The sequence below is a fragment of the Ochotona princeps genome, chromosome 15 (assembly GCF_030435755.1).
Source record: "Ochotona princeps isolate mOchPri1 chromosome 15, mOchPri1.hap1, whole genome shotgun sequence".
Taxonomy (NCBI): Eukaryota; Metazoa; Chordata; class Mammalia; order Lagomorpha; family Ochotonidae; genus Ochotona; species Ochotona princeps.
Genome location: NC_080846.1, coordinates 53,587,292 through 53,727,080, shown reverse-complemented (window position 1 = coordinate 53,727,080; position 139,789 = coordinate 53,587,292). Strand labels below are relative to the sequence as shown.

General features: G+C 52.4%; 5 protein-coding genes across 13 annotated transcripts in view; 4 read left to right on the top strand and 1 right to left on the bottom strand.

The window, feature by feature from the left end:
• Nucleotides 1-32,789, bottom strand: part of RACGAP1 (Rac GTPase activating protein 1) — a 34,785-nt gene extending 1,996 nt beyond the window's left edge. Inside the window, exons 1-15 of one of the 4 annotated variants that reach the window (XM_004598977.4) lie at nt 32,645-32,789; nt 24,622-24,710; nt 17,675-17,877; nt 15,614-15,750; nt 14,598-14,667; nt 12,967-13,020; nt 12,259-12,336; nt 10,643-10,760; nt 9,158-9,288; nt 8,417-8,581; nt 4,777-4,872; nt 4,490-4,688; nt 1,941-2,046; nt 1,683-1,815; nt 1,457-1,592 (exon numbers count right to left, since the gene is read on the bottom strand). In XM_004598977.4, coding sequence (XP_004599034.2) covers nt 1,457-1,592; nt 1,683-1,815; nt 1,941-2,046; nt 4,490-4,688; nt 4,777-4,872; nt 8,417-8,581; nt 9,158-9,288; nt 10,643-10,760; nt 12,259-12,336; nt 12,967-13,020; nt 14,598-14,667; nt 15,614-15,750; nt 17,675-17,877; nt 24,622-24,706 — 1,711 coding nt within the window. In that variant the 5' untranslated portion in view covers nt 24,707-24,710; nt 32,645-32,789. The other 3 variants (XM_058673541.1, XM_058673539.1, XM_058673540.1) reach the window with 3 other exon arrangements.
• Nucleotides 32,790-68,885: 36,096 nt separating this feature from the next.
• ASIC1 (acid sensing ion channel subunit 1) lies at nt 68,886-95,053 on the top strand. 3 transcript variants are annotated; one of them, XM_004598976.2, is made up of 11 exons: nt 68,886-69,260; nt 69,816-70,011; nt 90,636-90,786; nt 91,357-91,484; nt 91,716-91,866; nt 92,132-92,188; nt 92,601-92,754; nt 93,110-93,201; nt 93,334-93,413; nt 93,515-93,619; nt 93,740-95,053. In XM_004598976.2, the coding sequence occupies exons 1-11, from the start codon at nt 68,899-68,901 to the stop codon at nt 93,842-93,844; spliced, it is 1,581 nt and encodes a 526-aa protein (XP_004599033.1). In that variant the 5' UTR covers nt 68,886-68,898; the 3' UTR covers nt 93,845-95,053. The 3 variants fall into 3 exon arrangements, with proteins under 3 accessions (XP_004599033.1, XP_058529196.1, XP_004599031.1); XM_058673213.1 differs by having other exon boundaries at nt 68,894-69,260; nt 93,110-93,413; XM_004598974.3 differs by lacking the exons at nt 68,886-69,260; nt 69,816-70,011 and adding an exon at nt 88,135-88,796.
• A 1,292-nt stretch (nt 95,054-96,345) lies between these two features.
• Nucleotides 96,346-110,926, top strand: SMARCD1 (SWI/SNF related, matrix associated, actin dependent regulator of chromatin, subfamily d, member 1). Of its 3 annotated transcripts, none has more exons than XM_058673214.1 (13): nt 96,348-96,738; nt 99,315-99,502; nt 99,675-99,720; nt 99,817-99,939; nt 100,385-100,507; nt 101,424-101,540; nt 103,139-103,240; nt 103,823-103,984; nt 104,296-104,393; nt 106,378-106,513; nt 107,854-107,976; nt 109,056-109,157; nt 109,267-110,926. In XM_058673214.1, the coding sequence occupies exons 1-13, from the start codon at nt 96,562-96,564 to the stop codon at nt 109,318-109,320; spliced, it is 1,551 nt and encodes a 516-aa protein (XP_058529197.1). In that variant the 5' UTR covers nt 96,348-96,561; the 3' UTR covers nt 109,321-110,926. The 3 variants fall into 3 exon arrangements, with proteins under 3 accessions (XP_058529199.1, XP_058529197.1, XP_058529198.1); XM_058673215.1 differs by having other exon boundaries at nt 96,350-96,738; nt 99,678-99,720; XM_058673216.1 differs by lacking the exon at nt 100,385-100,507 and having other exon boundaries at nt 96,346-96,738.
• A 1,630-nt stretch (nt 110,927-112,556) lies between these two features.
• Nucleotides 112,557-117,992, top strand: GPD1 (glycerol-3-phosphate dehydrogenase 1). Of its 2 annotated transcripts, XM_004598972.4 has the most exons (9): nt 112,558-112,697; nt 113,153-113,316; nt 113,815-113,992; nt 114,727-114,867; nt 115,270-115,408; nt 115,619-115,731; nt 116,200-116,433; nt 116,609-116,715; nt 117,429-117,992. In XM_004598972.4, the coding sequence occupies exons 2-9, from the start codon at nt 113,231-113,233 to the stop codon at nt 117,523-117,525; spliced, it is 1,095 nt and encodes a 364-aa protein (XP_004599029.2). In that variant the 5' UTR covers nt 112,558-112,697; nt 113,153-113,230; the 3' UTR covers nt 117,526-117,992. The 2 variants fall into 2 exon arrangements, with proteins under 2 accessions (XP_058529200.1, XP_004599029.2); XM_058673217.1 differs by lacking the exon at nt 114,727-114,867 and having other exon boundaries at nt 112,557-112,697.
• A 1,534-nt stretch (nt 117,993-119,526) lies between these two features.
• LOC101517618 (cytochrome c oxidase assembly protein COX14) lies at nt 119,527-124,505 on the top strand. Its single transcript, XM_058673098.1, has 2 exons — nt 119,527-119,681; nt 124,141-124,505. The coding sequence occupies exon 2, from the start codon at nt 124,149-124,151 to the stop codon at nt 124,320-124,322; it is 174 nt and encodes a 57-aa protein (XP_058529081.1). The 5' UTR covers nt 119,527-119,681; nt 124,141-124,148; the 3' UTR covers nt 124,323-124,505.
• Nucleotides 124,506-139,789: the final 15,284 nt, after the last annotated feature.

The following is a 139,789-nucleotide window of genomic DNA, read 5'->3' as shown; positions in this document are numbered from 1 at the left end:
AAACTTCATAAACCTACCCATCTGAACATTCAATTACCTATAACAGAAGAAACAAAATGCTCACTTAAAAAAGAAATTTCAATGATGAAAGAACAGGTATCCAATGTCAGCAAGGTCAGAATAAAACCACCCTATTCATACAAGATTATTGGTGGCGATATAAATTAACAGAAGCCTTTAAGAAATCAAACTGGCAAAAGATTCAGAAACAATAAAATATTTAGGTCCTTTAGGTTAGTGATTTGTGCTTTTGAGAATTTATTATTAGGGCACCTCAAAAATCTCATGAAAAGTGGAACTGCAAGTTGATCTTGTTGCAGAAAAAAAACTGAACTCTATGCATATGTGGAATCTTCAGAAAGTTCATCTATATTATAAAATAACTACTCAGGGGTGCCAGGACCGTGACGCAGTGAGTTGAGCCACTGCCTGCAATGCCAGTCCAAGTTCTGGCAGCTCCATGCTGACGCACCTGCAAGCCAGCAGAGGATGGCCCGTGTGCTGGGACACCTGCCACTCCACTGTGGGGCTCGCGGGCTCCTGGCTGTGGCATGGCCCAGCCCTGGCTGTTGCAGCCACTGGGGAGTGAACCAGTAGATGGAAGATCTGTCTCTCTCTGTCATGCTGGCATTCAAATAAAGAAATCATTTATTTTTATTTATTTTTATTGGAAAGGCAGATTTACGGAGAGACAAAGATCTTCCATCTGCTGGTTTCACACCCCATCTTGCTGCAATGGCTAGAGCTGAACTGATCCAAAGCCAGAAACCAGGAGCCAGGAGCTTCTTTTGGGTCCTAACACGTGTACTATTTTTCCTAGATAATATAGTGTAGCAAATACTTACATAGCATTTACATTGCACTAAGCATCATAAGCAATGGATAACTTAAAGTACATGCGAGGATACGGGCAGGTTATATGCAAAGGCCATGCCATTTTACACTTTCACAGGGGATATGAGCACCCACGGAGCTTGGTGTCTGCTGTGGCAGCAGCGGGGGCTGAGAACAAACCCCCAGTAGATCCCGAAGGACAACTATTTACATACTCTCATGTACACACAATATCATACAGGACTCTTCATAAAAAATGTTAATACCTAACTGAATACCTAAGCAAATTAAAGGTGACAACCATAAAGGTAAGATTACAGAGAAAACAAAAATTCTCAATATATTAAGAACAAATTACCTATAAACTAGTATGTCCATGAGTACAGACATACATACCTTCATACATAGAAGAGTACATGGAAAAGTGAAAAGATATATATGTATATATACATACGTTAGGATGGCAAAACTACAGATTTTACCTTTAATGCTAAAATTTTCAAAGTAAATCTAATTCTTGTTGAAGACTATAAATTTCAGACATCTCTGGCAGTGGCAGGAAAGAGGCACATGACCACTCAGAGGGAGTTAGGTGTTCGGAGCAGCACAGCTTGGGCCTCACCTTTCACATCCGGCGTCTGTGGTGTTGAAAAGGCATTGGAGTTTTCGATGACGTGTAGGGGGTCAATGTTCTCCTGTTCCACCATCATGAACTGACTCCAATACTCCACGGGCAGTGAAAGCAGGCGCTCTACTACCTAGAAGCCACCACACAGATCAGCCAACTTCCAAGGTTCAGAGCTTACTTCTCATCATTTTCTCATGCATGGGCATATAGGAACTCTTACCTTGGGCTGCCGCTTGATGTCTTGTAACATTGTTACTGGGTCTGGATTGGGCACAGCATGGGCAACAATTGTAGGACCAAAGACTTTAGCCAGATTGGCAACATCCATTTTAGTGTTTGGACTCTGAGCCACTCTAAGCAAAAGAGTTTAAATTAGAAGACTTTCTCTTATACTTAAATGCAGACCAAAGACCCAACTCACACTATGTTCCCCTTGGGAAACTCCCTGCCTCCTGGAACAAGTTTCTGCTGTGCTCACCTCTGCAAGTGGATCATGAGGAAAGCTAGTGTGTCCCTGTTGGCCTGGGGCAGCTCACCGACAGCTTGGTACATAGCAGCTATGCTGTTGTCCTCGTCCGTGATTTCTGTAAATGAACAGAAAGCACTAAGAGGCCTAGACCTCTTTCCTTTGACAGCAGGCTTCCAAGGTATTGACCACAAACTCCCCTTGATACACTATGCCTCTGAAACTTCTGATGAGGTTCATGACTGCATCACACTCGACTTTCATTAACAAGCAGGATACTGACCAACAGCTCAATAGTAGGAGTCAGAACTTTTTAAAAAATAGGCCCTTGCTGTTAGGGAAAGCAGCTGGCAACCCATGTGCTTGGGAGACAGACACCAGAGCTACAATTATCAAGAAGTGTTCCTTCATGAAACATGTAAGGGTCTACTGTGGGCCAGGCACTGTTCAAGGGGTTCATAATAAAGTAGATGAAGGCCTTGCCTCAAAGAATGTTCATCCTATTAAAGGACTTGGTGGAAAGCGGAACATAGGTTACATAGGTTAAGATGCCACTTGGAATGCCTGAATTTCCTCTCGAAGTGCCTAGGCTTGAGTCCCAGTTCTGCTCAGATTTCAACTTGCTGATAGTGAACTCCCTGGAGTTCTGTGTCCTGGACATCCACTTGTGAGAACTGGATTGTGTTCCCAGCTTCCAGGCTCCACTCCTGGCTTTCAGTGAGCCTGGCCCACTGTGACACACTGTAGGCATTTCGGTGCTTGCTCTCTCTCTCTCTGCCTTTCAAATAAAATAAATATTCAAAAAGCAAATATATATCAAGTGGTGATGCATATCATCAAAGAAAATGGAGCAGGCAAAAGCTAAAAAGTAACAGCTCAGTTAGGATGTTCCTGAGGTCAGGATATCTTAAGAGAAACCTGAAATAAATGAAGGGATTTTCATGCAGACATCCAGGCTGGGAAACAACAAATGTGAAGGTCTCCAGGTGGAAAGGAGGATTATGTTCTCAGAAATGCAAGACTCCCACCACAGAAGAAGGAAAGAAGCAAAGGTTATGGGGAACAAAATGATGCCTGAAGACAGAACCAGAAGCCAAATCATATATGGTCTTTAAAAAAAAATACTTGGATCCTGCATGTACCAGAATCCCGTACGGGTGCTCATTCTTGTCCCGGCAGCTCCACTTCCCATCCAGCTCCCTGCTTGTGGCCTGGGAAAGCAGTCAAGGACAGCCCAAGGCCTTGGGACCCTGTACCCATGTGGGAGACCTGGAAGAAGCTCTTGGCTCCTGCCGTTGAGGCCACTTGGGAAGGGAACCAGCAGTCGCAAGATCTTTATCTCTCCTACTCTTTGTATAATTGCCTTTCCAACAAAAATAGATAAAATCTTTAATATATATTGATTTGAAAGACAGATAAATATACAAGTATATGCATATTTGAGAGAGAGAGACACACACACATACACAGAGATCTTTCACCCCCCCACCCCCGGTTTAGCCCCAAAATGGCCATAAACGGCTGGTCCAGGCCAAAGCCAGGAATCCAGGGTTCCATTAATGTCTCTCACATGGATGGCAGAGACCCGAGACCCAAATTCTTGGGCCGTGCTCCACTGCCCTCCCAGGTGCACCAGCAGGGAGCCACACTGGAAACAGGGCTCTAACACGGCTGCTGTGCCGCACGCCAGCCCTCCACATCAGTCCCTGACACGGCTGCTGTGCCACACGCCAGGCCTCCACGTCAGTCCCTGACACGCCTGCTGTGCCACACAACAGCCCTCCACGTTAGTCCTTGAGTGAAACATGCACAGAGTATCTTCATCTGTGTCTCTCCCTCTCGTCATTCTACCTTTCAAATAAATAAATAAACCCTGAAATAAAGATCTGGGAAGTTTCCAACACTATGGGACAAAAAAAAAAAAAAAAAGACTGAACTTTATTCTTAGAGTGAAGGACCTTCCTGCCTCCGGATGACGACCATACTGTCTAGGGAGCCGCTCTTACAGCGCTGCAGGGAGAGAGCATGGCAGGAGCGTGAGCAGTGCTGCTACACCACTCCGGACAAATGTCAAATTTCACGCGGATTTTTATGAAGACTGTTGACAATTTTTTAAAAACTATTTAAGACAGAGACAAAACAACAGAGAAATTAAAAAAAAAAAAAAAGAGAGAGAGAGAGAGTGAGCGAGAGCCTTCACCTGCTGGATTACTCCGCAAATGCCCACAAAGTCTGGGGACAAATCAGAGACAGCTGAAAACCTGGGATGCAAATCCAGTCTCCCCTGAAGCTAGCAGGAACCCAAACACTTGAGCCTCCCAAGCAGACAAGACGTGACAACGGATTACATGTGGAATATGCAGAAAAGGAACGAAGGGACAGAGTCAACGTCAAGAGGACGAACCTGAACCTTGACCAAAACACACGCTGTTATCCTACACAGTGTAAAGGAAGTGGACAGGCATGGGGGCACACCTGTGCAGCCATACACCTATCACACTTGGGAGCGCCCTTTTAAGAGCGGAAATGTCAGTCTGCCGGAATACGAGGAGCTGTGCTACCTGCGGCCTCCATGAAGGCTCTGTTCAGCCGGAAGGTGAGAAGGGGCTCCTTGAGGTTTCGGAGGAAGTCTTTCAACAGGCTGCAGATGGCATGGATGTCGTCCACTTTGCTGAGGAGGGGCACCGTCTTCACCCTGAGGAACTTCTCCTTCAGCTCTTTGACTGTGCGGTCACAGCCTGAGACCCGGTACAGGCCTGTCTGGGGTCAAGAAGACACTTTCACTCAAGAACTGACTGATGACTTGACACAAATAGCACACCCATTTTCTGCCTGGGATGACTCTTACCTCAGTCAGCCCTCTCTGCTCAATCTCATTTACGCAGTGGACAATGATGGAGGGGATCATTGGAGACGTCTGCGACACAAAATCAGCCAGCATACCCTGCAAAAGGAGCATCCAGTTACCACAGAAAAAGACCCATGTGAACAACTCCCCCAGACTCAGGAGTTGAGGCAAATGCCCACTCTTAAATCCCTATTGCCAAAGCACATATCAAACGGAGATCCTCAATTATGCTTCCTATCTCCAAACCAAGAATGACTCATGATCAGAAAACCACACTCTTGCAAACAGGACCATCAGCCGCAACTATTACCTCCTTCTTTTCTACTCAGAGGTACAACAATAGAATCAAAGATATGGTTTTAACATAAACCAAACTGCTAAAAAGAAAACCCATGGGTTTCGCCACATGATACAGTATGTTAAGCCATCACGTGCAGAGTCAGCAGCCACATCAGTGCTGGTTTCAGTCTCGGTTGCTCTACTTCTAATCCAGTTCTGTGTGCTTGGGAAAGAAAACAGCCTACTCTGGGATCCTGCCACCCATGGAAGAAACCCAGATGGAGTGCCAGGTTCCTGGCTTTGGCCTGGCTTAGCCCCCAAGGATACAGCCATCTGGGGAGTGAACCAGCAGATGGAAAATGTCCTGCTCTCTCTTCCTCTCTCTTCCTCTCTGTGCCTTTCAAATAAAGAAACCAGAAAGAAAGAAAGAAATCAAGAAGAAAGAAAATAGAAAGAGAGGAGAGAGAAACAGAGAAAGGAAGGAAACCCATTCTTGTACTTTAGCATACCTAACAGTTGATCAAGTTGCGACCTGCCTGCAGGGGAAAGCTTCATGGTCCTCTATCAGAGTTTCATATCACAGAAAATGTATAAAAGTGTAACATTTGACTTGTGAGGGGGTGGTAGCAGCACGGTCATTTTGCTTTGATCCTTGCTAATCCTGCTTATATAATAAGTTTCTTAGACATCTGTTGTAAATAACTAAATTTTTAGAAGTGAGTAACCTAGTCTTTATAGCCTACTATGTAATCTCTCTAACATAAGAGAAAGACACTCCCAGAAGAACTTACACAATGGTCCCCAGCTGTAGGACTGCCTAGGCTACCTTGTACCTAGGCAATTGTTACACTGCTGGCAGAAAAGCAGCCAGTAGCTGCCTGACATTCTCAGCCTGGTTAATGCCAATTCTGTGTTTACTATACCAGGGTGCCAGCATAGCTGCCTATTTTTTTCTTTTTTCTGAAGATCTGAGGGGATAAGGAATGAAGTGCCCACCACACCACCACAGGTGCACACCAGCTAGAGCCACCCCACCATCGTCACTGCCACCGTGAGTGAGTGCATGGCGGGACCATGCATTGTAAAGGGCTAGAGTACTGGAAATGGATTGAAATGAGGGCCATTGAGAGCTTGTTTGACACACAGAAAATTATTTCTGAGGGTTTCCATAGATTGGGGCCACTCGGCCCTCAGGTAACTGATAAGGGGAACGGTAAAGAAGGGGGGATTGGGAGTGCCTCCCTGGGTCAGGCCAAAGCACAAGAGGGAGAGCTGGGGATGGAGCAGATTAAGGCTGGGTTACAGCAATAGCTGGTGCTTGCTAGAGCTGTGTTTGCGGGTGGGGACAACCCAACTAGGCTGCGGCCAGAGCACACAAGACCAAGGGCTTGGGGCAGGTTGGGCTGGGTTAGGCCATAGCATCTGCCAGCAGGAACTGGGCTAGGCTGCAGCATTGGCCAACACATGTAAGAACCAGAGCCTGGAGCACACATAGTAGGGGGTTCGTAGCGGTTGTTCTGACTAGCCTGCAGTATCTGCCAGCAGGCACAAAAACATAGGTTGGGGGTAGGCCAAACAGGGGTTCTTGAGGGTCGCCCTTCTCTGCGTTACAGCACTGGCCAGTGCATGCGAGAGCTGTGCCAAGGGGCAGGCTGGGCACCCAGGCTGTAGCACCCACCAGTTCACATGAGAACCAGCGCTGGGGCAGGAATGACCAGGCCACTGCACCCACTGCTACATGCACTGGCTGCTGCAGGGAGCTGGGCTGAGTCTGGCTCTGGCACCAGCTGGTACACACAAGAGTGAAGCCTGAGGAACCCCCAGGTCAGATTTTTTTTTTTTAAGATTTATTTATTTTTAGTGCAAAGTCAGATTTACAGAGAGGAGGAGAGACAGAGAGGAAGATCTTGCATCCAATGATTCACTCCCCAAGTGGTAGCAATAGCCGGAGCTGAACCGATCTGAAACCAGGAACCTGGAGCTTCTTCCGTGTCTCCCAAGAGGGTTTAGAACCTCAAGGCATTGGGCTGTCCTCGAGTGCTTTACCAGCCCACAAGCAGGGAGCTGGATGGGAAGCAGGCCGCTGGGATTAGAACCTGTACCAATATGGGATCCCAGCCCGTTCAAAGCGAGGACTTAAGGCACTAGGCCACGGCACCAGGCCCCCCCCAGGACAGATATATTAAGGGGATCCCTAAATAGATCACTGTGTTGGATCCGTGACCTCAGGGAAAATCATACATACATGTGATCTGATCCTGGAGCATATGCTGCAGGACTGAGCCACCTCAGTTGCTAATTCTTGTATAAAAATGGAGAGCATACTCAGATGATCATGAAAGACAAGACAGCCAGCTCATCTAAGCCAACAGAAGACTTTGAAGCACCTCATTAAAAGACAGGAAGCAAGACAGGCTGAACTCCACTCCAGGCCAGAATGTACAAGTACCTAGGTCTACAGGCACACTGAGGTACACAAGGACAGTCAAAAAGGTCTTAGACAGAGTATCTCAACTCGAGTGTAACAAGGCTGACAACTTCTCAGAACAATCAAGACCACTCAGATTACACCCTCCATCGGGGCTGCAAAGGTGACCAAATGACCATCTCCATTCCCAGGCAGTGCTGTAGCAGGAGAGCAAGGAGCAGCGCACGCTCTCTCTCTCCCCTTCCCACACTGAAACACCTCACGCACCTTCTCTCCCCACCCGACCCTCTCCATCCTAATCAGAGGCCCACATAAGCCTTCAACCAATCTCACCGAAGAAATGTTAAAATAAAATTAAAAATTAATTAAAAAAATGGAAAAACAAAGAAATTAAATGACTGTAGCCAGCCACAAAATAACTCATTGTGAGGCAGGGCAGTGGCACTGTAGATAAAGCCGCTACCCAGGGTGCTTGCATCCCATATAGGCACCATTTAGAGTCCTGGTGGCTCCACTTCCAAGCCAGCTCCCTAATAGTGTGCCTGGAAAAGCACTGGAGGATGGCCCAAGTGGCTGCTATCCTATACCCACACAGGAGATCTCACAGAAACTCCTGATTCATGGCTTTAGATCAGCCCAGCTCTGGCCACTGCAACCATTGAGGGAGTTAAAGTAACAAAAGATTCATCTCTTTGTAACTGCCTTCCAAATGAGACAAACAGTCAGCAGCCAAGAAATACCTCACCGAGCTGGGTCAGCAACCGAGAGATGAGGGTTCTGGTCAATCAAGAAGTGACATGAGCAGTAACTACAGAAGTTTTAAAGTCAGAAAGTAGTTACACTAGCCTCTCCACACACGTAAATGTTTCTACACACAGGATGAGGAGGGAAATTGGAAAGATCTAAGTTAGCGGACAAACCCATCAGTTGTACCTCTCCTATCTTGACAGGTGTGCCCGTGAGGGTAGGGATGCAAGGCAGAGGACAACGTTCCCGGCATTCTGGGTGAGAAACCACGCGGCAGTCGCGACACTTCAGAGACAGTTTGCCGAATTTTATCCGCTTCCCACATGGAACGCAGGATTCAGGCTTAATGACCTAGGGATAAAACATGGGAGCAGGAGGCAGAGTGGCACAATTTAGAAATAATGATCAACCAACATTTACTGAGCATTTGATACGCTCCAAACAACTTCCCCAGACTATCCATATTGTGCGACTCTCACACTAATCCTGTAATGTTTTAATTTCTCATTTCATTCAAAAAGAGCCTGAGTAACTTGAGTAAGGTCATTCAGCTACAAGTCAACAGTGGAAAGAATATGGTTGAGGAAAGGTCAGAAGGTCCAGATGCTACACCTGCCTCCTACTATCACCCAGCACAAATAAGCCAATTACTCCCTGAGACCCAGTGAGTGAGATCACATGGTATGCTGTTACAATGTGTTGACATTCTGAGGCACTATATTCAGGCACAACATTTATAAACACGTACCGCTAAATGGTACAAACAACTGCTTCTGAACAGCTGCTTCAATTTCTTATTATTCACAGAATATCCACCCTATAACTGGTAGGTAGGCCTTGAGAGTCATACTGGACAGAGAAGTTTTATTGCAACTTCTTCCCAGCATATGTTAGCTTCACAGTTAAAAGGTGCAAGCACAGATTTACCGTCTTAGAGACAAAGTCGTGCAGGCGCATCCCTCCATTATTCTGTGGTGTGCCTGAATTGTCTGTCTCAGTTCTTGCTTCCAGTTGTCTGCTGTTCAGGGTAGAGTCACTGTTCCAAGGTTGTAAAGTACCTAGAAAGCAAGCAAATCTAAGCTGTGTGTCTTTCTGAAAATTATGTTAAAGATTTGTTTATCTGAATGGCAGAGTTTCAGGGGTGAGCATGTGGTGTTAACAGGCTAAGAAGCTTTCTGTGATGCCAGTAACCCACATGGGAGATCCAGATGAAGCTCCCGATTTCAGCCTAGCCCAACGTGGCTGGTGCAGTTATTATCTAAGCATTTGGAAGGCCTTTGTCTCTAAAACTCTGAATTTCAAAAATAAATTAACTAATGGGCCCGGCGGCGTGGCCTAGCGGCTGAAGTCCTCACCTTGAACGTGCCGGGATCCCATATGGGCACTGGTTCTGATCCCGGCAGCTCCACTTCCCATCCAGCTCCCTGCTTGTGGCCTGGGAAAGCAGTCGAGGACGGCCCAGAGCAGTGGGACCCTGCACCCGCGTGGGAGACCCGGAAAAGGTTCCTGCTTCAGATCAGCACAGCAATGGCCGTTGCAGTCACTTGGGGAGTGAATCATTGGATGGAAGATCTTCCTTTCTGTCTCTCCTCCTCTCTGTATATCTGACTTTGTAATAAAAGTAAATAAATCTTTAAAAATAAATAAATTAATTAACTAACTAAAAAAAAAAAAAAAAAAACAAGGAAGAAAGAAAGAAAGGCAGACAGCCAGAGAGAGAGAGAGTGGGAGAAACAAATTTCCATCAGCTGGTTCACTCTCCAGAAGGTTACAATGGCTAGGACAAGCTAAAGCCAGGAGCCAGGAGCTCTATCCAGGTCTCCTACATGGGTGGTAGGGGCCCACATACTTGGGTCATCTTTCACTGCCTTCCCAGGTACATCAGCAGGGAGACTGAAAGCAGAGCTGTGGGACTCAAAGTGGCGCCCATACGGGGTCACAGGAAGAGGCTTAACTTACTCCACCACAATGATGAACCCAAACTTGATGGCTTAAAAATTTGATCATTCTGAATTTCCCGTAATTTTAATATAACTGGTGGATAAATAGCAAGCTGTAGTCATAAGCAGAAGCAAACACCGGGGTTGGTATTGTGGCATGACAGGCAAGCCTACCACTTGCAAGGCTCACATACCATATGGGCACCAATTCCAGTAGTTCTACTTCTGATCCAGCCCCATGCTAATGTGCTTAGCAAAGTGGCAAGGGATGGCCTAAGTGTTTGGGCCTCTGCATCCTTGTGGGAGACCTGGACAGAAGAAGCTGCTGGCTTCGGCCTGACCCAGCTCTGACTGTTGTGGTCAATTGGGAAGAAAACCAGCAGATGAAAAATTTCTGATTATTCTACCATTCAAATAAAGTAAACTGTTCCTCTTGTTTTATACAGACAATTTAATGACAGAATTCACAGACCTATTTTCCTTCGGCTCCTTGTCCAATAAGGCACAGTTTCAATAGTGGACACAGCTTCGATGGGCCCACCATCATTAGGAACAGTCACTGTGGTCTTTGCAACAAGGGATTCATTTCCCTGCAACAACAGTAGAAGTAAAGGATGAACATAAACAATCTAACATTCCTTTCACTACAGGATAGTTTGGAATAGCTCTTGGGAAAGATCTGATTCCCAGCTGTAGGTAACTGCCTAGACTGGCTGGCATTCTGGAACGGTTCATGTCAACTCTGTGTTAATTGTAACAGTGTGCCAACACAACTGCCTATTCTTCCATGTAAAAACTTCAAGAAGAAGGGCAAGGGCCAATGTCCTTGCACCAGGGTAGAGGCTATTGAGGGTTTTTGATATGCGCAGAGCTGCTGCCACAGCTTCCCTGAGCCAGGCCACTGCATCCACTGATGGATGGGCCAGCAAGGGGCTAGGTCAGTGGTAGGACAGGCAGAGGAATGTACAAATCCAGTGCCTGGGGCCTCCCCAGGCAAGGCTGCTGTCCACTGGCACATATGAGCCAGGGCTGGAGGTAGGCCGCACAAGGGCCTAGAGAGCCTCACCTGCCAGCTCAGGAAAGAACCAGGGCTGGGAATGGGCCAGGCCATGGATCGACAGCCGGCACGGCGGGGTTCACTGGACCAGGCTGTATGGCTTTTGGCTTTGGCAAGCAGCCTGTCGTTTCATCTTATGCTGGCCTCAGACACATTAGGAGGTCTGATCTCAGGAATCAGAATCCATGCATGTGTGGAGTGACCTTGAACACATGGACACAGGCCTGATGAGACTACCTACACTGTTGATTCCTGTGCAAGGAAGCCCACAGCATCTCAGAGTGATGATGAGGACTTGGGGGACACAGCCATTGGCACTGAATGGGAGTTCTCTGGGACAGACAAGCTCTAAGCTCCTAATCAGCAGCACACATTAACTACAGAAAATATGCTGAATCTGCACTCTTCAGCAACCCTTGGACTGAGTTGGAAATTTCTGAGGAGGGAATGAAATGGGACAGGTAGGTAGCTAGCTTAGGGTCATGAGCTGGAAGCCACACTCCTCCTGGTTTTTGTAAATCCCTCACACCTTTTTATCAATCAATAATCCCCTCCTCCAGGATGTACTTGTCACCAGTGAACTGGGGTGGTGTCATCAAACCACTCCCCTTTCCCAGATGATATGAAGCTTGGCAATGAGAAAGGGCGATCTTTTCCCACAGACACAGGTCCCTCTCTCCCAACTCACTCTACCCCCAAACACGGTCCAAGAGTACTTGTCATCTCATCTTTTAAATAAACTTAAAATGTTTAAAAAGGCTTGAGGCTACAGCCCAAAACGTGCTTAAGTTGAAATGTTATACTTCATAATGTAACTATAGGTCACAGAAGTATATAAACAAGCAGCTAAGAATCAGAGCTGAGAGAGTTGGTTACTTAGTAAGACTATCTCCATTTATATGAATGCTAAAGATTACCAGTAAGCATCTTAAGATAATGCTATCACGTTGACTTCAAGGAATTCTTAATGCTTAGGACCACTAAATGCCAATGTATTCAAGACTATAGGTCTCTGGCCTTAAAATCCTTACCTGGTCTACTGTGGACCCAATGGAACGAGTTTTCTTTACAGGTCCAGGGGGACCATCAACGAACTGTCGACTAGAGCGCTGGAGAGAGAACAAAGACCAGTAACTCTAGAGCCAAGAAGATATCCAAAGTACGTAAGATAAAATCATTCTATCAGACAACATGCCAGCAAGTCCTGAGGACCAGGAATATAGCAGATGAACAATATGATCTCTCTCACACCCATTTCCACATACAGAATAAGTTGCACCAAACAGTACCCTCAATGCCCTAGGAAAAAATTAGCAAGCTTTTGGAGAAATTCAAATGACAGTACCAGAAAAGGAGAGCTGTAATCCCATCTAAGGATATCAAGTCTTTGGAAACACACTGCATGCCCTAAACAAGCACACACAGATAGGCCTTGGTATCCCATTATGCATACATCTCCTCTCAAGTTTACATTAGAGCACAAAAGTACTGCATAAAAATTCACACGACAACTTCAAACAACTTGAGCATATATTGCTCCTCTCTGACTGCAGTGAGGCACAGCCCAGACCAGTCAAGTAGCATCCTACCCTAACTGCCTCAAACACTATCAATTCCACCCCCACCACAGAAGGAATTCACACCTACAATACATGTCATAATGAAATTTCATGGCAAAATTGTCAAAGAAAATCCTTTTATTATTACTTTAGGGAAAAAATTAAACAAACCATATATACCCTCTTTTCTCTTTTTTTCAGTTTGAAAGTCTTCACCATAGAAGAGTCCCAATCCTGTTGACAAAACACACTGCATTAATTTCTTCCTTTGGTTGGGCCTCACCTATACCCAGTACAAATACATTTACAATGAACTTTAAAGACTTCAAGTCACACCACCTAACTTATGATCTGGGGAGAGCAGGCACAGGTCTCAGTACTGTAGCTGTAGAGTTATAGGAAGTTAATATACTTACTTTCTTTTAAAAATTGAAGCTATTATAGAAGAATCAGGAATCAATACCAAAGAGGCAAGAAAAGGTTAAAGAATCAGCTTCTGCCTGATTACCTCCCGTCTTTCCCTTTATTTCTGATTATTTTTTAATTTGTTCTAGAACTTACAGAATGTTGGGCACTATTCTGATCATGTTAGATGTGATTCTTGCCCTCAAGGGATTGTTATTGTCTAATCAGATGTTTGGTAGAACACCGCCAACTTGAAATGTTCTAGTTCAAGTTTTATACCTCAGTCATCTCTCTTCCTTGGATCTTAAAGAGATTGTCATCACTAAAGAATTGTCTTTTGCAATGGTCTAGTTTGAATTAATTTATTTACATTCATTTTGAATAGCTATCTGGCTTTCATTTCCTTATTCCTGGTGTGCTCTGAAAACAAGTATTTAGACACAGTTGCACTGAGCAAATGGCACTACAGCTAAGTAAATTTAACCTTCCTAATTCATGGTCAAGTAATTTAACTACGGGGTTGTATGATTCAGCTTTGGTTACAACACTTATCTACCAAAATCAACTGCTAATGTGCTCTGGCTCTATTATACATCCCATTCCTATTCTTATTACCCTTTTTTTCCAGCAGGTGATACCTAATACTTCCACCTGCAAAATACCATTCCCTCCCTGTCAAACACTACATTTGGGTGGAAATCTCCTAGTCATGCAGAAACAGCTCACTTGTTTTGCTGTAATGAAAAAACCACCAATAATTTCTTGTGTTTCATTATGTTGCTTGCCTGCTTTCAGTGAGCAACAGGAAAGATACACAAACCAATGAATTATCAGTCTCCTGAACAAGTATCTCAAGACAAAGCCAGAAGACGACCTTTCATGCAGAAATGCTCCCATCCATTAACAGAAGGCTGCTGCCGCGTGACAGAGCAGACAAGCGCCCGCTCCTGAACAGCGCTCAGCTCAGCCCTCAGGCTAAAGGGCCACAGCACTGGCTAAACTGTCCTCCAAAACCAGACTAATTCAGAAATAAGTCACAGATCCATTTACCCTAGGAGCAAAAAATAAACCCTACCCAGAAACAATTGTGCTAAAATTTTTATTGCCAGCTACAGCTTAAATAAGTCAAGATACAATCAATTAGGACATGCTGCTCACAGAGATCCACTAAATAAACTCAACTTTGCAGCAAATCCTTTTATATTCTCACTTATAGAAACTAAACAAATACACAAGCCAGTCTCTTAGAGCCTGTGTTGATTTATACTTTAAATTGCTAGCTCAGAATCTATAACACGTCAACTAATAAAAGGGTAATCAAGGCTTTGCAGAAGAGAAGACAGGAAAAACGCTTGAGGGAATAGGGATAAGAAAGGTAGATAAGCTCAGAGATCAAATGTTATTACCAGCGATTCATCAGTCTTGTCAAAGCTGATATCTGACAAAATGGAACCAGATTCATCAATGGTTGACAGCCTGGATAAGTGAAACAATACAGTTAGACACACAAGAGTGTAGGAAGTAAAACCCATCAACACTCTGGAAACGCACCCTGGCCGGTCACATCAGCCAGTTCAGTGCAATATCGTCTCTAATGGAGACAACTACAAGCCCGCACCCTCAGAGGACGGCTGCTTCTCACGGTGGTCATAGGAGAAGGCGTGCACCGTCAGCACAGGCAAACCCCAGGTGCTGTTTCAGCAGAAGTCTCACAACAAAAAGTCTTTTAACAGCTGTTTAAGGTGATGTCAAGGCTACGGGTGGTATTCCCGGCCGAGCTCGTATATACAGGCTGCTAAAAACTGACAAGGAAGTCTAATGGTTGAAGTGTAATTTGATCCCAATTGTGGCTGCTTTCTATAGTAGAATATTATCTTGCAATAGCTTTTTTTTTTTTTTTTTAAGAAATTAAGTCTATACATCTTCTTCATTATAAAGATTCTCCATAAAACAACCAAGCAACAATATTAAATGGCTCTAAGAATGTCGACCTTTCCCTACTTATTGCACAGGGGGTGTTAAATTCAAAGCTTGATTGAGAATATTTTAAATGGTGATGTAATGGAACTAAGATTATTCTCTGGTCTTGGCTCGCAGAAACCTTTCCAAGCCTGAAGAGCTACAAGAGCTCTCTGGAGATGAGTGAACACGGACAGCACTGCTGAGCCGCCACTCTCACCCTTAGGTTTCTTAGCAGTGTGCAGGATTAGCTATTGATGTGCAATTTAGCACCAACATCAAGTTTTTATCCCTGGTGAAACAATATCCTAAGGAACGATAAGGAATCTGTGCCTTTATGCCCCACTAGTCTGCTTTCTTCCGCACACACTGCAGTCTACTTGGAGAGTTCGGATAACAGGAACTTCTGACAGCTGTGCTGCCCGTGACGGGCTAAGAGCAGATGCAGTCCCCAGTCCCCCACCTTTTGTTCCCAGCATTGCCACTGGACGGCTGGCCTCTGTTGAGGAAAGCCAGAGCGGATTTTTGCTCCTCGCTTAGTTGAATGCTGCCAGACGTGTCACACATGAGCATCTCACGAATCAGCTGGATCTGTCGTTCCTACAAGCCAAGCAAAGTGAAACACCGTTCCCGGCAGGGGAGAAAATCCACCTGAGATTGATGGGACAGGCAGACCACAAGACACTAAAATATGGCATTATGCAAATAGGTCCTCAGGAAGGCTGCTACACCAGCAGCATATTAATTCATATCAAGCCCAGATGGAGTCTCTGATTTCTGTCCAGTGAAAAAACTCCACCTAGAATAGTGTGGTTTCTGTTCTAATACTTTTGGATCAAACAGCTAATCTAAGAGGAGAGCAATGCAAAATCAGAGTCCCAAAATAGATCTCACATTGCAAAAAACACTCCTGTGTCATTCTGTCAGGGCAATTGTTGGCTTCTACACATCAGAGCAGCCACCCACCTTTCTAACTGGTGGAGCAAATGCATTAAAATGGCTACAAAGCCATAACACACTGGAACCAGATAATTTGAGCTTACTGAGGCATCGAACTCTGTACCCAGGTGGATTAGTCTCTCATCATAAAGGCTTTCCTCTCCACCATGACCCACCCTGGCACATGGAAATGACAGTAGTTCATGTCAGCCACATCGCTCAACTGGCTGAATACATCTAGCTCTTTACCTGAAGGAAAGTAGTGATGAAGAGTTATAGCTGCTTTGCCTGTCTCAATGACAAAGCACCAGCAATTTGTATAAGGATGAAGATATCCTCCGTAGTGCTATAATGAACAGTGAGGGGTGATCAATAACTTGTGACACATCAAGTATACTGGGACTTCCCTGCCTTTAACCCTAATTCTAATCTCTGTTTTGTAAATGTTTATTGATTTTCATTTTATTTGAAAGGGAGAAACACAGACATTCTTCATCTGCTGGTTCATTTCCCAAATGGCAACAACAGAGAGAGACAGCAGGTCAAAGCCAGGACTCCATCCTAATTTCTCACATGGGTGTCACACCCAAGCACTACAGCCACCATCTGCTGGATGGAAGCTGGATTGGAAGCAAACGAGCCAGGGCTCAAACCAGGCACTCCAACATGGGAGTGGCTTTTGCAAGCAGAAACCTAAGCCACTGCACCAAGCACTCAATCCCCAATTTAAATGTCTTAAATTCTCATTAAATCTGTCCAATAAAGTAATTATTTGGGGCTGGTGCAATGGCTCAACTGGCTGATCCTCTGTATGCAAATGCTAGCATCCCATATGGGCACCGGTTCCTATCCGGACTGCAACACTTCCCATCCAGCTCCCTGCTTGTGGCATGGGAAAGCAGTCGAGGACGGCCCAAAGCCTTGGGACCTGGCACTCATGTGGGAGATTCTGAGGGAGCTCCTGGCTCCTGGCTTCAGATCACCTCAGCTCCAGCTGGGAGTGAACCAGTGAATGGTCTTTCTCTCTCGCCTTCTCTCTGTATACCTGTCTTTGCAGTAAAACTAAATTACTATTTAAATAAATAAATAAATAAAATGGACCTGGTAGAATGGCCCAGTGGCTAAATCCTTGCCTTGCATGCACTAGGATCCTGTATGGGTGCCATTTCACGTCTCGGTTGTTCCGCTTTCCATCCACCTCCCTGTTTGTGGCCTGGGAAAGCAAGAGAAGACAGCCCAAACCCTCAGAGAAGCTCCTGGCTCCTGGCTTTGGATCGGCTCAGCTCCAGCCATTGTGGTCACTTGGGGAATAAACCAGCAGATGGAGGATCTTTCTGTCTCTTCTCTCTGTAAATCTACCTTTCCAATAAAAATTCATCAATCTTTAAAACAAACAAACAAACAAAAAGCAGGATTTCTAGGCTGCAATTTCAGCTACAACCCATAGGGGCAAGATGTCAAACACTAGGTCACTTCTAGTTCTCCATGCCGAAGAAACTGGGGACACGTAACAAGTGGAAACATGGTCAGACCATGCTCCCTGCTCTGGTCCCTCTTGTTCTAGCACAGAGCATGGTGCACACACCAGCTTTTCGCAGTCAGCCTCGGCTCGCTGTCTCCGTCGGATCTCCACATCCACCTGATTGCGCGCATGTTTCAGCTTAACATCCAGGGCGCTTCGTTCAGTCTCCGCTTTCATCAAAAGGTCCTTGTATTTGCCCAGCTCATGGTCTGTTCTCTGCCACTTTTTACGAAAATCCTCAAAGTCCTTTGCCAGCTGAATGAATTCTGAAAAAAGGAAGAAATATTAATAATTCAAGCACCCAACAGGGTATAATTGCTCTAATAAGTCCTACCATTAGCTTTGCTCAAAATACATTACTAAGGCACCAACTGAACTATGGGCAAATCTAGCTGAACTCCAGAAGCCAGCAGCTCCTGGGTAAGTTCACATTCGAGACAAGAGCTTTCCTATTTCAACAGTCTACTCATTCTTTGACTTAGCCTGTGGCATCTGCCATGGAACATGTGACTCATCAGTCACCTGGCTCCAGATGAAACACCAACACTGAAAACTTCTGAACAGAAGGCAATCAAAGGGGGCACCTCTGGGGCAGCTGTCACACATTAGGACATGTACAGCTACAAAGCAAAAACAGCCTCCTTTACAATTACACATTGCTGTGCCTGAGAGATAGCAAACAGCCAACTCGAATGTAACTGCTACAGTACGCTTTAGGAGACATAGATTAATCTTTTGCATGCCTAGGCATGCATTTCCATTCAACAATATAATTTTTTGAATACTGATTTAAAAGTAAAGAGCTGGGCCCGGCACAGCGGCCTAGTGGTTAAAGTCCTCATTTTGCAAGCGGTGGCATCCCATATGGGCACCGGTTCTAATCCCCGCAGCCCCGCTTCCCATCCAGCTCCCTGTTGTGGCCTGGGAAAGCAGTCGAGGACGGCCCAAGGCCTTGGGATCCTGCACCTGTGTAGGAGACCTGGAAGAGGATCTGGGCTGCAGGCTTCGGGTTGGCACAGCACCGGCTGCTGCGGTCACCTGCCGACAAAAGATATTTCTCTCTGTCTCTCCTCCTCTCTGTATATATATGACTTTGCAATAAAAATAAATAAATCTTATATATAAAAAAAAGAAAAGTAAAGAGCCAATTTGCTTTTGCTGTTAAAATTGCCCTGAAGGGTATGTAAACATCCCACTTCAAAAAGCTCAAGAAGAGGACTTGGTGTGATGGTTCAATGGCTAAATCCTTGCCTTGCAAGCACTGGGATCCCATATGGGTACTGGTTCATAACCTAGCTGCCCCACTTCCACCCAGCTCCCTGCTTGTGGTCTGGGATAGCAGTGGAGAACGTCCCAAAGCCCTTGGATGCTGCACCGACACAGGAGACTCGGGAAAAATCTCCTGGTTTCTGGCTTCAGATTAGCTCAACTCTGGCCATTCCAGACACTTGGGGAGTGAACCAACAGATGCAAGATCTTTCTCTCTGTATCTCCTTCTCTCTGTATATCTGCCTTTCCAATAAAAATAAATAGATAAGTCTCCTAAAGAAAAATAAAAAGCACAAGAAGAGAAGACCAAACTAGCTTTTGGAAAGTCAGAATGTGGACTCTCTCCAGAGGTCTGCAAAGAGCATCAACCGACCCAAGGCAGCACCTCAGAGCAAGATAACCCTGGTGGCATCCATTCTTATCACTTGCTATTGGCAAAGACTATTCTTCTACAGTGCATTTGCAAAAAGTATCTCACCATTTTCTAGTTAACCTCAATCTATCTGAGCATCATTCCCTATCAGCATCAGGAAAGAAAAGTTCCAAGCTGTGCATCTGCTGCTGGTCAAACCGACCCAGTTTATAAATGAAACTAGGCCAAGCCCATACAAGGCTAGCAGATTCTTAAGTACGAAGGGCACCTTTTCTATCTGATTTTAACCTAGCAGTATAGAATAATGCAGTACCCTTTTCAGCAACTTTCATAATTTGACTAAGTTTCAAACTTATAAATTAGGATAGCTAACTCATTCTAAAGAAACCAAGTTAAAAAAAAATCAGTTCTAAGTAGACAACAAATTTTAGTAAAACAAGATAGAGGCAATGCAAATACGAAGAATCAAAAAAAATCATTGAGGTTAGCCCACCACCTGTAATGCAGGCATGCCCTTCGGGTGCAGGTTCTAATCCTGACAGCTCCACTTCCAATGCAGCCCCTGCTGCTAATGTACCTAGAAAGGTGGTGGAACATGGCTTGGCTTCTGCACCCACAAGAGCCAAGGCTAGGGATAGGTCACGCTGGACAACACAGCAGTACCCGTCAGCACATCGGTATGCACAAGAGCCAGATGGGATGTGGGCAGGGCCAGGCTAGGCTACAACACATGTCAGAATGTGTAAAAGCCAGGGCTGGGGGTGGGCCTGGTGGAGGTTACTGGATGGTTCCCTTCACTAAAACACATCACCTACTAGAGTGTGTCAGGGCTGGGCTTGTGACAGACTAGGCTAGGCCACAGCATCCATCAGTTTACATGACAGATGGGGCTGGGATTAGAACTGACCAGGCAGCCGTATCCACAGGTATGTGCATTGGCTACAGCAGGTGACAAACTGAATCTGAACCTGCATCAGCTGCGCATACAGAGTCAAATCTGAGGTCACCACAGGCAAGGTCTTGGGGACCTCCCCGATTGCACCACTGGATTTAGGCCCGAGCCACAGAAAGAAGCACAGGACGTGCTGTTCAACCTTGGTGTGCTCGTATCAGGACTGGCAGGGAAGCCTCCTATGTTGCTGATGCCTGTGCAGTGGACGGCATGCCCAGATGCACACAGGGGACATGACAGCCAGCTCATCTGGACCAACAGAAGATACCTACTGCCTCCTTAGAGGACGAAAAGCAGAACACACTGAACAACTCTCCTGGCCAAGCTTTGCAGTAAGTGTCTGGGTCTGTGGATGCACTAAGGTGGACCTGGTCAGCCAACAGACCTTGGAAAGATTTTGTCACCTTGGTACAACAAAGCCAACAATGTCTCAGAACTATCAAGATCACGCAAGTGACACCCTTCTTTCCCACATCGGGCTCTCTGTCCTTCATCCCCAGGTGTTGACAACAAAGAGCGGGTTTGACAACAAGGAACGGTCCTCTCCCCTTCCCCTGCTGCAGACACAGAATAAAGAACTGAAATATTTATCCACCCATCTCTCTCCCTACCTTGACCCTCCCCACCCTAAAGAGCTCCACACAGATACACAACCTTCTCAATTAGTGCACAGGTTAAAAATCTAAATTTTTTTAAATTAAAAAACTTGACACACACAAGAAAAGAGCTCTTATTTCATAGTAGTCCCCCTGTCCCCAACTCATGACTCCAAAGCAATCCATCTTCTGAGATGAAGTGACCTCAAGAGAAGCCTAATTAGTATGCCATTGTGGTCACTGAGCTGGTACCACAAGACAGGGTCATGTAGCAGCTCTTAGAGACAGAAAATAGAATATTGTTTCGAAAGGCTTGTAAGTGGATAAGAGCTATTAAAAACATCAATCAATTTAAAGAAAATATTGAATGGCATAAGCAAGATGCTATACTCCGTTCTGGGGGGATTTAAGCAAAGTTCAAGATACAGCTCTCGCCTTACTTTTACAGCAGTGAGCCTAAGCTTGACAGCAACACCTACTAAATTAGGGTATTAGTGAAAATCTGAAACACAAGAACTAGTTATACAAAGAGAAGCTGGTACAGAACAATTCCCTTAGAACACCCGTGTCAGTGCTATCAACTCTACTTCCTTTTTGCTCACTTTCCAGATTGTTCCATCAGCATCTTCTTCTCCCCAGCTCACTCCCCAATCATTTATTATTAAGCAGCAAATAATGAAAAAGGTGAAAGCAGATGCCTAGTCCCTCCTTCAAAAAGAAATTACTGTTTTCCCTCCTTTAACCAAAAACACTTTATAGAACACAAAGAAAGTCACCACTTGCAATGCCATCATCTCATAAAGGCAATGGGTTCCATTCCTGACTGTTCCACATCTGACCCAGCTCCTCCCCAGCACCCATTTGGAAGACCTAGATGGAGTTGAAGACTCCTAGCTTCAGACTGGTCCAATCCTGGCTACTTTGAGAACCAGCAGATAGAAGCACACACCCCTTCACTCTGGCTCTGTCTGTATTTGCCTAGTAAATACAAGATTAAAAAATACAAACTGGGGTGGAGTCCAGGTAACTCTGAGCAGCAGTACGGGTGTCTGGATCCCTCAGCCACATAGCTGTGTCTTGGGGAACAAGGCCAGGCTTCCCAAGGGGGATCCTGGCTACCCATCCACTGCTGCTGAGCGAGGGGAAAGTCCTGGACTTACCCAAGCCTGAGGTCCGAGAATTTTCTCCGTCCACAGCGACCACACTGTGGATGGATCTAGGAGGGCTCTGGCCATGCACAGGACCATGGCCCCGCCAACCACCACCATGTTGGTGGGAGGAGTCCAGGTAAGTCTGGATCTCCCAGCTGTGTAGCTGTGGAATGGGGGAACCCATGCTGGGCCAGGCTTCCTGCTGAGGATCGTAGCTCCCCATCCACCACTGCTAGGCTGGTGGGGGAAGGGGGGAGAGAGGGAGGGTCCTGGGCTTGTGAGCGGCCAGAACGCCAACTGGCACTGGGCTATGCCCGCTGGCCACCTAGCAGTGAACTCTGGGGTCTTGGGGTATCAATTACTGTCTAGAGACATTCATAGATAAGGCCACTGTACATCTAGGTGAGGAATGAAACCTTAGGGACACCCACCGACAAGGCCACTGTACTTGTAATTAAGCGAGGGAACTGAGACCTGGTGGTTTGGAGGGAGAGACCTGAAGATCTTTATGGGTCAGACTGATGCACCAAACAACATGGGAGTCCTGGACTGAGCTTGTTAGCACGGAACATGGCTGACCACCACACGCCAGCCCACATGCAAGCTATGGTGAGGGGCCTGTCTGGCAGGGCTAGATCCCAGTACCTAACAGTGAGTGTCGCATCGGGGATGGGTCACATTAGGCAGGACCATGACACCACCAGCACACAAGAGAACCAGGTCTGGTGGTGGATTCTCTGGGGTATATGTGAGCCCAACCCTATGGAACTACAAGTCCCACTGGTTAGCCTGAGAGTTGGGATGGTGATGGGCTGAGCTAGGTGTGATCATGGAACTCACCAATGCTCACCAGTACTGGGGCTGGGAGCAAGTAGGGCAGGTCCAGACAGCAGCACCTGCATAAGCACCCTGAAACAGGGTGTGGGGCAGGTCAGGCCGCACCAGCTCATGCAAAGGTCAGGACGGAGGGGGCAAGCCATGGTGGGTAAGGGTCAAGCACCTGCTGGCATGTATGAGATCTGGGTCTGGAAGTGGCCCAAGTGGGGGAACCTGGGAAACTCCCCTAGTGGATCATAGCTCCCACTGGTGAACACATGGTCCAGGCCTGGGTGTTGGACAGGCTGGGCAGAGTAATTCCAACTGTCAGCAGGTGTGTGAGTTGGTTTTGGAAGGGGGCGGACCAGGCGGGGCAGAACAAACTATAGCCCACTGGCAAGTACAGAAACCAGGATGGAGTGCCGGTCATGCCAGGTTAGGCTGCCAAATCCACTGGTTTGCATGATTCAGGGATGAGAGCAGACTGAGCAGGGCCAGGTTGCAGCACCCGCCAGCAAGAGTTAGGACTAGGGACCGGCTGAGGAAGGCCAGGCTACAGCATTTAAAGGCAAAAGCCAAGACAGGGGAAGGAAAAGAGAACCTTGAGGAGAAAATCTAGGTAAAAAGACCAACTACAAGGGCCTGGTACAGTAGCTCAGTGGCTGAAGTTCTCGCCTTGCATGTGCTTAGATCTCAAAAGGACACGGATTCGTGTCCTGGGCGCCATGCTTCCCATCCAGCTCCCTGCTTGTGGCCTGGGAAAGCAGTCGAAGATGGCCCAAAGCCTTGGGACCCTGCATCCACATGGGAGACCCAGAGGAAGCTCCTGGCTCCTGGCTTCGGATCAGCTCAGCTCTAGCCATTGCAGCCACTTCGGGAGTGAATCAGCAGATGGAAGATCTTCTTCTCTATCTCTCCTCCTCTCTGTATATCTGATTTTCCAATAAAAATAAGTACATCTTAAGAAAAAAATAAACTACAGGGCCCGGCGGCGTGGTCTAGCGGCTAAAGTCCTCGCCTTGAAAGCCCCGGGATCCCATATGGGCGCCGGTTCTAATCCCGGCAGCGCCACTTCCCATCCAGCTCCCTGCTTGTGGCCTGGGAAAGCAGTTGAGGACGGCCCAATGCTTTGGGACACTGCACCCGCGTGGGAGACCCGGAAGAGGTTCCAGGTTCCCGGCATCGGATCGGCGCGCATCGGCCCGTTGCGGCTCACTTGGGGAGTGAATCATCGGACGGAAGATCTTCCTCTCTGTCTCTCCTCCTCTGTGTATATCTGGCTGTAATAAAATGAATAAATCTTTAAAAAAAAAAAAATAAATAAACTACAGAAAAGAATTTTTTTTAAGCACTTATTTATTTACCTGGAAGGCAAAATTAGAGCAAGGAGGAGGAAAAGGACAAAATGAGATCTTCTTCCAACAGCTGATTTATTCCCCAAATGGCCACAATGGCCGGAGCTGGGCCAGCATGAAGTCAGGGGCTTTATCTGGGTCTCCCTTGTGGTTACTGGGACTCAAGCACTTGGCCCATCTTTTGCTGCTTTCCCAGGTACATTAGTAGGAAGTCGGTCTGGAAGTGGAACAGCTGAGACTTGAACTGGGGCCCATAAAAGATGCCAGCACTGCAGGATACAGCGTAACTCATTATGCCACAGCACCAATCACTGTAGAAGAAATTGTAATGACTACTTAGACTATCTACTCAGCTTTGACCACAGTAAGGGGTCATACTTCATATAACTCGACTGAAAACCAACTCTAAGACAGTACCCTTCAGCTGTTCGGGGAATGCAACTCTGAAACCTGTTTTGTTTTGTTTCTTTTTGCTCAGGCCAACTGAGAATGACTTACGGAGTTCATTTCCTTCGCTGAGAATCTCCACCCGGCGCACAAGCTGCTCAAAGAGATTCCGCAAATTCAGCATCATAGTATCCATGTTCCTGCCAAGAAATCAAATATACATTAGGGGGTCCTGCTCTCTCCCCCCTTCTCACCAACAATCCAGGACAGCCATCAGTGACAAACATCTGCACTGTGGTTTGTCGTTGCCATTACAAGATCTGAAACCAGTAACTGATGCCGCACGTCAAAAACGAAGACTCCTTTAAAAATTAGTAAATCAAAAACTAAAATAATAATAATAATAATAATCAGTCAGCCGCTTCAGCTCTCTGCCTGCTGTGCAGTCCTTCCCGGACTGGGAAAGAAACAAGAAGGGATAAGCAGGTCTGTTGATTACTCTGTGACCAGCTACAAACTGCGGTTCTTTCAGCCAAGCCCATTGACTAACGGAACACTTCTGCCATTTTAATCTGGACTTTGAAGACCTAACAATGTAAATGAAAAGATTTTTTTTTTTAAATTTCATTTTGTGCTAATGCCCCGTCACAATGCCTTGAAAGGCAGGACGTGGTCAGCACATTTCCTACCAACAGCACTGATGACGTCACGGGAGTGATTAAGTAGGGAACTGCCAGCTCAGCAGCACCAGCATTATTTCTGTAACGCAGGCTTCTCTGCGGGACGGCACGAGGGACCACATCTAATAAATCTGTACTAAGTAGAAGCAAAGGATTATGTTGTTCCACATTGTGCCATCATAGACAATACAGCACCTTCACAGCAAGGGCAAAGGAAAACCACTGAGTTCTACAGCAATCCCAGGCTTCCCGCACCCCTCTGCCGGGAGCCTACGGAGCTCTGTTAAAAACAGCATGCTTCTAGCCAGTTCTGCCGCGAATGCACCTTCCCAAGCAACACCAGGAAAAAGCACTTCATTTATTTGTCAAGAAAGACATTACCTGAACAGTCTCAAAATTATCAAGAACAAGAAATAGTCAGATTTCACTTGAAAACTCAATGTCCTCAGAAATGCTATGAAAGGATTCGTTTTACGTCTTCCTACTAACCGCTCTTCCAACATAATGCAGACCCTTATTCATGCATCTAAATAGAATTTGAAGAATTCTTTTGTGAAGGCTTTGTGATTTTGGAATGTTTAGAAGGTTGTACCATGAGCTATGAGAGAAAGGGAAAATGGAAAACCACAGAAGACACCAGCGTATTTTAATAAAATACTACTTTTTACTAAATACCACAGAGTAATTCATTTGTACACATATGATGATTATTTTAATACCCCAAAAAAGCTTTTAATTCCAGATTTGGATGTAATATATACCTGAATCAGGGCTGGAAACCAAGATTTTTCTCTGCCGAGCTACATAATCACAGCAAGCTGCTAAGCAACCAGACCAACAAATTTATTACAAAGATCATCGTATAAACTAAGAACAAAGCTAAAAGAATAGCATTAAAACTGGCAGAAAGATCTGGAAGTCATGGAGATGCCCTGGGTCTAACAAAACAGGTCAGCACCCCCAAGTGCTGCAGGACAAGCAAAGGCAGGACACTCTGTAGGCGAGCCAAAGGACCATTTCCTTTGGCTCCCAGTAAAACCAAAGACACTAATGAGTAGTTCCAGTAAGTGGTACTGATTCTACCACTTCTACAATTCATTTGCAGATTCTGAGACCGTGAGCTTGGAACCATAAGAAAACTATTAGTTGGGCCCGGTACAGTAGCCTAGCAGCTCAAGTCCTTGCCTTGCATGTGTAGGGATCCCATATGGGTGCCTGTTCTAATCCTGGGAGCCCCGCTTCCCATCCAGCTTCCTGCTTGTGGCCTGGGAAAGCAGTCGAGGACGGCCCAAAGCCTTGGGACCCTGCACCAGTGTGGGAGACCTGGAGGGGACTCTGGGCTCCTAGCTTCAGAACAGCTTAGCTCTGGCCGTTGTGGCCGCTTGGGTAGTGAACCATCAGACGAAAGATCTTCCTCTCTGTCTTTACTCCTCTCTGTATATCTGACTTTCCAATAAAAATAAAAAATGAATCTTTTTAAAAATAATAAATATGTATATTTTTAAACTGGGGACCATGTGGAGATAGCCTAGACTTGGGCCATGCTCTACCGCTTTCCCAGGCCACAAGCAGGGAACTGGACGGGAAGTGGGGCCACCGCGGCAAGAACCGGCACCCAAATGGGATCCTGGCACATGCGAAGCAAGAACTTTAGCTACTAGACTACCATGCCAGGCCCTTCCCCTTGGTTCTTTATCCACAACTCCCTTCAGTGAAGGTTGGAGCCACTCTACTGAAATCACAACTTCAGTACTGGAGCAACAAAAGAACTGTTGGCCCAGGGTAGAGCGGGGGACCTCCTCACCACAATCACCGGTATAGTGCAACTTGCGCAATCCACGTCGTACTCCTTCAATGATGCCCAATACCTAAGGAGACAGCTGTCCAACTACACCCAATGCTATTACACAGCAACGAGGAGCTGACCCTCACAGCCTCCACAGTCAGAGTTTATATACAGTCTGATTACTGATTTTCTTTTCTCTTTCCTCTCAACAAACATTCCCTCAAGTTCAAACTTCTGACCTCAAAGCACTTACCACTGTCCTCAAAGCACTTACCACTGTCCTTTCAGACCGAGCTTCTCTCCTAACTTCAGTCCAACAGCTTTCAATCTGCTTCCAATACCCTACATTTTGAACTGGATTTTAAGATGCTGTTCTCCCTTTCTCCTTCCTAAACATCTACCCTACCCAGTGACCTACTGTGGCCCCTGTTCCCCAGTCACTCACTTACCCATAATAGCCAAAGCGTGGACATGTCTTTCGTGCCTATAGGATAGCCACCTCCCTGTCGCCTACAGGCTGTCACCGCTCATGTCAGGCGACTCTGCCTCCAGTCTTTCCTCTCAGGCACACTCTTTAACTTTGCCCTATTTGTATGCCCTGTGGCCGAGTAGACTGCACATTTATGGAGAGAAACTTTACATCTGGGACTGCTGTGTTACACACACACGCAGCATTTAATATGATACTTACACATAAAATAAAAAAAATTTAATATACAGAAATCAGAAAACATGAACATGCAGGTATGCATACACACACATACCTATGATGCTGTCAAAATAAATGTTCATTCTCCCTCTTCATGGATGCATAAAAGACTCAAACAGAAGGAACCACTAGGGGACTAGCGGCACAAGTCCTACAGCAGGTTTCTGCTCCTGACTGCAAGTAATACAACACTTCCATAATTTCCTTCAACCCTGAGACCCTCCTACACAACAGGAACAACCTCTGCCCTATTTACCTCAAGAAATTTTACAAATTAACATAGGATGGGTCCGGTGCGGTAGTCTAGTGGCTAAAGTCCTTGCTTTGCATGTGTTCATATAGCAAATGCTCCGCTTCCCATCCAGCTCCCTGCTTGTGGCCTGGGAAGGCAGTCAAGCACGGCCCAAAGCCTTGGGACTTTGCACCTGCGTGGGAGACCCAGAAGAGGCTCCTGGCTCCTGGCTCCTGGCTAGGGAGCAGCTCAGCTCTGGCTGTTGCGGCCACTTGGGGAGTGAACCAGTGGATGGAAGATCTTTCTGTCTGTCTCAGTTTCTCTCTGTAAATCTGACTTTAAAATAAAAATAAATAAATCTTTAAAAAAATTAACATAGGTAAAAACTTAATAATAAAGAAATGGAACCTATCAAAATATAAGGTATTTTTGTTCTGATAGCTGTTATTTGCATCCTAGCACAGTGATTCCCAAATCCAGTGTTTTTCCATAAATTGTCTAAGCTATCTCCACATATGGTTATCACTAAATTCAGAACATGAGACCATTTTAAAAATAGTATCAAATAGTTAAAAGAAAGGAATCTGGGGCCCGGCCGCGTGGCCTAGCGGCTAAAGTCCTCGCCTTGAAAGCCCCGGGATCCCATATGGGCGCCGGTTCTAATCCCGGCAGCTCCACTTCCCATCCAGCTCCCTGCTTGTGGCCTGGGAAAGCAGTCGAGGACGGCCCAATGCATTGGGACCCTGCACCTGCGTGGGAGACCTGGAAGAGGTTCCAGGTTCCCGGCATCGGATCGGCGCGCACCGGCCCGTTGCGGCTCACTTGGGGAGTGAATCATCGGACGGAAGATCTTCCTCTCTGTCTCTCCTCCTCTGTGTATATCTGGCTGTAATAAAATGAATAAATCTTTAAAAAAAAAAAAAAAAAAGAAAGGAATCTGGTATTCACTGGGCACCTCTAAAGTGATTCAGGTACTATATTAAACATCAGACATAATCTATCTTTAAATGAATTTGACTAACATAATTATCTCTGTGTTCCAGAAAATGGACAATTAAGACTCAGAGACCTTAAATGACTAATAAATGTAGAGCTCATATTAAAACCCAGATCTGAATCCAAAATCCACATCTTTTCCATAACACAATGAGAATATATTCTAAAAACGTCAGTTAGACAGTGCCTGCTGCAGACACTCGCACGCACCCCTATAGAAGCTTGGTGTGCTAGACAAAGAGCACCATACAGTAAAACACAGTTCCCAGCCAGCACCCAGGCCAGGAGGGACCCAGGAGAGACCCAGGAGGGATCCAGGAGGGACCCAGGAGGGATCCAGGAGGGACCCAGGAGGGACCCAGGAGGGACCCAGGAGGGACCCAGGAGGGACCCAGGAGGGATCCAGGAGGGACCCAGGAGGGATCCAGGAGGGACCCAGGAGGGACCCAGGAGGGACCTAGGAGGGACCTAGGAGGCAGTTCGGCAAGCTGTTCTAGTGAGACTTGTTGCTTCTCAGTTTTATTCTTCTCACATAGGTTTACTCAAGGTAATCCGCAAACAGTGTTAGCAAATACATGCTGGAGGACCTTGCATTTTTTATTATCATGCTGCAGAAACGACTCGGGAACTATTTACAGACAACAAAAATACCAGTCTGCAGCAATACTAACTCCTCTCTGCCAAACTTTAACTCAAAAAGCTGAAACTTGCTCAGCCCATTCGCTCTCCCTGGGTCACATTCTCCCCTCGTGGATACTTGCTCACTTCTCCCCCTGTATTATTTAGTCCACAGCTAGCAGATAACGCTAATGAGAAAGGCAACAAAAACAGTGGTATTGCAGCAGCTGTAAAACAGCTGTCATTTTTCCACAACGGAGGTTACTGCCTTTTGGGAAATCTGAAATGATCCCTGTGTGGAGCAAGGAAATCACTGTGCAGAGCACTCGAAGCGGAAAGGTGCTGGAGCAGCTCAGCTGTTACTGATGGAGCCCCCGAGTGGGGAAGTCACCACGTTCTGAAGCCCCGGTCTGCCGGCATCCCTGAGGGAGCAATTTGGCAACGCCATGAAAGAGTCTCAGCTGGATGTGATTGCTCTGAGTCCCCAATTTAATTTCAATCACCCAGCCAAGAGACAGACACCATCCTTCAGAATAACAGACTACCACAGACTTGACTGCAGGGCATCCTGGGAAGTTTATCCTCGTCTCTTCCTCACCACCTTCCCCTCCCAAAAAAACCAACATGATCTACACAATTATCAAACATCAGGGTTTATAGCTGCATCAAGGGTGTTAAATATTATAAAACAGAGCAATGGAGGTTGCTTTGTTTTACGAGAAACGTGTTTTAATGAAAAACATTCTCACAAACATTGCTAACTATGGAGATTTCCAAGAAATCAACACTACAGGTTCGCTGCTGCCACAGAAAGCCATTCCCAAAGACGACCTGGACTCTTCCCCATGACAGCACTTCACAGTGTCTGGCTTCTGCGTCAGCACCTCCAGGCCCCACAACACCGACAGCCAGAGGAGTACTACACTGAAACCAAATGTGCTTACGAGCAATCAACTGCAGGAAGCGGGAGAAGAGGTGAATTATGATTTTTTTCCCCAGAAAATTATCACCAAGCTCTTCTCTCCACCTTCCCCCACGCCCACACTCTCCCACTCCTGGGGAGAGAGACGTCTTCCTTTTCTAAATCTGCCATTCTTTAAGGTGTAGCACAAATGATACACCAATCCACTGAAGCTTTTCCTAACCCTAAAGTACAAAATGGTTTCTTTATCTGCGAAATGAATTCGGCAGACAGAAGCGCAGTCCCTTAAACAGAGCCGGAACTCTCCTGGTCTACCAAGAGATCTGGGAAAGATTTTTCTCTCAACCCTGGTGCAACAATGTCTCAGAACTATCAAAACCACTCAAGACACACCCTTGGAACACTCTTCCCCACATCCGGGTCTGTAAGTCATCCAATGTCCTCCATTCCTGGGTGAAGATGTAGTTTGACAAGAGCAATTCCCTCCCTCCTGCTGCACAAAAAGAGGAAAAAAAAAGAAAAAAGAATGGAAATTTTTAGCTCATCTACCTTCCTCCACGCCTCTGCACCCTAACCATAGGGTATGCATCCCTCTCAACTACGAACTCAATATTAAAATTTAAAACAATAAACACGGGCCCGACACAATAGCCTAGCAGCTCAAGTCCTTGCCTGCTACAAGCCGAGATCCCATATGGGTGCCAGTTCTAATCCTGGCAGCCCCGCTTCCCATCCAGCTTCCTGCTTGTGGCCTGGGAAAGCAGTTGAGGCCAGCCCAAAGCCTTGGAACCCTGCACCTGCGTGCGAGACCCGGAACAGGCTCCTGACTTTGGCTTTGGGTCAGCTCAGCTCTGGCCGTTGCAGCCACTTGGGGAGTGACTCATCCAACTGAAGATCTTCCTCTCTGTCTCTCCTCCTCTCTGTATATATGACTTTCCAATAAAAATACATAAATGTTAAAAAAAATAGATTGCAAGCACCCTAAAAAAAATCTCATACTGATTTTCTATGACAAAACAATATATATATATATATATATATATTTTTTTTTTTTTTTCTCTAAATAGTGAAACAAAAATCTCACTGCCCTCAGGATCCCCCCTCTCCGATCCTCGCCCACTACACCTTCACGTTTCAGAGCTGCAGTCATAGGTTACAAACAACTTTGCACTGTACATCACGGCCCAAAGAACAGCTCCAGACGTTTAGGTAATTCCCACATGGCTCAGCCCTGAATCTCGCATGAGGTCACTCCCTGTCCTCCCAGCGTTTCCTCAAAGTCACACAGAGGTGCCTTGTCCCAGCACCCTCTTAGGCGGCAGCATCCGCCGCAGTACCTCCGGCTTTCTGTTGCTCTAGCGCACTAACACATACCTCATTAACTTACTGTCTCCACAGTTTAAGTTCTGCCCGGCTCCCTGCGGAGCCCCTGGCACCCCACACCAAGGCCTGACGCTTGGCAAAATGACTGACCTTTGGAAGGAACGTCCCTTTGGGCCGTATTTTTTTTTTTTTTCAAGGGCCTGTGTGCATTAGAATAGATTTCCACGCTGGGATTACTGCATCGGCGTGTAAAATCGCGGACGGGTCTTGACAATTACCAGGACATTTTCCAAAAGGGGTGTGCTACCGTGTGGTACTCCCAACAGGTGCACAGGCCCACCAGCCTCACCACCTATCCATCACCCCCAAATAAACTGCAGGCTCCTTAAAGGCCAAAGTAAGGTCGTCTTCTACTTGATTTCGTGCATTTAGGAAACACACCTGTTGGATTACAACAAAGGTGTGTTGTCTGACACCTTCACTAACTTAAACTTGATTTTCAAGCTCGAGAGAAAGATTTAAAAAAAAAAAAAAAAAAAACTTGTCTCCCCTTGCCCAAGGGTCTCCTGCCGCGGAGAGAAACGTCCTACGAACGCGCCTCGTCCGTTACCGGTAGAGACTGAGGGCGAGGCGGGGGAGCCGGGGCCGGGAAGGCGAGGCCGGGGAGCCGGGGCCGGAACGCCGGGGCCGGGAAGGCGAGGCCGGGGATCCGGGGCTGGGAAGCCGGGCCCACGACGCCCCCACAGCCACCGACCGCTCTCCCCTCCCACAGACGGCCCCCCGTACGGCCCGCCCCCCGCCTCGACGCCGGGCCGCCCCTGCTCTCCCGCCCACCACACCCCACACACCGCAAGCCCCCGGGGCTCACCTGGCCGCGCTCTCCCGGCCTCGGGGACGCCTCGCTCCGGCCCCCGCGCCTCACCCAACGGCGCCGCGCCGCCAGCTCCAGTTTGAAATCCAGCATCAGCCAATCACAGAGACATTTATTCCTCCCAAACCGCCCCTCGGCGTTCCGTCGCACGCGTAGGGGCTACGCGGAGAGGGCGGGAACGGGAATGCGCAAGCGCCTTCTATACAGAAGCGCAAGGTCGCCATCTTTAGTAAGGTCAACGGGTTTTTTTTCCTCCCGGCGCCCTTTCCTGAAGTCATTCAGGTTGCCATGTTGACTAAGGGCAAGTGTATCTTTTGAATGTATATTAACCTTGGCCTTCATGTCTTTCACCAGGCAGGGAAATAGGGCCCCTGGATACTATTAACTGAACAATGCCGGGCCTACAATAGGAACAATTCCAGAAGCTGGTACAACAGTCATTTTCAACTATTAGTGGGTGAGGAAGGGTGGCAGAAGATGTTTGACAAACAGTACCAAAACACAGATGGCATAGAGCAATCGTATCCTTTATACTAAGAAATAGAAAAGGCAGGAGTTTCTAAACACAGGATGGGGAAGTGGAAAGACTGACAGCCTGACTGTATGCATGTGTTGAAATACTGCGAGGCGTTCCCACTGGTTTATGTGAAGGCTGAGTATGTGCTGGGCAGAACCAGGCTGGACTGCAACACCCATTGGTTCCAGTGGAAGACGGGGCTGAAAACAGAAACAACCCAGCAATTGCAACCACCAGCTGATTGGGGCAATGGACTGTGCCGGGCCCTGTGCTTGCTAATACATACAAGAATCTGGTCTGGGAACACCTCAGACAAAGTTTCTTTGGAGATCTCCCCAATTGAACTGCCAGACTCAGAACCCTAACCAAGAAAAGACAGAAGACAAAACAAGTCAATCAACCACCTCAGCCATATGTTGGCAGCGAAATACTGGGCAAACGGAGACTCTATGATGGACTATGTCAATCAGTGGATTTTTCAATGACCTCATCGTGCTTGGAGTGATGAGATTGGCAGGGATTCATCACTGGTGAACTATCAAAACCACTTGAGCAAGACCCTCGGAGCATGCCCCACATCGGGGACCTGGGGTGGGTGGGAAACTGGGTGGGGCTTCTCCCTCAATATCCCCCTTTACCTCAGATACAAGAAGGAAACAATATGGTAATAATAGTCTTACCCACTTTCCTATAGTCCTGGAACCTTTTTACCTTAATTAACTATGTAAATATTGTCAAAAATATAATTTAAAAAAATGGGAAAAAAAGAAATATTGTGAAGCACCCCGTCCAGGCATACATGCATTGATAAAACAAATAATATTCACTGTCTCATTCCTTCACTCAGTGATGTGTTCATTAAGGCTTCCATCTGACACACATTAAGTGCACCAACATCATATAACAATCGTCTGCTAAGGATCAGAAAAATTAAGGTGATCAATGGCCTCTACTTTTCAAAAAATGTATATTTATTTATTTTTATTGGAAAGTCAGATATACAAAGAGGAGAAGAGACAGAGAAGATCTTCCTTCCGCTGGTTTATTCCCCAAGTGGCTACAACAGCCAGAGCTGAGCCAATCTGAAGCCAGGAGCCAGGAACTCTTCTGGGTCTCCCACATGGGAGCAGGGTCCCAAGGCTTTGGGCCGTCCTCAACTGCTTTCCCAGGCCACAAGCAGGGAGCTGGATGGGAAGCGGGGCTGCCAGGATTAGAACCGGCGCCCATATGGGATCCCAGCATGCAAGGCAAGGACTTTAACCACTACGCCATCACAGCAGGCCCCAAAGACCTCTACTTTGCCATAGTCATAAATGGAGGAGAAACTTAAGGAAACAAAAATAGATACAAAATAAAGTGCTGTAATTCAATGTAAACATTTATTTTATTTTTATTAGAAAGTCAGACATTGGGCATCTATCTTAATCAGAAAAAAAAAAAAAAAAAAGAAAGTCAGACATTGGGCCCGGCACAGTGGCCTAGCAGCTAAAGTCCTCTCCTTGAACGTGCTGGGATCCCATATGGACGCCGGTTCTAATCCCAGCAGCTCCACTTCCCATCCAGCTCCCTGCTTGTGGCCTGGGAAAGCAGTTGAGGATGGCCCAATGCTTTGGGATCCCACAGCCGTGTGGGAGACCTGGAGGAGGTTCCTGGCTCCTGGCTATGGATCGGCACAGCACCGGCTGGATGGGAAGTGGAGCTGCTGGGATTAGAACCGGTGCCCATTTGGGATCCCAGTGTATTCAAGGCGAGGATTCAACCCCTAGGCTACTGTACTGAACCCTGTAATTTCATTTAATAAGCACATTTTAGAACTCAGCCTGTGATACCTGCATCCCATATGGATGCTGATTTGTGTCCTGGCTAATCCACTTCTGATCCAGCTCCTTGCTAGTGGCCTAGGGAAAGCAGTGGAAGATAGCCCACGTTTTTGGGTCTCTGCACCGCTACAGAAGACCCGAATCAAACACTTGACTACTAGCTTTGACCCAGCCCAGCCCTGGTCATTGCAGAGGGAATAGAGAGATAGCCGATCGCTCTCTGTCCCTCCTTTCTCTGTAGCTCTAAATCAAATAATCAATCTTTCAAAAGTAGCAGTCAATCAGCCAGACTTTATAGATGGAAAACTGGATGGACCCCACTGAAACAGCCAGCAGTGCAGCACGTCCCAGCGGCAGATAATGCATGCCCTGCAACATTACCACTCTGCACCTCTCCTACCTCCCCCCGCTGTGAGACAAAAATACTACCATCTCAATCTCTTCTGCTTATTCTTAAATCTGAGATGGTATGTGGTACATTGTTAAAGTTTGTACTTGTAGCAGTTGTATAGGATGCTACCAATATTATTAGGAAAGGGATAAAAAATATTAAGTGTACATGTAGTATCACATTTAATGCCCCAACAGCCTTGCACAGTCAGGAGCACTCACTGACTGCATTAGTTCAAGCTTCTTAGACACGGAAAGACCACAGACGAGCATGCAATTAATCCAGTCTAGTGAGTGGGAGTGTGGGAAAGGCTTAAGAAATTTGATATCTGAAATGTGGATAGGAATTTACCAGAAAGGGAAGGTGGCGGATCTACCGCATGGGATGGAAGAAGCCCAAATCCTGCCTTGCAGGATCCAAGGTCATCAGAACAACAACCAGGATCCCTGAGCGGTCTGCAGAAACAGAAGAACAGTAAACTTCCTTCAGGACTAGGGAGAGGAGCTTTCTCTGGTCCTTGCCTGCTTCCAATTTTGGGTCCCCACCCCGTCTTGTAATAACCATCAGGAGCGCTCCAGAAACCCCTCAAAACAAACAAACAAACAAAACTAGAATAGATAGACAGAGAACAACAAGGAAAGCTTAGAAACAGACAGGAAACGGTCAGCGGGGATGCGCTTATAACTCGGTGGGACACAAAGATTAGTTACTCCTCACTGGGGTATGGAAGATTTCTCTGCACACCCCTCCTCAACATGCTCACCTAAACAGTTGACATATATCCTGTTAGAATTATAGAGTTAGACCACCTGAAAAACAGCCAGGTTCAGCGAAAACGTGCTTCAATGCTATAAACTGCTAAATACTGAAATTAAAATAGGCATGAGACAGCTGAATAGCAATCTAAGCCATTTTAAGGTGTATAGAACAAGGTTGAATATAAACCAAAATTGAAATGGCCATGAAGAAGTCACAGGTTGTGGTTGAGAACCTGCATTTTCCTATTAACATATTGGTTAATCAATACCATGTCAATTAATGCCACAATGTTGTAAATGGTTGGAAATATTATGTTGGGGCTTTTAATTGATTGGGATGATACTCTGCCGGCTCTACCTTCAGACCAGAGATGGTCTCACCAAGAAACCATTGAACTTACCAGGACAATAAGATGCTGGACTTTATGCTTGGTAAATACCTCCAATGAAAGAATGTCAACTGAATTTGAACTATGGAAATGCAACAAGGTGGAGCAATCCATCGTGGGGGGAGGGTGTGGGGAGGGGCGGGGGGAATCCCAGTGCATAAAAATGTATCACATAATGCAATGTAATTAATTAAAAAAATGAAATGCAATAAAAAAAATAATAAAAGAAAGGGAAGGTGGCAGATTCCCGGCCAGGGGAAGATCATGAAGGGTTATGGTTGTGGGGGAACACTACCCTCGATTTCCAAGAGGTGTTTCAACGGGTTGAGGCACCTTGCGCAGCTTCAGGAAGGAAAAAGAGAAACAGACAAAGTAAGTTGGGATTGGACCTTGCCCAGACATGACAAGGCTTGCGCCTGATTTCACTAACTTGTGTTTTTTTTTTTTGGTTAGAATATATGTTAAGGGCCCGGCCGCGTGGCCTAGCGGCTGAAGTCCTCGCCTTGAATGCGCCGGGATCCCATTTGGATGCCAGTTCTAATCCCGGCAGCTCCACTTCCCATCCAGCTCCCTGCTTGTGGCCTGGGAAAGCAGTTGAGGATGGCCCAATGCATTGGGACCCTCCACCCGCGTGGGAGACCTGGAGGAGGTTCCTGGCTCCTGGCATAGGATCGGCGCGCACCAGCCCGTTGCGGCTCACTTGGGGAGTGAATCATCGGACGGAAGATCTTCCTCTCTGTCTCTCCTCCTCCTCTCTGTATATCTGACTTTGTAATAAACATAAATCTTAAAAAAAAAAAAAAAAAGAATATATGTTAAGATGGCCTGAGGGTGCACTGATGAGGGGAAAGCCTGAAGCAGGGAGACTCTTGATTGATAGCAGGAATGACGCAGACAGGACAAGTGGGGAAGATCTACATTGAGCGGAACAGTTAGTGTTCAATGAGTGAAATAGATGTGTGACATGATTGGACCGCCAGGATGAGGGAGAAAAGAGAGCACACAGCCACAGCTTTCTCCTTCCACTCCCAGAGTGCAATTCCCAAGAATGTGGCTTTTTTTCTCCCTGCCTTCTCCATCCTAGTCCATATTCAGTAATCTGGTAACTGGAGATACTGTTTACTCTTTCAGGGGACTCTTAAAACCCAATTGGCTCAATTGGCTCAATACTCATCTTGAATGCACCAGCATCCCACACGGGCGCCAGTTCGTGTCCTGGCTATTCTACTTTCCATTCAGCTCTCTGCTTATGGTCCGAGGAAGCAGTAGAGGATGGCCCAAGTTCTTGGGTCGCTGAACCTACCTGGGAGACCTGAAAGAAGTTCCTGGCTCATAGCTTTGGACAGACACAGCTCTGGCCATTGCAACCATTTGGAAAGTGAACCATCAGATGGAAAATCTGTCTTTCTGAGTAACTCTTTCTCTCTATAAATTTGTCTTTCAAATAAAAATAAAATATTTAAAAAGAAAATCCAATTCTAGATCCTGGGAGTGGGCATTTGACCCACCAGTTAGACACCTGCATTTGGGGTGTCTGGGTTTCATTCCCAGCTCAGTTTCGTGGTTTCAGCCTCCTGCCAGCGGTCACCCCAGCCTGAGGGGCAGCAGTGATGGCTCAAGCACTTGGGTTCTTGCCAGCCATGTGAGAGACCATTGAAGGCATTTGGATACTGAACCAGTAAGTGGGAATTCTCTTTCTTCTCGCTCTTATCTCTTTCTCTAGCTTTCTCCTCTCCAATAAATAGTCTTTACTAAAGAAAAGTGTTAAATGTGGGGTTGGTGGGCCCGGGGCTGTAGCCCGTGGCTAAAGTTCTCACTTTGCATGGCCCAAAATTCCATATGGGTGCCATTTCTAATCCTGGCAGCGCTGCTTCCCATCTAGCTCCCTGCCTGTGGCCAGGGAAAGCAGTCAAAGATGGCCTAACCAGAAGAGAATGGAGCAACATATTCCAGATTCTAAAAGCAAGAAATTGTCAGCCCAGGATAACATACCCAGCAAAACTTTTCTTGTCTTTGACAATGAAATAAAATTCTTCCACAATAAAGATGAGATCGGTCGCGTTCAGGGTGGTATGGCCTTAGACTTTCCACAGTAAAGAAAACTTAAAAGAATATGCCTCTTCCATACCTGCCCTACAAAGGATTCTTAAACAAGTTCTCTTGACAGAGAAAAGAAATAGCGTCCACCAAAACCAAAGGCAAATGCAAAGAACGTCCCAGTAAAATGACAACAGAAGATTAAATCAATGAATAACACATTGCTAAAATGACAGGACCAAATTACCACCCATTCATATTAACCTTGAATGTACATGGCTTAAACTCATCAATCAAACATCATAGATTAGTAGACTGAGTTAAAAAAACAAAACCCATCTATTTGTTGCCTACAGGAGACATGTTTCACCAACAAAGATCAGTGGAAACTGTATCGCATGGATTCTGATTTGTTGTTGTTTTTGTTATTCTTCTCTTCAAAACACTTTCTTCTGATTAAATTCCTCAATGACTCATAGATCATACAGCAGCATCACTTTCTTCAAGAAGGTTCTTGATTTTCTTTTTCATTTCCTCAGCGACACAGTCATTTCAGTAGCATGCTATTTAACTTCATGGTGTTGTTAATTTCTTTTTTTCTTCTTGTTGTTGATTTTGTTTTGTGGCTTTTCGTTTAAGGGGATGCATAGTAACTGTGAAATGGAGACTGCCATATCCAGATGTGAGGACACAATGCAGTATGCATCTCTACTTCCAAAGAAGGACTTCCAATGAAACTGTTTACCATATCTTGACAATAGGATGCTGGACTCTGCCATTGCCCATGCCTGCAATGATGGACATATGATTGTGTATGAAGAACTATACTATAGTAATGATATAGAGGAACTCAGTGATGGGTTAGGGAATTGGGGAAGGGATAAGGGAAATCCCAGGATCTATGGAACTGTATCATAAATAAATAAATTTTTTTTAAATGTGGTGCTGCATTGACATGTATGAGAGCTGAATGGGATGTGGGACAGACGGGACCAGTCTGCTGTACTTACTGTTAAGCACAGGAACCAGGGCACGGGTCAGGACTCATGGGGGTGATTCCAGGTTGCTCCGACTAGGCTGCAGCTCTCGCTGGTTTGTGTGAGCGCCGACTGTGTGCTGGGCTTGATCGGGTTGGATTCCAACACCCATTGGTTTCTGTAGAAGTCGAACTGGAGGCAATTGCAACCACCAGCATATGCATAGACTGGGGCGACGGTCTGTGCAGGATCCTATACTAGCAAGCACACACAGGAATCAGATCTGGGATCACTTCAGATGAGGTTTCTTTGGAGATCCCCAAATCAAACTGTTGGACTCATAAGCCCAACCATGAAGAGAATTGCAGGTTCCAAGATCTGACCATGGAGTGCATGTGTCAAAGCCGAGCCTCCTCAGTGGCTCAGACAGAGCCGTGGACAGCATATCCAGATGCATGTGGAGGATATGGCAGTACATTGGAGCCTGCAGAAGACATCTGGTACCATAGCAGAGGATGGAGGACAGAACAAGTTGATCAACTAGCCCTGCCAGTGAAAATCTGGGCAAGTGGAGACCCTAAGGTAAACTATGTCAGCCAGTGGATTCTGAAGAGATTTCATGGTTCCTGGAATGACAAAATTGGCAGCAATACAGAACTGTTGAACTATTGAAACCACTTGAGCAGTGCCTTCAGGGCATGCCCCACATAGGGGACCCTGAGATGTGTGGGAAAGTGGGTGTGACTTCTCCCTTTGTATCTCCCTTTCCCCTAGATACAGGAAGGACAAAAAGAGAATGTGAAAAAAAATATGGGGCTGGTACAGAATAATCCTTCACCTGCTATTGCTGGCATCTCATACAGGCACTGGATGGAGTCCTCACTGTTCCACTTTGTGATCCAGCTCCCTGCTGAATGCAGCAGATGACAGCCCAGAGCCTTGGCACCCTGCACCCACATCGCAGACCTGCAAGAAACTCAGCTGCTAGCTTTGGATTGGCTCAGCTCTGATAATTGCAGACATTTAGGGAGTGAACCAGCAAATGGAAGACTCTCTCTCTTTCTCCCTTGCTGCCTTTCAAATAAAAAATAAACAAATGTTGAAAGAAAATTTTAAACATCACTCTTAACATGTCTCTTCCTTGCTTAAAACCATGAATGACTTCAACTTGCCTCCGTAGTAAGAGCAGGGTCCTCAGCAGGCTCTCCTCAGCATCCCCCTTCCTTGCTCCTGCAGCTGCACTGCCTGCCCCTTGGGTGCCTGCTGAGCCCCAGGTGTGCCAGGAGCTGCACCTGCCCAAACACCCTTCCTCACCCCTGCCGCCTCCTCACCTGCCAAATCCTAGTCACCTTATTGGGCGGGCGACCTCCACTGCCATCCTCTGGGCCTCTCTGAGTCTGAACTCCTTCTCCCCAGAAGCTCTTCTAGTTTGCTGTTCACCCCCGTCCCACCAGTCACCTCGCTTGCCTTGTCTTCTCAGTCTTTCCTGATACTATTGTGTGCCTTCCAAAGGTCAGTGTGACTGGGTTGGCTTGTTGTAAAGGGCAATAATCATACTAACAACACCTATTTAGTGGGACGTGTGTTTGTGTGTATATTAAAGATTTATTTATTTCTATTGGAAAGACAGATTTACAGAGTGAAGGAGAGACAGAAAGAAAGATCTTCCATCCACTGGTTCACTCCCCAAGTACTGCTATGACCAGAGCTAAGCTGATCCGAAGCCAGGAGGCTGTTCTGTGTTTCCCATTCAAGTGCAGGATCCCAAGACTTTGGGTCATCCTCTACTGCTTTCCCAGGCTACAAGTCTGTATAGTATAATGGGGGAAATCTGTCATGGGGTGGGAGTATGGGGGTGGGATCCCAGCCTATACGAAACCGTACCACATAATTCAAAACTCAAAATAAAATATGTTTTAAAAATGTATAAAAATACAAAAATAATGTGTGTGGTGTGTTGGCTGGTATGGTACGTATGAAATGTATTGTCTAGTGTGTGTGCTTTGATAGGATGTAATGTGTTATGTTGTAAGTGTGATATGCTATAGTGTATGTGTACGGAGTGGCAGATATTGTGGTGTGGTGTGTCCTGTGTGTTGTCTGTATGTGTGTGTTTAAGGAAACTGTCAACTTCTTTCCTGTAGGAGGACTATTGATTGGATATCATTTGAATGAGGACACTTGGTTAGATATACAAAACAAAAAGAGATAATTTCATACAAGGGTGTGGAAACAATTGATAGATTCCATAGACAGCCTTATGGGAACTATGCAAGCTCCTCAATACCTCCTCCCTTATCTTATGTGACCCTCAGTCTGGAAAAGCCTGATGCCACTAATAAATTTCAGCTATTGACCATCACTTGGTAGTCCACACGTGTTATTATCGGCTCCATGGACCAACTCCATCGCTGAGGACAGCAAACACCTTCCCCCCAGATCTGACTCTGCGTGGAGCAGTATTTGAGCCTCCAAAGCATGAGATCTGGTGCCAGTGAGCCTGAATTCACCACTCCGGCTGTCACGTGCCAAGAGGGACGCTGGGGCTGGGTGTTCAGTCTAATGGGAGTGCCAGGAAGGTCGGGATGCTGACTTCCAGGAATGCTGACTTCCTTGCGTACGCCCCCCTCTGGTGGCTCCCCGCACCTGTGCTGCATGGGAACCGCTAACAATCACCTTGGAACCAGAACTCTGTCCTGGCGCCCTGGCCGCCACCCTGCACCTGCCTTTCTCCTGTGCCCTGCGGAATTTCTGCCTCCAGTTTCTTCCCCGTTGCCGCCCTGTCTATGGGGGGAGACCAGACTTGAACAACCCAGAGTGCAGAGACCACACTGCAAGCAGAGATATTTGAGCAAACTTGGAAAATGGGTGGGACACCCCCCCACCCCAGGAGAGGAAAAGGAGACCAGCTTGGGAACTGAAAGATGCAATAAGTGCCAAGAAATGGGGGTGTTGATCTGACGTGTCAAGAAATGGGGGTGTCAACCTGTTGTGACTAGAGTCAAGGATCTTGGCTGAGGCCTGGGGGGTGTGGGATAGCTTGAAAGGAAAGAAAAATTATTTTAAATCTTTATTTAAGAGAGAGAGCTTGTTTGCATCTGCTGGTCACACCTCAATGGAGCCAGGAACTCAATGCAAGTCTCTCCTGTGGGTGGCAGGGTCCCAGACACTTAAACATTAGCAGGAGGCTGGAGTCGGAAGCAGGAATCCAACCCAGACATAACGGATACCCATTATGGAACAGGGGTACCCACAGCCATGTCTTTAAACCACTAGGCTGCACGCCCACTCAAACTGAAAGGAATGCTGGGAGCACAGTATGAGGGACTACGTATACCAGGCCAAATAACTTGAACATAATTCCTGGGATGCTAGTGAGTGGTGGAAGACCTTTTTCTTTGAACAGGGTGGGCAGGCGCAGTGGTTAGAACCATTGGGCTCTGAAGTGCCCTGGTCCTGGTGCAGGGTGGCTTCCACCACTACAGCCTGCTTGAGGAAACGTTGACTTTCTGCAGCCCTCTCGCGTCCATCTCCAACGCTTGTGACTGCAGTGGGGGAGGACGAGGCCGAGCAAGAGCCCCGACGGTAGGGGGCTCAGACTTGCTGTCCCTACCTGTGGCCTCACTAACGTCATCTTTCTGTCCTTACACGAGGAGGCCCCAAAGGGAAGGAAAGGATCTGGCAAGGCTGGGGTGGCTGTCTCCAGAGTGGAGTCAGGGGAGCTTATCTGAAGCCAGAGTGGTGGGCAGGCGGTGTTGAGGGGTGGTGGGAGGGCTGTCTCAAGACCTTATCTAACTCCTGTGTGACCACCACCGACTCCCTGCGGGTAAGAAGAGGCAATTGTTGATAGCCAGGAGGTGAAGGACAGGAAATACCAGCGTGCCCCCTGTGATACCTCCCCTCCCCCCACAGAACCCTGGGCAGAGCTCCGAGCTGTGACCCAGCTTGGGCCACTGCAGACAGGGGCTTCTCCCTGGGGGAAGGCCAGAACCCCCAAAAGAGAAGTCCACCTCCCACCTACCCACCCCTCACACACACACACATTACACACTCACACAGCCCAAGGCCCTCCCCTGCCCAGAGACTCGGGATCCAGAAAACTCTCCAGGCAAGTCTGTGCTCACCACGATGGGACACAGGGACTTCATCTTACCATGGGATGGACAGACAGATGGAATAAGAGAAGGGGCCAACGGCTTCCAATCCCCCTGGTTATCAGGCCAGAGCTCCGACGCAGCTGGCCTCACCCTGCTCCTGCCGCTCCAATGCCCCTCCCCTCCCTGGCAGCACCTGCTCTGTGCTCCCCTCCAAGCTCTGAGCTGTGACTTTCTGCCCACAATTGCTCTGCTGCACGTGCCCCTCCCAAGGCCGTTCCTCCCACCACACCTTCGCCACATCCAGAGCCTGTCTGGAGTCAGCCAAGGCAGTGACCCTAAGCGGAAGGGCCCAGAAAGTGAGAAGCACTTGAGTCAGCAAGGCTTCCTCACGCAACAGAGGATGGCAGAACACGAGGGCAGGTCAGCTGTTATGAGGAGGTTGGAGCCACAGGGCCAGGCTCCAGAGATGGTCCTTGTTGACTGGCAACAGCTACATCATCGCACTGTCGCCCAAGCTTGGAATTTCAGCCGTGCACGCGCATGGCCTGTGTGCCTTAGGGCTTGCTTCCTCCCTCTCCGGGGACCTCCCAATCCTGAGCACCTTCCAGCCTCTGAGGATGAGGCCATACCAGCCATGTCCCATTTACAGCCCTGCACCTCCCTCCCACCTTGATCCTCCTGTTCCGGCTCCTTCCTCCACCTTGGTCGCTCCTGCCTCCAGGCTGGGAGGAGGGAGGTCACCACGGAGCCCATCCCTGCAGAGTGAGAAAAGATTTGAGCAATACATCTGCTGTCAATGGCAATAAGGCTGCCTGAGCAGGGGAGGAGGGAGGTTTGATTTCCAGCTCTCCAGGGGTCTTGATGGAGGAGCACTGGCAGCCTACAGCCCCAGGCTTAATAGAGCCAGTCGTCAGCCAGGGACCCTGGTGTCCCAGCCCTCCTGCCTCCTTATCGACCCTCCCCTGTCCTGCGCACTCACCCACGCAGCCTCAGCTCCCGTGGTCCCCTCTCACCGCCAGCCTGGTTTCCACAAGCAGTTTTTCTACCTGGTGCAGGGTGATGGAGCAGAAAGAACACTACTCCAGAGGCTGCAAAGGAGGCCTACGCTCTGACCCCAAACTAGTCACATGGAGCCTCCCTGAGGCACGGGTGGGGTAGAAGGAAGGGCACGCAACGTGTGGATGCTTACCGCCTCGGTGGCTGCGGGCAACACTGCTCACCCTTTTGGAGCTCTGTAAAATGGGATGGAACAGATCACAAGAGCTGTGTGCCAGGGTGGTGGTGCGTGCCAGCAGAGCGGAGGAGGATCAAGTTGCCAACAAGGATGAGGGCAGTGCCTCCAAGACCTGGGAGTTCTCTGTCTGCCCCCTGCTGACCGCCGGGCCTGGGCTTCAGAGGGCCTGAGGGTTGACCGGGCAGGTTCGTGATCAAACACACTGTAGTCAGAGGAGTAACCATGACATCTCTGAACCAATCTTGAAGGACATTCTGGAAGGGCAGGACTTGCTTCTGTATTTGTTTTTATGGTTTTTGTTTTTCTTTAAAAACTGTATTGGCATGATTTTAAAACATTTTTATTTCTTCATTTTCATTTCATCAGCCAGGGAGATCTCCCATGCCCTGGTTCACTTCCTTCACATGCCCTTCACACCTGGGGCTGGACCAGGCCAAAGCTGGGAGCCCACAACTCCACCCAGGTCTCCCCTGTGGATAGCAAAGGAGCCAGGTCCTTGAACTGCTGCTTGCTGCCTCCCAGGCTGCATGTTAGCAGGAAGCGAGAATCAGGGCGTGAACCCTGTGCCAAATGCCTGTCCTGGAATAGTGTCTCCTTCCTATCTCTTCCTAACCCCGAGTCCACCTGGGGAGGGTGTTCCCTGTAGCTGTGTGTGGAGGGGTGGGCCTGCCTGGATACAGGATGAGAGGCATCTGACCAGATGTTGGAAAGAGGCCAAAGGACAGAATTCACACGTGCCTGCAGGCTGCCATGGGCCAAGCCCCCTGTCAGGTTTTGCTTTGTTTCTTTATTATTATTATTTTAAAGATTTTATTATTATTGGAAAGCCGGATATACAGAGAGGAGGAGAGACAGAGAGGAAGATCTTCCGTCCGATGTTTCACTCCCCAAGTGAGCCGCAACAGCCGGTGAGCGCCGATCTGATGCCGGGACCAGGAACCTCTTCCGGGTCTCCCACGCAGGTGGAGGGTCCCAAAGCTTTGGGCCGTCCTGTCCTGCTTTCCCAGGCCACAAGCAGGGAGCTGGATGGGAAGTGGAGCTGCCGGGATTAGAACCGGCGCCCATATGGGATCCTGGGGCTTTCAAGGCGAGGACTTTAGCTGCTAGGCCATGCCGCCGGGCCCTCTTTATTATTATTATTATTTTTTAATTTTTATTGAAAAGGCAGATACACGGAGAGGAGGAGAGACAGAGTGGAAGATCCTCGGTTCGATGGTTCACTCCCCAAGCGGCCGGAGTGGCCAAAGCTGAGCTGATCCAAAGCCAGGAGCCAGGAGCTTCCTCTAGGTCTCCCACATGAGTACAGGGTCCCAAAGCTTTGGGCCGTCCTCGACTGCTTTCCCAGGCCACAGACAGGGAGCTGGATGGGAAGTAGGGTCGCCGAGATTAGAACTGGCACCCGTATGGGATCCCGGCATGTACAAGATGAGGACCTTAAATGCTATGCTATCACGCCGGGTCCCTTGTTTTGTTTCTAATAGACTCTCTACTATATGCACAAAGGTGGGAGGTGGGAACTGGCCTGGGGTTGACTCTCTCCCATTGAGGCAGTAGTTTCCCCCACATTCCCATCCCTATCCCTATCCCAACCAGCATCCATGGCCTGTCTCTCTGCAGCCAGTGGCTGAGCTAGAAAACGCAATGTTTCCCTGCTTTGGGAAGTCGAGAGCTGTGCACAAATGTGTGATGTGTTACAGCTCCATGGACCCCTTTTCTGGCCCCCTCTTCATGTCCCACGGCTCCCCTGCCTGGCTTTGCTTTACTCTCTCCCCCTGAAGTGCCAAGCCAATTGGAGGCTTGCCCTCCCCCGTTGCCTCTACAGGTCTCTGGATCCTTCAAGGCCAAATTAGGGCCCCTCATCCATGAAGCCTCCCCTATCACCTGGATCTCTGAGCAGAATCATCCTTGAATGGTCACCTTTTGCTTATAAATCAACAGGTCCTGATTCAGGGGGAGATTCCAGTGGCAGCATACCCTCTGCATAATCCTAGGGCTGGCATAGGATCTGTCTCACATTGGGTGCTGGGAAGACCTTTGCAATGGGCAAGGATGACTGGTGAGCGCTTGTGACGGACTGCATATTTGGGGTGTGGGTGTTTGGCGCAGCGGTTAAGGCACTGCTCAGGACAACTGCACCCCACATTGGAGTGGCTGAGTTTGAGTTCCAACTCCACTCTTCATTCCAGATTTCTGTTAGTGCATACCCTATGAGAGGACAGGTAATAAATGGTCCACACCTTTGGGTTCTTGCCACCCATGTGAGAGACTCGGATTGAATCGCCTCTTCTGGTTTCAACCTGGTGCAGATGTACTCCAGCTGTTGGAGACATCTGCAGAGTGAAACAGGGGATGAACAATGTTTTTCTCTGTTTTTCTGCTTTTCAAATAATGAAAATAAACAATAACATTCAAGGAGCTGGCATGATGACATAGACCCTTTAAGAGGCAACATGCCATCTAGGCTGCTCCACCTGTTTTTTGAAAGATTTATTTATATTGGAAGGTCAGATAAACAGAGAGGAAGAGAGAGGAAGATCTTCCATCCGATGGTTCATTCCCCAAGTGACCGCAATGGCCAAAGCTGAACTGATCAGAAGCCAGGAACCCGGAGCATCTTACTGGTCTCCCACACAGGTGCAAAGTCCCAAGGCTTTGGGCCCTCCTCGACTGCTTTCCCAGGCCCCAAGCAGCTGGATGGGAAGCAGGGCCTCCAGGACATGAACTGGTGCCAATATGGGATCCTGGTGTATTCAAGGAGAGGACTTTAGCCGCTGGGCCAGCACACTTGGTCCAGGCTGCTCCACTTCTGATCCAACTCTCTACTTATATCCTGAGAAAGCAGCAGAGGATGGCCTAAGGCCTTGGGCCCGTGCACCACATGGGAAGCCAGGAAGAAGCTCCTGGCTCCCAGTTTTGGATTAGCTTAGCTGTGGCCATTTGGGGAGTGAGCCAGCAGATGGAAGACCTCTCTCTCTTTGTCTCTTCTCTCTCTGTAAATTCTGCCTTTCAAATGAAAATAAATGATTCTTTAAAAAAAGAAAGATGGAAAGAGTGTGTGTGAGTTTGCAAATGGTAGTGGTAACAGTCACTATATGAATATTTTAACACTGTGTACCAAATTGCCACCCTCCAGACTGAGTGGCTCACAGCTCACAGCAACATGCCTTCAGTACCCCTAGTTTTGGTGGTTCAGGACCCTGCGTATGGCTAGCGAGGCCCCTCTGGCTCATCAGGCTGCTCGCACAGTGTCAGCAGGAGTTTCATTTTCATCTGTCATCTCAATGAGGGATGATGTTTCCTGCTCACTCACAGGATGGTTGGCGGGATTCGATTCATTTCATATTCTTGGACCTTGCTTGGTTGTTGGCCCGAGGCCCTCTAAATCGCTTGCTATGTGGGCTTCTGCAGGGGACAGCTGACAGCATGTCCACTGGCTTTACCCACTCCAGCGGGAGAGGACCCAAGAAGGAAGACACGGTCTTTCTGTAGCCCGTTCTCAAAGTGACATCACCTCACCTCTGCCAAATCCTCCTCATTAGAAAAACAAGTCGGGCCCGGCGGCATGGCCTAGCGGCTAAAGTCCTCGCCTTGAAAGCCCCGGGATCCCATATGGGTGCCGGTTCTAATCCCGGCAGCTCCACTTCCCATCCAGCTCCCTGCTTGTGGACTGGAAAAGCAGTCGAGGACGGCCCAAAGCATTGGGACACTGCACCCGCGTGGGAGACCCAGAAGAGGTTCCAGGTTCCCGGCATGGATCGGTGCGCACCGGCCCGTTGCGGCTCACTTGGGGAGTGAAACATCGGATGGAAGATCTTCCTCTCTGTCTCTCCTCCTCTGTGTATATCTGGCTGTAATAAAATGAATAAATCTTTAAAAAAAAAAAAAAGAAAAGAAAAACAAGTCATTGGGGGAGAATCAAGATGGCGGAATACTATAGGGACACATTTAAACACAGAGAGAAATATTAGCCAGTGTGAAGCAAAGAGGGCACACTCCAGGGTACAGGAGTGGACAGAACAACAGCAGAGGGGTACCTGGAGACTGACAGACACAGGAAAGCAGTGGACATAACAGTGCAGCATTGCAGTAACAGATACTCCAGCAGCATTCAGTTGAAGAACTTAGATGTTTTTTGCCTTTTGTAATTCCTACCTTAATGGCTTGGCTGGGGGCTGTGTGAACTCCAGGCCTGATAATCTACATGACACCCGGCAGGACACCTGGCAGGTCACGTAGGCAGACCACTCCTCAGGAAGGAGGTCCCTGGTGTTTGATAAGATTCACCGCCCTATAGCTCATCGATTTGTACTTTTTGAAAGTTGCTTGCTTCAAATCCACCAATAGAAGCCTGTTAAATCATCACTGTATAATTAATAGCCTAAAATGTATAAGAACGCTGGGCTGTTCAGCCGGGGGGGAGTCTCTTGCTCTCACTTGCTCGCTCTCCTTCTCTTTTGCCTCTGCTACGGCTGCCCCTCCCCCGCCCAGCCATGCTGGGCTGGGGGAGGTGGCTGGGAGACCTAGGCTAACCTGAATAAACCACCTTTATGCCTTAGCACCGACTTCAGACTTGATGATTTTCTGGGGATTTCAAAATCTGGCACAACACAGTGAGTGGCGATCTGAATTGCACCGGCAGGCAGAACTCCACCAGCAACAAGGTGGGAAGGGACTTTCACTGCGGGAGCACAGGAGGTGAACCCAGATGAAGAACTGCTCGTCCTATGATCTATTTGATTTGACCAGGAGCAGAGACTCAGTGGCAGATCCCAGATGGGCAGTGTGGGAACAGGGTGGATTCCACAACCCAGTCCGCCTCATAGAGCCGTATCAGGCACCGTTTCACCATTTTGTTTAAGGAGACAAGGGCTATGGATAGTACTGTGCATGCACTGAGCTGGGAGTGAACTCATTTCTGGCTCAGTGAAATGCAACAGCATGGCATCCTATAGGTTCCACCCAAGACAGGCTGGGGTAGCCCTCAGACCTGACGGCCAGCAGATCAAGAACTTTAGTAGTGGCACATCAGGTGCCATTTTGTACAGTGTGGCACAGAATTTAAGACTGCAGAGACAACAGTGAGCTGTGCATGTGCTAGGCTCGGTGAGAACTCATGGAGCTCAGTGCATTGCACTGGTCCCACAGGGAAAATAATAATGACTATGGCATCATAAGGGTCAAAATAGGTCCATGTGGCACCCAGACCTAATGGCCAACAGGTTCCAGCAAGATCAGCACCACCAACAATCTAACTATACAGGATACTTGATGTCTCCCTAACCCTGGGACCTGCCCCAATCGGAGGTGGGAGCAAGGTTGTACAGACAACAGTGAAGCCTTAGCACAATATCACAGGAGGTAGAGACTAGTGAGCCAGGAGCTGGGGCCATGGAGAACATGGTGGAAATCTAACATAAGAACCCAGACCTGGAACTTGTTGGAGGGAGTGGCACAAGTGACTGCAAGCAAAGAACCGTGTGCCAACTACAATAAGTAAAATTGAACTGTTGACCTATGGATGACACAGCTAAGAAACCTGCCAAGGGGCCCAGCACAGTGGTGGCCTAGCGGCTAAAGTTCTCTCCTTGAACGCGCTGGGATCCCATGTGGGTGCCAGTTCTAATCTCGGCAGCTCCACTTCCTATCCAGCTCACTGCTTGAGGCCTGGGAAAGCAATTGAGGATGGCCCAAAGCCTTGGGACTCTGCACCTGTGTGGGAGACCTGGAAGAAGTTCCTGGCTCCTGGCTTCAGATCGGCATAGCATCGGCCATTGCGGTCACTAGGGGAGTGGATCATCGGATGGAGGATCTTTCTCACTGTCTCTCCTCCTCTCTGTATATCTGACTTTCCAATAAAAATAAATAAGTCTTAAAAAAAAGTATAATGGAGCGTCTCCAAGATAGAATGAAGGAGGTAGAAGAAAAAAATCTCAGAATTTAAACATATTTCCTGTCACCAGGGGGGAAACAAACAAAAAACTGGAAGCAGAGCTGGATCTGGCTGAAAGGAGTATTCAAGAATTGAAAGACACTATGAAAAGGCCAAATATAAGAGTTATGGGAGTCCCAGAAAGTGCAGAAAGAGAAGCGTGGATTAAATGTGTATTTAACGAAAAAATAAGGAAAATTTCCCTAATCTAGAGAAAGAATTGGGAAACAACATCCAGGAGGGGCACAGAACTCCCAACAAGGTTGATCAAGAGTGATCTTCACCACAACACATGGTAATCAAGCTATCTTCAATCAAACATAAAGAAAAAGTCTTTAAGTGTGCACGTGAAAAAAAATCAACTGACATATAAAGGAATGCCAATTAAACTCACAGGAGATCTCTCACAGGAAACTCTACAGGCCAGAAGAGAATGGAGCAACATATTCCAGATTCTAAAAGCAAGAAATTGTCAGCCCAGGATAACATACCCAGCAAAACTTTCCTTGTCTTTGACAATGAAATAAAATTCTTCCACAATAAAGATGAGATCGGTCGCGTTCAGGGTGGTATGGCCTTAGACTTTCCACAGTAAAGAAAACTTAAAGGAATATGCCTCTTCCATACCTGCCCTACAAAGGATTCTTAAACAAGTTCTCTTGACAGAGAAAAGAAATAGCGTCCACCCAAACCAAAGGCAAATGCAAAGAATGTCCCAGTAAAATAACAACAGAAGACTAAATCAATGAACAACACATTGCTAAAATGACAGGACCAAATTACCACCCATTCATATTAACCTTGAATGTACATGGCTTAAACTCATCAATCAAACATCATAGATTAGTAGACTGAGTTAAAAAAACAAAACCCATCTATTTGTTGCCTACAGGAGACATGTTTCACCAACAAAGATCAGTGGAAACTGTATCCCATGGATTCTGATTTGTTGTTGTTTTTGTTATTCTTCTCTTCAAAACACTTTCTTCTGATTAAATTCCTCAATGACTCATAGATCATACAGCAGCATCACTTTCTTCAAGAAGGTTCTTGATTTTCTTTTTCATTTCCTCAGCGACACAGTCATTTCAGTAGCATGTTATTTAACTTCATGGTGTTGTTAATTTCTTTTTTCTTCTTGTTGTTGATTTTGTTTTGTGGCTTTTCGTTTAAGGGGATGCATAGTAACTGTGAAATGAAGACTGCCATATCCAGATGTGAGGATACAATGCAGTATGCATCTCTACTTCCAAAGAAGGATGCTGGACTCTGCCATTGCCCATGCCTGCAATGATGGACATATGATTGTGTATGAAGAACTATACTATAGTAATGATATAGAGGAACTCAGTGATGGGTTAGGGAAATGGGGAGGGGATAAGGGAAATCCCAGGATCTATGGAACTGTATCATAAAATAATAATAATAATAAATAATTCTATTTAAAAAAAGAAAGAAAGAAAAGGAAGTCATTGAGCATGACCCCTATGCAAAGGGATAGGATTACACATGACATCAGTGCAAGGCATGCCACTGTGGCTGGGATGCCAACTTAGTGCCTGCCTAATGGAGAAGGAACACTGCAGTGGCACCATGGTCACAACCAGAAAAAGGTTGTGAGGGCATGTGAAGGTGAAAGACTGGGGTGAACGCAACATCGAAAAAACAATTCCCCCAAATCAGATCTGAGTCAAAGTATCTGGTTGGCTCGGGCCAGAAATATAGGACCCATCTCCTTCCTGTGCCACACTGCAGTCCCTGATGTGGCCAAGTCCTCATCCACTTCCCTGAAGACTTGCCTACCCCTCACTCCCTCTGCCCTTCATTCCACCCTTGGCTACTGCTGCCTGTTAGGCAAGTCATGGCCAAATAGTCACCAACTGGAGAGTAATGAGGGCAGTAGGCAGATGTTGGTCAGGGCATGGGAGAAACCCAGGCTCCCTCCTTCATTTTCTGGTCTGCTCAGTCTCCCACTTCCGCCCCCATGCGTGATCTTGGAACCCCCAGGCTGCCTGGCCCCTCATCAGTACATCTGGTTGCTCATCATCTACCAGTTCTCACTAAAATCTTACTCATTCCTCTTGTTTCTGTCTCTTGACGCATGGTGGTGTCCCCCCAGCTCAGACCTTCTATATTCTTCTCTGCAGTGTTCACCCAGTGTTCTGTGGTCTCCCAGCTCCTTGCTCTCTCTGTTCCTCTACCTGCCCTGTACTCCAACCCCTCACCTAAATTTAGGTGAGCCCTGGAGGTCTTGTCCTTAGTCAACTCTTGATTGAAACCTAACAACAAAAGCCAAAACAACTGAGATTGAATGGTGTTATCAGACAGAAAGGTCTTCATTTGATTCCAGGAGGTAACTATTATTATTCACCATTTAAGAGAAGTCAGTTTTGATCCATGGAGTTTCTGAAAACTGGCTTTCTGTTTCTCTTCCTTCCTTCCTTTCTATTTTTTTTTTCAATGCCACTGCCTTAATTTAAGCCCTTAATACCTTGTCTCAGAAGCTTGCCCCAGAGCCCTGGCTGACAATAGTGTGGGTTTTAGCAGATGATGGGTGGGAGAGGATGTAGTTCCAGTTAACCAATAACCAAGCACTTGCCACTGGCCCACTCCAGGCCCTGCTCAAAACAGTGGTTGAAAGGTGGGCTGTCCTGGAAAGATAAGGCACTCAGCCCTAGAATCATACAAGGAGGAGATTAGGTCACACACACAAAAGCAGAACCAAGATTGGTCAGAGTGAGGAAAGGGCCATTCCGTACGGAGCAGGCGGAGCAGGCGAAGCGCTGCGGGACAAGCTCTGGAGCTTCTCCCTGGAGGGCCACCTTGCCTGGCTGGCACCGCCTGCAGGGTAAGGAGAGCCTACAGGTAGCAGAACAAACTCCATTGCAGACTGAACAAGGAGAGTAGAAAGCAATATGGGAAATACTGAGCAAAGAGCTTAAATTTCTTTTTTGTTTTTTTCAAGATGTGGCACAAAGTTTGTTAAAAATTTATTTATTTTTATTCGAAAGGCGGATTTTTATAGAGAGAAGGAGAGACAGAAAGATTGTCCATGTGCTGGTTTACAACAGCTGGAGCTGAGTCGATCTGGAGCCAGGAGCCAGGCAGGAGGTTCTCCTAGGTCTCCCACATGGGTACAGGGTCCCAAGGATTTGAACCATCTTCTACTGCTTTCCCAGGCCACAAACAGGGAGCTGGATAGGAAGTGGAGCAGTCGGGACATGAACCGGCTCGCATATAGGCCCCCGATGTGTGCAAGGCAAGGATTTAGCCACTGAGCCATCATGCGAGACCCGAGCTTAAATTTCTGATGCTGTTTTTCTGGGGATAGAGTTTTCTTTTGTGCCATCAGTGTAATACTGTGTGCTTTGTCTGCTTTATGTTTTGTTTAATTTGAAAGAGGGATAAGTAGGCACACAAAGCCGCCTTCCATGTTTCACTCCCTCGATGCCTGCAATGTCTGGGGCTGGGCCAGGCCAAGCCAGGAGCCAGGAATTCCATCTGGGTGTCCCACTGTAGGTGGCAGGGATCCAAGTATTTGGGCTGTCTTCTATTGCCTTTCCAGGTGCATTAATAGGGAGCTGGATAGGAAGTGGGACACCTGGGACTCAAACCCGTGCACTAGCATGGATGCTTAACATACCACACCAGTCCCTTTAAAAATCTATTTATTATAATAGAGCAGAATATAAAATATCTAGGGATAAATCTAACAAAGGATGTGGAAGACCTATATGAGGAAAACTACAAAACATTAAGACAAGAAATAGAAGACTTCAAAAAGTGGAGAAAAATACCTTGTTTCTGGATGGGCAGAGTAAACATCATCAAAATGGCTACGCTACATTCAACATGATTCCAGTTAAAATACCAAGAGCATACTTCACAGAGATGGAAAAAATGATGCAAAGGTACATCTGGAAACACACAAAAAAAAACATGAATAGCCGATACTATCCTGAAGAGTAAGAACCTAGCAGAAGGGATCCCAAGCCCAGAAATCAGGACATATTATAGGGCAGTGGTGATCAAAATAGGCTGGTACTGGTACAGAAACAGGGAGGTAGATCAATGGAGCAGAATAGAAAATCCAGAAAGGAACCCACACATGTACAACTATCTAATCTTTGGCAAGAAAACGGAAAACAATCCGGGATAAAAGGAAGGTCTCTTCAACAGAAGCTTGTGACAACTGGATAATAGCAGGTAGAAATAAGAAACCAGACCCACACCTTTCGCTAAACACAAAGACCGAATCTAAATGGATAAAAGATCTAATCCTACACCCAGAAACCATCAAATTTTTGGAAGAAAAAGTTGGAAATACTCTGTAAGATATGGGTGTGGGCAAAAACTTCCTAGAAAAAAAAACAACAAAAGCAAAAGAAGACCAAAATAAACAAATGGGACTACATTAAGCTAAGCTGTTTCTGCACAGCAAAGGAAACAGTCAACAAAGTAAAAAAGCAACCAACAGAATGGGAGAAGATTGTTGCATGCTACGCAGGAGACAAAGGGCTAATTTCCAGAATATACAAAGAACTCCAGAGCAACAATAAAATCAAAACAAACAAACCAGTCAAGAAATGGGCAGACACTTTACAAAGGAACAAATTCAAATGGCCAATAGACACATGAAAAAATGCTCAAGCTTTCTGGCAATAAAAGGAAATTCAAATAAAAACAACTCTGAGGTTCCACTTAACACCAGAAAGAATTGCCCATATTCAGAAAACTGCCAACAACACCTGCTGGTGAGGTTGGGGAGAAAAGGGAACCCTACTCCACTGCTGGTGGGAATGCAGGCTAGTGCAGCCACTATGGAAGTCAATATGAAGAACATTTAGGCAATTAAAAAACCATCTACCATATGACCCAGCAATACCACTTCTAGGAATATATCCAAAAGACATGTTACATGACAAAGCAACATGCACCCCAATGTTCATTGCAGCACAATCAACAATCGCAAGAACATGGAATCAACCTAAATGCCCATCAACAGAAGACTGGGTAAGGAAACTGGTTCATCTACACTATGGAATACTACTTGGCTATTAAAAAAATGAAACACATTACTTTGTGGCCAAATGGGCCAAATTAGAGACCATTATGCTAAGGGAGATTAGCCAATCTGAAAAAGTCAGATATGTGTTTGCTCTAATAGAAGATAATATAATGGGCCCGGCGGCGTGGCCTAGTGGCTAAAGTCCTCGCCTTGAAAGCCCCGGGATCCCATATGGGCGCCGGTTCTAATCCCGGCAGCTTCACTTTCCATCCAGCTCCCTGCTTGTGGCCTGGGAAGGCAGTTGAGGATGGCCCAATGCATTGGGACACTGCACCTGCGTGGGAGACCCGGAAGAGGTTTCTGGTTCCCGGCATCGGATCGGCGCGCACCGGCCCGTTACGGCTCACTTGGGGAGTGAAACATCGGACAGAAGATCTTCCTCTCTGTCTCTCCTCTCTGTATATCTGACTTTGTAATAAAAAAATAAATCTTAGAAGATAATATAATGTCAAATCTAGAGATAGTATATGTGAATCTTATTCTATGTCACTTCATACTTATCTGTACCTTCCATAACAAGATCTTGTGACGTAATTCATTAATCAACCATCCATAAGAGGCTGATTGTTTATAACCACCTGAAATGGTCAATGTCCCCTTTATCACTGTTGTTGGTACTGCCCATAAATAATGAAGATCTAATCCTCATTGTACCTTCATTAGGGATCTGGGATACAAAAATGAACCCTCAACGAAATGATTGACAGTCTCCTGCGTGGTTGGGAGACACTCCAATGGCAGCATGATGGACTTGGGAAAATTCACAAAAGACATACATTGTGAACCTGGAGGGGAGAACCGAGGGGAGGGGAGGGAACTTGGGGAGGTGGAAGGGAGAGCCCAGTGCCAACTAAATTGTATCAAAAACAATAAAAAATCTATTTATTTTTATCCCCAGCTGTAAGCAACTGCTTAGGTTGCCTTGTACTTAGGCAAGTGTTACACTGCTGGGAGAAAAGCAGCCAACAGCTGGCAGGCGTTCTAATTTGGTTAGTGCCAACTTGGTGTTAACTACACCAAAATAACAGCATAGTTACTTCTTTTTCTCTTTCTTCCTTCCTTTCTCTCTCTCTTTTTTCCTTTTTCTTTCCTTCCTTCCTTCCTTTCTTCTTTCTTTCCTTGTTTTTTTTTTAAGGTATGTGAAGATGGGGAGCACCAGTCCGGGACACGCTGTTCTGATCCCCAGGCCGGGAGGCTATAGGTTGTCGAGGAGGGGAGTCTAGGGATGTATTGGAGTAGGAGCAGCTGAGGGCATGCTTGACAGAGGAGGAATGATTTCTGGGCTCTTCCACAGGCTGGACCACTGCACTCACAGGTAGGCGAGGCAGTTGAGACGGATGTTTTTCGTTTTCTTTTGTTTTTTAAGATGTGTTTATTTTTAGTGCAAAGTCAGATAGAAGATCTTCCATCCAATGATTCACTCCCCAAGTGACCGCAACAACCGGACTGAGCCGATCTGAAGCCAGGAACCAGGAGCCAGGAGCATCTTCCAGGTCTCCCACACAGGTGCAGGGTCCCAAGGCCTTGGGCTGTCTTCTACTGCCTTCCCAGGCCACAGGCAGGGAGGTGGATGGGAAGCAGGGCTGCAGGAACACAAACTGGCATGGATGTGGGATCCCGGCGTGTTGAAGGTGAGGACTTTAGCCACTAGGCCACTGCACCAGGCCCTAGATGGGTGGTTTTGAGGGGGGAAACTCAGAGAGCATGTCTGGGTCAGGCCAAGGCACCCATCCATGTAGGTGACCTGGTCTGGGTTAAGAAGTATTGCCCATACCACCTGCTCTTGCATGCGAAAGCTAGAACTGGCAGACATGTCTGATGGGACTAGGCCACAGTGCTCACCCATAAGCATCAAAGCAGAGGGTGGGCCACATCAGGCTGGGTCACAGCATCCACCAGAACATGAGAGAACCAGATCTGGGGGCAGAATCTGTAGGAGACTTATGGGCCCACCTCTGTGAGACTGCAGCACCTGCTAACATATGAACAGAGCTGGGAGTAGTGATGGACTGAGCCAGGCTGGACAACAGAACTCAGCTGACAGGAACTCATCTGACAGTAGCAGGAGCTCAGGCTGGGCTGAGACTGAGGGCAGACCATGCCAACCAGGGCCACTGCACCCACTGGCATGTATGGGATCCAGGGCTAGGACCAGGCCTAGTAGGAGAATGTGGGGAACTCTCCTGATAACCACAGTTCCCACTGAGGAGCCTGAGTTGGGACTGAGGGTGGGCCAGGCCAGACAAGTCTACAGCACTCCTCAGCATCTGTGTGGGCTGTGTCTGGGGAAAGGTCGGACTGGGCCAGGCCTTGGCACCCACTGGCATGCATGAGAGCCAGGACAGGATGTGTGCTGCAGCTTGTTGAGCTAGACTGCAACAACCACCAAGGAGAGTTGAGACTGCAAGCAGGCCATGCCAGGCTGGATCAAAGCATCTACCAGCCAGCATAAGACCTGGGGCTGGAAGTGGCCCTGGTAGAAGAACTCTGGGCACTCTCCTGCTGGGCTGCAGCTCCCACTGGTGAGTGTGAGAGCCAGAACCGGGGACCAGCCCTGTCAGTCTGGACAGAAGTACCCACTGGCAAAAGTGTGCATTGGGTCAGGTGGTGGGTTGGGCTGGACCAGTCCACGGCACACACTAGTGTGAGCAGGAGCTAGGACGGTGTGCAAGCCAGGCTGACTAGGACAGCAAAACCTGCCAGTTCACATGAGGGCTGATGCTGGGACTGGACTGGACTGGGCTGGGCTGGGCTGATGCACCCGCTGGTGAGACCTGGGCCTGGGGGCAGCTGAATCAAGCCGTAGTACCTGATGGTAAATGCTGAGACTAGGAGTGGATCATCTGTGACTGGGCCACAGTACCTGCTGGCACACACAATACCCAGGGCTGGGAGCAGAGCTGGTAGGGGAACCTCTGGCACTTTGATGCTGGGCTGCTGCTTCCACTGGTACATGAGAACTGGGACTGAGGGTAGGCCAGGCTGGACTGGGCCACTGGAAAGTACCAGGACTGGGTGCGAGTCATACAAAGCTTAACCACAGTACCTCCTGGCAGGCGCAAATTCTGGGGCTGGAAGCATGCCTGTCAGGGGAACTGTGGGCAATCCCCTGCTGGGTTGTACCTATTGCTGGTGAGCTCAAGAACTGGGGCTGGGGGCAGGCCAGGCTGGAAGACGCAGAAACACCTGTCAGTTTTACCTGAGGGCTGGATCCGGGGACAGGGCAAGCTATCTGCAAGACAGCTGGATAGGATGTGGGCGGGTTGGACTAGGCCACAGCAGAGGCTGGCACATGCAAATACTGGGGCTGGGGGAAGGATGGTGGGAATTATTGGGGTTGTCTCAACTAGACACATGCTGTTATGTGTAAGGACCGGGTCTATGGTGGGCTGGCTGGGCTAGACTGTAGTACCTTTCAGTACATGTGAGATATGAGGCTGGAGCAGAATTGACCAGGCAGCTACATCTACCGGTATGTATGTTGGCCTGTTCAGGTGATGGACAGAACCAGACCCTGCACTGACTGGTGCATGCAAGCGTCAAGTGTGGGCCAGCACAATAGCTCAACTGTTTGATCCTCTGTCTGCAAGCACCAGCATCCAGTTCAAAGTCAGATTTACAGAGAAAAGGAGAGACAGAGAGAAAGATTTTCCATCTGCTGGTTCACTCCTCACGTGGCCACAATGGCTGGAGCTGAGCCAATCCAAAGCCAGTAGCCTGGAGCTTCTTCTGGGTCCTCCACACAGTTGCAGGGTCCCAAGCAAGTCTTTGGACCATCCCCTACTGTTTTCCCAGGCCACAACCGGGGAGCTGGAAGGAAAGTACAGCAGCCAGGATGCGAACTGGCACCCATATGGGATCCTGGTGCAGGCAAGGAGAAGACTTTAGCCACTAGGCTACTGCGGCAGGCCCAACAAAAAATTTTTAATCTATTTATTTATTTTATTTTATTGAGGGAGGGAGAAAAGGATAGAATCACAGAGAGAAAGGGAAAGAGAGACTGCTTTAAGGGTATTAGAGCTTTTTAAAACACTGATAGATGTATTAAGTTTTATTCCATTTGCTATGAATGTTTAAATATTTGGAGGAATGTAATTTGCTAGATTCATATGTTTTTGATTTATTGGTTGCATAAGTAATAGAATATTTAAGGAAGCATTAATAATTGAGTAAAGATTAATAAGTTGGACATCAAAAGCATAAAAAAGAATGCGTATTCTTCTCCACACCCTAAAGTGCCTGAGACATTGAGTAATTTATCATCCTAGGGGGCCAGCATTATGGTCCACGGCAGGTTAAGCATTTCATACAAATGCTGGTTCGTGTCTCAGCTGCTCCACTTCAGATCCCGCTCCTTGCTAATAGCCTGGGAAAGCAGTGGAAGATGGCTCAAGGGCTTGTAGCCCTGCACCCACAAGGGAGACCTGGAAGAAGCCCCTGGCTCCTGGCTGGTACTGCCTTTTGAGAAGTGAACCAACAGGTAAAAGACCAATCCATCTTCGCCTTCCCCCACCCCACCATGTGATTGCCTTTCAAGTAAAAAACCTTAAAAGGAAAAAAGACATGTTGTTATCCTAAATTTCCCCCATGCTGTTATGCTCATACCACCTTTTCCTACTCAAAACTCTCTCGTGCTCCCCAGGGGACCCCAGAACAGGTTCACTCTTCCATGGATGCCCCACCTCCACCTGTGTCCCAACCTTGGTCCTCCCCACTCCCTCGCACCAGCTGGCGAGGAAACTGCTACCTTTTTGCTTCATCCAGGTTTGCTTACTATTTCATCATCTTTTTCAGCTTCTTCCTGCTCCTAAGAAGCCTTGTACCCTTCCCATGCCATTGAAGCCCATTCAAGTCCTTTCCCAAATTTCTTTCTTTTTTTTTTAAGATTTATTTTACTTTTATTGGAAAGTCAGACATACAGAGAGGAGGAGAGACAGAAAGATCTTCCATCCATTGATTCACTCCTCAAATGCCCACACGTTTGGAGCTGCACCGATGCAAAGCCAGGAGCCTCTTCTGGGTCTCCCATGCCAGTGCAGGGTCCCAAGGACTTGGGCTGTCCTCAACTGCTTTCCCAGGCCACAAACAGGGAGCTGGATGGGAAACAGGGCTGCAGGGATATGAACTAGTGCCCATATGGGATCCCAACGTGTGCAAGGTGAAGATTTCAGCCGCTAGGCTACTGCACCTAGCCCCCTTACTCAAATTTCAAAGACCATTTCAAATGCTGCTTCCACCAAGATGCGTTCCTGGTGGGTGCCGTGTCCCTCTTCTGAGTCTGTTATCAAGTCCCTTGCTCGGTCACCCCATGTGGGCCTCCTTAAAGGCAGGACTTGGGCCCGGCGGCGTGGCCTAGCGGATAAAAGTCCTCGCCTTGAAAGCCCCGGGATCCCATATGGGCGCCGGTTCTAATCCCGGCAGCTCCACTTCCCATCCAGCTCCCTGCTTGTGGCCTGGGAAAGCAGTTGAGGACGGCCCAAAGATTTGGGACCCTGCACCCGCGTGGGAGACCTGGAGGAGGTTCCTGATTCCCGGCTTCGGATCGGCACGCACTGGCCCGTTGAGCTCACTTGGGGAGTGAATCATCGGACGGAAGATCTTCCTCTCTGTCTCTCCTCCTCTCTGTATATCTGACTGTAATAAAAATAAATCTTTAAAAAAAAAAGGGCAGGACTCATTTCTGATTGATCCTGGGACTCCAGGGCTGCCCTGTTGCACAGCTGACCTGAGGTATGTTCCTCTGCCTCTGGGTAAGTGGGTCATCCCAGCAGAAGTTGTGGGGATCTGCAACCTCCTTGGGCCAGCCCCTCTGACCTCTGTAGATCATGGGGAGCTTAGGAAATTAAGGAAGCCTGCAGTGTGCATATGCCGGGACCACCCGGGGACAGATGGCAAGAAGCCCTCAGAACCTACTAAGCTCTCCTCATTCCTCCAGACACTCGGCCCCTCGCTCAGACAACATTCTCTGGAGACCGTTCCACTCTAGGAGCTGTGCCAGGTGCAGCAGATGCCAGGCTGGATTCAGCAACCAAAGGGCATGTCCCATGCCCAGGGACTCCTGCCGGTGTATGCCCACACCCCAGCTCCAGCTGCCGGTGAGCCTAGCCAGCTACCGGCCAGGTGGAGGGCCTGTCTCCCGCCCCGTCTCCTGACAGATCCCCTTTCTGCGCCAGCGCTGATGCTTCTCCCGTCTGTTTGCCCCTCGCCGCCTCCTCCCTCTGTTGGGACTGCCGCCGATGATGAAATTTGGCTTGCAACACCCTCTTCCTCGCCTTCCTGCGGGCCTGGGAGAGGATTAAGCCGCTGGAGTCTGAAATCGGAAAGATCCCAGCTTCTGCTCCCCAGCGCCTCCCCACGCCCCCTCCTCCTCCCCGCCCATGCAAAACCAGAAAATTAATCTCCCCTTCTGCTTGTGATATGGCGGGCTGTGTTACAAGCTGGGCGTCGAGATAAAGCTAGGAGCCGAGGGCCGGCGGCCGGTGCAGGGGCCCCGGGTGGGGCCGGCCAGGGAGATAAGGGCCTCCCAGTCCCATGAATTATTCACCGGCACTGCCTCCGTGGCTTGTCGGCCGCCCTGGGCGCTGAGATTGCGCCTTCCAGAAGGGACTGGGATAGGGTGGGAGGGGTCCGTGGAGGAAGGCAGCAGTCTCAGATGGGGTGGGGGGGGGTGGATAGGCGGGAAACAGAGGAGGAACATGTTTAGCTGAGGGACAGCTCAGAGGCACAAATGCCATGCAGGGCCAACTGATGTCCTGGGAGAAAGGTGTGCCAGGCATGGGGGACCTCCACATTCAGCCAGAGCCCACAGGGGTGCTCCTGATTAAACAGCTCCTTGGACCGTGTCTGCCAGTCTGAGGCCAGGCCCTGGCATTCCCATGCCAGAGATCTAGACCCTGCCTGGGACGCCATCAATAGCATGCACCTGCTGAATGTCTGGACGCTGCCCCCCACTCCCCTGCCTGCCTCCCACATGGTCCTCCCTGCCCTCCTGTGGGAGTGAGCAGCAGTCGGGGGAAGGGACAGGAGGGACCCTGAAAGGTACAGGAGGAAGACACAGGACAGACCTGTTCCCAGGACAGGTAGTGCGGGAGGGGGCTTAACCTGGGAGATGTTGAGAGGGGACTGAACAGGTGTTTTGTGTGGAGGGGACACTGATATCCGTCCTCTCAGAGGCCTGAGGTTGTGCAGCCAGAAAGGACCTTAGCAGTGCCTGCCCTTTCTCCATGTCCCTGTTTGCCTTCACTCTTCACCTATGCCTCTCCTCTGCTCTAATCTCAGTCCTCCACACCCCATCCCTCCCTTTCTGAATCACACATCAACCTACCCTTAGAATCTGTGTTGTGGCCCTGATTTCTCTCTCTCTCTCTCTCACGTGCGCGCGCGTGCACACACACACACACACACACACACACACACACACACAGAGTCTCTAGTGATCCCTGAAGCTGTGATGCTGGAAAGTGACATGTTGACACACAAATCAGGATATGTGCTGGAAGGCAGGTGGCCATCTGCCAGCCCTGCGCCCCCAGAGAGGCAGAGGGAGGAGAAGGATAGCACGGTCCTGGATGCAGAGACAAACTGCTGAGACCCAGACAGAGGAGTCAGAGAAGCCCTAAACGCGAACAGCAATGGGGCAGGTCTCCAGGCATCTTCAGGACCACAGTGGCTGGCCGGCCAAGAGCTGGCAGGCAGCCTTGAACCCAACCGCTGTGGCAGATCGGCACCCCACGAGGTACATCTCCTGAGAGCCACATTCAAGCTGGAGATGAAAGGGTAATGAGAAGTGAGTGGAAAGGGGTAGAGAAGGGAGTGTGGGGTGGCTGTGAGGGGAAGAGCAAACAGAGTCCATGAAGGGCGGCCCAGCAGAAGATGTGACCTGGGTGGGGAAGGGACAAGAATCTGAGTAGATGAGAGAGGAAATTTGGAGCGAAGAATGGGAAAGAAGGAAGGGGACAGCCAGGTAGAAGGACCAGGGACAGGGGTGGCAGGTGAAGGTGTGGAGTGATGGTGGCTGGAGAGGGACACCTGGGCTAGAAAAGAGAGAATGGCAGGAGAAGAGGAGGAGAGTGGGTGGGAAATACAGGGGAGTCGTGGGGGCCCCTCCCCAGCTGCCTGCTAATTAACTCCTTAATTGTCTCTGTATTTGCTGAGCCGGCAGACGGAGTGGATGCCGACAGATTGGGGAGCCTGCGATTTCACGCATGGGGAGCGAAGAGGAGCTGCAAGGAGTCCCAGGGGGTTTTGTCCTCCCTCTGCCCGCCCTCCCCGCCCCCTGCTCTTTAAGAAGCTGGAGGGAGGTTCTGCACCTAGAGCAGATGGGGCCATTTGCCGGGGAAGTTGCATGGGGGACCTGCTCCCCCCATTCCTGGCCGTTCTTGCCAGGACACCTACTGTTTGCTTAGCAGGCGTCCCCCTCCCTGCGCGGGTCTTGGATGGGTTTTATGGCTTGTGGAAAAGAGGGAGTTCCTCGGGCAGGCTGTGTTAACCGTCCAAGGAACACGCAGCATCAGTATAACAGCTGGGATTTGACTTTAGGTCAACCCAATGCCTGGATTGCAGTCCTGGCTCTGCTTCTGGTTCTAGGGCCCTGTTACTGCGCAGCCTTGAAGGCGGACGGTGCCAGCCTCCCAGGTAAGAGGTCTGGATGGAACTGGCTGTGGAATGCTGCCTGGCCCATCCTGAGGCGGCCATTTGGAGAGAGAACCAACAGATGGAAGATCGTTCTCTCTGTATGTGTGTCTTTCTGCCTTTCAACAAAATAGAAAATATTTTTTAAAAGATTTGCTTATTTTTATTGGAAAGTTAGACATACAGAGAGCACAGGCAGAGAGGAAGATCTTCCGTCTGTTGAATCACTCCCCAAGCAGCCACAATGGCCGGAACTGAGCCAATCTGAAGCCAGGAGCCAGGAGCCAGGAGCTTCTTCCAGGTCTCCCACACGGGTGCAGGGTCCCAAGGCTTTGGGCCATCTTCGACTGCTTTCCCAGGCTACAAGTAGGGAGCTAGAAGGGAAGCATGGTGCCCAGGACACGAATCCATGTCCTTATGAGATCCAAGCACATGCAAGGTGAAAACTTCAGCCACTAGCCTACCGTGCTAGGCCCAATAAAAAATAATTTTTAAAAAAAAGCTTGAAAAAAAAAAAAAACCAGCTTGGGCCCGGCGGCGTGGCCTAGCGGCTAAAGTCCTCGCCTTGAAAGCCCCGGGATCCCATATGGGCACCTATTCTAATCCCGGCAGCTCCACTTCCCATCCAGCTCCCTGCTTGTGGCCTGGGAAAGCAGTCGAGGACGGCCCAAAGATTTGGGACCCTGCACCCGTGTGGGAGACCCGGAAGAGGTTTCTGGTTCCCGGCTTCGGATGGGCGCAGCACCGGCCGTTGCGGCTCACTTGGGGAGTGGAACATCGGATGGAAGATCTTCCTCTCTGTCTCTCCTCCTCTGTGTATATCTGGCTGTAATAAAATGAATAAATCTTTAAAAAAAAAAAAAAGAAAAGAAAAAAAACCCAGCTTGTTAAGGTGGGTCTGTGGTACCCTTGAGTCAGATCTGTAGCTTCTGAAAGTCAAAAGCTTCGTCTGGTTGTCCCATGTGGATAGAGGACCCAATCACTCAAGGCTGTCTTCTAGGCCATTAGCAGGGAGCTGCACCCACTTGGAGCAGCCGGGACTTTAACATCCTGCCATTTCCAGCTCTGGCGTCGCAGTTGGCAGCTTTATCAGTGATGCCACAACCCTAGCCTCAGTATTTTGAAAACCTCTGCAGGTGTTTCAAACCAGTGTGAGGATTCCTGTCTCAGAGCCTGCCCTGAGCCGAATTGCTGCTGCATCCAAATACCAATGTTAACACTAAGTTATTTACTCACAGAGTTTACTAAACACAAGCCAATGTACTGAGCATTCCCATGCATTAGCCTGTATAATCCTCAAAAAGTCATATGAGGACCTAGCATGATAGCTAGTGGCTAAAGTCCTCGCCTTGCATGAGCTGGGACTCTATATGGCTGCTGGCTCGTATTCCGGCTGCTCCACTTCCCATCCAGCTTCCTGCTTGTGGCCTGGGAAAGCAGTCAGGGATAGCCCAAGGCCTTGGGACCCTACACAGGTATGGGAGACCCAGAAGATGCTCCTGGCTCCTGGCTTCAGATCAGCTCAGCTCCAGCCGTTGCAGCCACTTGGGAAGTGAACCAAAGGATGGAAGATCTTTGTTTCTGTCTCTCCTCCTTTCTGTAAATCTGCCTTTCCAATTATAATAAATAACCTTTTAAACAAATCATATAAAATTCGCAATATCTGCATCATTCAGCTAAGGGTTTGCTCCTGAGCCCCAGGACCGCCTGGTTCCTGCCTCTCCAGCCTTCCGAGGCTGCGTGTCGGCCTCCAGCAGCCCTCACCTGCCTCCACCTCACCTCATCCCCTCTCCTCCGCCCCCGCTGCTCCTTCAGTAACTCCCAGGTGACTGAAGCAATTTGCAGCCATTTGAAGAGGCTCCACGTGTCACTCAGCCTGAAAGTGTAGGGAGGTGGGGGAAATCTCAGATGCTGCAAGACGCTCCTCCGCCCCTCACCCCGCAGAGAACACCAGGAATCCAAGGGTCAGGCCCGGGGTCGGGCACTCCCTCAGGTCCCCTTTGGAGACCCTCCCTGGCGGACTCCCACTCCTAAACGCCCCCAGAGGAGATGCTGATGTGTCTGGGAGTGTGCTGCCACCCAGCGGCTGCCCGGACACGCAGCCTGGCCGCACCGCCTGATGCTGCTGGACAGCTCCCCGGCCGGACCGTCTTCGGGTAGCTCAGACCTCCCTGTCCAGCTCTCTTCTCCCGGGTTCCTTGCCAACCCCGCGCCACTGTCTTCCCTCCAAACTTAGCCAACTTCCCTCCGCTACGGTATCTCCTTCTCACGGAAGGCTTTTTTTTTTCCTTCCAGTTTAAAACCTTGGACCCCTGGCCCCGGGCACGAGCCGCTCGTCTTCCCTCTCCCACCCTGGGCAGGGCCAACCAAGCCAGTCAGTGGAAGCCAAGAGCCGCTAGGGATGCAATTCTTGCACCTCAGTGCTCATCCTCTGACACCGTCAGACCTCGACAGCCGCTAAGAGGCCCTAATGAGTATCAGCAAATTAACAACTTCCCCTTGATTGTGGCTTCTGTGTTAATTGGACAAGGAGCCCCCCTCCCCCGCCCGCCTCTCCAAGAGGAAGAGGGGAGGAAGGGAAAAGGGGGGAAGTGAGAGATGCAGCCCCCAGGCCTGGGCTCAGAGCACAGGCTTCTCCTGCCCCTTCTGCTCTCCTCCCCTCACTTCTGTCCAGACTTGCATTTCTGCTGCTGGGTTTCTGTTCCTGCGGTAGAGACGGCATTGAGGGGCTGCGCCTAGACCCGGCCGGCCGGGGCTGTGCGCGCCCACATGTGTGCATGTGTGTACGCGGCACAGCGCTTAAAGGTGATGAGCAGCAATGCGCGCCTGTGGGTCGGGCCCTTGATGCGTGGGCGGCAGTGGCAGGAGGGGGTGTGTGGTTGAGAGGGGCGGTGCAGCGCGGGCCTGCGTGTGTGCCTGTGTGTCCGCACAGCAAGTGCTCGAATCAGCCAAGTGTGACTCCGAGCGTGTGTGTGTGTGTGTGTGAGCGCGCGCGCGCGCGTGTGCCTCCAAAGAAGCAGCAGCAAGAGGCGGGAGCATCGATCCGAAGGAGCCAGCGCGGGGAGGGACGCGGGGCAGACGCCCTCCCTCCTGTGCGCACCAGGCGCACACACACACAGACACACACGCACACCCGCGCCAGCCTCCGGGCCTCGCAGCAGGCAGCCGGCTCCGAAGCCAGCCCGCGCCGACCCTCGGTGCCGCTTCCCCGGCCGGGCCCGGCCCGGAGCCGCCCTCGCAGACACTCGCGGGCGCGCGCGCGCGCACCCGCGCCCCGCCCGCCACCGCCGCCGGCCGGACGATGGATCCCTGCAGATCCCGGGGTTGAGAGCTCCAACCGCGCGCCGCGCGCCCAGCCCGTGCCGAGCGAGCCGAGGCCAGTGGGCCCGCGGGCGCGCGCAGGCGGCAGGCGGGTGCACCGGAGCCGAGCGGGTCGTGCGGGCCGCTCCCTGCAGGGCTCTGCGCGGCGAGCCGCGGCGGCCGCGGGCTCGGGCTCCGGGCCATGAGCCCCTCGGCGGCTCGGCGCTGAGCCCGCCCCCGGCCCGCGCCCAGGACGTGCCGCCGGCTGTCGGCTTACTGAAGCTCCCCCTCAGGTGGGTTTCCGATCCCCTCCCCCTCCGTGGCCAGGGGACTCCCCAGCGCCGCCGGCACTCTGCTCCCGCTGCCCCGGCGGCTGGGTGGCAGGGGAAAGGGCGGGGGCCGCGCGGGGAGTCGGACTGCGACGAGAAGCTGGACTGGGGTTGAGGGGGTAAGGGGTGCGTCCGGGGTGGGGACAGCTCATTGTCATAGTGAGCTGCGCCCCCCCATGCATCTACCTCGGGCAGCCCGACACCCCCTACCCAAGCGTACACACACACACACACACACACACACACGCAGCCTGCGCCTGTGGGAACTGGGGACACCGCAGGTGAGGACCAGACTGCACCCCTCTAGGGCACATCAGCCTCCCTGGGGTGCTGGCCCAGGTAGTTGAGGAGAGCCCTCCTGGGGACGTTTGGGTCTTTAGGGGGGAGCGTTCCTGTCCCCACAATGACCCCACATCTGGAGGGAACTCCCATGCCTGCTTGTGGGAGCACTGGGATTTCCCGGTCACCTTAGCAGGGCTGTGCCTCAGGTCTTTGCTGGCCTGGGAAGTGTTTCCCTCCCACTCCCTGGAAGGGGTTGGGGGAAGCATTCTCTCGGTCTGAACTGACCCACACCAGCACCCCAGCCCCTGTCTGTAGAAGCCTCAGGCCTGGGAGAATCCCTGGGGAAGCCACCTCCTGGCTGGCACACCTGGCAAGTCTGCCCCCCTCAGAAGCAGTGGTGTCTGAAAGTGGGGGTTCTGCTGCTGTGTGCCCTCTGTGCACTAGCGGCTCAGGACAGACCTCTCTCCCCATGCCAGGATCCCCTGGGCAAGGATGGAACTGAAGGCAGAGGAGGAGGAGGTGGGTGGCGTCCAGCCGGTCAGCATCCAGGCCTTTGCCAGCAGCTCCACTCTGCACGGCCTGGCCCACATCTTCTCGTACGAGCGGCTGTCTCTGAAGCGGGCACTGTGGGCCCTGTGCTTCCTGGGCTCCCTGGCCGTGCTGCTGTGCGTGTGCACGGAGCGTGTACAGTACTACTTCCACTACCACCATGTCACCAAGCTGGACGAGGTGGCCGCCTCCCAGCTCACCTTCCCTGCCGTCACGCTGTGCAACCTGAATGAGTTCCGCTTTAGCCAAGTCTCCAAGAATGACCTATACCACGCTGGGGAGCTGCTGGCCCTGCTCAACAACAGGTGTGTATCCCCCACTCAGCGCACCCAAGCATTGCAGGTGGGGTGCCCGCTTCCGTTACCCACCACAGAGCCCCCCAGGCCAGGCCTGCCCTCCAGCCGCACACCATCACCCCTGCCAACTTGCTGCTTGCGGCAGGCACGTCGGTGCAACTGCCGAGCAAGCGCCCTTGGAGACACGGGTCTCTGATCCCAGCGTGATCCAAAACAGCTCCCCTCATCCTGTGCATGTAGTGAGCTTTGTCCTCCTGACACTGTGTCTTGATCTGGCTTGTGGGAAGGGGACAGAGTGTGAAAGCCAGAGAGCTTGGGCCTTGGTGTTTCTGCCCCCTTATGCCCTCATCTCAGCCATGTGCCGGGACTCTCAGCCCGGGGGCCGCCGCTGCAGCTGCTTCTGCTTTCTCCGACCCCGTGTGGCAGGCCCAGCTCCTTGCTTGCCTCTGCCCAGGCCCTGCTCCCACGGCTGGAGGCTGCCCCGTGCAGGTTGGGGATGGCGGGGAGAAGGATCATGGATGATTGTGCTGACCCGTGCACCGCTCACCCCACCGGGAACTCCAGATATGAGATACCGGACACCCAGATGGCGGATGAGAAACAGCTGGAGATCCTGCAGGACAGGGCCAACTTCCGCAGCTTCAAGCCCAAGCCCTTCAACATGCGCGAGTTTTATGACCGGGCAGGACATGACATCCGAGACATGCTGCTGTCCTGCCACTTCCGGGGGGAGGTGTGCAGCGCTGAAGACTTCAAGGTGGTGAGTGAGCCCCTCTGCTGGAGGATGGGGTTCTGCCCCCCACCCCAGCCAGGCTGTCCCCCCAGCCCGGGGCTTGCTATTCTGGGAGAGGAAGTGGTATGTCCTGGCAGGAGGGGACTTTGTTCTGTAGTCTCGCAGCACATCGGCGCTGGGTGAAGGCGTGAGCCTGAGCCTCACCTCCAGGATGGCAGGAAAAGGAACAGATCACCCATGCACACGCTCACATAGGCATCACGTGTGGCCTGACTTGTCCCCATCACCTAGCCTTACCCCTGCCAGGTCACAGGTGTCAGAGTTGGGAGTTGTGGAGGGTCATATACCACCCTGTGGCTCAAAGTGAGGTCTGAGTGCCTGTAAATCTTATAATGGAGATGCCCCCCACAAACCCTCATGCCCCCAAGTATGCCTGCCGCAGAGGTGGCCTCAGAGGTGCTGGCTGTTCCCAGATTGGGCACACAGATGCCATGGGAAAGAACTGGACAGGTATTAGAAGGAGACCCCAGGAGCTGGAGTGCTGTAACAGCAACGGGGAGGACGGCACTCGCAAGTTCAGAACGCTCCTAGGTTCACCTGCTTGCCTCACGGTGAATAACCACATGGATCCCTACAGAGCGGTAACTTGCCTGTACCACAGACTGGCTAGTGAGAGGTTCGGGGTGAAAACGCGGGTCTTGTTCGATCCCAACGCCCTGAGCTCTTTTTGTTACTTTCGCTGACTCTGGAGTGACTGTGCCCACTTCCTGTGCCAGAGATTTCTCTGTTAAACCCCACTTGCTTCTTTCCACTTCCCCTTGTTCAGATCGCTCCGTTTTGTGCCTGCCCGTTTGCGCCAAGGGAAGGGATGGTGTTTGTTTGTGTGGAAGTGTTTGGAGCCGGCCCTACACTCTCCGTTTCCTGTGGAGGTTACACCAGACTTTCCAACCTCTATAGGCCATGCTGTGCAGATCAGCTTCATGGGCTGTTGCCAGCCCTGCTGGGGACAGGTTACGGGACCATGCCAACAATAGTGCAGCTGTGGGTAGAGGTGGACGAGAAAGCCAGAGCCCTCTCTGTGCAGCACACTGGGCACACAGGCAGGAGGGACACCTGTAAGTGCTGGGTGAGGGGTGGGGAGAGTGCTCCGCTAAGCCTGGGAAGGTGTGATGTTGGGGTGCAATAGAAGGGGAGAGTTCTAGGCCGTCTGGTGGAGCTGTGCTCGGCGTGCAGGCTCCCAGAGCGATCTGAATTCCTCCTTTTGCTGGGAGGAGAGACACACAAGCCAGCACCTTGCAGCCCCAGCTGTGGCACTTTTTCATTCTGCCTTGTCAGGGAAAACCAGATTTTGGTTGCTTCTCGGTTTGTATCAGAGATGATCTGGCTGGATCCAAAGCCCCAGCCTCTTCCGCCCTCGCCTCCTCTGCTGCTGATCTGCTTGCCAGTCCTTTCTGGGTCAAGAAGCCCGACAGTTCTGTCCCCAGGGATGAGCCCACCGACACAGGGGTCTAGCTGAGGCCGGTCTGACACCTGCCTGGGTGGGAGGAGGACTCTGCATCCCGAAGGGGCTCACATGTGCCCTGCTGCCTGCTGAGCCCTGGCTTGCCCCTCCTGCTTCGCTGATTTGACATCCATCTCTCCATCCTTGCCACTTTCTGCTAGGCCCAGAAGTGCATTGGGGGTATGGATCTACTCCCAGCAGATGTGGCACTGACCGAAAGCATCTGTCTATAGGGTCAGGGCTTAGAAGAGAGCATCTTGGCACATCTTGCAGCCCCCAGGGTCAGGTTCTTAACTGGGGGAAGGGGGGATTGTCCAGGCCCTTGCTTGAAATGTTTGCCAAAGTGAGTGTGCTTATGGGCCTTGCTTACGGATGTTCAAGGGTAGGGGTTTCACCCCAACAGCCCAAGTAAGAGCCTTGCTACTGGGGGTGCCTGGGGGTACCTGGGGAAGAGGAAGAGGGCTCTTCTGCTATGAGAATACACAATGCCAGCCCAGGGAATGGAGTGGTGGGCATGGCAATGAGCGGCTGGGCCGTCTCGGGTGTGGCTGAGTCTGCCTGGGAGTGTGGGGATGTGTGTGAGGAAGGTTTAGGGATCCTTTGGGGAGAGAGGGGCAGAAGGTCCCGCAGGGAGTGTCCCCACGGCAGTGTGGTAGGGTGGGCCACCAAAGGCCCCTCCTCTCCTGAGACTACTTCCTTTCCTTCCCGGTGGGGGTCTTGGTTGCCAGGGCAACAGCCTCGGAGTCTGCAGTCTCCGGCCCCACCTTGAGCCAGCCAGGACCAGGCAGGACAGGGGTTCTGTGCTGGAGAGCTGGAGGGTGCAGCTGCCTGCTGGTGTCTGGGCAGGCGCTAGGGAAGTGAGCACAGTCGCAGCTGGTGCCAGCCTCCAGCTGCCCCTTATCTGTCCCTGGCAGTGGGAGCAGCGATGTGGCTGGAATGTTGAGTAGCACCAAGGGGAGGGGGCTGGCAGATGGTGGCCCAGTGCCCCCTGTGCCCCCCCTTCCAGCTGATCCAGAGCCTGCGGGAGAGGCAGAAATTTGTTTTTAGACCTAAGTGAGAAGGAAAAGGAGGACAAAGGGGATTCTGGTGTGTGTGTGTGTGTGTGTGTGTGTGTGTTGGAGGAAGGGAGATAGTCAATTTATCCTAGGAAGAACTGAAACTGGAGGCCAGGTACCCTTGGGGACCCACGGGAATCCCCTGGGCACCCTGGAGTGGGGATTCCTTGCCCCCAGAGAAGAGGGGGGAAATCTGTCAAGGCTCCACAGGGGACAGGATTCTCCTGGGGGACTCAGGGAGTTGAGAGGGGACTCTATGGGCTGGCCGTGGGGCTCCGAGTGGAGACAGAGAGGCCTTCTGAAGGCCAGCAGAGCCAGGACAGCCAGGACCAGCAGGGTGCTTTTTCTCCCCAGGGTCCCTTCCCCTCACCAGCTCAGGCCCAGAGGCCCAAGCGAGGGCTGGGCCGGGGAAGTGTAGGGGCCGCTAGGAGGTGGTGCAGGAGAGCTGGTCAGACTACTGCGTAGAGAGAAGAAGAAGGGCCACAGGAGGTCCATCTGGAGGCCTGGAGATTGCATGGGGGTCGGGACACCCCAGACTGCAGCAGGAAGGAAGGGGCTGCAGTGCTGGGTCACTCCTCTCCTGGGAGCTCACGAATACATTCTCCTGCCCACTTTGTCCTCCCTGGAAGGTTATGGAGTACCACAGATGGGACAGGAGCCAGCTGCAGGGGGCCAAGAGACAGATCCCAATTTGGGGACCCTCTTCTCCTTTCCCCTCTCAGACAGCCTTTGGGGAACTGGTGTCCGTCTTCCCTCCCCTCTCCTCCTCCCTCAGCTTGGCTCCCAAGCCTGCCATCGTCTGAGTGGCTGTGCTGGGCTAATTGATCTCGTGGCTGTTGGGTAAAGTGATAGGGAACTGATGGAAGTAATGAGGTGCCCCTGGGGGCAGCGCGGGAAGTGGAGGCCTGGGGGAGGAGCCCTGCCCAGCCTGGGACCTCCCTCTCCGCCAGCCTGGCGAGGCTGTCACTGCAACCCCAGTGTGTGTGAGGCAGAGGGAAGCTGCCAAGAGACGGAGGTCGGGCATGTCCTCCGAAGGGGCTGGGGGCTTGCTTCTGCCAGCTTTGCAGGAAGCAGTTATGGTGCTGGAAGTGGTGGTGAGAGAGGAAAGCTGGAGGCTGGCATGAGGAGCTGGTTCCGACAGGCTTGAGCTCCGTCTGTTTGCTCTGTTGCTGGCAGAGGCAGAGCCGTGTCCGAGTGCTGGGGGTAAAGGCGTTGTGGTGGACCGTGGACCCTGACCCACCCCTCAGGGAGCGTGAAGCTACGAAGGAGAGCAAAGGGAGCTAGCTCAGCTGCTCGGCCAAGGCCAGTACTATGGAGAAAGCCTCTTGGTTCCTGCAAGGCGAAGCTGTGCCCCTGCCAGCAGCTGTTCCCCTTCACCCCAACAACTTTCCCTATATAGTTGTCTGGTGTCACTCCAAGAGCCTCTGCCGTCTGGCTCAATCCCTTTCTGTGGGGATAGAGGCAGAGCCAGGAAGGGACAGGACCAGCAAAGGGAGATGGTGTGGCCCCAAGGGGCTGGGCTCTACGGCCCGCACGTCTCTGCTTCTAGGCTACAGGGTTTCTTTGTCAGTAGGTGGCCTCTCCCTCAGCCCCCAGGAGAGAGAGCTGTGCATCTGGGGCCTCGGAGGCCCAGGGAGAGGCTGGCGCAGCGGCCCTGACCGTGGACAGCCGCCAGCCAGCCGTGCTCACGGCCTGTGTGCCCCAAGTGTGTAAGCACACATGTGCATATCGCCGTGCGCCTCTGGGGGAGAAGATGACTGCAGGTGGGCTCGTGGGGCTGGGGACCTATGGCCACCCTCCGCGTGGGCTGTGGGCTGTGAGGAGAGGGCTGTTTGTGTGGACAAAGCTGGGTACCAGCAGAATGAACTGTATCTGTAGTGTTCCACACTTCACAAATTCCTCCTGCTTTCACTCATGCTCCCCTCATGATGCTAAGGTGTAGAAGACATTCATCTCTTCATGGGAGAGGTGAGGAGAGGAAGGCTCAGAGGTGGCAGGTGGCTTGCCTGAGACCACACAGTCAGTAAATGACTGAGGACACCTTACTGTGGGTTTTCTTTTTTCTTTTTTTCTTTTTTCTCTCTCTCTTTTTTTTTTATGAAAGGAGATCCCCCATTTGCTGATTTCCTCACCCAAATGTTTTTTAAAGAAAAAAAAATATTTATTTTTACTCATTTGAAAAGTACAATTAGGACCGGCATTGTGGTGTAGCAGGTAGAGCTGCTGTCTGCTTCCCATATGGCGCCAGTTCAAGTCCCAGCTGCTCCGTTTCCAGTTTAGCTCCTTGGGCCCTGCACTTACGTGGGAGACCCAGAAGAATCTCCTGGCTCCTGGCTGTTGTGGCCATTCGAGGAGTGAGCCAGTGCATGGAAGAACTCTCTGTGTCTCTCCATCTCTCACTGTAACTTTGCCTTTTTTTCTCTTAAGATTTATTTATTTTATTACAAAGTCAGATATACAGAGAGGAGGAGAGACAGAGAGGAAGATCTTCTGTCCGATGATTCACTCCCCAAGTGAGCCGCAATGGCCGGTGCGTGCCGATCCGATACCGGGAACCTGGAACCTCTTCTGGGTCTCCCACACGGGTGCAGGGTCCCAGTGCTCTGGGCCGTCCTCCACTGCTTTCCCAGGCCACAAGCAGGGAGCTGGATGGGAAGTGGAGCTGCTGGGATTAGAACCGGTGCCCATATGGGATCCCGGGGCTTTCAAGGCGAGGACTTTAGCCGCTAGGCCATGCCGCTGGGCCCGTAACTTTGCCTTTCAAGTAAATAAATGAAGCAGGAGGGAGGGAAGGAAGGAAGGAAAGAAGGAAGGAAGGAAGGAAGATAATAAATTATATGCAGGTACAGAGATCTGTTATCTACTGTCTACTGGTTCACTGTCCAAGTAGCCATAAGACTAGGGCTGGCCAGGATAAATCAGGAACCAGGGGCTTCCTCTTGGTCTTCCGCATATCTGCAGGGGCCCATGGACTTGGACCATCTTCCATTACCTTCCTAAGCGTATTAGCAGTGAGCTGGATTACAAATGGGGCAGCTTGGATTGAATTGGTGCTCATATGGGATGACAGCATCTCAGGCTTAACTTACTGTGCCACAATGCTAGCCCCTATTCCCCAAATGTCTGCCAAGGCCAGGGACTGGGACCTCAATTCAGGCCTCCCATGGCAAGGACCCAGGTACACCAACCATCACGCCTGCCTCCCATGGTGTACTCATTAGCAGGAAGCTAGAGTCAGGAGCCAAGGCTGGGACTCAAGCTCCAAGGTTCCACTGTGGGACACAGGTCTGTCAGCTGCTAGGCCAAACGCCTGCCCCTGACGGCAGATCTAAGTCCAGGTTCCTGTGAAAGGGCTGTTGCAGGAGGGTGCTCTGGCTCCCCAGCTGCTGCTGCTCCTTGATGAGGCAGGAAGGGAGGAGTAGGGTGCTGAGAAGTCCCTTTCCGCTACACCATCTGCAAGTCTCAACCCTGGATGAACCCGCCCCTGGCTTTCCCCAGGGGTGGCACTGGAGCAGCCAGGCTCCACAGAGGAAGTCACACACCAGACACGTGGTGTCACGTTTGGCTCATACTCAACATCCTTCAGCTGACCAGTAGCACTGCCTGGCAGCCCCTGTGTGTGCTCTTCATCAACCTGTTCTCCCCAGTGACTACTGCAAATGTCCCCTCTCAGTCCAGCAGCAGCCCTGTCGGTTCCTTTCTCACCCCTGGATGGCGACCTCACTTCCCATCTCACCCAGAACAGAGCAGCCTCAGACAAGGGCTCCCTCCTCTGCTACCAGCCTGGAGAGAGCAGCGTACCTGCCCTCTAGGATGGAAATCTCAGCCTCCTCTCACCATCAGTCCGTTCCTGCGTTTTTAGGAACTGTTTCTTGCTGATTCTGCCTCTCTGTGGCCAGTTGGCATGAAACGTGCTGGAAACACTCCCACCTGAACACACGCAGGTACTATGACCACATCCATTTTTTTGGCTGTGGGCTAAAGGTAAACACCAAAACGGTGCCTTCCTGCTCCTGCTCTGTCTCCCTGTTTCTCTTTGCTTCTCTTTGCTTCTCTTTGCAAAGCTCTCACTGTCTCCGTTTGCTGAGCTTGAACTCACTCTTTTGGGAGAAAAAGAGAGAGAATGAAGTGCACTCCCCAAATGCCCATATACCCTAGGGCCAGAAGGCTGGATGTGGAACTCAGCTGGGTCTCCCATGGGAATGTCCGGAACCCAATCACATGAGCCATCACTTGCCTCCTCCCAGGGTGTGCATTAGTAGGAAGCAGAGCTGGAATTTGAACCCTGGCATCCCAGCATGGCATGTGGGCATCCCAAGGTGTGTCTTCACCGCCCTGTGGTTAATGCGTGTCTTCACCACCATGCCAAACACTCACTTTTTAACTCACTTTCTGATCTACTCCAGGATGCCTTCTCTCCCTACCCCAGCCCCCTTCCTAAATGGTTCCAACTAGAGGCACCAGTGACGTTCACATGGTCCAGCCCAGCAAGCATTTCTTATCCTTGGCATCTCAGTATCACTCAAGATAGTTAACTGTCTATTTTCCAGACCATTCTTTGCTGACAGCCACCTTCCCTCATTTCCCTCTGATTTGTGGCCACTTCTCTGTTCACCTGTCCTATCTCTTAGGTTTGCCAATCTGCGTCAACATTATTCAAAGTTCAGTCACAAGATGTGCTTGCTTAATTTTTTAAATGTGTTTATTTGGAAGGCAGAGAAAGAAAAAGACACACAGAGAAAAAGATGTCCCATTCATTGGTTCACTCCCCAGATGCCTGCGATGGCTGAACGGAGAGACAGGAATTCAATCTACATCACGCATGAAAGTGACAAACCCATTCGCTCGAGGCGACACCTGCTACCTTACAGGGTCTCACGGGGAGCTGAAATCAGGAGCCAGAACCAGAAACTGACCCCAGGTGCCATCATGTGAGATGTGGATGAGTACAATTTAACAGTGTAGCTTGAAGGACTTTTTTTTTTTTTTCTAATTTTATTTTTATTAGAAAGTCAGATTTACAGAGAGGAGGAGAGACAGAGCGGAAGATCTTCCATCTACTGATTCACTCCCCAAGCAGCTGCCATGATCAGAGCTGAACTGATCCAAAGCCAGGAACCAGGAACCAGAAGCTTCTTCTAGGTCTCTCATGCGGATGCAACATCCCAAAGCCTTGAGCCATCCTCTGCTGCTTACCCAGACCACACACAGGGAGCTGGAAGGGAAGTGGAACAGTTGGGATACAAACCAACACCTATATGGGATGCTGGCGTGTGCAAGGCAAGGACTTTAGCTTCTAGGCTACTGTGCCAGGCCCACTTGAAGGACTTTCTGAGGTTTATCTCTTTCTTTGAAGAACAGAATGGGGCCCGGCACGATAGCGCAGTGGTTAAAGTCCTTGTCTTGCACGCGCTGGGATCCCATATGGTCACCGGTTCTAATCCTGGCAGCCCTATTTCCCACCCAGCTCCCTGCTTATGACCTGGAACAGCAGTTGGGACATCCTAAATCCTTGGGACCCTGCACCCACGTGGGAGACCCAGAAGAGCTCCTGGCTTCAAATTGGCTCAGCTCCAGCTGTTCCGCTCACTCAGGGAGTGAACCATCGGATGGAAGATCTCTCTCTCTGTCTCTCCTCCTCTGTGTATCCGCCTTTCCAATAAAAATAAATAAATCTTTTTAAAATATTTATTTATTTTTATTGCAAAGTCAGATATACAGAGAGGAGAGACAGAGAGGAAGATATTCTGTCTGATGATTCACTCCCCAAGTGAGCCGCAACAACCGGTGCTGTGCGGATCTGAAGCCGGGAACCTGGAACCACGCGGGTACAGGGTCCCTCTGCTCTGGGCCGTCCTCCACTGCTTTCCCAGGCCACAAGCAGGGAGCTGGATGGGAAGTGGAGCTGCTGGGATTAGAACCGGTGCCCATATGGGATCCCGGCGCGTTCAAGGCGAGGACTTTATCCGCTAGGCCACGCCGCTGGGCCCAAAATAAATAAATCTTAAAAAAAAAAAAAAAAAGAACAGAATGACGGACACAGATTTGCCTGGAGAGATCTGGGTCAGACTGAAGCCAAGAGACAGGAACTCCACCCTGAACTCCGGCATGAGTGCAGGGGCCCAAAGACCACCTTGCTGCTTCCCTCGGAGCGTGAGCAAGGAGCCGGATCAGAAGTGAGGCAGCCAGGACCTGAACTGGCACTGCTATAGTGGATGCCCAGTGTTGCTCTGCCCCCCAAACTGGGGCCTGCTTGAGGAATGTTTACACTGGTATATCATATTAATATTTTGCGTATTACATTAGTGTCTATTTACATGATATAAAACATTTCCAGAGCTACAGGAAGCTCCTCAAGGCCCTGTCCTCACGGATACTATCCCACAATAATGAGTCATTATTTGGAGTGGATAGTTAAAATGCCACTCGGGATAGCCATAGCCCATATCAGAGTGGCTGTGAGTTGCAGCTCTGCTTTCATTTCCTACTAATGGTGTACACTGGGAGGCGGGAGATGACCCAAGCACTCAAGTCACTACCGCCCATGTGGTGGCCCAGCTTCAGCCCAGAGGAGTGGACCATCAGATGGAAAATTCTCTCTCCCCTTCCCTCCGCCCTTCCAAACACTGCTTGGGACACTCACATGCCATATTAGAGAGTCTGGGTTTGAGTCCCAATGCTGCGCCCAATTCTAGATCCCTGCTGATGCTTACCCTAGAAGGCAGCGGTGGCGGGTCAGATCCTCAGCTTGCTGCTAACCATGTGGGAGACTCAAACTGAGCTGCAGTCTTCATACGTCAGCCTGGCACAGCCCAGCTACTGCAGGCATCTGGGAGTGAGCAGAGGTACAAACTCTGTATCTCTCTGTGTGTGTTGTACGTATGTGTGTATACATATATACATGTATGTATGTATGGCATATATATACATATATATGTCTTTCAAATAAAATGAAAATATATAAAAAGAGCTAACCATAGATAACTGTTGCTGATTCTGGAACTTCCTCCATTCAGTATAGGCTGTTTTTATGTCCTCTTTGTTTGTTTGTTTGTTTTAAAAGGTGAGGAGGTCACAGGTGCACCTGGGTATGTTCTCGGGTAGAGTGGATTGGGAGGGGAAAGGTGAGAAAAAGAAATGTTTCTGCCTTGTTTTCTGTATCCAGGAGCAGAGAGAGAGAGAGAGAGAGAGAGAGAGAGAGAGAGAGAGAATCGCCCTTCTGCATTGCCAGTCTTCATGTGATCTTGGCCAGGGGAGTTGTTGCATGATACTGCCTTGGTTTCTTAGTGATGGGAAATATGTCCTGAGGGAGGCGTCACTGACTAATGGATAGGTGCGTGGGATTATAAAGAGCAGGCAAAGTGTGGTTTCCAGCTCATGACCCTAAGCTACCTACCTACCTGTGCCATTTCATTTCATCCCTCTCTCAAAGATTTCCAACCTTTAATCTTAGTGTTGCTGAACAGTGTAGATTCATCACATTTTTTGTAGTTAACATCCTGCACTGATTAGGGATGAATGGTTTGCATACCCTGAGTTTGGTCTCAATTAATGGGTCATTCTCATGAGCCGGAAAACTTCCATTCGGTGCTCATGGCATCACTCTGAGATGTTGCTGGCTTCTTTACACAGGACTCAGCAGTGTACGTGGTCTAATCATGCAACATGTGAGCCAAGGCCAGATCACACATTCATGGGTTATGGTTCCTGAGATCAGAAGTCCTGACATGTCTGAAGCCAACATGAGATTAAAGGATGTGCTGCTTGCCAGTGCCAAAATCCATTCATGGGCTTCCCCACACAGCAGGTACCTTGGCCTGGCCCAGGGAGCCTGGAGTGTCAGTTGTTTAGGCCCTCTGCCCAACCTGTCTCCAACCCTGACTCACACCGTCAAATGCTGTGGCTTGGCCTGGGGAGGCCCATGGTGCTGGCTCCCTTGGGCCACCCCTGCCGGGCTCCCTCCCAGCCTCAGCTCTTGTGAGCCCCAGCAGGTGCAGCAGCTTGGCCCAGAAAGGCCTGTGACTGCAGCTCTGCCAGCCTCAAAAGCCCTCTGTGGCCCTCGCCGTAGCCCGTGGACCCTGACAAGCAGAAGACAGTGGTCCACTAACCCTCCCCAACTCCACTTGCAGATTTTTTTTTATAAAGATTTGTTTACTTTTATTGGAAAGGCAGGTTTAGTTGAGACATAGAGAAAGATCTTCCATCCATTGGTTCATTCCATAAATAGCCACAATGGCTGAAACTAAGCTGATCTGAAGTTAGGATCCAGGAGCTTCCTCAAGGTCTCCCAGTCTTCCACACAGATGCAGGAACCCAAAGCTTTGGGCCATCCTCCACTGCTTTCCAGGCCACAAGCAGGGAGCTGGATGAAAAGTGAAGCAGCTGAGGCATGAACCGGTGCCCACATGGGATCCTGTAGCATACAAGCAGAGGATTTAGCCAGTTGAACCATTGTGCTGGCACCTCACCTTGCAGATTTAATGTTAAAGATTAGGTATTATACTGGCCCAGTTGTATAGTTAACACAGGATTACCATGAACCAAGCCAAGAATGCCAGCCAGCTACTGACTGCTTTTCTTCCAGCAAGTACAGGGCATCCTAGGCAATTGCCTATAGTTGGGGGATGTCTGTCTTAAAACAAACAAAAAACAGTGAAAAGATTTTTATTTGATTGATTTGAAAGGTAGAATTGGGGCATAGTAGACTAGCCCTCTGCCTGTGACACCAGTATCCCATATGGGCACTGGTTCATGTCCCAGCTGTTCCATTTACTATGATTATTATTATTATTATTATTGCTATTATTATTATTATTGATGGTGTTTACATACTTGATCAGGGTGGGAAGGATTGAGGGTCAGGGGAAAGTGGGCAAGACCATTGTTTCCAAAATTTCCAAAATTTCTTTGTAGAGAAGCCACACCCAACCTCCCAACAGCCCTAGTACCCAGGGATGGAGCCCTAGTACCCAATGTGGAGCATGCTCTGAGGGATCTGCTTAAGTGGTTTTGATGTTTCTAAAATGCTGTTGATCTCACCAATCCAATGATAAGGAAATCCTTCCAAGGTCTATTGGCTGACATTGTCCACCTTAGAGTCTCCATTCGCCCAGATATTTGCTGTCATTGCTTGGCTGGTGTGGTTGTCCAATCTGTTCTGCTCTCCTTCCTCTGCCATGGTACCAGATGTCCTCTGCAGATCCCAGTGGGCTGCCATAGCCTCATGTGCATCTGGGCATGCCATCCACTGCTCCGTCTTTTTCATTGAGAAGGCCCAGTTCTGACACACACACACACACACACACACACTACGATCAGTCCACAGATCCTGCAGTTTTGCTCATGGTTGGAGTTCTGAGTCCAGAGGTTCAGTTGGGGGGATCCCCAAGAAACTTCTTCTGAAGTGATCCCAGACCTGACTCTTGTGTGGGGTCTGGCTCAGTCCTTCACCCACATCACACATTAATAATAATAGTTGGGTCAGTTCTGTCTCCAGCCCCCTATCTTACACAAACCAATGGATTCTGCAGCACAGAGCAAACCACACCTTATGTACACCAGCAGGAACTGCAGCCTAGTCAGAGCAACCTCTAATAGCTTCCCATAGTCCCGGCCCCAGCCCTGGTTCCCATGCTTGCCAGTATTTACAGAAGACTGGTCCAGTCTGTCCCACATCCCGTTCAGCTCTCGTATACAACAATGGGCATTGTAGCCCAGTTCAACCCACCTAACCCAACTATCCAGTCAGCACTCATGCTGGTGGGTGTCACCGCCTGTCTAGCCAGGCTGACCCGGCCTTGTTTCTTATGCTCTCCAGTGAAGGACTGCTTCACTTCTAATCCTGCTGCCTCCTTAGAGATTGGAAAGGCAGTTGAAGATGACCCAAGTCCTTGGATCTGTGCACTTATGTAGCAGACCTGAAGGAAGCTCCTAGCTCCTGGCTTGGGGCTCAATTCCAGTCATTGCGGTCCTTTGGGAAGTAAGCCAGTGGATGGAAGATCTCTCTCTCTCCCTCTCTCTCTCTGTTCACATTTCAAATTAAAAAAAAAAAATCAAATCTCAAAGTGTAAAAAAGAAAGAAAGAGTTACAAAGAGAGCGGAAGAAGAGAGAGAGATCTTCCATCTTCTGGTTCATTCCCCAGATGAGTACAACAGCCAGGTTTGTACACGCCCAAAACAAGGAACCAGAAACTGCATCCGGGTCTCCAACATGGGTGGAGAGTGTTTGGACCATCACCACCTGCCTTCCCAGGTACCTTAGCAGGGAACTGCATTGGAAGTGGAAGAGCCAGGATTCAGGTGGGCACTCTGATGTGGGACGCTTGCCTTCCAAGCAGTGGCTTACCCCACTGCACCCCAACACTGGCAGCAACGTCCATCAGCTTCTGTTTGTGTCCATGTCCCTGAGCCCTTGTCACGATGTAGTAACAGTATTTGGCTCTTCTTCAGTGCTGTGTAGTATGGCGCGTGAATAGACCATGACCTAGTTACTCTCTCCTTATTGTGGACGGGCAGTTGGGTTGCTACTGATTTTTGTCAAGCTGCCATTGACATTCTTGTCCATGTTTCTTGGTTAATATATGCACCAGTTTCTCTTAGGTATATACCTAGGAGCTACGGCCCTCTCACAGGGCAGGAGTCGGTTTAACTTTAGTGGATATTGCCAAATCAGGCCTTTTTAACTTTCCTTTTTTTTTTTTTAAGCTTTATATTCTCTTCTTGGGCAAGCTCATCTTCACCCATGACTTCAATTACCATCTTAAGCACTGATAACTGCCAAATGTATGCTTCAGTCCAGCTCTGTCTTCTTAGCATCAGCTCAGGGGCCAATTTTCCACTTAATGCCTCTTCTTGGATGTTCCCAAGGCTCTTCAAAACCAGACAGTGCAAAACCAGACCCATCATCTCACCTTCCAAGCAAGTGCTTCGCCAGTGTCCTGATCTGAGCCAACCCCCTGCAGCCTGTCCTGCAAACCAGACCTCATCCCGGACACTCAGTCCCTGTCACCTGCGTTTGCAGGATCTGCCCGTCTTCTCTTTTCCCAGCCTGCTCTGAGCACTGCCCCCTACCCCTCAATCTCACCCTTGTCCCAACTTCCCAGGACGCCCCCTGGCTCCTCCACTCTGCAGCTGGAGTAACCTTTACGAAATACAGCTGATTGCTTGAAATTCTTCCGAGGAGGCTTGGGGAATTCTCCAAGGCTAGTGAACTGGGGCCTTGCCTACCTTGGCGCACCCCAGTCATACCTGCCTGCACTCAGCTTTCCTGGCCCAGTACCTTTGAACACATCGTCTGCTCTTTGGACTCCCACCCCATTTTTTTTACCCGATCACTCCTCATTATTCTTTTTTCTTTTTTTATTTTGATGGTCTTTACCTGGTGATTAGGACTCAAAGGGTCAAGGGCTATAGGAGAGTGACTAAGACCGTTGTTTCTACCATTCTTTTTTCCTTCCTGTGTCTGGGGGAAAGGAAGAGACAAAGGGAGAAGCCACACCCACCCTCCCACCCCTCCCAGTGTTCCCAGTGTGGGGCACGCTCGAGGGCGCTGCTCAAGTGGTTTCGATAGGTCAACCGTTCTGAATTGCTCTGAATTACTGCTGACTTTGCCATGCTAAGCACGGTGAAATCTCTCCAGAATCCGCTGGTTGACCCAGTCCGTCCACCTTAGCATCTCCACTTGCCCAGATTTTCACTGCCAACACTTGGCTGGGGTAGTTGATCCATTTGTTCTGTCCTTTGTTGTGGTCCAAGTGTCCTCTGCAGGCTCGTCCACTGTCCGTCTGAGTACTCCTCACTATTCTTTAAATTACAACTCAAACGTTACTTCCTCAGAACTTTCCTAGATTCTCCAGTTTGGTCAAGTCACCCGTCATTTACAATCAAAGAACCATGCTTTTTAAAAAAGGTACTATTTGTCATGCTTTGGAATGAAGTGCTGGCTTTGTGAGTTCTTACATTTTTAAAAATTTACTTCTTAGTATTTGAAAGGCAGAGACAGAAAAAACAAGCACAACAAAATTTTCGTTTAAAAAAATTTTTTTAAACATTTATTCATTTTATTACAGCCAGATATACACAGAGGAGGAGAGACAGAGAGGAAGAACTTCCGTCCGATGATTCACTCCCCAAGTGAGCCGCAACGGGCCGGTGCGCGCCTATCCGGAGCCTGGAACCTTGGACCTCTTTCCGGGTCTCCCACGCGGGTGCAGGGTCCCAATGCATTGGGCTGTCCTCCACTGCTTTCCCAGGCCACAAGCAGGGAGCTGGATGGGAAGTGGAGCTGCCGGGATTAGAACCGGCGCCCATATGGGATCCCGGGGCTTTTAAGGCAAGGACTTTATCCGCTAGGCCACACCGCTGGGCCCTAAAAATTTTTTGAAAGGCAGAGTTACAGAGAGAAGGAGAGACGGGGAGAAAAATCTTCCATCCCCAAGTGGCCGCAACGGCTGGAGCCAATCCAAAGCCAGGAACCAGGAACCTTATCCAGGTCTCCCATGCAGGTGCAGGGTCCCAAGGCTTTGGTCCATCCTCCACTGCTTTCCCAGGCCACAAGCAGGGAGCTGGATGGGAAGTGGAGTTACCGGGATTAGAACCGGCACCCATATGGGAGGCTGGTACCACAGTCTGAGGCTACACTATGGACCTGCCCACAGCAAGATTTCTTGTCTGCTGGTTCACTCTCCAAATGGCCGCGACACTGGGGCTGGGCCCAGCCAAAGCAGGGACCTAGAACCCTGTGCTGGTCTCCCATATGGCTAGCAAGGACCCAAGTACTTGAGCCATCACTTGCTACCTCTCAGGCAGGTTAGCAGGAAGCTGGTTAGGAGTGGAGAAGGTAGGACTTGAACCAGGCACCCTGATGCACTGTGGGCATTCCAAGCAGCAACTGAACCACCATGCTGCCTCAGGTCCACTGCTGCTTTTGTGTTTTGTTTTGTTTTTAAAGATTATTTATTTACTCCTATTTATTTGAAAAAGTAGAGTGACGGAAAAAGCTCTCCCATCCACTGGCTGACTCCCCAAATGATCCCAACCCCTGGGAGGCACGATCTCCCACATGGGTGCTTGAGCCATGCCAGTTATCCTCCATGGTGTGCATCGGCAGGAAGCTGGCTGAGAAGCAGAGCTGGGAATTGATCCTAGGTATTCTGGTGTAGGACGAATCCCAAGAGGCATGGCCTGGTCCTCTGCACCACATCCTGTGCGCCTACTTCGGTGATGCTGAAAATGCATGGCTGCCTCCCTCACAAGACATTGAGTTCGGGCAGCAGGATCCACACTCGTTATCTAGTCATCTTCGTTTTGGTGCGTAAAGGGAAGAATAAGGACAGGAAGTATTAGGAGATAGGCGACCCAGTCGTTATCCTAAGCTCCATGGAACTTGAACACACTGCTGTGGCTCATTCCTCACTAGTTGAATGGGTGTGAAGTTACGTGGCAGCTTGTTTCACTGGGTTGGTAAGGATCCCAGGGGGCTGGCCCTGGAAAAGCCTGAAACATTGCACAGATGCTGGAGTGGCTTGGATTCAGCAAGACAAAGCCAGTGACCACTCCGCTGCCACAGGTTGCTGAAGAGAAGTCCTGGGCAGAGCCAGATGTAGGCAAAGGTCCTGTCCTGGGGATGAGGAGGGGCCTTGGACCCAGCCAGGGGAAAGAGTTCCCAAGCTGTACTGTTCTTGGGAGCGGCTCTGTGTGCACACACCCTTCCCTCTGCAGTGGGAGCCCCAAGGAAGCTTCCCATGCCTTCATGTCTTACCTTAGAGCCCTTGTGGGTCAGTGCGCTCAGGTGTGCATGGGACACAGGGGCAGCTGAGTGTCGACTGGCCTCTGAGAGCTAGGGGCAGGGAGAAGACCTGGGGCGAGTGGGAAAAGCCCGAGGGTACTGATGGTACCCTAGGCTGATGGCCACTGCAGCCCTGCACCCCTCGGTTCTGGCTTCCCTGCAAATTCTTGCACTTCCGGCTTTCCTATGTGGTCTCACGTGTCTCGGCTCCTGCTCTGTCACTCACCTGGTCCCTGCTTGAGTGGAGCTCCACAAGGGTTTGGGTGGGACTGAGTCTCCCAGTCTGTCCCCTGGAGGGCGGAGGGGGGCTCCAACCGTGCCTGTGGAGGTGACACTGACCTTTTGGAAGGTCTAGGATCATGAGGTGGAAATCTCTAGAATTCTCCCTCCGGGGAACGCATGTGGTGGGGAGCACCAATGAGGTGAAGAGGGTGGTGGCCAGAAGTACAGCTATTTTCAGTGTTGTAGGGCCCTGGAGGAGGGACAGAGTGGTCAACAGGACAAAAGGGAGGCCGCTGTTGAAGCCAGAAGGAGGAGGCTGGTCTCAGGGCAGCGGCAGGTAGCTGGAGTGGCATTAAGCTGGGTCACTAGCACCCTATTCTTTTGGGGCCTCAGTGTCCCTGGCAGTAAAGCAGAGGCCAAAGGTTCCCACCAGTCAGTAGAACCTGGCACCCCGCCTCCCATCTTCTCACACCCCAAGGGCTCTGAGGCAAATGTACAGGGCCAGTTGTGGGAGAAAGCAGGTGGGCCGAGCCTGCTGGGACCATAGGTGGTGCAGGGTTAAAGTGCTGAGCCTCCACCTCCTCCCGTCCCCTCGGTCACCTTCTTGGCCCTGGAGAGCTGGTTGGTGGCTCAAGTTCCTTAATCAGTGGCCTTGAGTAATCAGAGCGCACAGAGGAGCGCACAGAGGAATGGAGAGGACCCAGGGCCACGGAGGGGGCACTCAATCCCTCAGGCTCCCAGCTGTGGGGGTGGGGTGCAAGACAGGAGGGAGGAGAGGGTGATGACCTGCCCGGAGCCCTGCCCCCCAGTGCCAGGCGCCAGCAGAAATGAGGCTGTGGTCATTACAAATCTCTGCTAATGGAGCCTGGGCGGCCCCACAAGCCGCAGACAGGGATGGGGGAGGGGTAGTGACTTCAGTGCGCTCTGTGTGGGGAAGGGCAATTAGGGAGGAGGTGGGGGGGTGTAGGATGGGTTGGAAGAGCTTGGGCGTGGATACGAGAATGACTGCTGGGAAATCGGAGTGTTCAAAGAGCAACCAAAAGTACATTGGAGTCAGGACACTGATGGGGAGGAAACTGGCATCAAAGGAGCAAAGAACAGGGAGAGGACTCTGAGGTTGCAGGACTGGGGTCAAGGGCAAGGTGCGAAGATGGGGGAGTGGGCAGGTGAGAGGCCCCAGGGGCCCTGGAATGAGGATGGGTAGGTATTCAGAGGGCTGTGCAGAGTGGAGGTGGGGAGTGTGAGTCTGTGAGTGCAGGAGGGGGCGGGGACTGTGGCTGGCTGAGGTCACTGCGGCTGAGCCGAAGTCGCCCCAGCCCCAGGCTCCTCTCGGACGGACACAGTGGGGCTGTGCAGGACACTGGCTGCCCTGGCCTGCTGCTCTGCTGCCACGGTCCTTGCACACCGCTTGTCAATCAATCACCGCTGTCCTGCCTGGTGAGCGGGCTGGCCTCCTGGCCCCGCCCCGCCCCGCCCCTGCCGGCTGCCAGGAGGGACAGGAGGGACGCTAAGGAGGCAGCAGACAGAGTGCCCGAGGCATCGCCGCTTCCCTCCTGCGCTTGCCCGTTGCCGGGAAGTCCCAGGAGAGAAGATGCCCCTACATATCTTCTGCTCTGTGTCCTTTTCCTCTGGTGACGAGACCCCAGGGACCCTGGGGGACATTTGGGGTGCCCCCCAAAAGCAGCAGCGGCGGGACAACTCCGAATCAGAAGAGGAGCAAGAGAAGCAAAGGGAGGCAGCGAGGACGGAAGGCAGAGAGGGGCATTCGCCCCTGGACTTGGTGACTTTTGCCAATAGCTGCACCCTCCACGGTGCCAGCCACGTCTTTGTGGAGGGGGGTCCGGGACCCAGGCAGGCCCTATGGGCAGTTGCCTTTGTCCTGGCCCTGGGTGCCTTCCTGTACCAGGTAGGGGACCGCATTGCCTATTACCTCAGCTACCCCCACGTGACTCTGCTGGACGAAGTGGCCACCACGGAGCTGGCCTTCCCGGCCGTCACCTTCTGCAACACCAATGCCGTGCGGCTATCTCAGCTCAGCTACCCTGACCTGCTCTACCTGGCCCCCATGCTGGGGCTGGATGAGAGTGATGACCCCGGGGTGCCCCTCGCTCCTCCGGGGCCTGAGGCCTTCTCGGGGGAGCCCTTTAACCTGCACCGCTTCTACAACCGCTCCTGCCACCGGCTGGAGGACATGCTGCTCTATTGCTCCTACCGAGGGGGGCCCTGTGGTCCCCACAACTTCTCAGCGGTGAGTGGGCGCCTCGCCGTCTGCCACGGCGCTGTCCCCGGGGGCTGTGGCTGGTGCCTGCTGTCCCTCATTTCAACCCGTAGCCTAGAGTCCGTAGCTGGGACCTGCATTCCCAGGGCCCTGCTGGTACTGCTTTTCCGGTTGAAATCAGTGTGTCCCAGTTGCAAGTGAGTTGCTTCCCTGAGACTCTTGGTGTGTGTCCCTGAGCGGCTGTCGCCTTTTCCCACGCCTCCCTGAGGCCCCTGCTGCATTTGATGCTCACGCTGGGCTGAAGCTGGGGCTGGAGCCACCCGGTCTCTGGCCGTGCAGACAGAAGCCGGTGTGCACAGCCCCCATCTGCCCCACCACCACCATGGCAGGGCCTGCCTTGCCTCCTGGCATGGTCTTGCTATGCCTCTGCTACGGGCTCCCTGCCCCCCCATCCGCTCTTCTTGGCGTGTGCGTGCATGCGTGTGTGTGTGTCTGTCTGTCTGTCTAAGGAGGAGTAACAGGTATCCTGTAAGTGATGCCCCTTCCCGCCCACTGCAGTTTGACCTGCCAGGGTCCTTGCAACCCCTCCCTGGGAACGTCAGCTGCCCTCTGGGTCCTCTGCTCTAGAGGTCTAGAGCCTTCTTTGCTGAAGGTCTTTGGTACTCATCCTCTCCCCCAGTTCATCTTCCCATTCTGTCCCAACTGACGGCTCCTGCCCCTCCGGCCTCCAGACACCAGGTCATCCTGCCCCATCCCCCATCCCAAAGCCACCGCCTCCCCAATAGCGGAGGCTCCAGCGGACACCACTTCACGGGATGACTACAGACATTTGGGGATCTGGAAGTTTGCACCACTGGAGCTCTGGGAGACCGGGTGATTGAGGAAGGTGGGACAACAAAGGGGTCCCTGGCTCCTCCACTTGAAAGTAGAGCAGGCACTTCTCAACCCCAGCCACCAGGTGGCAGCACAGCCCACTGCGCTGCAGCCTGGCCTGCTGAGCTGGGGCAAGGTTGGGGCTCGCTCCTACGCCGCCTTCCCCACTGGGCATCCCTGGCACCTGGTGTAGTGTGGCCTAGGTGCTGGGTGCTGAGGACCCAGCAGCGTTCAGAGTCCTCTTTCTGCTTCCTCTCTGGGCCTCACCAGGAGGCACACCATGTGTTCTGGGGTGGCTTGGGGAGACAGGCTCCTTCTCCGAGCTGTGTCGGTTCTCAGCTTGCGACTTGCTTTGTGGAAGCTGTCAGCATCCAGCAGTAGTAGGAACACATTCATCCCATTTGTGGAACACTAGGGGAGGCTGTGGACAGCGCTTGTAGGAATCGTCTCCCTCTTCTCCCGGCAGCTGTGGCCTCCAGGCTGGGAGGAGACCCCAAGTCTGTCAGTCAGAGGTCCTAGCAGGGGAAGCACCATCACAGGTGGCCTCCTTGGAAGGACCTTACCATGGGGAGTGTTGTCAGGGCTGGGGGCAGCATTGAGGAGGCCGGGGGCTGAGGTAGCTAGCAGTGATGGGAGCCCTCCCTACAGGGTCCACATGCCCGTCCCACACAGCCAGGGTTTCGAAAGAGTCGTGGATGCTGAAGGACCAGCACCCCTGTATCTCTCATCTCTTGCCTCCCGGCCCCTTGCTGACAGCTCTCATTGGTCAAAGCCAAGCAGAAGCCCATGCCAGGGGCTGTGACACTCAGGGCATGCCCCTGCACTCTCCATCCCACCCTCCCCCTCCCACACAGCAAATCAGCAAGGCCCCAAAAAAGGAGGGACCCATACGCAGGAGGACTGTACCCTGGGAGTGTTCAGATTCCAGAAGCTGGGAGCACCCTGGGTGAAAAGTGGGTGTGACAGGAGGTCAGGCTCTCCCCTGTGCCCCTGCAGGTCTTCACACGGTATGGAAAGTGCTACACCTTCAACTCGGGTCGGGATGGGCGACCACGGCTGAAGACCATGAAGGGCGGCACGGGCAACGGGCTGGAGATCATGTTGGACATCCAGCAGGATGAGTACCTGCCCGTGTGGGGCGAGACCGGTATGTGGCCTCTGCTCGGGGTGCCCTGGGGCAGGGCCTGTCACCCCCTTTCCACCCAGCACCTCGCCATCTGCCTGACTCGTACCTGACTTCCACACTGACGTTTCCCTGGCTCCCTCCTCCCGCTCCCCATTGCTGGCTCAGTTACTCTCCAAGGTAACCAGCCATCCTTTCCATCAGCGGCCGCCACTCACTCTATAAATAATCTTTCTCTCTTCTTGGGCTGCCTGCCTGCCTGGTCTCGGGGGGCCTTGGGCAGAGAGAGAGAGAGAGAGACGGGGGAGAAGGAAAAAAGAGAGAAATAGAGAGTACCTGACAGTGCCTGTGAGAGAGAATTTTGAAGTGCCCGGATACACAGCACAAGCCAGATGCGGGAAGTGGTGTGTAGGATGCAGAGGCCGCTGCAACTGCCTGAAGTCGCTCAACCCGGGAGGCGAGGGTGGGCTAGGACGGTCGTGGACACCCTGCCTCCCGCAGTGTCTGCCGTGCTCAGTCTCAGAAAAGAGGGGGTGCCCTGGGATTAGGGAGTCAGAAGCCCCCGCCCCTCCCATGCACCCCTCATTCCCATAGATGAGACGTCCTTCGAAGCAGGCATCAAAGTGCAGATACATAGTCAAGATGAGCCCCCCTTCATCGACCAGCTGGGCTTTGGCGTGGCCCCGGGCTTCCAGACCTTCGTGGCCTGCCAGGAGCAGCGGGTGAGCGGCCATGGGGGGCTGGTCCTGCCCGGGGTGGGAGGGATGGCTGGAGCAGCAGGTGGCAGTCATGGGAGCGGGGGCGGGGGACGCGGGGTGGGCTAGGGCCTGTTGGAGTGCTGCCCGTAACAGGTGTGGGTGGGGGACCTGAGCTCTGTCCTGTCAGAAAAGTCCAGCAGAGCGATTTCGGGGAGAAGTCCCCACGCTTCCCCAGCTCCCCGGCTCTCCCGGCAGCTCATCTACCTGCCCCCACCCTGGGGCACCTGCAAAGCTGTTACCATGGACTCGGATTTCTTCGACTCCTACAGCATCACCGCCTGCCGCATTGACTGTGAGACGCGCTACCTGGTGGAGAACTGCAACTGCCGTATGGTGCACATGCCAGGTGGGGCCCCGGAGGCTCTGTATGCAGTCCTGATCCCCACCCCCAGGTCCCAGTCCACACTGCCCCTCAGCACTCCACCATGCCCCCTCGCACCAGCCTACCCACCCCAGGTCTCTGTGACCTCATCTCCTGCCTGGAGGGGCTGCACCGTGTGGGTGGGTCACTGTGGGGCAGACTGAGGTTGGCTAGTCCTCCATGCTCCCACCTGGGCATCACAGGACCCCTTTCATCTCCAGCTTGCTCTGCTGTCCTTTCTCCTTCACAGGAGATGCCCCCTACTGTACCCCAGAGCAGTACAAGGAGTGTGCAGACCCTGCTCTGGGTGAGCACCCCTGTTCTGGAACATCCCAGCGGGGGTGGGAGGAGGGGAGTGGGCTGCAAGCCATTCGCATGGGCATTTCAAGACCAAGCTTCCAGAAGCTTCGAGTAACTCCTAGCTTAGGCTGCACTCTCCCACCTGCATCTGACTTCGAGCCTGAGAACGGCGTCTTCAGAAGGGCCCCTAGGAGAGAAACAGATAGGGTTGTTGTATGGGTGGAGTTTTCACACTGCTTCCTCGGTGCCTCAACTGGTTGACCACGAGCCCTCTGAGGGAATGCCACGCAGGACTGAGGAAGCCCTCTGGGTGGGCACAGCGAGCAGGGGGCCCAGGGTTCCTGTGGAGAGGGCCAGGACGTGCATGTTGGGAAGGTGCTCGCCCCTTGGCACCTCTCACCCCCACTGGCTGGGCGCAGACTTCCTAGTGGAGAAGGACCAGGAGTACTGTGTGTGTGAGATGCCATGCAACCTGACCCGCTACGGCAAGGAGCTGTCCATGGTCAAGATCCCCAGCAAGGCCTCGGCCAAGTACTTAGCCAAGAAATTCAACAAGTCTGAGCAGTACATAGGGTAAGGGTTCTGGCTGTGCAGGGCAGGGGCGGGAGGAGATGGGGGAAGGGCTGAGACACAGGGTGGGCACCGGGGGAGGGCCAGGCTCGATGACCACAGGCAGTTCCCCGGGCTCCTGTCCCCGAGTCCTCCCTACTGCTGTGGTGGGAACCTCCTTCCTTGGCTCATCATAGGCACAGTGCCTCACCTGTCACACTCGTCATCTCGTGGAATCCTTGCTACCACGGTCCGAGGCCTCTCCTCAGTCAGCATCCTGGACACCTGGGTCCGGGGAGGCTGAAGGGTCAGTGTGTTCCAGCTGGGCAGGACAGAGCCATGACCTGAACCTGGCTTCCCTCCACTGACCCCCATGCAGGGAGAACATCTTGGTGCTGGACATTTTCTTTGAAGTCCTCAACTATGAGACCATTGAGCAGAAGAAAGCCTATGAGATCGCCGGGCTCCTGGGTGAGCTGCTGCAGGCATGGGCCCCTCCTCATGCCGGGGGAGGGGTATGCTGGGGCTCCCGGCAGTTCAACCAAGTGGATTGCCCAGCTCTGCTCCCCCCCCGGGGCCCTGACCCCGCTGACCTCCCCACAGGTGACATTGGGGGCCAGATGGGGCTGTTCATCGGGGCCAGCATCCTCACCGTGCTGGAGCTCTTCGACTATGCCTACGAGGTGAGCAGGAGGCGGGGCAGGGCAGGGCCGGGGCCGGGGCGCCGCGGTGGGGCCTCAAGGGCAGGGCTCCACAGTAGCCACCCGGCCCGCACCTGCCCCAGGTCATCAAACACAAGCTGTGCCGCAGAGGCAAGTGTCAGAAGGAGGCCAAGAGGGGCAGCGCGGACAAGGGCGTGGCCCTCAGCCTGGACGACGTCAAGAGACACGTGAGGGAGCGTGTGCGCTGGGGATACCCTCGGCCCCCCCACGGTCCCCCAGGCCCTTGACTGACGCCGTGCTGGTAGCCCTTACGCTAACCGGCCCCGTGTCCTGTGCCCTTTGCCTAGAACCCTTGTGAGAGCCTCCGGGGCCACCCTGCCGGGATGACCTACGCTGCCAACATCCTACCTCACCACCCGGCTAGAGGCACCTTTGAGGACTTCACCTGCTGAGCCCTGCAGGCCGCTGCACCAAAGGCCTCAATGTGGAGGGCCAGGAGAGCTCGGGGGACCTTCTCCCCACCCTCCGGGGGAGAGGGGGTGGCCCCGAGTCTGCCTGGGGCCCACCCCTACTCCTGGGCAAGCCCTTCCCTCCTGTGGTGGTGAGGAAGGAGTCCTCTTCCTGCCTCTACCCCGTTCTTTTTACTTTTAACAAAACTAATCTAAGAGAAACAAAGCCCCCTAAAGACAGAGAACGGGGGCCGGGCCCCGGGCTGCCTGTCTCTGCTCCATGCTGCCTCCCCAGCTGCCGGCCTGGCTTCTCCGTCCGGGCCGTCTGTCATCTTCAGTGTCCACCTACATTCTGCTGCCGTCATTCACCAAAGCCTCCACCGCAGGGTGGAGAGGATCACCCCCAGGGGTCTGGGATTTGCCCCCCCAACCTGAGAATGTACCTTAAGGGGGAGGGCTCGCGGGGGCGGGGTATCCCCAGCCTTAAGTGGCCCTCTTGGCCCAGTGACTGCCCGGAACCCAAGTCTCCAGGCTGAGCTGAACCCTCACCCCCACCCCCTTACACGAGTGTAGAGATCTCTACGGGGTGCATGTGGGGGGTCCCCCAAACAAGAGTGGAGATGGGGACGAGATGGGGCCCTGGTGCTGTAGGCCACAGGCTCGCTCACCCCCACCTCCCCAACCCCGGCAGCCCTCCTCAGCCATCCCCTACCAGACCCGGCTGGTGAGCTCCCAGCCCAGGGAGAGGGGCGCTGGTGCCTGATCTCACTGCGCCCTCTCCCGGAGCCCCCCTCCCCTCCCCCGCAGAGGGCTACATCCATAAATTTTCTTATGGAACTCCTCCAAGTCTTCTCTCCACCCCCACCCCAACGTCATTGGCTTCTTTCAACAACTTCATCTGCATTTTCTATTTCTATATGATACAGACTCTATATTGCTATATCTCTGTATATACTTTTCCCCTGCCCTGTCTGTCTCTAGACCCCACCTCCTCTTGTCTGAGACCCATCCTCCCCCCACCGCCCACCCCCCTTCTGTGTCTCCGCCCCTTCCCTGGTCTCTGAATGCCTTCACCTGTATAAAGAGTTGGACTCTCTCTCCCCGGTGTCTGTACTGTGTACACACATTCCTCTGAGAAGCACAAGGAAACGACACGCGCATTGTAACCCTCGCACTGTCGGTGGCCACATAAAGGAAGCTGTGAACCACAAGTTCTGCCTCTTTCTGGCCTCCCCCCTCCTATCCTCAACCCCCTCCCCCCTGTCCAGCCCGGTCATCCTCTGCCCTCCCTGCAGGCTGCCCTCCACCCCCAGTCCAATGCCCTTTGATGGCTGACTGGGGCAAGGGCTTGCTACGGTGACAGCCCCCACCCGGGAGACAGAGTCACCTCCGATGCTCAGCCAAGAGGGTTTGGGACGGAAGCGAGCTGGGGGTGGTCGCAACTGGGCGGCAGAAGCTGGGGTCCTCGGGCAGCGGTCCTTCCCTCCTCCTCGGTGCCCAGTCCCTTTCCTACCTGATACCCAAGCCCACCGTGTGCGTTTTCTGGTAGGCAGGCCTGGAGTTGAAAGCTCAGCTGTGTGTCCCTCCCTTGAGGAGGCACAGCGAGGTCGGAGGCCTGCCCCACTGCCTGTGCAAGGCACTGTCCCCAGGTCAGCACCCCAGGCCGTCCCCGCCCAGCTGGGTCCTGTGATCCCAGGGCAAGCCCACCGGCAGGTGACCTGTGCGCTGCCCTGCGGCTGCACGTTCCCAGGAGCTCCTGAGCTAGCCAGCCTCCCCCCAGATGTGCGAGGCAGGGCTGGACGGAGGAACAGCTGGCAGGGCTCCGGGCCACGCATGCCTCTGGTCTAATAAACTGGGTTTCAACATTCTTCAGTGTTGCTGTCCTCTTATTTGCCAAGTGTTGAGTATTCCCACTAAATGCCTTAGGACCACACACACACCCAGGGGCAGGGGAAAGGGGAGGTTGGAGCAGGGAGAGCCCAGGGCTGGGCAAGGCTGATGGCACCCAGGAGCAGGCAGGGACAGGGAGAAGGTCAAGTCCCAACACATGGGTTGCTTGGAAAGGTGGCAGGGTGCGGGAACTGCACGTGTGCAGATGGGTGGGGCTGCAGGTGGGATCGAGGCTCGGCTGAGGGGCTCCCGTGTGGCCGTCACTGTGGCACTCGCCTCTGGACCGAGCCAGACAAGGCCTGGAGCCCAGGATCTGGCCTCCTGCTAACTGGCTGCTTGACCTGCCCCCGTCCTTCTCTCCACTGAGTTCAGCTTTCCCATGTGCACAATCAGCATAATGGTCTTCCTGTTCAGTTCCTCGGGGAGGACACGGAACGCAGCGGCAGTTCTTGGGAAAGTTCTACGAACCGCGCCGATTTTGGCTGGCTCCGGGGCAGGGCTGTGGTACGCCCCCCACAACCTGCAGCGTCCCGTCCTCCCGGCGGCCTGGGGGCGCCCGCTCGCAGCCTCTCTACCCCGCAGCGCGGCTCTCCATGGTCTCCGCCCGGCCCTGAAGGCGGGAGGGAGTGGCCAGCACGCCTTTTTTTTCCCCCCCGCTAGCCGCCCCCCTCTAGCCCTCAGTCTCGCTGCCCCGAGCCGCCCGTGCCCGCCCGTCAGGCAGGCAGGCGGGCGGCCGACGGCGGGCGGGCGGGCGCGCGGGGGGCGCGCGCGGGGCGGGGGGAGTTCCGGTTCCGGTTCTTTGTGCGGCTGCCGCGGCGGCTCCGGGAAAGATGGCGGCCCGGGCGGGTTTCCAGTCTGTGGCTCCGAGCGGCGGCGCCGGAGCCTCGGGCGGGGCCGGCGCGGCGGCTGCCCTGGGCCCGGGTGGGACGCCGGGGCCTCCCGTGCGAATGGGCCCGGCGCCGGGCCAGGGGCTGTACCGCTCCCCGATGCCGGGAGCGGCCTATCCGGTGAGCGGGGCAGGAGGAGGGGCGCGCGGGCCGGGGGCGGGGCCGAGCGGGGGCCTGGGAGGGCCGGGGCCGGGGGAGGAGAGGAGGAGAGGAGGGAGGAGGGAGGAGGAGGATGGAGAGGGGGAGAGGACGGAGAAAGAGGAGCAGGAGGCATCCCCACCTGCTCCTGGGGAAGGCGGGGTGGGGTGCACCCCCAGGACGGGCTGGGGGAGGAGGATGAGGGAGAGGAGGCATCCCCACCTGCTCCTGGGGAAGGCGGGGTGGGCTGCACCCCCAGGATGGGCTGGGGGAGGAGGATGAGGGAGAGGAGGCATCCCCACCTGCTCCTGGGGAAGGCGGGGTGGGGTGCACCCCCAGGACGGGCTGGGGGAGGAGGATGAGGGAGAGGAGGCATCCCCACCTGCTCCTGGGGAAGGCGGGGTGGGGTGCACCCCCAGGACGGGCTGGGGGAGGAGGATGAGGGAGAGGAGGCATCCCCACCTGCTCCTGGGGAAGGCGGGGTGGGGTGCACCCCCAGGACGGGCTGGGGGAGGAGGATGAGGGAGAGGAGGCATCCCCACCTGCTCCTGGGGAAGGCGGGGTGGGGTGCACCCCCAGGACGGGCTGCACCCCCAGGATGGGCTGGGGGAGGAGGATGAGGGAGAGGAGGCATCCCCACCTGCTCCTGGGGAAGGCGGGGTGGGCTGCACCCCCAGGATGGGCTGCACCCCCAGGACGGGCTGGGGGAGGAGGATGAGGGAGAGGAGGCATCCCCACCTGCTCCTGGGGAAGGCGGGGTGGGGTGCACCCCCAGGACGGGCTGGGGGAGGAGGATGAGGGAGAGGAGGCATCCCCACCTGCTCCTGGGGAAGGCGGGGTGGGGTGCACCCCCAGGACGGGCTGGGGGAGGAGGATGAGGGAGAGGAGGCATCCCCACCTGCTCCTGGGGAAGGCGGGGTGGGGTGCACCCCCAGGACGGGCTGGGGGAGGAGGATGAGGGAGAGGAGGCATCCCCACCTGCTCCTGGGGAAGGCGGGGTGGGGTGCACCCCCAGGACGGGCTGCACCCCCAGGATGGGCTGGGGGAGGAGGATGAGGGAGAGGAGGCATCCCCACCTGCTCCTGGGGAAGGCGGGGTGGGGTGCACCCCCAGGACGGGCTGGGGGAGGAGGATGAGGGAGAGGAGGCATCCCCACCTGCTCCTGGGGAAGGCGGGGTGGGGTGCACCCCCAGGACGGGCTGCACCCCCAGGATGGGCTGGGGGAGGAGGATGAGGGAGAGGAGGCATCCCCACCTGCTCCTGGGGAAGGCGGGGTGGGGTGCACCCCCAGGATGGGCTGCACCCCCAGGATGGGCTGGGGGAGGAGGATGAGGGAGAGGAGGCATCCCCACCTGCTCCTGGGGAAGGCGGGGTGGGGTGCACCCCCAGGACGGGCTGGGGGAGGAGGATGAGGGAGAGGAGGCATCCCCACCTGCTCCTGGGGAAGGCGGGGTGGGGTGCACCCCCAGGATGGGCTGGGGGAGGAGGATGAGGGAGAGGAGGCATCCCCACCTGCTCCTGGGGAAGGCGGGGTGGGCTGCACCCCCAGGATGGGCTGGGGGAGGAGGATGAGGGAGAGGAGGCATCCCCACCTGCTCCTGGGGAAGGCGGGGTGGGGTGCACCCCCAGGATGGGCTGGGGGAGGAGGATGAGGGAGAGGAGGCATCCCCACCTGCTCCTGGGGAAGGCGGGGTGGGGTGCACCCCCAGGATGGGCTGGGGGAGGAGGATGAGGGAGAGGAGGCATCCCCACCTGCTCCTGGGGAAGGCGGGGTGGGGTGCACCCCCAGGATGGGCTGGGGGAGGAGGATGAGGGAGAGGAGGCATCCCCACCTGCTCCTGGGGAAGGTGGGGTGGGGTGCACCCCCAGGACGGGCTGCACCCCCAGGATGGGCTGGGGGAGGAGGATGAGGGAGAGGAGGCATCCCCACCTGCTCCTGGGGAAGGCGGGGTGGGGTGCACCCCCAGGACGGGCTGCACCCCCAGGATGGGCTGGGGGAGGAGGATGAGGGAGAGGAGGCATCCCCACCTGCTCCTGGGGAAGGCGGGGTGGGGTGCACCCCCAGGATGGGCTGGGGGAGGAGGATGAGGGAGAGGAGGCATCCCCACCTGCTCCTGGGGAAGGCGGGGTGGGGTGCACCCCCTGCGTGGGCTGGGAGAGCCCGGGCTGGGGGAGGAGAGGAGCACAGGGGAGGAGGAGGGAGAGGAGGGTCTGTCCTCACCTGCTCCTGGGGAAGGCGGAGGGGACCCCGTGGGTGGGTGCAGCAGAGAGGAGGTCAGGAGCCAGGATCCAGCAGAGATGGATGGATGGATGGTTGGGGGGTTGGGATGGGATGTCCCGTCCAGGGGACACATGGGGGAGATTGTGAGTGGGATGGCTCTGCTTTGCTGTGAAGTTACACAAGGAAGCCCCGAGATGCCTAGTGCCCTCCCCCCATTGTCCTTCAGCGCCCTAGTCTGGTTGCATTCAAAGGATTCAGCCCCACAACACACGCACACATGCTTGCCCTTCCTTCGTGTGGGAAGCCATGACATCTCTGGGTCCTCTCCCCTCCCTAGAGACCAGGTATGCTGCCAGGCAGCCGAATGACACCTCAGGGACCTTCCATGGGACCCCCTGGCTACGGGGGGAATCCTTCAGTCCGACCTGGCCTGGCCCAGTCAGGGGTGGACCAGTCCCGCAAGAGACCTGCGCCTCAGCAGATCCAGCAAGTCCAGCAGCAGGCGGTGCAGAACCGAAACCATAAGTAAGCAGACCCCGGGGAGGACGCAGAAGGGGGTGCTGCATTGCCGGGCTGGGGCGGTTTGATGGGGAGAAGCTCTGCTATCCCCTCCCTTGTCCAGACATGGAGGTGCTGACAGCTCATCTTCGTGTTCTGACAAGTTCTCATCCAACCTGATAACAGTCTTTATTCCCAACAGTGCAAAGAAAAAGAAGATGGCTGACAAAATTCTACCTCAGAGGGTGAGTGCAGACCCTGGGTCTATGAGGGAGGTGGGGTGGTGAGGTGGAGAGCACAGCATGGCTCCAGATCCCAATGGCGTCTCCCCGTTCCCCAAGATCCGTGAACTGGTGCCGGAATCCCAGGCCTACATGGACCTCTTGGCTTTCGAAAGGAAACTGGATCAGACCATCATGAGGAAACGGCTCGATATCCAAGAGGCCTTGAAACGTCCCATCAAGGTAACAGAGGAGAGCGCCAGGCAGAACGCCAAGGGAGAGGGCACGGCCTTCGTCAGAGACACAGCACAGCTTTCCTTGGCATTTAAATTACACCTCTCCCTTCCGCCTACCCGCTGAGAATTACATTAGGAGCTTCAGAACAGAACAGCAGAGGGGAGGGGCCCCTCAGGGCTCTCGTACCAGGAATACACCCTGTAACTGCTCCGCTGCCTTGCCAGGCCTGCCACTTTGCATGAGTTTGTCCGCCTGGCATCCTAGTGTAGGCATTTGTACTCGGGCCCGTGACCTGAATTCCCCTTCTAAGTGGGGTCTGTGTCCATGCACCTGAGGGATTAGGTGGACAGTCAGCCAGTCTGCTAGGAATAACTGGGGTGTGGGGAGACCTTCGTCTTCAGCATCACACCACTGAAGCTCCTCCTGTCAATCCTGTTTCTGCCTTCCTCAGCAAAAACGGAAGCTGCGCATTTTCATTTCTAACACTTTCAATCCGGCTAAGTCGGATGCCGAGGATGGGGAAGGGACGGTGGCTTCCTGGGAGCTCCGGGTAGAAGGACGGCTCCTGGAAGATGTGAGTTCAAGGCCCACCGTGGTTGGTGTCCTGGGTGGGAGCTGCTGGGGATGAGCAGGAAGGCCGGCCGGGGCTGCCAGCCCCATCGGGAGCGACGGAGAGAGGACGGTCTGTTCCCTGCACTGAGACAATGGTCCTTTGTGTCCGGCTGGCTGGTGTCATAGTGAGACGCTCATTGTCCGGGGATCTGATTTGTGGTTCACCTACCTCCTGGTGCAGCTGACCATTGGGTTTAGCAGTGTCTGCAGAATATCGAGCCATGTGGGTTAGCTGTCCCCCCACCACCCCAAATCCAATGGATCTGCACTTAACATTGGAAGCCCTGCCTCCTCCGAGTCCTGAGGCCCTTGGATCGCGCTGTGGCCTCTCCATCTTCCCGACTCTGACTGCAGACACCCCATTTCTCTAACAGACTCTGTTGCTTCTTGGGGAGCGTGAGCTGGCAGCCCCCAAACCTCCCACCCCAGCAGCTCCTTGGGGAAGTTCACTCTGGCTATTTTTAGCTGCTCGCAGGCAAGCTCATTTGCAGGAGCATTGGCTCAGTGTCTGAGCCGCCGCCTCCTGCCGTCCGTCCGCTGGTGGGCTCATTCTAAATGCAGCTGTTTTTGTGTGGCTACCTGCTGCCTGTGGTCCATGTCCCCGCCCCATTCAGGGGCGCTGTGTTACGTGCAAGGTTCTGGCCTGGCTTGCCTCCTTTCCCCGTCTGTGACCCTACTGGCTGCTGCCTCAGAAGCTCTTGTTTCCGTGACTGGTTTAATACCCACAAATGCCTTCCTCACCGTCTCCTAAGAGACCCAGAAGAAATTCCTGAGCTTATTTTCCAGTTGCCGTCCTGGGTTCCTTTTTGGTCGGACGTTTGTCTTGGAGAGTTTTCTTCTGGCTTTTGCTAACTTGACTTTTGCTCTCTTTCCTCTAGTCAGCCTTGTCCAAGTATGATGCCACCAAACAAAAGAGGAAGTTTTCTTCCTTTTTTAAGTCCTTGGTGATCGAACTGGACAAAGATCTGTATGGGCCAGACAACCACCTGGTAGAAGTAAGTAGTTGTGCCTTCTTGGCTTTGGGACTGGGAACTGGTAGGCCTGGGTGCCCCGCCTTCATGTCTAGGGAGAGGACGAGGTGTGAGGTCCAGGGCTGCCGGTGCAGTTTGCACAGTGGCCTCCAGGGGGCAGTAGCTGTGTTAGTTTGGACCCACCTTTTTAATGTTACTGTCCCTTCTGTAAAGGAAGGCCTCTTTTTTTTTTTTTTTTTTTTTTAAAGATTTATTTTATTTCCATTACAAAGTCAGATATACTGAGAGGAGGAGAGACAGAGAGGAAGTGGAGCCGCCGGGATCAGAACCAGCGGCCATATGGGATCAAGGCAAGGACCTTAGCCACTAGGCCACGCTGCCGAGCCCAAGGAAGGCCTCTTGTACACGCCACGCCTTGTGTTTCTTTTGCTTGTTAAGAATGATGAGTCGTAGTGAGTCTACACACCGTTCTTTTTTTTTTTTTTTTAAGATTTATTTTTATTGCAAAGTCAGATATACAGAGAGGAGTAGAGACAGAGAGGAAGATCGTCCGTCTGATGATTCACTCCCCAAGTGAGCCGCAACGGGCCGGTGCACGGCGATCCGAAGCCGGGAACCAGGAACCTCTTCCGGGTCTCCCACGCGGGTGCAGGGTCCCAAAGCTTTGGGCCATCCTCGACTGCTTTCCCAGGCCACAAGCAGGGAGCTGGATGGGAAGTGGAGCTACCGGGATTAGAACCGGCACCCATATGGGATCCTGGCACGTTCAAGGCGAGGACTTTAGCCGCTAGGCCCTACAGACCGTTCTTAGCCTTGTCCTCGTAGCAGTGGCATAGCTAAAGTGATTGATAGGGTGCCCGTCCTTGCCAGGGTGACTGGTAGTTTAGAGATTTGTTGGGTTCCTGTTTGAAGGCTGATTGTCCTAAAGCCCATGTTGGCTGTGGTATTTTTAGAGATAAAGGCAGAGAGTCCCGCGCTCCAGGTGAACTTAACGTGCTCCTTCTTTTGCCAGTGTAGATGCAGGCCCTTAACCTCCACCACTAAGAGACATGAGAAGGTCTTTACCACCTTATCAGGGAAGTAAGTCATAGCATTGGTAGAGATTTGTAAATACACCTACTTTTATAGCAGTAGAGCGTAGTGGCTAAGAATGTGGACCATAGACCCAGAGCGAGCCCAGACTGGCTGACTGACCGACCTGGGCCAGTTAGTTCCTCCTTCCAGATGCTAGCTATCTCATCTGAGTAGGTGTGTCTGTACGTGTGTTGTATGGGAGTGTGGGAATTAAGTGAGACTGCCCCAGCATGTAGCAAGTGCACGCTGGACGATAGCCATGCAGTGCTGCTGTTCACGTCTGAATTGCCCAGTTTGTAGATAAAAGTATCGCTGGAAAGTCAAGCTGGTTTTCTTGGACCCCCCCCCCCACACACACACACAGTCCAAATTGAAAGTATGATGTACTTTGATGCAGACGGATATGACGATCCCAAAGCCACATGCAGTTTTAAAAATGCCTCCCACTGTCGCGCTTCTCCAGTGTCCTCAGTGTCCAGGTGGAATACTGGGTCATGACGGAAGCTCTTCCTCTGGGAGAGCACCCCCTGACATCTTCCCCTCTGTAGTGGCACAGGACCGCCACCACCCAGGAGACGGATGGCTTCCAGGTGAAGCGGCCAGGCGATGTGAACGTACGATGTACGGTTCTGCTGATGCTGGACTATCAGGTATCCCCTGGGGCAGGAAGGGATCTGCCTCTCACAGCCCCTGTGACACCTGACTCTGATGGGCTTCCGTCTCAGGGGACACTTTTCCAGCTGCAGTGTGGAGCCAGAGCCGTACCCTGCCATGCTGGTCCTGCTCTCCTCCCCTAGAGAAAGCACTGCATGGTAGTTTGTTAGACACTTGGGCATGCTGCCAAGCCTGTGTGTGTGTGAGCACCCCACAGTGCACAGATCCCCAGCTTACTGCCCCCCAGTGCACAGAGCCCAGCTCACCGCCTCCCCAGCACACAGAGCCCAGCTCACTGCTCCCCCCAGTGCACAGAGCCCAGCTCACTGCCCCCCAGTGCACAGAGCCCAGCTCACCGCCCTCCCAGCGCACAGAGCCCAGCTCACCGGCCCCCCAGTGCACAGAGCCCAGCTCACTGCCCCCCAGGGTACAGACCCCCAGCTCACTGCCCCCCCCAGCGCACAGAGCCCAGCTCACTGCCCCCCCCAGTGCACAGAGCCCAGCTCACCGTCCCCCCCGCCCAGTGCACAAAGCCCAGCTCACCAGCTTTGTTCTCACTGCTATTGCCTGTCCCACAGCCTCCCCAGTTTAAATTGGATCCTCGCCTGGCTCGGCTCTTGGGCATCCACACCCAGACTCGTCCAGTGATCATCCAAGCACTATGGCAGTATATTAAGACACACAAACTCCAGGACCCTCACGAGCGGGAGTTTGTCATCTGTGACAAGTACCTCCAACAGGTAAGGAAAAGACTCCTAGTTCCCTGGTTACATCAGAATGTCAACTTCAGGGTCTGTGTTGTGGTGCATTGGATTAAGCTGCTGCAGCCTTCCCAGAGAAGCACTGGTTCGAGTCCTGGCTGCTCCACTTCTGATACAGTTTGCTGGTAACATGCCTGGGCAAACAGCAGAAGTTGGCCCAAGTGCTTGAGTCCCTGTGCCTGTGTGGGAGACCTGGATGGAATTCCAAGCTCTGAATCTTACCCCACCCCCACCCCCACCCCCCAAAAAAAACAAAGCCAACTTGTAGCTGCTTCTCCACTCTCTCACAGATCTTTGAGTCTCAACGCATGAAGTTTTCGGAGATCCCTCAGCGGCTCCATGCGTTGCTCATGCCACCGGAACCCATCATCATTAATCACGTCATCAGGTAAGCCTGTGTCAGGCGGCAGCAGCATGCTGGAGCTGCCTCGGACCAGCTCAGCGTGGACCGGTTGTCAACGTACCGCACATTGTCCAAGCAGCTTGTTGGACGTAGCGGGTCTCTAACACTAAGCTACTTAAATATAACTGGACATTAGAAGTGAGGGTAGTGTATGCTGCAAGCGTGCTCACTGGTCATGTGTGGCTCATGTCTGTGCCCTGGCATGTTTCCCTGGGCTCTGTCTCTGTTGCACGCCCACACATCTCTTCCTGCTGCTCTGTTGCCAGGATCTGCGGAGTGAGCAGGTCCTTCCCACCTTGGCCAGCTTGTCACTGAATGGAGGGGGCCTGGGGCCTGGGGCTTCCAGAGAGAGACTCGTTCTGCTCCCTCTGTGTACTTTTTTGTTCCCAAGGTGGAGAGCAAGGCACTTTGAGGCACATGTGGAGTGGAAAAAGCTATTTTGCTTCTCAAAGCAAAATAGAGAGATGGTGTCTGCTGCCGTCCTTGCTTCGGTTCAGACTCAGTCCAATCAAGGCCTTCTTTTCCTTAGGGCCTGCACCATCGCTCACCACAGTAGTTTTTATACCTATAAATTGGGTCCTTTTAGCTGATCTGTCCTGTATTCCTGTGCTTAAGGTTAGGTCTTTGTGGGGTGTGTGTGTGTGTGTGTGTGTGTACGTACATTATTTTAGTTTAAAGGGGCGGGGACCAGAATTGTGTAGTGGGTAACGCTGCCACCTGATGGCATCTCATATGAGCACCTGCTCATGTCCCAGCTGCTCCACTTCTGAGGCAGCTCCCTGCTAATGGCCCGGGGAAAATGGCAGCCAAGTGTTTGGGCCCCTGCTGCCTATGTTGGAGACCCAGCTCTATCTCCTGGCTTCTGACTTCAACCCAGCCCACTAGTTCTGGCTAACGCAGCCACCTGGGGAGTAAGCTAGCAGATGAATAATCTGTCTGTGTCTCTCTCTCTTTCTAAATAAATGAATACAAAAATAATTCTTTAAGAGGAGGGAGCAGGAAAGATATACAAGTTACTATAGCAGTGCCTTTTGGGAGGAGAGGACTTTTCACTGGGTACCTTTCCATCTTTCCCACTGTGAATTCTTCCTATCGACTTTTCTTTAGTTACTGTTAGTTTAATCTGAGAGAATGGTGTCCTATCTGCTGGTTCACTCTCCAAATGCCTGCAGTGTCTGGGCCCAGAGCCAGGAGCCAGGAACTCAGTCCAGGTTTCCCATGTGGATGGCAGAGACCTGGGTACTTGAACCATTGTCTGCTTCCTGGGTTCTGCATTAGCAGGAAGCTGGCAGTGGCTGGACATCAGGGAGTAGATCAGAAGGTAGACGGGCACTACTGAGTTGGGATACAAACAATCCCAAGATGCGAGAGTTACACAGAGAGGGAGAGGTGGAGAGAGACAGACAGATCGTCCCCCATCTGCTGGTTCACTCCCCCACTGGCTGTCATGGCCAGGGCTGGACCAAGCTGAAGCCGAGAGCTTGTAACTCTGTCTTGGGCTCCCGTGTGGATGACAGGGACCCAAGGACTTGGACCATCTTCTGCTTTCTCAGGCACATTACCAGGGAGCTGGATCAGAAGCAGAATAGACAGGACTCGAACCAGCACTCATAAGGGGAGCCAGTGTTGTAGGTGGCATCTTAACCCACTGTGCCATAACGCTGACCCCACCACGTGATATCTTAACCACTATGCCAAATACCTGTTCTTACCTCTGACTTTTTAAAAGCTTCAACCCCATTGAGGAGCAACTTGTATAGCAGATTGTGCCGATTCGAAGTGTACTTTTGGCACACGTGTACAGTGTGAAGCTGCCGCTGCAGTGAAGGGCAAGGCATTCTTTCTCACTCATGAGTTCTCAGGCCCTTCTGGAGTCAGCCTGCTTTCCTGTCATGCTTGGGCTGTTTGAGCCTGTGCAGTGAGGTCTTAGCGGCGAACCCTTTACCAGGCCGTTCGGTTCCCTCCACAGTGTTGACCCAAATGATCAGAAAAAGACAGCCTGTTACGACATTGATGTGGAGGTGGATGATACCTTGAAGACGCAGATGAATTCTTTCCTGCTGTCGACCGCCAGTCAGCAGGAGATAGCAACTCTGGACAACAAGGTAGGGGCTCTCCCTGGCCAGCTGGTGTTCCCCGCCACCTCAGGACGGCTGGGCCCCCCTTACATCTTGGTATTCATTCAGAATACTAAGGTGCTTCAGAAAGCTCATGAAAAGTGGAAGTCAGAGGTGGAAGTACTTGGACATGAAGAATTTTGGAAGCCCGTGCATTTCCCAATAGCTTTTTGGCGATTCCTCACGTGTTGAGAGCTGGCACGTCAGCCGCTGTGGTTGGTGCTCATCAAAGCTACTCACACGAGTCCTGGTTCTGGTGATGTCTTTTCATCATGTTGAGCCTCCGTCGTTGCTCATCTGTGGACTAGAGACCAAAACACCAGTTTTAGCAGGTTGCTATGGATTCTTTGAAGCCACGTGTATAAAGATACGAGTCTGTTCAGGTGCATAAGAACAGCAATGGCAAGTTCTGCTCGCAGTCCTGCTGCCTTTATCATTCCACCAGTGTAGACAGAGTCCCTGCCACTGAAGTTACGGGAACAGGGAGGACAGAGAGAGCTGCTCCACAAGCCAGCCTGACAACAGGGGAGACCAAGAGGGCAGTGCCGGGGTCCCCACAGGCAGAGCAAGCCCCCGCTAGTCTTGGTACTCCAGTACAGGGTGCAGGGGCGGGGCACTTTGGGGAAGAGGCTCAGCAGGGTAGCAGGAGCCTGGACATAAGCTTGGGTACAAGGAGAACTTCCTGGACGTGAAGTTGGGTCTGTTGGGGAGCCATTCTATTGGAGGTGTGGGTGCTGTTTGCATTTGGAATGCTGTGAGGCTCGTGCAGTATCCACGTGAGGCCTGTTGGGGCTTTCAACTTAAGGCACGCGGAGTGAGGTTGAGAGAAGCTGGCAGGCTGAGAATCGGGGCATCTGGCCACTGTTTAGGTGGGGAGTGGGGTGAAGGATCAAGGAGGCATTATGCTGACTTCCAGGTTAATAGTGCTGATTGCCAGGGCTAGGAACAGGAGAGGGGTATGAATTTATTTTTGGAAATGTTGAGTTTAAGATGCCTTGAGATGTCAAGGAAGTGATTGGTTTGGTTGGAATTTAGAAAATGGCCTGCAGACGGGCGAGGGGGGTGGGGAGTCCACCTGTCAGTGGTCACAAAAGCTGTGAGGACTGGCGGCTGCTGGGCCACCCCACACCCTGCTCACAACTCAGAAGGTCTGGCCCCATTTACGTTTGTGTGAGTACTCCATGTAGTGATATGGATGGAGGAAACTTGCCTCACAAGAGGTAAACTAAGACAGAAACCGGAAACGGCACCGGAGCTGTTAGACCCTGTTTGTCGTTCAGTTCCGTTTCCCTAGCTTGAAACTGGTACAACTTCTGCCTCGTTTTCAGATCCATGAGACGATAGAAACCATCAACCAGCTGAAGACGCAGCGAGAGTTCATGCTGAGCTTTGCCAGAGACCCTCAGGGGTTCATCAATGACTGGCTGCAGTCCCAGTGCCGGGACCTCAAGGTAAGCAGCCGAGGGACCTTCCCACAGCCGGTGGGGACGGGGACTCCTTTGGCATCAGTGTGTTCCAGGGGAAGCAGAGGCGAATTCCAGGTCTGTTGACCGGGTCCGTGTGGGCGCTGGGCTCTGGTTCTCGGACGCAGAGCGCAGGCCTCGGCTCTGCTTTCAGTCTGCAGAGGCCAACCAGTGTGATCAGAAACTAGTGACCCGTGGCAGATGTGGTTAGAAGTCGCTGGGACCAAGGAGGCAGGGAATTCAGAGGAGAGGTGAGAGCAGATGAGGCTGGATGCCCCAGTGAAGGCTTCCCGGGAAGTATGGAACTTGAAGATGTGTGAGGGAGGTGCATCACATGGGAGATGTGGCCTCGGTTCTCATTCATGCCTGGACTGCAGTTACGGAAGGTGAATGAAGGAGCCAGGGCAAGCAGTGCCAGAACAGGCCCCCGAAGGAGGCACTGGCGGGTGTGTTTTGTTCTTATAGATTCATTCATGTATTTGAAAGGCAGAGTGAGAGAGAGGGAGAAACAGATATTCCATCCACTGATCAACTTCTGAAATGGCTGTCATGGCCAGGGCTGGGCCAGGTCGGAGCCAGGAGCTTCATCCACATGAGTGGTAGGGGCCCAAGCAGCTGGACTAGGCTCTGCTGCTTTGCTAGGGCAGGCCCCAGTGCGGGATGCCAGCGTGCCCCGACACGGACGCCTCAGTGACTTGGCTGTTGTAGTTTGCTGGGACTGCTGCAAACTGGACGCTTCAGCAGGAGAAGTTTGTCACCCGCTGTGGAAGCTGGGCGTCTGACACCCAGGCCCGCCCCTGGCTTCCAGCATTCTTCGTGTGTTTCTACCGTCTTCCTTCGGTGTTTGTCTCTGTGCTCTTGTCTCCTCCTGGATAAAGCTAGCTGTTGTGTGGGATTAAGAGTTCTGCTCCGATGGCCTCCCTTTTTACTTGACCTGGTTAGAGGATGAGGTCCTGTTCACAGGTGCCGAGGAGGTGGGATTTCGGAAGCTTTTGAGGGGTGTAGTGGAGCCGTCAGCGGGTGTGCAGGAAGGCAGTAGGTCTGTACTGTATTCCCCGACTCCCCAGACCATGACTGACGTGGTGGGGAACCCGGAGGAGGAGCGCCGTGCCGAGTTCTACTTCCAGCCCTGGGCTCAAGAGGCCGTGTGCCGCTACTTCTACTCCAAGGTGGGTGCCTGAGTTGCGTCAGGGAAACTGCACTCCTGATGGGGTCAGCGGTTTTGGGGACCGACTTCCCGTTGTCTCATCCTGCACTCCCTCGCTACTTTCTCCTCAGGTGCAGCAGCGGCGACAAGAATTAGAGCAAGCCCTGGGAATCCGAAATACATAGGGTCTCTCCCATGGCCTGACGTGGCTGCACCCAGTCTTTATTTGGGCCCTGTGCTGCCTGCCTCGCAGCACCTGCCTTGGTCTTGCTTGGGGCCTTCCAGGGGATGCTGTTGGTTCAAGAACAATACCAGAAGAAGAGGGTCTCACATTTGTGTCTCATGAGACACCTGTCATCCTCTTCTGCCACCCTGTCTCTTCCCACCCCCACGAACGTCCCATGTGCCTCTCCCCTCCCCTGGTCTGTGTAGGCCCTCTAGATAGTGTTAGAGAGCATGTAGTGGGAATCAGTGCTCTGAACAGACTGTGCTGAAGGCCAGGTGGTCTTCAAGGGGACCAGTCACATACACTGGTCCTGCCCTTCAGAGACCCTGGCGTCCGGGGCTGTAGCCCGCTCTCCCAGACTCAGGCCTGAGGGCATTGGATAAGCTCGTTGACCTTGACTGTCCTGACCACAGAATCCAGTTTCCTTCCTCCCCCACCCAGATTGGAGCAGACTCTCCCTTCCCCTGCCCTCTAGCACTACAGGAGCCCTGGCCCTTGGGTGCCGCGAGCGCCCGCACAGTGCCTAGTGCTGTGGCCCGTGGCCGTCTCAGTGCTGCCAAGGAGGGTGCACGTCAGTATTGGGGTTTGCTCTGTAACTGTGGCTTCCCCCCCACACCCAGCACATACTCTGGCTGACACTGTAAGGACACCCTTCTGTCTGCCCCAACCCAGGGCATTTGGCTGGAGGTCTTGCCTTTCCCTGTGAGCCCCATGGGCCTGGGGTGCCGGTAATTGCCGGCAGGGGCTGTCCTTTCTGATTTAGCTTGGAGGTGTGACTCACTCCACCCTGTCCCTCTTCCTCCCAATAGAGAAACAGGCCTAAAACAAACGGGTAAAAGCCCTAGGCCATCCCTGTCTTCCTGTCCCTTGTCTGTCCACTTGGCACCCACTGGTGACTTGTAGGGCACTGAGGAGTGAAAGCGCCTGGGGCTGGAGCGCAGCTCCAAGTTGGGTTTGTGACTCTTCCTCTCCCTGCCGCCCAGGGTGTGACTCCCCAGCCCCTGCCCGCAAAGCTTCAGACCCCTCAGGTAGCCCCAGGACCTTGTGATCGTGCCCCTAGGAACTGGAGATGCTGTGTCTCTCCAGGGGCACCTCCGATCCTTCCAGGTTGTATCAGCCCCAAGTAAGCTCGCAGACTCAACACAGCAGGGTGGGAGACAGCTGGGCACCGAGGGAGATTCCGTTCAGCACGGGCTTGAAACCCACAGAACTGACAAAGCCCCTGCTTCCCCACCCCGTCCTCAGGCTCCTGCGAGCATATCCCAGCCCCTTGTCCCTGCCCGTTCTGCACTGGGGACAGCTGTACCTGCCCGCCTCCTCCCACCGTTGCCCCTCTCCTGAAAGCTCTCCTCGTGGTGACACTGGGCAGCCTTGGGGCAGCTGAGCCCTGGCCTGGCCCCTGGCTGGCCACGGGAAGGACGCTCAGCACTCCTGCCCTGTGTCCCTGGGGAAGATTAACTGTTTTTATTAACTGAATTGTGATGTTTTTTTCATGGACCAAACTTTTTTTTGTACTGTCCCCTTATTGATGTCACCCAGTTTTAATAAAAGAATCTTCTGAAGGATGGGTCCTCCTCCCTACTGAGGGAACCGTCTCCTCCCAGCTCCTCTCTGCTTCCACATCAGCTGTACTACACTGCTTACAGCACTTGAGACGTGCCTCGGGAGCATCTGCTATGTGCCAGCCTGGTGCTGGGTGTGTGGTGGGAAACGAGGCTGCCACTCGAGGGAGCTCAGGGTTGGAGTGCAGAGGTGGCACTGTCAGCCCCAGGGGTCTAACCAGTCAGAGGTGGGGATTACTGGGCCTCGCTGCTAGGTGGTGAGGTTGGACCTCTGCTGCCCCCAGTTCGCTGTTAGAGCAGGCCGTGGGCACTACCATCTTCCAGGACCTCCCGAGCTTCCCTGGCTCCTTGTTGGCTGGGTTTGGTTTGAGGAGCTCCCAGGGCTCCTGTCATTATAAGGGGTTGTCCTGAGAGCTGCGTGTTCACGGTCCCAAGCAGGATCTCCATCAGGACCAGCAGATGGGTGCTGTTTTCCCAGCCTGCTCACTGGCCAGGCCTGGTGGGCACGCCCTGGGATGGAGGTGCGTGCAGCTGCGTGGCGTCCTGTTGCACTTAGGCCCACCTCCTGCCGGTGCCTCTGTGGTGTTCTCCTAGATGAGGTTCAGAACTGGGATGGGTTTACACCCTTTCCAGAACACAGTGCTGTCTGTACAGTCAGACCTGCTAAGGAGACAACCACTGGTCTCTTGAACTGTGGGGGCCGTCAGGTTGGGGTGGGGAAGGCCAGCGAGTATGTGGGGTAATAGTTTAAAGTGCAGGAAATTGATGTCAAGGACAGTGAACTGGTGTCTGTTTTTTGTAAGACTAATTGCACGTGGTGAGTGTCTGCCGATGTATTAATCTCAAGCAAATAGTCTGGAGTTTGCTTTTGGGAAAAGAGCACTAGTGGTCCGTGTCAGCTCCCCGCACGGCCTGGCCCCGGCCCTGCACCTGCTTCATTCTTTGTACTCTCCCTAAAATGATTGCAGAGGCAAAATGAGAGGTAGAGGCAGCTAGGCTGATTGTTACATAAAGGTCCATTCTTGGGGGGTTCCTGTCATGTGCCAGGGACAGAGGGATCCTTCCTCATCTCCATAATCAGCTTCCAGCTGGCAGCCTGGCATAAGTGACTATCTCAGTGCCAGTGCAGTACAGGAGCAGTCTGTGGGGACTGGCTGTGAGCTAGGCATAGGACAGCCTCAGGAAAACCACCACCATCACCTTTGTGTGTGTTCCCCTGGTAGACAGCAGACGGGTGGGCTGCTCCCCAGCAGTCCCTGGGGCTCAGGAAACCGTTACTTCCCCGCCTGAACTCTGCCCACACACCCTCATCCAGTGGTTACACACCAATTCCCCTCTAACCCAGTTATCACTGTAGGCGGCCACTGGCCATCTTGGGGGGTGGCAACGCCCACTGAGCCGATGGCCAATCTGGGAGGCCAGCACATGTGAATGTGGCGTCTGCCCTCTAGGCCAAGGAGCACAGACAGCGGGAGTGCTGGGAGTCTTACTTCACTCCAGGTCAGCTGTTGCTCCCCTTTGTCACGCCTGTGGCTATGGCAGTGGAGAAGCCTGAACCTTGAACGCACGCACACAGCCTGCCCCCCGACCCGCCTCTCAGTAGCTGCTAGCCTGAGGAAGCCTGCAAGCCTTGCTCTGGCTGTTGGCCCATCCTTCTGCAGCCCTGGGTCTGCCAAGAGAGAACAGTGGGCCGTTGGCTTTGGAAGGGCCCCCTGTTAACTCTGACCCTCCTCTACCTCCCTTCCTAGAAGATAGTGGGAGGAGAGGCCCCTAGGTGAGTCCCCAGTTATTGTGGGTGACCAAGATGGCCTTCTCTGTGGCTCCTGAAGTCTGGGCTGTCTCCATAGTAGGCCCTTCCCTCTCAGGTGGCCCTGCAGGGGGCTCACATCTGGCTGCTGGAGGGGAAAGCCAAAGCAGCTTCTGGGGGTCCCACTAGGGGCCGTGGTGTGTGTACAGGGCATGAGGAGTCTGCACCCCTGGAAAGAAGTCTCCCATATCTGCTGCTGGACCTAAATACAGTTTTCTTCAGGGCTGGAGACTGTGAGGAGGAGGGGGGCAGTCACTTGCTTCTTATCTGGACTACTTGGCAGACTGGAAAGGCCCGGTGGAGGTGTTGGGGGGTGGGAAACCCACTGGAACCCAGAGAGGAAGTATCGTCAGCTGGCACCCAGAGGGTAACCGTCCTCCACCTGTCTCTACCCTTTTCTCCCCTTTCCCTGGCTTGGCCAGGCTCTCACTCCCTGGGCGCCAGCCTCCCCACCCATCCTGAGGGCGGGGCTTGGCTGCACCCACGTGTGGCGGGGTTAAATGCTGCAGCCAGCACCCAGCTGGCTCGGGCAGAGAAGCGGCACCATGGCTGGCAAGAAAGTCTGCATTGTAGGCTCCGGCAATTGGTGAGCGGCTGTCAGGGGACAGGGTGAGGGTGGCTTCCGCCAAGGCCCAGGGGACCCAGGGGGCCCAGGGGGCAGGCTGGCGGGCAGGAGGCAGAGAGGGGGCTAGGATATGCTCTCAGGTACCTGGTCGAGCCCTGCTATGATCCATCTTCATACCAGCATGCCTGGGACAGGCCTGTCCTGGCCCCGTTGGCCATTGGCTGGGCAGCTGCACCTGTTTACCACAGGAAGGGGGTTCCAGAGCGCTGCCTCCCTCAAGAGCTGCTCGGGCTTGGGGGATGGGAGATGAGAAGGCTGGTCCCCTTCTGCAGAGCAGTGTGAGGTAGACTGGAAACCCTTTCCACTGGCAAGTCATTGGGGACATAATTGCTGTGGGAGTGGGGGTGCCAAGGAAGGCGGGAAGGAACTGGGCTGCGGTGCCTCAACCCCCACTGCTGCCTTCCTCCGGCCCACTGCCACCACCACCACTCCTCCACTGTGCTGTGCTCCTCCTGCCAGGGGCTCAGCCATTGCCAAGATCGTGGGTTGCAATGCAGCCCAGCTGGCACACTTTGACCCACGGGTGACCATGTGGGTGTTTGAGGAAGATATCGGGGGCAAAAAGCTGACCGAAATCATCAACACACAGCATGAAAATGTCAAGTACCTGCCTGGGCACAAGCTGCCTCCAAACGTGGTAAGCCCCACTGCCTGTGAGGAAGAGAGCTGAGAGGGCTGAGGGTTGGAGGGAGACCCTGCTCATCGGGCGCTTCAGCCCAGGAACCCACCCGGTGCCAGCTGCACTGGCGGGAGAGAGGGGTGCTCTGGCACGACCCTCACGCGTGGCCCCTGGATGGCTGATCTGGGCACCATCTGAGACACAGGGAGCCTGAATGTGCCTGTCCCCGAAACAGAACAAGGGTCAGTCTCCGTGGCAACCAGAAGCTAGCTCTCAGACTCTCAGACTTGGGGTCCCTGCCCCGGGCTTATATCCTGTTACTCATTCACTGGGTTGTTAAAGGGATTGGAAAGTGATCCTTGGACTTGTGGTCTTTGGTCAAATCCTGCAAAAGGGGGAGCAGGGAAGAGTGGGAAGCCTGGGGCTCCCATGCCTAGAGGGGCCCTAAGGAGCATGATGAAATCCTACTTGGCTTCTTCCTCCTGCCCAGCCCAGGCTGCCTTTGGCCTTCCTCACTGACCCACAGCCAAGGGCTGGGAGGGTGCTGGGAGGATGCCACCAGGAGTCCTCTGGGAGCCCAGGACAGCTGTAACGGAGGTACGGCTAGGGGTAGGGGACAACATGTCCAATCCTTCCAGATTCAGTCGTAAACCATTCTCCTTCCCCACCAGCCTTGTTTTTGTGCTCTTAGCTGTCCTTATTTGGGTCCCTAGGGGCCTTCCCAGACCCCTGAGTACATGGTCACTCCACAGGTGGCTGTCCCAGATGTGGTCCAGGCGGCAGCAGACGCCGACATCCTGATCTTTGTGGTGCCCCATCAGTTTATCGGCAAGATCTGTGATCAGCTCAGAGGTCACCTGAAGGCCAACACCATTGGGATTTCTCTGATCAAGGTGCCAGGGACACCTCTGCGTGGCTCGGGGAGACTGTAGTTCAGGGTGGCTGGTGGGAGGCAGCCAGGGGTCCCCTGGAAAAGGAGGGCTGGACTTTGAGGAGGTGCAGGAAAGTGGGGGACTTGGTGGTTGGGAAGTGAAGGCAGGACTGGTTTCAGGAGTTCTGGAGGCATGGTGGGAGGATGGGGCACAGGTGGAGGGACCGTGGAGGGGGGACCTGGGGGCTTAGTTCAACTGGATGGGGGTAAGGAGCACTGCTGCCTCCCAACTCACAGCTGGGAGGATGGGGCAGCCATGTGAAAGGATACTGGTGGACAGTGGTGTAGGGAGGGACAGGATTTGTGATGGCAAGCCCTGAGTTGGGCATAAAGGGCACTGGCTAAAGTTCTATCCTATGCCCAGGGCGTGGATGAGGGCCCCAAAGGACTGAAGCTCATCTCAGAAGTGATTGGGGAACGCCTGGGCATCCCCATGAGCGTGCTGATGGGTGCCAACATCGCCAATGAGGTCGCTGATGAGAAGTTCTGCGAGACCACCATTGGTGAGCTCACCTGCCGCATAGCTCAGCTCACTTCCCCCTTCCCTCCAGCCCCACTCGGCTGTGTCCTTCCGCTGAGGGAGGACAGAGAGAACCCAAGTGTAAGTGTTGAGCAGGGCTCAATTAGTGGATGGGCTGCAGGTCCTGCAGGGGGCTGATGTGGGAGGATCTGGCCAGAGGCCCCCCTCCAATGCGGCCTTCTGCCTACCTTAGGCTGCAAGGACCTGGCTCAGGGACAGCTCCTAAAAGAGCTGATGCAGACGCCCAATTTCCGCATCACAGTGGTCCAAGAGGTGGACACGGTAGAGATTTGTGGGGCCTTAAAGGTGAGAGGGGCCCAGGGGCAGCCCTGGGGTGGGGAGAGGGGCCAGAGGGGGCTCCCCAAAGATTCCTTTGCTCTAGACTTGGGCTGTTTCCCCACCAAGAACTGCAAGGCTAGGGCCACTGAGACCAGTAGCCACTAGACCCTCCTTCCTTTCACCCAGAGCACCCCTGAGACACACCCATCTCTGGCTGCACAGGGTGGCCCGGTGGGGAAGGAGCTGCCCAGGCTAAGGGGAGGTGAGACACGTAAGACACCCGGCCAGAACTCTGCATTCCCACACTTGTGGACAACAATAGGCCTGAGTGGGAAGGTCAGCTGTGGCTTTAAGGACTCCGGGGGACTCAGGGGCAGGGCTTAGGAATGCAGGTGTAGTGGTGGGAGGATGGGGTGAATAAAACCATCTTGTGATGTGAGCAGTGAGTGCCTTGCTCACATCACCTTTCTCACGCATATCCCCCACTCCCCAAAGAATATAGTGGCTGTTGGGGCCGGATTCTGCGATGGGCTGGGCTTTGGCGACAACACCAAGGCGGCGGTGATCCGGCTGGGGCTCATGGAGATGATCGCTTTTGCCAAGCTCTTCTGCAGTGGCTCCGTGTCCTCTGCCACCTTCCTGGAGAGCTGTGGCGTTGCCGACCTCATCACCACCTGCTACGGGGGACGGAACCGCAAAGTGGCCGAGGCCTTTGCCCGCACTGGGAAGGTAGGCGTGAGGTGAAGGGAGAAGATGGGATGGCCCTGTGGAGATTCAGGCAGGGGCACTCAGCGTTGTCTCTGGAGCACAAGGAGTGAGGCTGTGGTGAGCAGTCCCCATACCCCAGCTGAGCCCCCAGCTTGCACCTCTTCCCCTCCCACTTACTCATTCCATTCTCTTCCAGTCCATTGAGCAGCTGGAGAAAGAGATGCTGAATGGGCAGAAGCTGCAGGGGCCCCAGACAGCCCGGGAGCTGCACAGCATCCTCCAGCACAAGGGCTTGGTGGACAAGTGAGTGCCCCTCACCCTCCCCAGCCCACATGCTGTTGGGGAAGTGTGACCCCGCCAGCTCTGGCCTTTGGAACTCCTTCTGGTCTGGTGCACTTGACTCTACCTTGCTGGGCCCCTCTGAGGAGCCTCTCCCCTCCCCTTCTCATCCTCTGCTCTGGGAGCTACAGTTCAGGGGCAGGTCAGAGAAACCCCGGGGACTGCCCAGGGCCAGGCCAGTCATAGGTGCTGGGAAGGATGCGCTCTGCTCTCAGAGGGGTGTTCCTAGGCCGAGAATGAAGCTTGGGGAGAATTGTGGACACAGAGAGCACTGGACGTGGCTGCTCAGGGTCCAGCCTCTTGGTAAAGGCAGCAGGCAGTCCTCCTATAATACACGGTTGGAGCCTCACAGGCAGTAGTCTTCCCTCCCCTGTCTTATTGGCCCCGTTTTATAGTTGATGGCACTAAGCTTAGGCTAAGAGGGCGGCCCAACTGGAAAACAAAAATCAAAAACCAGAAAACCTTGAAGCCCAGGAATCCTGCAGGCAAGTTCAGTAGGACAGGAGCAGGACTGTTCACAGCCTGACCCTGAAAGCCAGGGCTGGGGAGTTCAGATGCTGCACAGGTGGGAATTGAGGGCCTGCGTCCTCGCTGCCAGGTGGGAGGGCAAGGCAGAGGCGGGGGCAGAGCAGCGCCTGGACAAGGGAGCTAAGCGGGACCTTTCCTGCCTACTCTAGGTTCCCCCTATTCACAGCTGTGTACAAGGTATGCTACGAGGGCGAGCCGGTGGGAGAATTCATCCGCTGCCTGCAGAATCACCCGGAACACATGTGAGCCAGGCCGGCGTGGAGACCAGGTGGCTAGCTGCTTTACTCGGACGGATGGTCAGCTCCTGGGTCATAGGACCTTGTGGATTCCTCAGGGAGCAGGGTCTCCCAGGCCCCTCACCCGGATGACAGGAGCCTGGGGACAACCTGTGGCCTCTTGCTGCCACCACATCTTGCCAGAAACGGGGTCACCCTGCCCCTGTCCAGAAGGTGCCTTTCTCTCTGTCCCTGCTTTAGCGGTGTGTGTGGCGAAGGACCACCAGTTGCTGCCTCGTGAAGACCAGGAATCCCACCCCGTAAGCCCAGTCAAGTGGCCAAAGGTGACTCATCCATCAGAGAGATGAGTCAAGGGTGGGGCTGGGGCAGGCAGCTGCCATAGGCCCCCGAGACCCCTTGGCTGGCCTTTCTGCGAGGCCCACACAGTATCAATGGATCTTATTGTTTGTTAACAAAATACAAAGATCTCAAACAACACCCCCACAGCCTCTGGTGGCTCCAGCCAACATCTGTGCCCTCAGAAACCTCTGGCGTCTCCCCTCCCCAGGCCATCCTGGCACTCTGTGCACTGCCACGCTGGCACTGGCCCTGGGGCCTTGCCATTCTCCCTGGGGACACTTCCTGGTCCCTGGTTCTTTGCCAGCCGCTCACTGCCCCACGTGACCTTTCCAAGCCTCCCCTCCCCCTCCCCCAGCTCGGTCTTTGGTGAGCAGAACGCAATCTGCTGACCTAGCTGCACCTTTTCATAGCAGGATCAGATCACTAGCCTGGTGACCTTTGGACGAGCCCTGCCTCCCTCCCTCCTGGGAGCTCTGGCTCAGCTGGCCCCTCCTGTTTCCCCAGGGGTAGCCGCTGACCGCCTCTCTCAGCTGCCCCACAGCAGCTGGGCAGCACCTTGGGGCCCAGAGGGATGAATCCAAAGGCTGAGCCAGAGGCAGGCAGGGTGGGTAGGCTCCCCTGTGCGTGGCCTCTGATGCTCCAAGGCCACCTCTGCGTTGCCCAGCACCACCTTAGCCCCTTAGCTGATGGAGGAAGAATATCCTTGCAGAGTGTCTGGAGGGAAAGAATCAGGCTTGCTCCTGGCCCTGCCCCAGGTGGGGGTGGCAGTGGGGTAATGTCACAGGTCAGCAGCCTAGGCCCCTGGCTATAAATAGTGCCTGCCTGGTAGAGGCGCGGGCACTGTCCAGCAGGGTCTCAGCTTCCAGGGTGGCAGCACCTGGCACCCAGTGGCTCTGTCCAGCTCTAGGTTAACCTTGCCCTTGGGAATTCACCACAGGGCAAAGCTGTGGGGTCAGGAGACGGGGCATACCAGAAGGGGGAGTCACCCCAGGCCGGCCCAGGGGAATCCAGAGCTGTCTCCCATAGCGTTGGCGTGGGGGCCTGGTAGCAGCTTCAAATATACCTGACTATTTGGTTCACTGCACAGTTAACTGAATACAACGCCGTCCCATCAGGTTTGTCTGCCCAATAAAGCATAACGTTTTTTCCAGAAACTCGACTGCCGGGGTCAGTGGAGGGGGTGGGTGGCGAACAGGGACATGCAGCTTCTCACAGGTGGCACAGTGTGTGCACCGCGGATAGCACTGCATGGATGCTCTCAGTCCCACCGTGGGAAATCCTGGCCCTCGGCAGCGGCGGGGCCGAGCTGTACCCCAAGCGGGTGCCCAGCCTTTCCAGGGGCACGTTTTTTAGGGCCTTCGAGCGGACAGAAACGTTGTTGATCCACCTCTCACGCTCACTTGGTGGCAGCCGGGTCCCTACCTGGGCGCTGCCCACCCGGGAAAAGGCCGCTGCAAGGGGCGCGCACTCCGGGCTCCAGAACCCGAGAATCTACCTAGCGATCGGAGACGTCACCAACCCGTGGGCTGCGGGTTGGCTGGACCGTTTTCGTCGCTCCAGCCGCCCTCGTGGCCGCGGAACCACAACTCCCAGAGCCCCACGGGCCGCTTGGAGAGGAAGCCCGGCCCGGGAGTCGGGAGCTCATTGGCGGGGCCGCGGGCTCCCGCCTCAGCGGGCGGAGATGAGCTGTGCGGGGCGTGGGCTCCGAGCGTCCGCCTCGGCAGGTGGGCGGGTCGGCGTTCCGGGTTGGCCGAGGGCTGCCTTCTCCTCTGTCCGGTTCCGGGGCGGCGGGACGCGGGCTGCGCGCGAGAAGGTCGCCTCTTGCAGGTACGCCGCCGGGAGGTCCGCAGGGGTCCCCGTGTCCTCCCCGGCCGCGCGCGGGCTCCCCGCTGCCGTCCTCCCGGTGCTGTCCGCCGGGTCACGCAGCCGGCGCCTCCTCTTGGCCGGGGGACCCCGTCCTCGTCATGTCTCTGGGCTCCGGCCTGTGTTGGTGCAGAACGCGGGCTGGGAACGGGTCCGAGTTGGTTTTGCGGGCGAGCGGACCGCTTCCCGGTCTCCGTCAGGATTCTTCCATGCACCTGTTTCCCTGACAGCTTGCGGTGCGGTCCAGGTCTGTCGGGTCGTGACACGGCCCGGGCAGTGTGCTGTGTTGAGAAAACGGGAGTGTCCAGGTGTGGCCAGTCCTGTGCTGACCTCACGAGTTGCTTTTCCCACCTGGGTTCTGATTCCGTCTTTTCCTGGGCTGTCCTCCGTTTCGGCCTGTGGCTTGTTCTGGCCTCTGTTTGTAGCCACCGCCTCCTAACTCCGTGAAAACACACTCAGGTCCTGGCTGTGGGTGAGCAAGACGAAATCTGCACCCTCTTGGTCTTGCTCGCCTGTTGCTCTCGTCCCCTGACCCCGCACATGGCCCAGTGGGGGAGCTGAGAGCTTTCTCCTACAGGGACATGGCTGGGGAAGTGCTGGACACGCGGCCTGGGAGGCGCCCTGGCTGGGTGCTCTGGATCTCCCTGGGCTCAGGAGCGCCTGTCCCTTCCCACTGACCAGGCTGGGTGACGCTGCACAGGAGTGGGTCCAACCTCTGCTCTGGCTTGCAAAGATAGCGAGAGCAGGAACTAGACCCAGCAGTGATTTTTCAACCAGGAAAGGGGGTATTCTAACTAAATGAAAAGCTGCCAGTCCCCCCTGCAGGTGTTTCTGGAACGTCCTGCCTGATTGTTCAAGCTGCTGCTCCCTCGGCCTCTCTCTGCTCTTGTCCTGCGTGTGGAAGGCACTTTTTCCATCTGCCGCCGAGCACCCGTGCAGGTGTGCCTCAGGTCAGTGTTGTACTGAGCCTCCTGAGCCTCACCGGCCCTGCCGTCACCCCGCCCCACACAGGTGGCCGCTTCCGTTCAGCACTGTCCCCGGCCACAGCGTTTCCTAACGCGCAGGTGATTTTCAGCTTTGCCTGTTACTTCAGTCAGAGTGGGAGAGTATGCTACTGTCTCCGGATCAGTGCCCTGTGCCCAGCTACGGCCGGGAATGGGGGCAGCTCGGTCAGGTGCACTGCGAGGGAGGCGGGAGCCCTAACCCTGCGAGGGGACACAGGCATCTTACTTGCTGGGTCACATGCCCGCCTCAGTTTTTGCCCATTCTTACTCCGTCCAGTTGATTAATCCTGTTCTGCTTCCACAATGATCTGCGCACCTGCCTTGGTTCAGGGTTGTGAAGAATTTTTCAGTAATTTGAAATGGAAGCCTCTGGATGGATCAGGCCAGAGAAGGCAGTGAGAATCTTGGTACCAGAACTCCACCTGCTAGCTGCTGCGCTGTCCCGTGTCTCGGCTGCCTGGTGACTGCTTGCAGCCCCTCACAGGAAGAAGGCCAGGGCAAGGAGGATGAGAGGGGAAAGGATGGGTGCAGGGAGGCCAGAAGTCTCCATCGGCTCCATAATGTCAGCTCTCCTCATTGTGCCACACAGCATGGAGTCATTTCATAGCACACATCGCCTGACTACAGCTGTTCTCACCTGTGTCCTTGGGCCTGCTTCTAGTCTGACCCAATTCTGATGTCACTTTCCCTGGGAATATTCAGAGAAGCCTGCCTGAGCTCAGCTTGGCATCTGCCCCGCAGGTTCCTGGCCTGGACTGGCAGCCTTCTGCCCTGGGGGCTCTCTCAAAGCAGATCTCCCCACCTGCCACCCCCTCAACCGCTTAATTCTGAGCTACTTCCAAATTTTTCATCTTTTTTTTTTTTTAGATTTGTTTTTTATTGCAAAGTCAGATACACAGAGAGGACGAGAGATTCCATCCATTGATCCACTCCCCAAGTGGCCGCAATGCCCAGAGCTGAGCCAATCTGGAGTCAGGAGCCAGGAGCCGCCTCTGGGTCTCCCACGCAGATGCAGGGTCCCAAGGCTTTGGGCCGTGATCGACTGCTGTCCCAGAACACAAGCAGGGAGCTGGTTGGGAAGCAGAGCATCCGGGATTAGAACCAGCATCCAAATGGGACCCTGGTGTATTCAAGGCAAGGACCTTAGCCACTAGGCTACCACACTGGGCCCCATTTTTTTTAATGCTTTATTTACTTTTATTGGGAACTCAGATATACAGAGAGGGGGAGAGACAGAAAAAGCTTCTGTTCAATGATTCACTCCCCAAGTGACCTCAGCAGCTGGAGCTGAGCCAATCTAAAGCCAGGAGCTAGGAACTTCTTCGGGTCTCCCACATGAGTGTAGGGTCCCAAGGCTTTGGACCATCCTGCACTACTTTCCCAGGCCACAGGCAGGGAGCTGGATGGGAAGTGGATCAGTCGGGGTGTGAACTGGCACCCATATGATGGATCCTGGTGCATGCTAGGCAAGGATTTTAGCCACTAGGCTACTACTCTGGGCCCCAGATTTTCCTTTTCTAAGATACCAGTCCCATTAACTTCAGTCAGATTTTAGATTTCAGTTTCCTCAGCAGAGAGGAGCCCAGGAACGTATTATTCTTCCTGAACTTACTTGAAAAAAGCATTTACTTGTTATTTATTTGAAAGGTAGAGTTACAGAACAAGGAGGTGAGGCAGACAGATTCTTCCGTTCGCTGGTTCACCTCCGAGGTGGCTAGGTGGTCCTCGCCTCCACAGACCTGCTGGCCACGCGACTGCCGGCTAGCCTGCAGATGTACCTGATTCCAGCACGCTTCTCCATCTGTGGGAAGGTGGTACTTCTTCTACATAGTTGATTAGGGGCTTAAGGGTCAGGGGCTACAGGAAGGTGGGTGAGGTCACCATTTCCACATTCTTTTCTTCCTTCCTGTATCTGGGGAAACGGGGGAGACAAGGAGAGAAGCCACACCCAGCCTCCCAAACGCCTCTGCACCCTGGGATGGAGGACAGCCACCTGACAGCACCCCAGGGTCCCCAGTGTGGGGCATGCGCTGAGGGTCCTGCTCAAGAGGTTTCGATAGTACAGCAGTTCCGAATTACTGCCAATCTCGCCACTCCGAGCACGATGAAATCTCTTCAGAATCCACTGGCTGACATAGTCCACCTTCGAGTCTCCGTTTTCCCATATTTTCGCTGCCAACATTTGGCTGGGTAGTTGATTCATCTGTTCTGTCCTCTGTCCTCTGTTGTGGTACCAGGTGTCCTCTACAGGCTCTGGTGTACTGCCGTATCCTCCATGTGCACCTGGATATGCCGTCCACTGCTCCATCTGAGCCTCTGAGGAGGCCCAGCTCTGACACATCCACACACACAGTCAGACCCTGGAACCTGCAATTCTCTCCATGGTTGGAGTTCTGAGTCCAGCAATTCACTTGCGGGGATCCCCAAAGAATCTTCATCTGAGGTGATCCCAGACCAGATTCTTGTGTGTGCATGCCAATACAGGGTCCGGCACTGTCTGTCGCCCCAATCTGCTTACACGCACACTGGTAATTGCAATTGCTGGATCAGTTCTGTCTCCAGCCCTGTCCTCTATGCAAACTAATGGATGTTGCAGCTCGGCCCAATCCTGCCCACTTCACACTCAGCCTTCATATACACCAGTGGGAGCTGCAGCCTAGTAGGAGTGACCCACAATAACTCCCACCAGGCCTGACCCCTGCCCTGGTCCAGTCTGTCCCACATCCCGTTCGGCTCTCATACATGTCAATGGGCATGGAAGCTAGTTCAGCCTCACCAGCCCCACCGTCCAGCCCACACACATGCTGGCGGGTACCACTCTCTAGCCATGCCTGCCCCAGTCCTGGTTCCGAAGCTCACCAGTGGGAGTGGCAGCCCAAGAGGGAGATACCCACTGTTTCTCTACTGGGCCCCTTCCTACTCCTGGATCTTGCACACTCCAGGTGGTTCTGCAGTTTAACTTGACAGAATTTGCTCCTGGGGGCCTTCTAAGGCTCTGCCTACAGGTGGGGGCCACTTTGTGCAGACTGATAGTGCAGGGGTGGGCTTCTCCATTCTTTTTTTTTTTTAAGCATTTATTTTTATTACAAAGTCAGATATACAGAGAGGAGAGACAGAGAGGAAGATCTTCCGTCTGATGGTTCACTCCCCAAGTGAGCCGCAGCAGCCGGTATTGCACTGATCCGAAGCTGGGAGCCAGGAGCTCTTCTGAGTCTCCCACGTGGATGCAGGATCCCAAGGCTTTGGGCCATCCTCAACTGCTTTCCCAGGCCACAAGCAGGGAGCTGGATGGGAAGTGGAGCTGCCGGGATTAGAACCGGCTACCATATGGGATCCCGGCACGTTCAAGGCAAGGATTTTAGCCGCTAGGGCACTGCGCCCGGCCCTTCTCCTCCATTCTGATGCCAGTCTCTTTACAGGGACAGACATGCCGACTGCCAAACAGCTAGCTGACATTGGCTACAAGACCTTCTCTGCCTCCATGATGCTCCTCACCGCCTACGGGGGCTACCTGTGCAGTGTCCGGGCCTACCGCTATTTCCAGCTGCGCAGCCTGCGGCGCCAGGCCGCAGAGGAGCAGAAGCCCTCGGGAGCCCTGTAGAACTGGGGCCCCCCGCCGCGAGCAGGGAGCCCAGGTGTGCTGTGGAAGACCCGGAGAACCACGGCCCGGATGGCAGGAAGACCAATGGTGTCTTGGGGCCTGTCAGTTTGTGCCGGTTTCACATGGATTGTAGAGACTGTAAGGGTTCAGTACGTGTGCAGACATTAAATATTTAGTCATGGTAATATCTTAGTATGTTTCTTTGAAGATGTATTTATTTGTTTGAGTAACAGAGCTCTTCCCTGTTGGTTCACTCCTCGAATGTCCACAGCTGCTGAGAGTGGAACTAAAACCAGGAGCCTGGACTCCATCGCGGAGTCTCATGTGGTTGCAGGGGCCTGAATCCTTGGGCCATCCTGTGCTGCCTCGCCAGACACGTTAGGAGGGAGCTGAACTGGGCTGGCACTGGTGCTCTTCTGTGGCATGTGGGCAGCTCCACGCCGGGATGTGTCATCGCAGAAATGGAGTGCTGACTGCGTTTCTAGATGACCTTGGGGTGGGAGTACAGTTGGAGGAGGAGGAGTGTCACAGGAAGACCGCCTAGTGCTGATAGGAGTGTCCTAAGAGCTGCAAAGCCCTTGAGGCAGTGATGTGTCACAGGGGCACAGAGGCCTTCATTTGACAGCCCTGGTGGAACTGAGCAAAGTGGAGGGCGTGTGGTTCCCCAAAGGGAGGGCTGCGGGGTAGTGTGTGGCACACAAGTTCACCTCCTTAAACCCCCTGGAGGTGTTAGCATGCATTTCTCTCTGCTCCTGTACAGGGGGTCGGCCTGTGAGTCTTACTGCAGATAGGTGAAGTAGACAACAGTGTTTCAGTAATACCAAGCTGCAGGGGCCGCTGTTAGACCGCCACCTCTGAGCCCAGCATCCCACACGGGTGCCGGTTCACATCCAGTCCGCCTCCCTGCTGGTGCCTGGCAAGAGCGGCAGAAAATGGCCCACGTGTTTGAACTTCAGGCAGCAGGGCTCCTGGCTGCTTCCGTCTGGCCCAGGGCTGGCTGTTGCAGCCACCTAGCGAGAGAACCTGTGACTGGAAGATCTATAACTCTTCCAAAATAAATCTTCAAAACAGAAAACAAACTTCACTATAAATAGACGTTCTTGCCCCATTCCAGTCTGGGTTCTGCAGCTTTTCAGTTGGTGATTGTTGGGAATCACAATACCAGCTCCCCTGGGTACCTGTCCTCTGCGGTGCTGGCGTGTGCTCACCGCTCTGACCCCCCAGCCCCACTCAAAAACACCCCACGAGTAGGAAAGCCAACTTTGCTAGAGCGTCTCCTCCCACCTGGTGTGCCAACTAAGGGGACTGCTGCGGCTCCTTTCTTCCTGTGGGCTAGGGTCACCGTTCTCCTGGACACCCGCTGCTACCTCCCAATAAGTGACCGCTATCCAATAATACAAAGTGATAATATTGTAATGAAGAAGTACAAGGAGACTTCCAAGAGCTTGTACACAAATACATGGAACTGCAGGTTTTTTTCCTATAAAGCAGAGCTTCGGTCTGTCTGCTGCTTCACTTTTCCATGTACAACAGCACCCCCAGCTGACACCAAAGCCAGAAACGAGATCAGCCTGGATCTCTCGCTTGGGTGGCAAGTGACCCATCATTGCTGCCTCCTGGGGTACACACACGCTGGCGGGATGCTGGAATCAGGCCGGAGCAGGCTGTACTCCGCATTGGATGACAGTGCAGACCCTGAGCCCGGGACTGTTAACCCATGGCATGCCTACTAGGCAAGCACCTGCCTCCAGCTCATTTAATGCCATTTTCCAGGAACGCCTGATGTACTCCACAAAGTGGGTCCTTTTTGATGAACTTGACTACATTCCCATTTGCACTCTGGGACTACACTTTATTCCCAGCATCTCCTCTTGGTAGGTCAGCCCCTTCTGCACCCGCTGTTTCCTAGCCCAGCCTTTGTCCATAGTTGATGCCCTGAACAGCACCAGCACCCGCCGGCCCTGCCTTCAGCTTGATCGCCATTAGCTCGACACCTGCTTCCTTCAGTTTCTCTCTGACTCACCTCAGTGTATAAACTTGTTGGTTTCCGGTCCAGCTTCCTGAGAAAGCATCAGGGAGGCAGCTCAAGCCTTGTGCTTGGGCTCCTGCAGCCACAAGAGCCCTAGATCAAGTTTGGAGCTTCTGGCTTGAGCCTGGCCCAGCCCTGGCTGGTGGGGCGTTTGAAGAGCAAGTCAGTAAACGAAAGCTCTTTCTCTCTCTGTCTCCTGTATTATACCACCTTTTAAACAGATAAAAATAAGGAAACATTAAAAAGGAGAAAGGAGGGGCCAGCGGGGTGGTGCAGCAAGCTAGGCCTCTGTGGCACTGGCATCCCACACAGGTGCTGGTTCATGTCCCAGCTGCTCCACTTACCCGCCTCCATGCTTATGGCCTGGGAAAGCGGTGGAGGATGGCCAAAGTTTTTGGACTCACGTGGGAGACCCAGCAGAAATTGTAGGCTTCTGGCATTGGACTGGCCCAATTCTGGCCATTGGGACCATTTGGTGAGTGAACTAACCAATGCAAGACTTCTCTCCAGTTCTTTCAAGTAAAATAAATGTATCTTTATAAAAAATAAAAAGACAAAAGAGGACCAGTGTTGTGGCAAAAAAGATTAAGCCGCCACCTGCAGCCCTGGCATCCAGTGTGGGTGCCAGTTTGAGTCCTAGTTGTTCCACTTCTAGTCTAGTTCTTGCCTAGCTAGGAAAGCAGCAGAATATGTGCCAAGTCCTTGGATCCCTGCTCCCATGTGAGAGACCCAGATGAAGCTCCTGGCTTTGGCCTGGCCCAGCCCTGTCTGTGCAGCCATTTGGGAGGTAAAACAACAGGTGCTAGATTCTCTAACTCTGCCTTTCAAATAATTTTTATTTGCAAAATTTTAAGTAGTGTTTACATAGTTGAGAGGGATGCTTGTCCATGTAGGTCTCCAGTTAGGGTGCAGAAGGTTGAGATGTGGAGGAAGGTGGGTAGGACAGATGTTTCATTTTTTTGTTTTATCTCCTGTGTCCACCAAGGGGAAAGGGGAGGGGGCCACTCCTTGCTGTCAAACTGCATTGACACTGAAAAATAGGAGACGATCCTTTGATGACGCTTTAGAGACCCGATGTGGGGAAGAATGTTTCAAGGGTTTTACTTGGAAAAGCTTTCAGGGTCTGTTGGCTGACCAGGTCCATCCTCAGGCCCAGGAAGATGTTGCAAAGCTTGGCCAGGAGCGTGTCCAACCTGTTCCACTTTGCATCCCCTGTCAAGGCATTCAGCATCCTCTGCTGGCCTAGATGAGCTGCCCGTCATGTCCCTGTGTATATCCAGGCGTGCTGTACACTGCACAGGCATCCGCAGCTGAGGAGGCCCAGGCATGATACTCGCATTCTAAGGATGTACCACATATATTTTTATTTCCCTGTGTATGGGGTTGGGATCCAGCCATCTAGTTGGGGAGTCTGGACTCTATGTTTGGTGTATGCTTGCATTGGGGGAATCTCAACTGAACTTGAACTGTGGTTATGCAACAAGGTGGAGGAATCCACCATGGTGGGAGGGTTTGGGGAAGGTTGGGGAGAATCCAAGTACCTATGAAACTGTGTCACATAATACAATGTAATTAATGAATAAAAAAATAAATAAAAAGATTTATTTATTTTTATTGGAAAGGCAGATACATAGAGGACAAGAGACAGAGAGGAAGATCCTCCGTCTGATGGTTCACTCCCCAAGTGACCACAATGCCGGAGCTGAGCCAATCCGAAGCCAGGCTTCCGGCACTCCCATGTGGGTGCAGGGTCCCAAGGCTTTGGGCCGTCCTTGACTGCTTTCCCAGGCCACAAGCAGGGAGCTGGATGGGAAACGGGGCTGCCGGGATTAGAACCAGCAACCACATGGGTTCCCGGCGTGTGCAAGACGAGGACCTTAATTAACCACTACGCTATTGCACCAGGCCCTAGTTGGGGAGTCTCCTAAGAAACCTCGCCCTGAGTGACCTCAGACTTGACTTTTTTTAAAGATTTATTTATTGTTTTTATTACCAAGTCAGATATACAGAGAGGAGGAGAAAAAGAGGGGAAGATCTTCCATCTGCTAATTCACTCCCCAAGTGACTGCAATGGCCAGTGCTGTGCTGATCCAAAGCCAGGAGCCAGGAACTTCCTCCAGGTCTCCCACGCGGGTGCAGGGTCCCAAGGCTTTGGGCCATCCTCGACTGCTTTCCCAGGCCACAGGCAGGGAGCTGGTTAGGAAGTGGAGCTGCTGGGATTAGAACCGGCGCCCATATGAGATCTTGGGGTGTTTGAGGTGAGGACTTTAGCCGCTAGGCCATGGCGCCGGGCCCCAGAGCTTACTCCTTCATGTGCCAGCCAGTGCAGGGTAAGGTTTGGTCTGTCACATGTGCCAGCCAATGGTTCAACTGATGGGTTCACCTGCTTGGTCAGTTCTGCCCCCAACCCCTCCTCTCACCAGCTAGTGCCATGGCCTAATTGGGATGATCACAAATAACCCCCACCAGGCCTGCTCCCAGCCCTAGATTTTGCATGTGCCAGCCTGTGTGTGTTCCCCCGCCAGCCCTTCCCACATTCCATCCAGCTCTTAAATACACCCATGGGTGCTGCAGCTCAGCCCAGCCCAACCTGCCCACAGATGCCAAGGGGTGCTGGTGCATTGACCAGCCTATTCCCTCTTCAGCCCTGACTCATGATCACCAGTGGAAGCAGCAGCTTAGCAAGGCAGTCCCCAAAGATCTCCTACCCCGTCTGCTCCCAGTTCTGAGTCCTGCATGTGCCAGCAGGTGCTGCAACCTGCTTTAGTCCCCCTGCTTCCAGTCCTAGCTCTGCTGGCAGGTGAAACAGCCTAGCCCTACTCAATCCACTCCTAGCCCTCATGAGAACTGGAAGGTGTTGTGGTCCAACCTGGCCCGGCCTGCACTTTGTCCTGGCTCTTGCTCATGCCAGTGTGTACTGTGGACTGACCCAGCCAAGCCTACCCTCAGTCCCAACTTACACGCATGCCGACAGGTGCTACATCCCAGTAACACCCTGGCTTCATCCTCCCCCAGCTCTGGCTCTTCCACTTACCAGTGGAGCTGCAGCCCAGCAAGGGCATCCCCGTAGTTACCCTGCCAGGTCAGTTCCCAACCCTGGATCTTGCATATGCTGGCACGTGCTTCAACCCAGCCTAGCACGGTAGGCTTCTGCTGGTAGGTATTGCAGTCTAGCTCAGCTGGGGGCAGCTTGTACCCTGACCTGGCTCTCACGTGCGTCTACAGGTGCTGTGGCCTGGTCCAATCTGCCCTTCTCCCCAGATCCAGCCCACACAAATGCTGACAAATGCTGCAGCCACACCTGGCTTGATCTCCCCCCTTCCCCAGCTCTTATGCTCCTCAGTGAGAGCTGCGGCCTAGCAGAGGAGTTCCCCAAGTTCCCCTACCAGGCCCACTCCCAGCCTGGCAGGTGCCATGACCCTGCCTGGCATGTTCTCCCTTCAGTTCTGGCCTTTGTGTCTGCTAACGGGTGTTGCAGCCTGGCTCACCCTGGCCCCCTCCCACCCCTGGCTCTCCTAAGTGTCTGATGAGTTTGGTGGTCCAACCTGGCTCAGCCCATTACCACTCACAGCTCTGCTCAAACTGGTGGGTGCTTCAGTCCCATAGAGGCAAATTCATAAGTCCTTTATAGAATCTGCCTAAGATCTGGTTCTCTAGTGTTCTGTGGGTACTACAGACAAGCCTGACATGGCCCACCCTGCTCGGACACTCATGGGTGGGCACTGCAGCCTATACCAGCCGGGCATGTCTTTCAGCTCCATCTTTTGTGAGCACTAGGGTATGGCAGGTAATATAATTTGTGCCAGCTCAGACCTCCCATGTGGGTGTGCCTTGGCCTGACCAAGACATGCCTTCCCGGTTTCCTGCTCTGTACCACTCCATCTCAGCTCCCTTGCCTATCTGTGAGTGCAGTGGCCTGGTCTGTGGAAAACACTAGAAGTCACTCCTCTCCTGTCAAACATGCCCTCAGCTGCTCCCACTTCAATAATGTCCCCAGACCCCCTTCCCTGGGAAATCTGTAGCCCACCAGCCTGAGGATAACACTTACCTAGATACATAGCAACCTGGGCAGTTGCCTACAGCTGGGACAAAGTGATAAATCATCATTTTTAAATAATCTATTTATTTAAGTTTGAAAGTTGGAGATGCACAGAGTGCAGGAGAGACACACAGAGATCAAAATCTTCCACCTGCTGGTTCACTCTCCATAAGGCCACATCAGCCACTTCCAGATGAGGCCAAAGCCAGGAGCCAGCAGCCTCCTGTAGGTCTCCCACATGATAAGTGCTCAAGCCTTGCTAGGCCACTATCTGGGGACTGGACTGAAAGTGGAGACAGGACAGAGACTAGCACCCGAATGAAATGCCAGGGGCATAGATGGCAGCTTCACCTGCTATGCCATGGTGCCAGCCCTATAAATCTTTTTTTAAAAAACAAACTTTTGGGGTTGGTGCAGTGGCTCAATAGGTTAATCTTCCACTTGTAAGCCCTGGGATCCCATATGGGTGCCAGTTCATGTCCCAGTTGCTCCACTTTGCATCCAGCTCCCTGCTTGTGGCCTGGGAAAGCAGTGGAGGACAGCCCAAAGCCTTGGGACCCTGCACGCATGTGGGACAACCTGGAAGAGGCTCCAGGCTTCGGATTGGCTTAGCTCCAGCTTTTATGGTCATCTGGGGAATGAACCAGCAGACAGAAGATCTCTCTGTGTCTCTCTCTCTGTAAATCTGCCTTTCTTGAGGTCCCCCATAAATACTTAAGATTATTTAAAGTGGGGTAGGTTCTGTGGCACAGCGAGTTAAGCTCTGTCTGGGAACCAGCATATTTCTGAGTGTCTGGAATAGGGCCCACCTCTGCATACGATCCAGATTCCTGCCAGATTCCTACTCCGGGAGACAGCAGAGAATGGCTCAAGTACCCGTGCCTCTGCCATCCATGTGGGAGACCCAGACGGAGTTCCAGGTTCTCGGCTCCTAGCTACTGAGGGTGTTCGGAAAGGCAACCAGCAGTCTCCGTCTCTCCGGTGCTCTGCCGGTCAAAATAACAAGGAAGAGCTCCCTGCTTGTGGCCTGGGAAAGCAGTCGAGGACGGCCCAAAGCTTTGGGACCCTGCACCCGCGTGGAAGACCCGGAAGTGGTTCCTGGTCCCGGCATCGGATTGGCGCGAACCAGCCCGTTGCGGCTCACTTGGGGAGTGAAACATCGGATGGAAGATCTTCCTCTCTGTCTCTCCTCCTCTCTGTATTTCCGGCTTTCCAATAAAAAAAAAATAAATAAATAACAAGGAAGAAGGAAAACCTCACATGACGGTGCCTCTTCTTCGGATGTGCGAAACCCTCCTTGCACTGCCCTAGCCCACTGCAGGTCTCATGGCTCATCTCCACTGTGCCAAGTCCACTGGCTTCCCAGCCTCCGCTCACCACTCCTCTGCCACGCTGAAGCTCTGCTTAGCCATCCAGAGTCCTCTCTCTCTCTCTCATTCACCTTCCTTCCTTCCTTCTTTCTTTAGATGTAGTTACAGAGAGACAGAGACCTTTCATCTGCTGCTTAACTACCCAAATGGCTAGGCTAAAGCCAAGAGCCTGCAACCATCTGGGTCTCCCATGTAGACAGCAGGTGCTCACGTGCTTGGGCCAGTCTGCTGCTGCTCTCCAAGAAGCCTTAGCAGGGAGCTGGAGCAGAAGTGGAGCAGCTGGGACTCAGGGTTGACACAGTGGTTTGTTGTTTTTTAATCTTATGTTTGATAGTGTGTACATAGTTGAGAACGATGCATGCCCATGCGGACCGCTGGTTAAGGTGGGAAGGGTGGAGGAATAGGGGAAAGAGGATGAGACAGTTGTTTTCAGTTTTCTTTTTCTTCTTTCTGTATCGGGGGGGGGGAGGAGAAAAGGGGACTAGACCACACCCAGCATCCTAACCACGTCTGGCACTGTCCTGCAGGGATGGACTTGGTGCACAGAGCCGATAATTGCACGCATGGACTCTGACTGACGGTCAAACGCTGAAGTTTATTAGTGGCATCAGACTTCATAGACCGAGGGTCATGTAGGATGAGGGAGCAGGTATTGAGCTTATCAAGGGAACTCATGAATTTTCTCTATACCCTGGTTTGGAACTCTTGTTTTGTATATCCCACCAAGTGTTCTCATCCACAGTCCACTCAGTTGTTCTCATACAAATATTATCTCATCAGTTGTAATCCTGCGCTCATGGACCTTCTAGGGTCACAGTGTCCTTCTACACACAGTACCTGGGTCCCCCCCATGTGGAGCATGTTCCAAGGGTATTGCCTAAGTGGTTTCAATAGTTCTGAAATGCTGTTGATTTTGTTGCTTCAAGGATAAGGAAATTCTTCCAAGGTCCATTGACTGACACAGTCCACCCTGAAGTCTCCACTCACCAGATACTTGCTGTCAACACTTGGCTGGGAGAGTTGTCCAATTTTTTCTGCCCTCCTTCCTCTGCCATGGTGCTCAGTGTCCTCTGCAGGCCTCAGTGAACTGTCGTGTCCCTCAGGGCTCAGTGGTTTAGCAAACTAATTCTCTGCCTGCATTGCTGGCATTCCATATGTGCACCAATTTGTGTGTAGGTTTTAGTCCTGGCGGCTCCACTTCCCATCCAGCTCCCTGCTTGTGGCCTGGGAAAGCAGTCGAGGACGGCCCGTGATCTTAGGGTCCTGCACTCACATGAGAGACCCAGAAGAAGCTCCTGGCTCCTGACTTTGGGAAAGAACAAAAAGTGGAAGGAGAAAGGGAAGGGGAGGAGGAGAAAGGAGAGGAAGAAGAGCAGCTGTGACTCAGACCAGCACTCGTATGGGATGCCGGCACTGCAGTCAGGGGTTTGACCCTCTGTACCACAATCCTGCCTGTTAGCGGTCACCGTCTTTTGTTCTCCCCAACTCTGACTTCTCTTCTGCAGTCCCTTCACCCACCTTAAACACTGATATTCCTCAAGGTTTTGTGCTTGGCTCAGTGCTTTTACTTCTGCTTGTCTTCTAGCTCATTCTAGAGACGCAAGGTTGTTAGTATTACAGGAAGTATTTAAAGCGCTCAGCCCGGGCCAGTTACTCTCATAAACCCTGTTTCTCTTTGTCACTTAAAGGATTGGTTTGGGGGCAGGTATCCCACGTGGGACCCCTGCATTCCACTGTGAGTGGTTCACATCCTGGCCTCTTTGGTTTTGATGCAGCTTCCTGCTGCACACCATGGGGGGCGGCAGATGAGGGCACAAGCGCTTGGGTCTCTGAGACCCATGTGGGGGACCTGGGTGAGTTCCTACTACGTCTCTTTTACTCTGTCCCATAAATGTCACCTATGAATCCGCACTGCTAACCCCCAGGTCTGTTTCTCCCAGGCTTGCCCTTGAGCCACTGCCTGGTACACTCACTTGACTGTCCTGCAATCCTCCGTGACTGCCAGCGTGCTTCTCCACTTTGCCTCACTGCTGGGACTGTCATCCACTCTAGTACTCAAACCAGAAATGGGAGTTTCAGTAGATTATTATTCCCACTACTTTGCTCCTACCGAATAATTGTCTCACTATTTTTGTCATTGAGTCATCTGTCTATGTAATTAGTTTTTGCCTATGTCTTTTCTTGCTTACATTTTTGACAGAAGCCTTTTCATGAACTTACTTCCCATCTTTTTGTTTCTTTCTTTATTTTTTTTTTTTAATTAGAGAAACAGACAAGAACCTCACTTGTGCTGTTCACTCGCCCAGTGCCTGCAGTAGCTGGGCCAGACTAGAGCCAGGAGCCAAGGGGTCAGCCCAGCTCCCACATGGGCAGCAGGAACCCGGCTCTGAGCCATCACTGCTGCCTTCCACCATGTTCATTAGCAGGAAGGTGTGGTCATGAGCAGAGCCAAGTACCTGGGTTGTCTGATACGGGACATGAGCACCTAACATTAGGCTAAGCACCTGCTCCCATGCCAGTCTTGATGCCACTGCATTTACGTATTACGCTGCTGTCACAGACATCTGTTAGCAAGTGCTTAGAGCTTGGCATCCCCCTGTTTAAGACCTCTGCCTTTCAGATAGACATTAAAACAAAAAAATTCCTTAGCATGCATGTGGTGCTTAAGACCCGATCCACCTTGTACACCTGCCTCCTCCTTTATATTCTAGTTAAACCACTCAGCCTCTATGGCTGGCGGTTTTGCTTCTGTCTCAATCCAACTTCCTGTCTATTCCATCTCTGACCCTTCAGCCTCCAGTGCTGGGCCAGGCGTTTATAGAAGACACACCTTTTTCCTCCTAAAAATCTGGTGCTTGGGCACAGGGTGTAAAGCTACCACCTGCAGTTTGAGCATCTCATACGGGCATGGGTTTGAGAGCTGGTTGCTCCACTTCTGATCCAGCTCCCTGCTAATGGCCTGCAAAGACAGCGGAGGACGACCCAAACGTTTGGGCCACTGCACGCATGTGGTACACCCAGGTTAAGCCCCTAGCTCCTGGCTTTGGCCTGGCTCAACCCCAGCCACGATGGCCATTTGGGGAGCAAACCAGTGGATGGAATACCTCTGTTTCTTCCTATCCATCTCTCTGTTTAACTCTGCTTTTCTGATCAATCAATCAATAAACCCTTTAAAAAGTCTTTGCCCAACTAGCTAAAACAGTTTTGAAAATGAACAAATATGTTGTGCTTATGAGATATCAAGACATAGTTAAAAGTTCTCACCTTAAGTGTAGGCAAATAGATTAATGTTTAGAAGAATGAATGCAGAAAGAAATCAATGTAAATCAATAGGAGAAATGGGGATATTTATTAGTAGGTCACATCACTAAATCACAGGGGGAAACGGGGCTGGAATAAATTCAGAACTGAATTCATTTAAGGAGATGTATGTAGGAACTGGTGTTGTGGTGTAGCAAGTTAAGCCTCAGCCTGTGATGCAGGGATCTCACAGGAGTGCTGGTTTGAGCCCTGACTGCTCCACCTCAAATCCAGCTCCCTGCTAATGCACCTTGGGAAGCAGTGGGAGATGGCCCAAGTCCTGGGTCCCTGTCACCCGTGAGGGAGACAGGATGGAATTCTAGGATCCTGGCTATAGTCTGGCTCAGCTCTGACCATTGTGATCCTTTGGGGAGTGGATCAGCTGATGGAGGACTTCTCTCTCTCTTGACCTTTGGGGGATAGCATGGTGGTTTCTCAAACCACTTAGAAGTACACATTTAGGTTCTCAAATTCACATAGAGGGCAGGTCGAGAGCTTAATATTTTTAAGTGTCCCCATCCCACAAGGCCAGGCATTCAAGTTTCCTTGCTTTCTATTTGTTATTATTATTATTATTATAAAACATTATACTTTGGAGGTGCGGAGAGCTGAATGGGATGCCTCCCTGGGAGAAGGGAGACTTGGCGGGCCTTCAGGTTTCCTCCAGCCTGGAGGTTTTTTTGGCCACCATGGGTATGTTCAGCCAGGCCGCGTGGTTCCCTGGGAGAGGGCCTGGGCCACCCGGTGGCTCACTCCAGGTTTGGGGTATGGATTTACAGGAGGAAAAGGTGATTGCACAGGTGGTGGTGATTAATGACCGTGGGGTCCGTGGTCAGGTGGGGAATTACTGCTGAGGAACCTCCATAGATAAGGCCGCTATACAGGTATGTAAGAGGCATTGAGACCAAATGGTTTCGAGGGGGGTGGGAGCTTGAGGGCTTTTAATGGTCAGGCTGAAACACAAGCAGACGTGGGAGACCTGAGCTGGAGTAGTTAGCATCGACCGTCACCAACACCACTCACTGGAACACACTAAAGCTAAGGCTGGGACCTACCGGTGAGAGTAGAATAGGGGACGGGTGATACTAGGGGGGGCCATGACGATAGCTAGCACGTGGGAGAATCAGGTCTGGTAGCAGAATCCGTCGAGGAGATATGGTCTCACCGCTGTGGAATTACAATCCCCGTTGGCATATCCAAAAGCTGTGGATAGGAACAGGACTAGCTGCAGAGCTAAGGGGACATCCCAGCTGGGTTGTGGTTTTTGCTGGTGAGGACAAGAGTTGGGTTGGGGGCAGCAGGCTGGGCTGGACGTGGCTATAGCTTCCACCAAAGTGGATGTGGACTGGGTCTGGGGATTAGCAGACCAGGCTAGACTTTAGCACCCACTGGTACTTGTGAGAGCCAGGGTGGGTGTACAACGGCTAGTCTTGACTCCCACTGAACCACGTGACAGCTGTGTCTGGGTGCAGACCAGGTATTGCTGGGCGGTAGCACCGAACAGTAAGAGCCAGAATGGGTGTGGGCCGGTTAAGCAAGGTCACTGTTCCTGCCGGGACAGGAGGTGGATTAAGTCAACCTGGGCCAACGACCCACTGGTGTGAGCGAGAACTGCCGCTGGCAGGAGACCTGATAGAGGATCCTGGGAAACTCCTTCACTGGGACGCAGCCCCTGCAGGTGAGCGCAAGAAGCAAGGCAAGGAGCAGCCCAGACCACGCCAGGTTACAGTATCCGCTGGCATATATGTGGGTCAGGTCTCGGGACATTCATAACATCCACTGACAGATCTAAGAACCAGGACAGGGTGTGGCAGGAGCCAGGTCAGGCCACAACACCAGCCAGTTCACATTAGGGCCGGGACAGGGATCAGGCTGGGCTGGGATAGGCTGCAGCACCCAGCAGCAGGAGCTGGAACTGGGGGCAGAGTAGACTGAGCCAGGCTGCACAGTACAATATTGGACACTGAGGTGAGGTGAGCCATGCCAGCCCGAGGTGAGTGGGTGTTGGATTCGTGAGCCCCAGGAGTCAGGGCTGTGCTGGGGATTGTGTCGCCTGGCCTGGGGTCTGGGGCCTGCCTGCAAGGTGAGAGCCAGGTTTCTGAGCCCCAGGGGTTGGGAATCTGGTGGGGCTTGGGTCGCCTGACCTGGATCTCCCGACCTACCTGCGAGGTGGGTGCTGGGTCCGTGAGCCCCAGTGGTGGAGGATCCAACAGGGCTTGGGTCACCTGGCTTGGTTCCTTGGGCCTACCTGTGAGGTGGGTGCTGGGTTTGTGAGCCCCGAGGTGGGGAATCCAGTGAGGCTTGGGACACCTGACCTGGGTCCTTGGGCTCACCTGCAAGAATATGCCCTCCTCAGTGAAAAAGGTGTAGTAGTGGACATAGACTCTGATACACAAGGAGAATATGGCAGCCCATTTGGTACCATAGCAGAAAAAGGAGAACGGAGCAAATTGGACAACTACCCCAGCCAAATGATGACAGAAAAATCTGGGTGAATGGAGGACATTGAGAGGGCTGTATCCTCCTTGGATTGGCAAAATTGACAGCATTTCAGAACTATCCAGGGCCTGATGCAGTAGCCTAGTGGATAAAGTCCTCGCCTTAAATGCCCTGGGATCCCATATGGGCACTGGTTTGTATCCCGACGGCTCCGCTTCCCATCCAGCTCCCTGCTTATGGCATGGGAAAGCAGTCAAGGTCGGCCCAAAGCCTTGGCACCCTGCACCCGCGTAGGAGACCCGGACTTGGCTCTGGGCTCCTGGCTATGGATCGGCTCAGCTCCGGTCATTGCAGCCACTTGGGGAGTGTATCAATGGATGGAAGATCTTTTTCTCTGTCTCTTCTCTGTATATCTGACTTTCCAATAAAAATAAAACAAATCTTGAAATTGTGAGCAGGAAAAAATTATATATATAAAAAAAGAACTATCCAAACCACTTGGGCAGAACCCTCAGAACATGCACACACTGGGACCCTGGTGGATATTGGGTGGTGTTTCCCCACCCCTGGGCATTGGGACATTTGGAAAGCCACGTGTGACTTCTCCCTATATCTCTCCCCTTCCTCCAGAAACAAGAAGAAATAGCAAATTTGTAAATTTGATTTCACCCATTTATCCCTAACCCTCGATCCTTCCCACCCCGATCAACCATGTAATTACCCTGAAAACAAATTATACTTTGAAAATTTTAACAAATTTATTTGAGAGGCAGAGGGAGAAATAGATTGAGAGAGAGTTCCTGTCTGCAAGTTCACTCTACAATGGCTTGTCTAAGGCCACTGTATGTGCAGGTAAGTGAGGAGGCTGAGACTGTTTGGAGGGGGGACAGGAGGACATTCAAGGGTCAGACTGAAGCAGCAGCCCACGTGGGAGACCTGAGCTGGGGTAGTTATCATTGACCACTGCCAAATACCACTCACTGGCTCGCACGAAAGCTAGAGCTGGGAATCTATCTCACAGGTCTGCCAGTGAGAGTTGGAACAGGGAACAGGTAATGTTTGGCTGGGCCATGACACTAACTAGCACATGAGAGAATCAGTTCTGGGGGCAGAATCTGTGAGGTGTATGTGAACCCACCCCTGTGGAACTGCAATATTTGGTGGTTTGCTCAATAGCTGGGGGTGGTGAAGGGCTGAGCTGGGCATAACCATGAACCCTATCACATGCATGGGTACTGGGGTTGGGAATGGGCTGGGCTGATCCAGGCTGCAGCACCTACAGGCACATTCAAGAATCGGGTGTGGTGTGGGACAAGCTCACAGAGACAGAAGGGATGGACTATGCCAGGTAATGTCCTAGTGTCCACTGGCGTGTGTGTGATCTGGGCCTGGTGGGGGAATGTGGGAAACCCCTGGTGGGCTGTAACTCCCACTGGTGAACATGTGACTCAGACATGGGTGTTAGTCAGGCCGGGCAGGGTAGCTCCACCTGTTGGTAAGTGCATGGTTTAATCCTTGAGGAGGGCAGACTGGGCAGGGCAAGGCCAACCTTAGCTCACTGGCAAGTGGAGGAGTCAGGCTGGAGTGCGAGTCATGCCAGGCTAGGCTATCACACCTACCAATTTACACAAATCAGGGATGGGTGCAAACTTGGCAGCACTAGCTTCAGCACCCACCAGCAAGAGTTGGGACTGGGGGCAGGTCAGGCCAGGCCAGGCTGCAGCATCTGATGACAAAGGCCAAGATGGGGGACGGGCTATGCCGAGCTGGATCAGAGCAACCACTAGCATGCATAGGAACTGTGGCTGGGAATAGGCCCGGTTGGAGAGCTTAGGGGATACCCCCCATTGGGTTGTAGTTCCCACTGGTGAGATCTAAAGCCAGAATGGGGGCAGCAGTCTGGGATGGACATGACTGCAGTATCCCTCATCATGGGTGTGGATTGGGTCTGGGGAGTACTGGACTGGGCTAGACTCTAGCATCCACTGGTGCTCGTGAGAGGGTGAGTGTAGAACGGGCTGGTATAGGTCTCGTCTCTCGCTGAGCCACATGAGACCTGTGTCTGGGAGGATACAGTACCTACTAACACAGGCAAGACTAGGTTGGGGGGTGGTCCAAGCCTGGTAGGGGAGCTGTGGGGAGTCCTCTGCTGGGCCACTGCTCCTGTTGGTGAACATGACTGGGACTGGGGCAGACCAGGCTGGGCTGGGCTACAGCATCTGTTGGCCTGCATGTGAATTGGGTTAAAGGGAGAGCCAGGCTGGGGTAACCGACTCTATCCATTGGTGCA

Excerpts from the sequence above, each read along its gene's own strand:
- LOC101517618 (XM_058673098.1), top strand. The coding sequence starts at position 124,149 with ATGCCGACTGCCAAACAGCTAGCTGACATTGGCTACAAGACCTTCTCT.
- SMARCD1 (XM_058673214.1), top strand. The coding sequence starts at position 96,562 with ATGGCGGCCCGGGCGGGTTTCCAGTCTGTGGCTCCGAGCGGCGGCGCC. Across the intron at positions 96,739-99,314 it reads TGCCGGGAGCGGCCTATCCG|AGACCAGGTATGCTGCCAGG; the intron begins GTGAGCGGGGCA and ends TCCCCTCCCTAG. Across the intron at positions 100,508-101,423 it reads AAGGACGGCTCCTGGAAGAT|TCAGCCTTGTCCAAGTATGA; the intron begins GTGAGTTCAAGG and ends TCTTTCCTCTAG.
- ASIC1 (XM_058673213.1), top strand. The coding sequence starts at position 68,899 with ATGGAACTGAAGGCAGAGGAGGAGGAGGTGGGTGGCGTCCAGCCGGTC. Across the intron at positions 70,012-90,635 it reads GCGCTGAAGACTTCAAGGTG|GTCTTCACACGGTATGGAAA; the intron begins GTGAGTGAGCCC and ends GTGCCCCTGCAG. Across the intron at positions 91,485-91,715 it reads TGGCCTGCCAGGAGCAGCGG|CTCATCTACCTGCCCCCACC; the intron begins GTGAGCGGCCAT and ends CTCTCCCGGCAG.
- GPD1 (XM_004598972.4), top strand. The coding sequence starts at position 113,231 with ATGCTGCAGCCAGCACCCAGCTGGCTCGGGCAGAGAAGCGGCACCATG. Across the intron at positions 115,732-116,199 it reads AGATTTGTGGGGCCTTAAAG|AATATAGTGGCTGTTGGGGC; the intron begins GTGAGAGGGGCC and ends CACTCCCCAAAG. Across the intron at positions 116,434-116,608 it reads CCTTTGCCCGCACTGGGAAG|TCCATTGAGCAGCTGGAGAA; the intron begins GTAGGCGTGAGG and ends ATTCTCTTCCAG.